Raw genomic sequence first — 144,179 nt, forward strand, 5'->3', positions numbered from 1 at the left:
GTGTTTTGTCTTGTCCGTCTGTGGTTTTCTGTCTGTTACGGCCTATAGAATGTTGGACCCCAAAGCAAAAGACTGGAGAGAGATGGTCAATAAACAAAAAGCTTTATTCAAGCAGAAAACAAAACATACGGCAGTGGAGTCAGGAAGTTGGCTGGCAAAAATCCAAACAATAATCCAAACAATGAGGAGAGCAGCGAGACACACCGGAGGGTCGAAACACAGAGGAATTATCTGGCAGGGAAGTGGCATGAGGACCGGGCTTTTATATCTACAGGTGAAGAGGTGAGTGGAAACAGGTGTGCCTTGTCTGCTACTGGGAGGAGCCAGCCAACTCCCTGTCACACGCCAGCCCTGCAGAGGAACACAGAGAAGAGAGGGGTGAGACAGGAAATAGCACACAAAAGCACACAACAAAAATACCAACTAAATCAAGTTCCCTCTCAAGATCCCTCTCAAGTCATCTCTCGAGTCTCCTCTCAAGTTCCCTCTCGAGTCTCCTCTCAAGTTTCCTCTCGAGTTCTCTCTCTCGAGTCCCCTCTCAAGCCCTCTCTCCAGTTCCCACTCAAGTCCCTACTCAAGTACCATTGGAGGTTCCGCTGGGGGTCCTGCCAACCCTTTGTCCTGTCCCGTTGGAGGTCCCGCTGTCTACTCTCCTGCCGGGGGTCCTGCCAGCTCCTTGTCCTGTCTCGTTGGAGGTCCCGCCGACTACTCTCCTGCCGGGGGTCCTACCAGCTCCTTGTCCTGTCTCGTTGGAGGTCCCGCCAACTACTCTCCTGCCGGGGGTCCTGCCAACCCTTTGTCCTGTGCCGTTGGAGGCCCCGCCGACTACTCTCCAGCCGGGGGTCCTACCAACCCTTTGTCCTGTCCCGTTGGAGGTCCCGCCGTCTACTCTCCTGCCGGGGGTCCTGCCAATCCTATGTCCTGTGCCGTTGGAGGTCCCGCCGACTACTCTCCTGCCGGGGGTCCTGCCAACCCTATGTCCTGTCCCGTTGGAGGTCCCGCCGACTGCTCTCCTGCCAGGGTTCCTGCCAATCCCGTGTCCTGGTCCTCTTCCGTGGGGGATCCTGCCGAGGCCTGTCCCACCAGCTCCGACACCGGGTCCTGCCTGGCCTCCGGCACTGTCCCGTCAGCGTCTTCCTGCCCGGCCTCCGGAGCTGGCTGGTCTTCGCCCTCTGAGAGCCCGGCCCTCTGAGAGCCCGGCCCTCTGAGAGCCGCAGTCTTCACCCTCGATCCCGGCCCCCTGAGAGCCGCGGTCTTCGCCCTCGAGCCCGGCCCCCTGAGAGCCGCGGTCTTCGCCCTCAAGCCCGGCCCCCTGAGAGCTGTGGTCTTTGCCCTGCCACCTGGGTGCCGCGGTCCTTGCCCTCGGGCCTGGCCCCCTGACTCTTCCTGCCACTGCCTTCGCCCCTCCATAACCCCCTTTTCAAACTCTGCCTTGCCCCCTGGCCGGCCGCCCGAGACCCCTTCCGGGTCCTCCACCGTGCCCCTGGGCTGTCAGCCCAAGCCCGTCCTCCAGACCCCCTCCACCCACCCTGTTGGCCCTAGTTCTGTGTCCCTCCTCCGAGATGACCATATATGTACAGGTGGAAATGTTCACAGCTCCACACAATAGCCAGTGCTTCTTTTTCAGTCTGGGAGTATCTCCTCTCTACATCACTTAGAGACCTACTTGCATATGCTATTATGTGCCTCACCCCTTTTTCATCATGCTGGCAGAGGATAGCACCCTGTCCCACTGGGCTAGCATCCACTATAAGTTCTGTCTGTCTGCCAGGGTACAAGTATGACATGACTGTCGCTGGTTAGACTGTCTTTCAGTGTCTTTAGAGCAGCTTGCTGTACTGGGCCCCATACCCAGGGTGTGTCTTTTCTGATGAGCTTTCGTAGCGGCTCGGAAATGAATGAGAAATCTTTGATGAACCTGGAGCAATAATTGTCCATGCCCAGCAGACTTCTGACTCACTCTGATTTTCAGGATCTGTGGCATGATGGACTACCTTTTTGGGATCAACTGAAACACCTTGCGCTGAGAAGATGAAGCCGAAAAACTCAAGCCTTTTGGCAAACACCTCAGCAGCAGAGGATATGCCAAAACTCAGTCTTTTGTAGCATCTTAGTCCAAGGTGAGTGGAAAATGTTGTGATGTATCTGCTGTCTGGATGAAGCTCCAACTGGTGATATCCAGCTCTCAGGTCAAGTTTAGAGAACACAGTTGCTCCGTTTAACTCATGGATCACGTCATCCATTGTGGGGGTGATGTGTCTTTCCCTCTCTATGGCTGTGTTAGCCTGACGCATGTCAACACAAATTCTTACTTTGTCGGGGTCTTTAGGCTTGGGCGGTGCAACAATAGGTGATACCCATGGAGTCGGTCCAGTCACCTCCTCGATGATGTCCTCTGCTTCTAGCTTGTGAAGCTCATCCTCAACCTTCTGGGGGATGTGGAATGGTACTCGTCGATGTGGTTGACATGTAGGTTTAATGTCAGGATTTATATGAAGCTTTACCTGAACGTCTTTCAGTTGGCCTATTCCCTTAAACAGCTCGGGATTGCTTTCCACCAGCTCATCTGCGACTGTGAGATGCTGTGGTCTGGATGACACTGCGGTGACAATTTTAATCAGTCCCAGTGTTTTGGATGTCTGGTAACTTAGAATATTAAATCCATCTCCTTTAATCACAAAGAATGTGCACATTGTGTTTTTCTGTCCCTTCTCCACATTGCACCTGAATGATCCACAAACAGGCAATGGGACGTTGGAGCGGAATGGATAAATCGTTGTTGTTGTGGGGCTGAGTTGTGGAAGCGGCACCAGGTCTTTGAAGCTTGATTCACTGACACAGTTTACTGTAGCTCCTGAATCGATTAAAACAAACATGCTATTTTCATTTAGCTTGATATGAGTCTGTGGCAGCTCTGAAATATTGTCAGCTTCAACTGTAAAAACATAAGCATCGTCACTGCTGGATGAGTTATGCTCGGTTTTCTCATTTGGTGCAGCCCCTCTTATATGATGAATCTTCTTAGCATGCGTGTTAGCTCTGCGTTGTGCCTGTCTTGTGTCACTGTCTTTAGATCTTGAGCGACATTGTTTTGCAAGATGATTTAGTTTAGTTTACCACAGGCTCTACATTGTTTGCTTTTAGCAGGTCATTCACCATCATGGGGCTATTTACCTCCACAGTTTCTGCAGCGGTTACTAGAAAAGCGTTTCTCCGACCATTGACTGCTGCTTGGATGCTTCTCTGCGGTCTTTTGATCCAGCCTGTTGACTGTAGCTGTTGTGCCCTTTTCTATGCCACTTGCTTGAAGTTCGGACAGCTCCATTGTTCTCACATGGTCTAAAAGTGCATCTAGGCTTAAATCTGGTTCTCTCAGCGCCTTTCTGAGCAGTCTGGATGATGCAGAGCTTTGTATGATTTGCGTTTTAATCTCTGCATCCATGCTGGTAAACTCACAGTTCTTAGCTAACATCCTCAACCTTGTGTGATAACTGTCCAAAGTTTCACCTGGATCTTGCTTTTCTGAAGATGTACACTTGTTATTGGACGTTTTTCTTGGGTGAGAAGTATATAGATAGCTTCTGCTTAACGTCTGCATATTTGTCATCTTCTCCTGCTAGTGTGTCATATATATCATGCACACGTTCTCCCGCTAAGTGCAGCATTAATGCCTTTAGCCTAGCATCGCCATTTATGGTCATAGCAGTGGTGTAGTTTTCAAACCTTTGCATCCATTTCATCCAGCGAGGTCCGACAGAGCAAAGGTCCGTTTCTGTGTCAAACGGTGGGAGAGAAGCGGTATTCACGGCCATTGCTGCTGTGATGCGCCGACTGCCACGTTTTTGTTTTTAGCTTAGCGTAGTTAGCCTAGCCTCACTCTCCACTTGTCCGTCTTTCTTCCTTTCCTTTTCTTTTCCGGAAAACTCAGCGAAGTCCGTGTTTATCCTTCGTGTGTCCTTTCGCTTACTCCTCGTCGCCAATGTAATGTTTCCATGTTGTACATGAAAGACTCAACTTGCTGGACGTTAACAGGGTTTATTCACCAGTGCTGGCTCACACACGTTATACATGCTTACTGTGTACTTCATCACTGCTAGTGTATCTATATGCTGCGTAGACAGCAGGGGGCGCAGTTATACTGAGAGCACAATACATTCACATGAATATCACAATTACGAAGATTACTTCAGGAAAGTGTGTCCATTCAACGTTGTCATTGTTACCAAGGTGATTGCTAGGGACGCTGCTATCGATATTATTTATGTTATGTTGTGTTCCTGTTTAATGGTGTTATCTTTATTGCTACCCCCTTCCCCGTCAATTTATAGTGTTGGTCCACAGGGCAAATGTATTAGTTTAACAAAATCCGCATCTAAAATTGTGGCATACGTTATTTTCCCCTGTGCAATTCTCCATTTACTCAACAATAACACATAATTATCACTGTGTTTATGTATTTGTTTGATTAATAAACACAAGTTGGAGTCCATCAGGACCGAGGGTCGGAGCAGCTCATTTGCTTTAGAGAATATTACACCCGGAAGTAAGTATTCTCTCCGCTTCGCTTGACAAACCCTGTGATAGTCTTCAAGCTCTGTGATTGGATGTTTGAGTGTGCTCCGAGGGTTACGCCGAGCGTCGAACAGCACTTTGAAATGGGATGGAACCACGGCCGACTGTCCAAAACTGGATTTCAATGAGCCCCTCAATACAGCCTATCTACCAATTGGATCAAATATAGAAGTCAGCCGAATTAGTGTTGATACTGCAAGGAGATGTATTGTGTGAAAAGATATGTAAGATGTTGTTTAATTGCTGATATATTTATGTCACGTTTTCAGTGTTGGCGGCAGTTAAACATGTTTGTCTAGAAGTCTTCTCATCAGGGCTCTATAAATAGAGAACTACGGCAGATATGTAATATTTAATGCAGCCGAACCATGTATTACAATGCCGTTATGTGATGAATTTCAAAGAGACAAGCAAGCACACTCGGAATAAAGTATTATTTTAAAAAAATGTTTTCGGTCTGTTTCCGGTATTTGTTTATGACTATGTGATGTGAGATGTGAGACTGGGTTGGAGAATTGCACAGGGGAAAATAACGTATGCCACAATTTTAGATGTGGATTTTGTTAAACTAATAAGTTTGCGCTGTGGACCAACACTATACATTGACGGGGAAGGGGGTAGCAATAAAGATAACACCATTAAACAGTTACACAACATAACAGAAGTAATATCGATAGCAGCGTCCCTAGCAACCACCTTGGTAACAAAGAAAACGTTGAATGGACACAATTTCCTGAAGTAATCTTCGTAATAACTAGCAAACTAAAGATCATGTACATCCACTGTACACATAATCTGAAATAACAACTCATATTTCTCACATCAAATGACATCAAAACATATTTTAATGGCCAAACTAACCTTAAAATAGGCATTTTCCACCGAGAATAAAACGAATGTCGGCCATTTTTTTTTTTCTGCAGGGAGAAATTTGAAGATCACGTGACATAGACGCCAGCCATTGGAATGAATGGTGAAAAAAAACGCAGGGATCTTACAATTTCAGAAGCCTTTTTGTAGAAATACTACGTCCCAAGTTGTGGACCAACGTAGTTATTACACGTTTTTTTTGAGAGACTGGGTTGATCAATCTCACAATTTCAGGAATTCGCGCAGGGCAACCTCTATAGTTAAATACGTAGTGTATATACACGTTCTCCTGGCGAGACCTCACATAATCTTCGTAATATCTATCAAACTATAGATCCTACACATCGACTGGACGTAGATTTTAAAAGTACAATATACACTTCTCGCTAGAAATCTAATCAAAAAGCATTATAACGGCCAAACTATCCTACAATTTAGGATTTTCCACTAAAAATAAGTCGGGTGCCTGCATTTTTTTTTTTTCTCACGCTGGGAAAGTTTGCGATCACGTGACATGGACACTGGTCATTAGAAATAAATAGGAACAAATATTGTAGCCATGTCACGTTTTGTGAGGGTTATTTGTGAATATACTACGTCTTGCCCTGTGGACAAACGAACTAAAGCGTTGACTTTAATTAAATGTATTGTGTCAACAGATTTCACATAAATGTATTAGGTTAGTTGATTAAGCAATAATATTAAGTTTAAATAACATTTTCTAGGTATTCCTTAATATTATTGCTTCCAACTAACCTAATACCGTTATGTGAAACTTGTTGCCCGAATACATTTAATTGAAGTCTACGTTTAATTTTTTCAGTGAGCGATGCATCTGCTTTTTAAAACACGATTTAACATTTTCTAACAGATATTGAGATCTGATACATTTATCTGAAAAATAAGCATGTTTGTTATTTTGAGGTTGAAATCAAGGAGTAAGGTTAAACGGAGTGAGATTTACTTGGAAGTAAGCCAAGTTTGTGAGAGTCACGGGCCGTCCACACTACAGCTTCGACAGCTTCAAAAACGGTTTCCAACGCGTCTGCCCATTCACTTTGAATGGGGTGACGTCATGTTGCCTCGCTTTTCACCGAACTGAATTGTGGGTAGCATAGCGGTCCGTCTCCGGCGTGTTGTAGCAGACGTCATTCTTTGGCGGGGGCTCTAACCCCCTAAACGCACCAGGAGCGTCTGCGCTGCGTTACGGCCGCGCCGCGGCGGTCGTAAGGATCGCGGCCACTCTAGTCAATGGGTGCTATTCCACCACACGCGCCGCGTTACGGATCAGACGCGTCCCAGAAGCGGCTCGGCGCAGCGCTTCTCTAAAATTAGGATGAATCCTATTTTTGCCGCGGCACAGCCGTAAGGTCGGGCAGGCAGCCCCCCCCTCGCAGGAAGTGGAAAGGTGAGCATCCGGGCCAGGCCCATTCCGCATATACTAATTTAGCAGACCCCCCTCCTTCATCACAACACCTCCACTACGATACGCACAATGGACGACGAGGTGTTCATAATGGAAGTGGAGAAACACACAATTGTATATGATGTAACCAATGCTTTTTACAAGGACAACATCAGAAAGGACAAGGCCTGGTTTTTAGTCGCTGCAGTTTGTGGAGTGGAAGGTAACAACTACATATTAATGTTTTAAAGTTAATTAATACTTGTAGGTACAGTACAGAGCCATTCAGTAGTTTAACATATTGTGAAAGTCGTTAAAAAACTGTTCAGTAAACTTGCATTTCACAATAAAGTAAGATCTTATTTCCTATATCAAGATTATTATATTATTATTATTTTGTATTTATATTTTTATAAATATTGATTTTTTAACTATACTTTATCTTGTGAATTTCGCCCAGGGATCAATACAGTTGTGTTTAACTCTTTATAATATTATATTTTTGTATTATAATTTGTTTTTATTCATGTGTTATAACAACTACCCAAAATACTCTCAATAATGTTTAAACACAGTATGCTGTGGTGGAAAATCTTGCATTTATAGTCAGATAAATTGTGAGGACAGACAAGAATAATTTGGCAGTCATTTGTCAGACAAAACCATTTATTATAAATTGTATTACATACACAGTAGCGCATCCTAGGTGATAGCTGAATGCTAGGCTGACCAATGAGTCCCTGGAAGCCAAGTATCTGAAGGGTAAAAAAAAGCAAAGAAAAATGTGAAATTAACTTAATTATTAATCTGAATCTATTCTTTGTTTCAGTCGACATTTGCAAGGCACGATGGAAGTCACTCCGGGATGCTTTTGTTAAAAACAGGAAGAAATCTCTCCCAAGTGGATCTGCAGGCGGCACGCAAAAGGGCTGGAAGTATACAGACATAATGTCCTTCCTTTTGCCCTATGTACAGCAAAGGAGGTATTTATGCACATATTTTAATTTATATAATTTTGTAATTTGTGATGATGTATTGCAAAGGGTATGAAAGACTTTATTTTAAATTACATAAATATGTTCCTATTGCATAAATTAATCCCCAGAAAAAAGGTTTTAATTGTTTTCATGTTGTTTCTTTTCATATAGTTCAAAAAGCAGCTTGAGCAATCCTTCCCCTGTAGAAGACATGGAGAGAGCATCTACACCCCTGTCATTGGAAACAGAGGAACATGCCAGGACAGCATGTGGATCTCCAGCCCCACCACCTACAGCCCCACCACCTCTGGTACCCACAACCTCTGCAGAGAGGAAAAGGCCCTCTAGGTCCCGTAGCCCCAGGGATCCCATTTCCACACCAGCAGCGGCCCAGCGTTCCACACGGGACACAAGGAGGCCACAGAGCACAGACCTTGGAGAGCAGCTGATATCTCTTCTGCAGGAACCTCCAACTGCACCACAGATGCCAGACTCAGAATTAGAGGAGTCATACTACTTTGCTCTCAGTCTTGTGCCCATGTTGCAAAGACTGGACAAAGACAGAAAACATCAGGCAAAAGTCTGTATTTTAAACACCTTCCACAACTTGGAAAGAGACACCCAACACCAGCAACATTGGCAGCCCATTGACCATCCCCCCGCCACTCAACATTCCATTCACACCTCCAGGCCAGTAGCCTTTCGGCCAAGTGTACCCCAACCCCCACGCGCCCAATCAACACCTACAAGGCCATCAGACATGCTGTCCTCCAGCAGTAGCTCAGCTTTTTACGAACAATAGTTGAGCAATTGAGTTCATTGTTTTTTTTACTGTAAATAGTTACTTTTTTTGTGTTGATTGTTTATATTTGATGTTTCTGTTTAAAGTGTTGTTTGGGGTGAAATTGTTAAAAAATAAAACGTTTATTAAATGTGTGGTCAGTGATGTATTGTCTGTTAAATGGGCATTTGACCTAAGTGCAACAGCCAGTCTCTGCTTGGGTTCAATGGCAGCTCTGCAATTTGTGGATTGTCTGGTCAGTTCAGGGCCCAGGAGGGACAGCAGTTCATCCATCTGCTCTGCACTCATCCGAAAATATTGGTGATGTCGTTGGCTGTCCAGCCTCAGCTCAGCCACGAGGTGATGAAAATCACCTTGTCTCCTTTGCACCCAAAACCGGCTCCCCCTCCTCCCCCCATCCCCCCGTAGTCTTTCAAGTAGGAGAATATATGCCAGCGTTCTCCTCCGGTTTACAGGCACTGTAAATTATATATATATATATATATATATATAGAATAATTATGATGATGAATGCATATTTTTTTACCACTAAAATACAGCAACACATCTTTGATTCATGTCGTTTATAACTGGAATATTACAATTATTAACTGTGTCTGTAGTCTACAACACAACAACATAGGAAATAACAACAATAAAACCGATTTAAACAGACACAAACATAAACTATTTAACTACGTAGCCTACTTACTTGTAGAAGTATAAATGTCCAGGAAATATTCCAAAATCAACAACAACTGCGAGGCTAACATCAAAGGAAGACATTAAAAGCAGATACAAAGGGAAGTGGGAACAGGAAGCACTTGGGGGAGTAGTAGAAGAGAACAGAGCATTAACAGCAGGATAACATTGGGTCACTCTGGATTAAACTCATCACTGCATCTGATTGGAAAACATCCAAATGGCAATTGTGATGGTTGCCAACAACCAGAGACAATACATCATGTATTTGTTAGCTGCCCGGAATATACAAGGCAAAGACTCATTCTGAAAACTGCACTGGAACAACTCAACATCAAGGACATGGATTTCAAGTCAATATATGTAAAGTAAATCAAGAAATGAAGCAAACATGCTGATCTTCAAATTCCTCAAAAGCACTAGTTTGAGGATAAGGATTTAATATGAACATTTAATAACTCAACAGTAGGTGGCGATATATGCTCCAAGTGGAAGCGATTCGCCATTAAAGAGAAGAAGAAGAAGAAGAACTGCAGGCTGCACACACGACGCTCCGCTTCCGCAACGTTTTGAAACGCGCCTGGTGTGTTAGGTTGCAGGAGGAGGTCGCAACGTAACGCGGCGCAGGCGCTCCTGGTGCGTTTAGGGGGTGAGGCCCCCCTCTGCCTCCCCGCGTCCTTTTGTGAATGGGTCAGATTAACAGAGGAAGAATTCACAGCAACCATTGGTAAGGTTATAACAAATATGCTGATTTAATGGCAAAAGATACAATAACACAACATCACGAAGTAACCCGGAATTACCCCGGCCCTGGTTCCTCCCGCTGGGAAATCTTACTTAGTTCGTCTTGGCAGCAGGAGGAAGAGACTGAACCAATGACAGAACAGGCTTACATGCACAAACAAAACAGGAGGAGCTGTGGTCAGATGCTCCTCCTTTTAGGTTATCTCATTGGGGGATGCAAAAAGATGGCGTGTCGTAGCGCCAGCGCGAGCCAGCCAGATAATAAACAAGTGTCTCTCCGGTTGTAGCAAAACACATCTAGAGTCCGTTATCTCACATTCTTGCCTAGACTTTCCTGACCTGCTGGAGATCTTAAGAAGAATATCCCCTTCCCCCCTAGTCTCCTGTCCTGCATAACTGCACCCCCTTTATGTTGTAGCAATTTAGTACCCACACATGAAATAATAAAACAGAAAGAAATCAATAAACCACAAACACAGGTATTGTCTGAGCAGAATTCACATATAGCTGCTCAAATAGACACACACTCCTTAGCATTAACAGAAGTTAATTGTTCTTGTCGCTTTAAGGGCTTCTGTGAACTTCCTTTCACCTCGAAGTCAGCGTTTACTGGAATGAATGCATTCATTGACAATTCAGACCGACTATTGTCTTGTTAACTGTGTGACTCAATTCTCAAGGCCTGCAGGCTGTGCATTATTAACTTAAGAAGAATTTAACCATTATATCTGAGGAAAGTCTCCCTTTGGCTTCCCCCGATATTTGCACAGACTATTTATAATTAACAGGGAAACTCAAAGGGCCTCCCTCAATATCTGAAAATTGCAACAAGACTTTCTGCCATTCAAACGTAACACTTCTTATATATCAGGTGATAAAATCTTCAATTACCACATTTCCCCCTTTTTATCTCATACTCAAGAGATAAACTTACACAAGGCATTTTGAAACATATCTACTGTCATTCTTTTCTACTGTGTCCGTCTCCCAACATTGTATAAATCTATCAGAAACTGAGACCCAAAGTACTTGAAATCTTTGGGAACAGAACACCACTTTCCATGGCAGTGAAGGAACCATGAGAGGGCAACCTGAGTGCTAGAAAGCAGTCTCCTTGTGTGGTGAATCATCACCCCCCCCCCTCAGCGGAATACGCCAACAAGGGCAGCTGATAGGGAGGGGGAGATGCGGCTTTCCCTTCACGGGTGGAACTGATCAGAGAGAAGTAGACTCCTCTGCTGCCTCGACAAGTCCCCCAGCCCGCTGACAGCCGCTTCCGAGTAGTCTGCTGTAGGGCTGTCTTCAGAATCCTGCTCCTCCGGTCCACTGATGGCTGCTTCCGAGTAGTCCTCCTCTGCGAGGGCCACGTCCATCCTGATGTCGTCCCTGGTCCTAGCAGGTGGTTTCCCCGCCGCACACTGGCACCAGCTGGCCCCCTTTATCCTAGGCGGACAGCATGAGAGATCCGCTGGGTCATTCGGTCGGGGCCGGAGAGCCTGGGGTTGAGCCACTTTGTCCTGATGACCTTCAGCCAGACGAACTCCGCTGTGTCGGCCTCCTGGGTCCCCCTTTGGCATCACCAACCTGTGTGGAGAAATCTGATACAAATCCCTCAAGCCTACGCTCAGGGCTCCTGGGCCCTCAGCTGTTTGACCCACCACTGCGTATGAATACAGAATTCCAACAAACTGTCATCAAATGTATTTCCATTATGAATTTAGATTAAATGTATATCCCCATAATGACCTAAACCATAAAGTCTATGGCTTTTACTTCTTTACCAGGCTAGTTACATGATGTTGTCTAAATTAAATGCTGTCTCATTACATTACTATGTTTTAGCTTTAACTGTAATATGTTCTTTCTACATTTCAAACCTCAGTTACTTTAATACCTGTTGAAATATTACAAAATGGTTTCATCATCACAGGTCAACTTCTTCAGTATTCCATTCTGGAATTACATCTCTCACAGTAGCCCCTTGGCCACTGATTCTGCATCTGTGTTACCTGTTATAACTTAATCAATATTAGAAACATGTCAACATCCATCAAACAGTATCTTATCCCCAGATATGGAGCAGGTCAATTCTAAAACTGTCAATCAATGGTCAGATTGAACATCCGAGTTGGGGCAGCAGGTTCCTTTCAGTCCCTAAATGAAAAATGTAGATTGTGAAGTTTACACTCCCCCTTTTTACACATGAACTCATGTGTAACCAAAATCCTGTATGGGAAGAAAACCTTCAGGTAATAATGGATTATAAGAACATACCAAACATTTTCCCCAAATGTACATCCATCATTTCCACAGTAAACACTTCAGTGAAATGAAGTGTTTCTCTCCATTTTTCAGTCCTAAAAGAAACAGAATCTTCATGTTTTAGTTCGAAGTGCACAATTGCGGTTTTCCAATTCTGTGGAATATTAGGAAACCTCTCGTTGCCCACAGAGCCCCAGAATAATGTATTAGTCCAAAAGTATGCTTGATTAGTCATTGTTTTAAATCATGCAGTAGCACGGATCACATGCAGACTTACACTTACATTCACACTCACACTGTCAGGTTGTAAAGTCAAGTTTGGTCAGGTTCACCCCAGAGTCAGTCATTGACAGTGCCTTCTCAAGTTACACTGTCGGTCAGGGTCAAAGGTCAGTTGGTCTCAGTCTTCAAGTTTCATTTGTTTGTGACCTAGTTCACCGTGGAGTGTTTTGTCTGTCCAAGTCTAATTAAGTCCTTGAAATAAAGTTGTTATCAAGTGCTATCTGTGTTTGGGTCCTACCTGCTTCACTCTGCGTATCAGACAGCACCAACCAAGAAATGGGCCCAGCAGATCCGTTCGAGCTGGAATTATTGAATTTTTCCTTTTTTTTGGCTAACTGCTCGGATCGATGGAAGAGAGCACCCGGAGTTCAGCAGCGAGAGGCTGTGTTGTCGGAGGCGCGCCAGATGGCTAGAGAGAAACCAGGTTTGGTGAAGTTCTTACCTGGCTGGATTTCAAAGATCCTCCCGGTGTGTGATTCCCAGCCTGCTAGCCCCAGGCATGCTAGCTCCCTGTCTCCCAATTCCCAACCTGGTACCATACGCCTCGCTGGGTTCTGTCTGAAGTCTTCTTCCCCAGTTCCTGCTCCTGTCCAGGAGTCATTTTCTGGAACTCGTCTGGCTTATGGAGGTCCACGGAGTATTCAGGTGGCTGCTAAGAGGAGTCGCAAGGCCAAGCTAGCAGCCCGAGCCCCAGGAGCCATGGCTACAGCCCCAGTACAGGCCCCAGCAGCCATGGCTCCATGCTCCAGTATCGGCCCACACAGCCATGGTTTCGTGCTCCAGTACCAGTGCCAGCTCCCCGAGTCCTGTCGGTGTACCGGCCGACTCCAGCACCTCGTCTCCTGTTGGCTCTCCAGCCGACGCCAGCTCCCCGAGTCCTGTCGGCGTACCGACCGACACAAGTTCCTTCTCAAGACCCATCTCAAGACCCATCTCAAGACCCCTCTCCAGTCCCCTCTCCAGTCCCCTCTTGAGTCTCTTTTCGAGTTCCCTCTCAGGTCCCCTCTCGAGTCTCCTCTCGAGTTCCCTCTCGATTCTCCTCTCAAGTTCCTTCTCAGGTCCCCTTTCGAGTTTCTTCTCGAGTCTCCTCTCATGTTCACTCTCGAGTCTCCTCTCAAGTTCACTCTCAAGTCTCCTCTCGAGTCACCTCTCGAGTCCCCTCTCGAGTTCCCTCTCAAGTCACCTCTCAAGTTCCCTCTCGAGTTCCCTATTGAGTCCCCTCTCAAGTCACCTCTCGAGTCTCCGTTCAAGTTCCCTCTCGAGATCCCTTTCAAGTCACCTCTCAAGTCAACTCTCAAGTTTCCTCTCGAGTTCTCTCTCAAGCCCTCTCTCGAGTTCCCACTCAAGTCCCTACTCAAGTGCCGTTGGAGGTTCCGCCGGGGGTCCTGCCAACCCTATGTCCTGTGCCGTCGGAGGTCCCGCAGACTACTCTTCTGCCGGGGGTCCTGCCAACCCCATGTCCTGTGCCGTTGGAGGTCTCGCAGACTCCTCTTCTGCCGGGGGTCCTGCCAACCCTATGTCCTGTGCCGTTGGAGGTTCCGCTGGGGGTCCTGCCAACCCCATGTCCTGTGCCGTTGGAGGTCCCGCAGACTACTCTTCTGCCGGGGGTCCTGCCAACCCCATGTCCTGTGCCATTGGAGGTCCCGCAGACTGCTCTTCTGCCGGGGGTCCTGCCAACTCCATGTCCTGTGCCGTTGGAGGTCCCACAGACTGCTCTCCTGCCGGGGGTCCTGCCAACCCTATCTCCTGTGCCGTTGGAGGTCCCGCCGACTACTCTTCTGCTGGGGGTCCTGCCAACTCCATGTCCTGTGCCGTTGGAGGTCCCGCCGACTACTCTTCTGCTGGGGGTCCTGCCAACTCCATGTCCTGTGTCGTCGGAGGTTCGGCCCACTGCTCTCCTGCCAGGGGTCCTGCCGGCCCTGTGTCCGGTCTTCGCCCTCGAGCCCGGTCCCCTGAGTTCATCCGCTGTGGTCTTCACCCTGCCTCGAACTCTGTCTTGCCCCCGGGCCGTCCGCCCGAGACCCCTTCCTTGAACTCTGCCTTGCCCCCGGGCCGTCCGCCCGAGACCCCCTCCTCGAACTCTGCCTTGTCCCCGGGCCATCCGCCCGAGACCCCCTCCTCGAACTCTGCCTTGCCCCCGGGCTGTCCGTCCGAGACCCCCTCCTCGAACTCTGCCTTGCCCCTGGGCCGTCCGCCCGAGACCCCCTCTTCGAACTCTGCCTTGCCCTGGGCTGTCAGCCAAGGCCCGTCCTCCGGACCCCCTCCACCCACCCTGCTAGACGTTGTTGGATTTTTGTTTTGGTGTTTAGGGACGACTATAATCCGTCCCTTGAGGAGGGGGTTCTGTCACGATTATCATGTCATGTCACATTTCTATGTCTAGGTTTGGGTGTTTTTGCTGTCATGTTTTCCTCTGGGTTATGTGTGTTTCTCCTCCCCTGCCCGGCTGTTTCTCGTCTTGTGATTACCCCTCCCTGTATTTAGTCTTGTCTTTTACTGTGTTCAGTGTTTGTGCTTCTTTTGTTTGTGACCTAGTTCACCATAGAGTGTTTTGTCTGTCCAAGTCTAATTAAGTCCTTGAAATAAAGGTGTTATCAAGTGCTATCTGCGTTTGGGTCCTACCTGCTTCACTCTGCATATCATCAATTCTTTATTCTCTTTTCTTGTGCTACTACGATACTTTTAGTTAGCACTTTAACCTCTTAAGCCCCAAGCCTGTTTTTCAGGTTTCAGGCTCGAAAATGACATGCCCAAAACAAAGGACTATAACTTAACTTCTAAAAGCGTTATATTAATAATTTATTTTATCAAAGCAAGGTCACATCTGTGAGTTGGATGTAGAAGTGTCAGAATCCATAAAGATGTGTCAGTGTCAGAGTAAATCCAGATGGAACATAGTCAAAAAGTGTAAATTCTTGTCTCCGCCCAAATAAAACCCATTACTTATAGTGAAAACCACCCTTGAATGATGGGTTAGTAGCCTAAAAGCTTTAGGAATCCAAAGTATAACATATAAGTACCCTGTATCATGATTGAGGCAAAACAAGTGAGAATTGACCTTTTTAGAGAGGTTTAGCAAAAAAAGGTCCAAGCGGACTAAGCTTTGGGCACATTTGGGTACATTTGGTTCCATCAGTGCCATTTAACCTATTTCAGGTACCAGACTGTAAAAATCATTGTATAACATTTAATTATCACTATAGGTATTCATTCCATAAAAAAAATATATATCTTATTGTAAAAAATATATATATATATGAGTGTGTGTGTGTGTCTGTGCGGTGTGTGTGTGTGTGTGGGAAGTTCCCTCTTTGCATGAGATGCATGTTACTTGCACAATAACAATTAGGAAATTAGCAACACACAATTCCAGAAGCATTTTTTGGGTATACAAACCCTGAATGTTACAGTATTACTCCAGTAAGTCATAACAGTTCTTTTTGGAAGTGAAGCACAGAGGGACCTGACACTTCCTGCAGCACACAGGTGTCTTCACCCTTCTGTTGCCAGCATCAGAGCACCTCCTGCAGTACCTCCTGACCTTGGTGGCATATTCCCCATAATACTCGGGCATCCAGAAGCCATATCCTCATCGCCTTCCTCACTGTGAAAACAAATGTGGAAAAAACAAATAGATTAATTCTCTGGCTTGTACTTTCAAAAATGTAACTCAAATCAGAAATAATTTCTCTACAACAACAGCAGAACATCAATTTTGAGTGTGTGAAATAACATTATATCACTCAAAATGTATACCGTGTAAATTATGTGAGACGGGTTTCATATAACCTGTTCAATATTTAATATTAATATTCCGTCCGTCATATATGTGTGTATGTATGTATATATATATATATGTATGTGTGTATATGTATATATGTATATGTATATATGTATGTATGTGTGTATGTATATATATATATGCAGGCAGCCAGACAGTGGGACATAGTAGGAGAAGTCAGCACACTCATGATTGCAGCAACATGATTGCAGCGTCCAGGCAGCTCCCGTTCGAGCATATGCCTTGAGTTGCACATAGCTCCAACGATCCACACACACACACACACACACACACACACACACACACACACACACACACACACACACACACACACACACACACACACCCCATTTGTATTGTATGAGAGAGGTTCCAGGTTGAATTGAGGCGAATATTTGTAATGTTCAGAGGTTGTTGTGTTTAATATTATATTGCAGGTCTCCCTTGAAAAAGAGATATATGATCTCAATGGGACCAATCTGGTTAAATAAAGGTTTGAAATTAAATGAAATGAATATTCATGAGAATATTTGTCATTGTTCAAATGATAATAAACATTAGCATAAAGCATATTTGTCCACTCATATGTTGATAAGAGTATTAAAAACTTGAAAAATATTCCTCTAAGGTACATTTAGAACAGATAAAAAATGTGCGATTAATTTGCGATTAATCGCGATTAACTATGGACAATCATGCGATTAATCGCGATTAAATATTTTAATCGACTGACAGCCCTAATATATATATATATATGTATATTATATGTATATATAGTTGTAAGTCACTTCGGATAAAAGCGTCAGCTAAATGAAATGTAATGTAATACCGTACGTGTATATGTCTTGTTTATTTCAACAACAACAAATGTCATCCATCTTCTCTGTTTGTTGTTGAGTGTGTGAAAGAACATTATATCACAAGATGGATGCCGTCGTGTTATTGCCACGTGTGTGAAATTACTATAGATGAATACACTCTTACACCAAATAAATAACAAATAGATACAAACAGATGAATGCTCTTACACCAAATAAATAAGTAATAGATACAAACAGAGAGATTACATACCTTTCCGGTGACGGGGGTTCATAATCAGAGTCATTACTGTCCCCTGTATGCGTGACAAGAACACTATCTTCCGACGGAGAGTCCTGAAATACGATGTCCAATGCCTCCTTGACGGAGAAAAAAGTCTTCTTTCTGGCTGCCATTGTTACAATGAAGACAAAGAAAACAAATCCTGCTGTTTTGCTGATCGATCTGCCGTTCTCTGCTCTCCTGTCACTGCGGGACATGCTTTGCTATGCTATGCTATAGCCTAGTATGCTGCTTCAAAACAGTGGGCTGTGCGTAAACCAGCTTTTCTGCCTTTATTTATAGTTACGCAAGCTCCTATCTCTGGAATAAAGCACAACATCCCCTTCCACTGCTACGCTGATGACGTTCAGATATATCTACCTCTCAATGCTAATGCCAACTCCTTACAGCAATTGATGGACTGCTTGGCTGAAATTAAATCCTGGCTGAGCCAAAACTTCCTCACCCTCAACGAGAGCAAGACCAAGGTAATTTTTTTTGGACCCCAACCTCCGGCCTCCCAGGTTGACATTCTTGGCTCCCTGAGTAAAAACATCCTCCCCGCTGTAACGAACCTTGGAGTAACCTTCAATAGCACTTTTAAATTCGATAAACAGGTCAGCAGCGTAGTCAAAACCTGCTTTTTTAAATTACGACTATTGGCTAAGACCAAGTCGTTTTTATCTTTTAAAGACTTAGAGAGGGTAATTAACGCTTTTGTGACATCGCGACTGGACTACTGCAACGCTTTGTATGTGGGCATGGATCAGGCATCCATAAAACGCCTGCAGCTAGTACAGAACGCAGCTGCACGTCTCCTGACTGGCCACAAAAGGCGTGACCACATTACCCCCATTCTGGCCTCACTTCACTGGCTTCCAGTTCGGTTCCGAATAGATTTTAAACTCCTTTTATTTGTTTTTAAGGCCCTAAACGGGCTGGCTCCGGCTTATATAGCTGACCTAATCCAGCGATACACCCCAGCCAGAGCTCTAAGGTCTGCCGACCAAATGCTGCTGGTAGTGCCGAAAACCAGGCTAAAAACTAGAGGGCACCGAGCCTTCGCAGCAGCTGGTCCCAGGCTCTGGAACACTCTGCCCTTACCTGTGAGGTCGGCCCAGACACTAGGGGCTTTTAAATCCTCTCTAAAAACACACTTTTTCTCTCTGGCCTTTTAAAAGTGAGCAGAGCATGACATTTTTCATTTTGTATTTTAACTGTGTCTGCCTTTATATTTGTTGTTTTTAACTTAAATGCTACAAATTGCAATATGTTCCGTATATTTTTTATTCATGTACAGCACTTTGGCGCGACCGAAAGTTGTTTTAAAATGTGCTTTATAAATAAACTTGATTTGATTTGATTTGATTTGGAACCCATTGGTCGATTTGGGTGATTGACAACTTTTTTGAATCGTTAGAGCCAATCAAATCGAGTAGCAGTTTCAAAATACGTAAATACGTTACACCTGCGGAGGGGGAGCTATGCGTAAACTGCATCTCCCGCAGCTGATGCCACGGACTGTTAATCGTAGGACCTACTCTTCTGCCGTGAATGAAAGGATTGATTATCAGTAACCATTTTAAAGTGACAAGGGACATTGGATTAACCCTGAGCAGCGTTTTTATTCCTTTGAACACAACTTTTGATCACAAAACAGCCCAGGTAAGACCTAATTATTGTCATTGATTTGAAAAATGATATTGTTTACTTGCTATGTTCTGGCTGCTAGCTCGGTTAATGTTCTGCCTGTAGTGATGGGGTGTATACCCATGGAATCTGTGGAATCGCAGAATTCAGAAAATGTGTTTTTTGTGCAGAAAGTATGAATTATAAATGATCGTTTTTGTGAGTTATGAGCAGAAATAGCAAGTGCCCGTTTTTGACATGAGCTCATTTAGAGGCTTCTTGTGAGACTTATTTTTCGAAAAAAAAAATGTTTTTCGTATCGTCAGTTAGCCAAGTTTCCTCCAGTCAGATGGGTTTGGAATATTAATAGGTTCATGAATGACACTTCAGATATAGCACTGTTGCTACACATCAACCCTGTCTCCTAAAAATTACGTTCCCACAGAACTAAACTGCATTCTCAATTACGTTTAGCTAGAAACGTATTTACTCCCACGTTACGTTTGTTATGAACGTATCTCAAATACGTTTATTTTCTACATATCTTCTAGAAACATGTTTTCTCCCAGGTTACGTTCCTTATGAACGTATCTGAAATACGTTTATTTTCTACATATCTTTGCCATTTATTGTCTTGCTTATAATAATGATAATAGTCATTTATAAATATCATTTTAGAGCACACCTTTGAAATCGACAATCGGGCTCGATATATGGTTAAATTAAAATCAGTAGGCGAGGCTGTAATTTCGCCAGCTGTTACTCTCATGTGCGAGGCAGAACATAATAGTTTTAACATGCCAAAAAGCTGCTGTGTCGTTCATTGCACCTCAAACAATAAAACAAATCCAGAGTTACGTGTTTCTGAACTTCCTCTAAGAAGAAAGGACAGTAACAGAAGAGCTCTGTGGCTTCAGGCTTGATCGCCGTTCAAATGACAGCGTTGGTTTCCCCAAAAGTGGGCGGGGCTGTAAAGTGAAGTAGATTTTACTGTCATCTATTATTCAAAACCATTCTATTTATTCTAACGTATTACATGCCAGTGTTTTATCTTTTTATTTATTTGTTTTTATTTTAAATCGTATAATGTCGGACTTTTTTTGTCGTCTTTGAGGAAAAGAAATGGGGTTTAGAGATTCAAAATACTGAAATCTGTATTTTTTAAAATCTCTTCCTTCTAATTTGTTATTCTTTTCTAAATAACACACTGTTATTTACTCAACAATAGCACACAATTATCCTTGTTTTTATTTATTCGTTTAATTCTATAATCTTGGGCATTTTAGCATGCTTTTTAGCCGTAAATAAAGTCACCAGAAACAGACGGGACATTTCGAGATTTAGGATGGCCCAAGACACTACACTACCCATAATCCCCAGCTATCGTTTGGGACTACAGTCCCGTTGACAAACCCCGTGATGTTGCGCCAAGGTTACGCCGAGCGTCAAGCTCTTTGAAATGGAACGAAACCACGGCAGACTATTCAAAACTGGACTCGAACGCCCCACCAGAACTACACATGCTGGCTATTGTGTTTCGCAACATGTTCTCTATGGCACGTCTCTACTGGGAATTGTAGTTTTAAAAGACGTTTTTTCCCAAATGTAGAAGTTGACAGTATTAAACTGTGTACAGCCCTGGAGGTTTAGGCGATAGGAAACACATTGGTGTGTACACATTTAAAACATGTAATTACTAAATGGGTGAAAATCGCTTGTATCCATAATGGGCAGCATTAATATATACCCACACGACAGCTCATTGTTACTTTGTTATTCTACTCTACTACAATTCAGAGGTTAACCTGGTATTTTTACTCCACTACATTTAGTTTAGTTACTTTGCAGATACTGATTAATGATGTGGAATATAAACAACCCTTAAAGCAGACTTTAGTTACACCTGAATACAATTCAGGGAAGGTGATTGTCAAGTGCCAACAATCAGGAGAGATATTTGATAGTTGGTGCTTGAGAAGACTAAACATTTATCTGCAGATCTTTATAAAGTATATTCATTACTCGTTATTCTCTACTAATAGTTAATTAAAAACTGTATAATGGCTATTTTGCATATCCCTTTCAAGATTTCAAGGTTTTCTAAGGTGTATTGATCTTATACACAACTTGGGTCGCAGGTTCCTCAACAGACATCTATCAATATGTGTGTACTGTATACCTCCACCATTAAACTGTCATATTCTGCACATTTCTTATTCTATCTACATACATAAGAGTATAATTAATGTGTATAATATCATTTAAAATAAGTGTTTCAACATAGTTAACATTGCAGGAAAGCAATATTTTAGACGTTAAGTACTTTGTCAGGCTTAATATTCATCTGTAGATAGATACCCCCAGAGCTTTTTTCTTGTTTAAAAGAAGACCTTAACCTAAAGTATTTTTTAATGTGTTAATAAAGGTTAATTCGTTTTTCTGTTTTGCACATCCTCCTATTAATATCTTTGAACATCCAGCACTAAACTGTTTTATTGTAGAAACACACATTTTTAAAAGATACTTCTCTTTGTTGCCTACAACAACATATAATATTACACCCACACAACCTCAGACAGCTTCATATTGGGTTTCCTTATAGTGGTGTAAAGTAATTATTTAAAAAAGACAAAGATTATGCGGGTAATAGGATATTTTATTATTTCCCCTCTTCAGAGAGACTTTTCTTATAGTTAAATAAAAGTAATTATACATTAGTTCACAATCCTACAACTAAAGAGAACATCCTTAGTTATCACTATTAAAACCTAAATAAGATCTTTAAATTAATATGAATACCCTCTTTGCAAGCAGATACTTCCTTGTAGTTAACAGTTTCACAAAAACTGTAAAAGAAACATCCTTAGCACTCACATATCATTTAAAACAAAAACGGAATCAGATCTAGAGAGGGCAATAACGTTTTTTAGGTGTCTTAGTGAGTGTCTTAATTAACATATAGATTAACATCCCCTGCTTATCTCAAATCCTCACATCAAGGGGCAACTCCAATGTGTGTGTGTGTGTGTGTGTGTGTGTGTGTGTGTGTGTGTGTGTGTGTGTGTGTGTGTGTGTGTGTGTGTGTGTGTGTGTGTGTGTGTGTGTGTGTGTGTGTGTGTGTGTGTGTGTGTGTGTGTGTGTATGCGTGTGCGTGCGTGTGTGTGTGTGTGTGTGTGTGTGTGTGTGTGTGTGTGTGTGTGTGTGTGTGTGTGTGTGTGTGTGTGTGTGTGTGTGTGTGTGTGTGTGTGTGTGTGTGTGTGTGTGTGTGTGTGTGTGTGTTAATTGTTCTTAAGGGTAGGGGTATGTCATTTTTTGGAGAAACCAGTTTGAGTGAGAGTCTTTTGCAGTCAAACCGGGGGAGAAATCCTGCCCCTTCCTTCAGACTTTCTTACAGAGCACCTCCTCCAACACACATGAACGTGCACATTACCAGAAAAGAGGGCAGGAGATAAATTTGTGCACAGATCTTTCGGCTTTACTCTGAACCCCGCACTGCTGCTGCATTCGTTTCTTGACTGGCGCTCCGGACGGGTAAGTTGTCACAGGCTGATTAAACCAAATTCGAGGCGTCTCTTGCCATTTTTCTTTTTTGAATGGTGACTTGGTGATTGGAAATGACTGGCCTGTTATTTAGTTTGAGCGTATTTATTTTCGTCTAATTCCATCCCCACTATCTGCTGGCTTCATAGCCACAGGAATGGGGGTGGTGAAAAGGGGGGAGGCTGGGAGGGGGCGGGTAGACAGTCTCACACATAACTTCAAAGAGACACCTCGATTAACATCAAAGGCTTTCACCAGTGTGAAATCACACCTGCCTGTTATAGCACCTCATATCAAAGGGCAAAACATCAAAGGCTAATTAGATTAGATAACAAAGGGCTCTTAGGGACAGGGGCCAGACAACATAACTTCAAATAGTCTGCCTTAATCAACACATCAAATAATTAGGCAACAAAGGCACTACACAGGGGGGCTTTTCACACCTACCTGTTATAACACACATCAATGGACTAGACTACAAAGGGGTGTGAGGGGACAGGGGCCAGACAACATAACTTCAAAGAGTCTGTCCTAATTAACACATCAAATAATTAGACAACAAAGGGGGGCTTTTCACACCTACCTGATAACACACACATCAAAGGGATCTCGAACAATGGGAGGCGGGACTTAGCTCATTAACATGATTGTACCAGGGTTTCCGTTAGCCGGTAATTACCGGTTTTTAGCTGGTAACATTTATAAAAAACCGGTAAATTCAAAACCTGACGGTCAAAATGTCTGGTAATAATTAGGGAGGCTCCGATCGATCGGCCGCCGGTCATTATCGGCCGATATTCACTCTTAATAGTTTGATCGGTGCTCTCTATAAAGGCCGATCAGGAGAGCTGGATCTGATCGATATTGACATAAACGCGAGTGAAGTGTAACCAGAGCGAGAGAGAGATCAGATCAGCTGCTGAGTCTGACCGAGACACGCAGCTCTGCAGAATCACCTGAAGCCCCGCCCTCTGTTTAGCGAGCTGCAGGAGCTCCATGGGAAACTGACGTGCTGTCAGGAGAGAGAGGGAGGGAAAGAGAGGATCCGTTTCTCCCGTGTTATTATTCAAAGTTGATGTAAACTTCTGAATAATGTACGATTCTGTTACGATTATAAACTGAAGCAATATAAAAATGAGCCCCGTGAACTGAGTTTTAAACTGAAGCATATCTGCTCATAGTCCGGTAATTACCTGCTAACGGAAACTCTGCAACACAACTATTATTATTATTATTGAAATATGACCGGTAAGTTTCAAATTAGTCGGGTAAAATAAATTCTGCCCGGACATTTGACCGGCGAGAAAAAATCCTAGCGGAAACCCTGGATTGTACCCAATCACATCAAAGGGTCTCGCAATGGGGGGCGGGACTTAGCTCATTTGCATAAGTAGGGAGAGGTGTGACTTGTCACACTACCTGTCACTTTTTTGACGAAAGGTACATGATTACTACTACTGACAAATACAGATGGGATCTTTTTTAAATACTTAAAAGGCATGAAAAAAATGTTCAGGGAATTTTCTTAAAAATGTATTTTGTCCTTTTGTTCAATTTTCCTTTAAGATGCTTTCAGCTCAATAGAGCACATATGTAAAATATATCCATGAACTAACTATCATTCTATCGTTTTTTTGTTCTGTTTAATTCAAGGTGCATCATGGTTTCTTTCCTCCCAGCCATACAGGATAACATTATATTAATCCGCGTGGATGTCTACACAATAGTTCCTCTCTCTCTGAATGTACCTTGTTTTTATAAAAAATAAAAAGATGTATGCAAGTGTACAGTTTTGTAGTGGATGTCTATGTTTTGTGTCTCCTGCATTAAATGATTATTATATCTGGAGCTGTGAGGTCTATTAAGCCTTTTACAATCGTCTGATCACTTATTTGTAACTTAAAGGGGACCTATCATGCCAAATTCACTTTTGTATGTATTTTATACATAAATATGTGTCAAGGAACTCAAGGAGCTTCAGAAAATAAAACCCTCTCTCTTTTCCTCCGTACCCAAATCTCTAAAAACTGGGCTACAACGGAGCTGATCCGGATTTGCGGCCGATATGACGTAATATCGGCGGCGGACCCACAGCACTATAAGAAACGTTGCTATCAGAAACAATGCCCGACTGTTTTGTATTTAACATGGTCGGTGTTAACATTCGCATCGCTAACACTCAGAGCTAACCTGTACTGGAGAGAGCATGTCTGTGAAGAAGCAGGAAATAAAAAGGAACTCACCTTGGCAAGAGAGAAAGCCTTTGAGCTCCATACTGTTTCAGTAATAATCCTTGCGTTTCATCACCGCATCATGTTAGACAGTATCTGCCATGCCGGCATAAGCTCCGCCCCCTCTTATTTTATTTGTTTTCAGTTAAAAAAAAAAAGCCTTATTTTTTTATTTAGCCTTTATTTATACAGGTGAAAATCTCATTGAGACACAGGGTCTCATTCTCAAGAGAGACCTGTTTATACCCAGCATCAGCACGTTTGGAACAGGAAGAGAAATAGAGGGATATGAGGCATGGCTAGAATGGGTGATCTGTTTGATTTTTATATTTTAATTAGGGCTGTCAGTCGATTAAAATATTTAATCGCGATTAATCGCATGATTGTCCATAGTTAATCGCGATTAATCGCAAATTAATCGCACATTTTTTATCTGTTCTAAATGTACCTTAGAGGAATATTTTTCAAGTTTGTAATACTCTTATCAACATATGAGTGGACAAATATGCTTTATGCTAATGTTTATTATCATTTGAACAATGACAAATATTCTCATGAATATTAAACACAACAACCTGGAACCTCTCATACAATACAAATGGTGTGTGTGTGTGTGTGTGTGTGTGTGTGTGTGTGTGTGTGTGTGTGTGTGTGTGTGTGTGTGTGTGTGTGTGTGTGTGTGTGTGTGTGTGTGTGTGTGTGTGTGTGTGTGTGTGTGTGTGGCCCGAGTGAGCGAGGGAGAGACCTTACGTGCATTGTTGTTGTTAGCATTGGGTGCTAGCTAGCTGCGCTAACGGATATAAGGAGCTGTTTAAATGAAAACAGTGTGTGTGTTGGATCGTTGGAGCTATGCGCAACTCAAGGCATATGCTCGAACGGGAGCTGCCTGGACGCTGCAATCATGAGTGTGCTGACTTCTCCTACAATGTCCCACTGTCTGGCTGCCTGCATAAAGTCAAGTATTCGGCGCAGTTGTGTGGATAGAGCGCTCCTCTGTTTTCATTTAAACAGCTCCTTATATCCGTTAGCGCAGCTAGCTAGCACCCAATGCTAACAACAACAATGCACGTAAGGTCTCTCCCTCGCTCACTCGGGCCACACACACACACACACACACACACACACACACACACACACACCCTCCCGGTCCTCCCGATGGCCAGTCGGTGCCTGCCGGTGAGCGTGGAAGTGTGGTCTGCCACAAGCAGGCGGCAGGAGCGGGGCTGTCAGCAGCATCAGTTTGTAGATGGTATTTTAAACTCGATGCACTCTGAAACTACGGGGCGGCCGAGGAAAAAAAATACACATGCGTTAATCGCATTAAAATAATTAGTGGCGTTAAAAATGTTTTGCGTTAACGCGTTATTAACGCGTTATTAACGCGTTATTAACGCGTTATTAACGCGTTATTAACGCGTTATTAACGCGTTAACTTGACAGCCCTAATTTTAATATATATATCCTATATATATATATATATATTTAAGCAATAGCTCACGACAGGCCGTGGTATATGCTGATTATATCACAGCTAAGGGGCGTGGTTCGGCCCGACGCGAAGCGGAGGGTCGACAACCCCCTTAGCTGTGATATAATGAGCATATATCACGGCCTGAAGTGAGCTATTGCTTTTATAAAACGGTTACCAAGTGTGGCAATATGAACAAAAAATACACACTCTAATTTAAATAGTTTTTATTAGTAAATAATGATGTTCAAAATAAAATAGTCCCTCCGTTGCCTTCTGCGCGAAACATAGTGCGAGGTGGTTGCTATGCAACAACACTAACAGCTAGCGAACATATTAGACAGAGAGCGTTGATCCATTATTTGGCTATTTATTTACATTCATTTGTATGTTGCCGTTTATTCTGCAGCCACTGAAAACCTGTCCAGCATCAGTAGAATGGCTTACGTGGTTACTTGTTGAGGTTGTTCTAGGCTGTTGCTTGGCGTGGTGAGAATATTGCTCCACTTTCTCCGGTCCCCGAGATTGGGCTTCCAGTAGCTCTAGAGAGAGCTTTCGCATCTATGGCCACAAACGGTCATAATTGCTCTGCTTTGTTTCAAGACCCGCATCAGAAAGCTTTTGAATGGTGTTACTTTTCCAGCATGTCGTCGTTTAGGTGCTTTTTTTTCTGGAGATAGGCACTGCTCAATCCACTCCTCCATAGTGAGACCCCCCGGAGGTCGAAGTTCATCTTAAATGTTTCCATTTTATGCTTTGTAAGTTTGTTCCGTAACGGAAGAAATGTAAATATATTTATAAAACTGACAAGTCAAATCAAGCAATCTGATTGGCCGATAGTGTTTTTGCGGACCTCTTTTATTACAGATTTGAAAACATCGTTGCTTGCTTTAAAAGTAGAACAATTCATGATGTCAGACCTTGGAAAGTATCTAGATATCCCTGCCCTTATGCCAAAGGAACTGCACACTGAATATGTTTTGCCGTTTGATGTGTATGTCTGTACCGCTGCGTACAAAGGAGGGTTTCTGCCCCGTTACTTCTCCGCTGCTTTCTTGTTCCAGTATGAAAAGCAAACTGCAGGCAGTTTGCTTTTCAGCCCAACGGTATACTGTTTTTCTCAGACGCGGAGGGATACTGACTTGTTGTGAAAAGTCATTTACAATTCTACCCGTGGTATACGCTCAGTATATCACGGCTAAGAACCAATCAGATTGCTCAATTTGACTTGTCCGTTTTATAAACATATATATATCTGAGACCTATGCTATTGCCAAAAAATAGCATGATAGGTGACCTTTAAACTCGACACAAATTCTGCTTTTATTAAAAATCATACAAAAAGCATAATGGGAAAACATGATTATATTTATTTATTCATTTCTATAGACATCAAATCAATGGGAGGGGGCATTCAAGTTGATCACCTTCATATTACCCTCTCCAGAATTTTTTTTCCTAGGTTATTATTTATGCAGTTACTCTACAAATTGTTATTGTGATTTTATTGGTCTCCCACTTTCCCACTCTGAACATGTGAAACACTAGAAGCCCACCAGGGGCTGCCACTCTTCACCAGCAGAGCTCCAGAGTGGTGGAGACCCCTGCAGCTTCCCGGCACAGTCATTGAGCTCATGGACGGCAACCGGAGAGGACGCAACTGGATTCTAGATAGCATGAAACTCTGAACACAGAGTGGTGTTTCAGAGCATCAGGAGGATCATATTCAACACCTTCCTCAGTCACTCTGTAAGTAAATCATGGAACTTTTCTCTTTCTTTATTACATTTATTTTGTTCAGTGTACAGACATTAGTAGAAATTCAAGGCTGCATGGTGCTTAAACCTGATTAGATATGTGTTTGGGGATAAACAACAGATAGTGCAAGGTGGAAGCTTAGTTGGAAGTTTTTAACACTTGAATGAATAATATTGTCCACCTGACAGCAGTCGAGTGTGTAAAGGCTGGTTCAGCACTGTTTGTGGCAGTGTTTTTGTCACCCTGAAAAATACATTTGTTGTCAGTCAAAAAATAATTAATCAGTCATTTTCATTTTTGAAGAACGTTTGAACACTTCAGCGAGGATGCATTAAGGAGAGAGTGACTTCCTCTCAGACACTCAGCGGGACACTCAGGGCTTCCTATGGTGGCCGGCCAATGCCTGGCCATGGGCAACGGTTCCATAAAAGTCCCGCGGGCTGAGGAGAACAGCTGCCTGGCCTCCATCCACACAGACCCCCCAGGCCTGGACAAAGACATCCTCAGGTCAGAATAAAAGTTAAAACCTTGATGAAAACCTATTGTTGGATTAGTTGTTGGATTAGATCAGTATGACCTCTGAATTCTGAATGTGGCCCAGATTATTTGACCTCTGGAATTGGTAAGAGGTTGATACAATGTACAATGTTACTTGTATTTTAGCAACATAAATTCCATACATGTAAAAGATCCAGTTTCTCCTTTGGCTTAATGGCTTCTTAATCTTTTTTGCTGTAATATAGTAGCAAATAATTTGTCCTTGTCTCACTGCGGTCTGTAATTAGTAAATAGAAAATGGGCATCAACATGAATCATTGGAGGAACCTTTCATTTATCCTGGTTGACCTCTATTGTTACCATGACAATGTAGTATTTACACATTTTCCTGGGTAGACCTGAAATAATCTTCATAATATCTATCAATCTATAGATGTGTACATCCACTGAACGTAGAGTCTGAAAGTAAACAATACATTTCTTGCTAGAAATCTAATCAATTAGCATTATAATGGCTAAACTATACTATCATTCACTGACACTGGCCATAAGAAATCAATAGGAAAAGCAACAAGTCCTCCAACTCATACGACCAAATAGGTCAATTGTTCAAGCCCTTATTACGACCAAATAGGTTGTTTGTTCAAGCGCTTAATACGACCTATAATCCCGTTTTAAAGTCTTCGACCTCTAGTGCTCCCGTTGATTGCAAACGTTACAGATAACCCTCTCTGGAAAATCCTAAATTGTAGGATAGTTTGGCCATTAAAATGCTTTTTGATTAGATTTCTAGCGAGAAGTGTATATTGTACTTTTAGAATCCACGTCCAGTGGATGTGTAGGTTTAGTTTGATAGATATTATGAAGATGATTTGAGGTTTTGCCAGGAGAACGTGTATATGCGGCAGCTTCCATGTAAAGTTAGCGTCAACCCTCATGGGGTGAAAACAGTATTTCCGGTCTCGACGTTTTCATAATAAAACCAATGATCAAATTATTTAAAAGTGATATCTGCAGTACTCATCCACTAAAAAACATCAGTTTATCCTTATGGAGCTATTTCAGGGTCATACGTTTTGATCATTCAAAAAAATAAAATGTATTTGAAAGTTCAAGTTTTTATCCTGAACTTTGAAAAATACAATGATGTATTCAAAAGAAAAATAAGTATTTGAAATAATGTTTCAGGTTGAATATTATTTTGATTCAGTTCAGCAATTTTTTTGAATAAAATATTCTTTGTTAATTACACAACATTAATTGGTTTAAATTGTGTACAATGCTTTTGTGTTTTTCCCATAGGTTTTTCTCTTTCTCTGAGACAAATTTCTTTTTTCAGAGGTTTTGATAGGCTAAAACATCGAACTACCCATAATCCTGGATGTTTTAGCCGCAATGCATGTTGGGATATGGTGTTTATCCGATATGAAATCGGAGAACATTAAAAAAAAAAAAAATGCTTTATTCCGAGTGTTCTTGCTTTTCTCTTTGAAAGTCATCACATAACGGCATTGTAATACACGGTTCGGCTGCATTAAATATTACACATCTGCGGTAGTTCTCTATTTATAGAGCCCTGATTAGAAGACCTTTGGACAAACTGGAAGAAATGCCGCCGAAACTGAATACGTGATGTGGATCATAAATATATCAACAATTAAACAACATCTTCCATTTATTTTCACACAATACGTCTCCTTGCAGTATCAACACTAATTCGGCTGACTTTTATATTTAATCCAATTGGTAGATAGGCTGTATTTACACCATAACGGTGCACAGCTGATAGAAAAGGACTTGTAGTTTTTAAAGATATTACTGATTTACTGAATTACCTTTCCAACTCCTCATGCAGTTGACTGTTACAGGTCTATACAGGTTCATGGTACAATGCATAAGCTTCAAATCGAGAGACTCAAACTGTATTTTTCTTTACCGTTCTGTTTTAATTTCACAATAAAGTTAATAATAGTATTATGTTTGATATTATTATGTTTTATTAACTACACCACTGGTTTTTTAACCCGCACCGCCTAATGGTTGAAGCACGTTATTGAATTTAGTTGTTGAATAAGTTATATTTGATGAAAACATTTAAATATAAAGAGTAGCCTACATACAAAATAGGGGGAAAGTAGAAGGTCAATGATAGAAATATAGAATAGAAAATATCAAGAAGATACTGGAGTGATCTCTACAATAAAACAGTTCAGTGCAGGACGTCCAAAGATATTAACAGGAGGATGTGCAAAACAGACAAACTAATAAGGCTTTAATTAAACATTAAAGATGACTTTAAGTTAAGGTCTTCTTTTGAATAAGAAAAAAACGTTGGGGTTATCAACAGATAAATATGAAGTCTGACAAAATACTTAACGTCCAATATATTGCATAGTCTATTTGGGCACTTGACAATCAACTTCCCTGAATTTGAGTCAGGTGTAACTAAAGTCTAATTTAAGGGTTGTTTATATTTCACATCATTAATCAGAATCTTCAAAGTAACAAAAATAAATGTAGTGGAGTAAAAATACCAGGCTAACCTCTGAATTGTAGTGGAGTAGAACAAAGTAGTATGCTGCTGTAACAAAAACATTTCCCAACTTGGGATGAATAAAGTATATTTTATCTTATCTTAAGCTGATCGATGGCTACTGCCATATTTGCAAAATGTGCCTCTGAACCTTGACAAGTGTATGTTTCAGGCTTATCAATGAACAGCAGGAGGGGTCACAGACACAAGACCAGCTGTTAAATAAAGCTCTTCTGACCTTAGGTGTCATGTGGGTATATTAATTCACCCATGTATTCATTATATGTTTTACATTTGATAACACCAATGTGTTTCATATCCCCTAAACCTCCAGGGGTGTACACAGTGTAATACTGGCAACTTCTAATTATGGGAAATATGAAAACGTCCGAGTCCAGTTTTGGATAGTCTGCCGTGGTTCCATTCCATTTCAAAGCGTTGTTTGACGCACAGCGTAACCTCGTCGCACTGACACTCCAACATCCAATCACAGAGCTTGAGGACGAATCACGGGGTTTGTAAAGCAAGGCGGATGTTGTAGTCCCAAACGATAGCTGGGGATTCTGGGTAGTGTAGTGTCTTCAGAAACTCGGTAGTGTCTAAACTCCGAAAAAACTATTTGTTTCTCCGAATCGAAGGTTAAAAACACAAAAGCATTGTACACAATTCATAAAATACTGTTTTCAGCCCGTGAGGGTTGACGCTAACTTTACATGGAAGCTGCCGCATATACACGTTCTCCTGGTGAGACCTGAAATCATCTTCGTAATATCTATCAAACTATAGATCCTACACATCCACTGGACGTAGATTATAAAAGTACAATATACACTTATCGCTAGAAATCTAATCAAAAAGCATTTTAATGGCCAAACTATTGCACAATTTAGGATTTTCCAGAGAGGGTTATTTGTGAATAACATAATCTCCGGAGCGTTTGCAATCAACGGGAGCATGTTGTTTCTTATACGACTACTAGAGGTGCTACACTTTAAAACGTGACTCTGGGTCGTGTTAAGCTGCGGAACAATCAACCTATTTGGTCGTTTTTTGTAGGAGGACAGGCTGAAAGAAAGAAACCTAGTCATGTAACAATTTGAGAGGATGTTTTTGTGAACATACTACGTTTTGCCCTGTGGACCAATGTGGCTATTACCCTTTTTTTGTGTGATTAATCATTGAGCCCTCGGTGGGATGTCATTGGTCTTTGCTTTACTGGAAATTTCCCATATTTCATTATATTACATTACAACATCTGTTCCCTTTATAACCAAGACTTCGATCCAAACTAACAGCAAAATGTGTTGTTTATCAATAATTTCATCATTGTTATAAAACCATTCAATAATATGGTTCAGGTTTGATTAGCTTTACCTTCAAAAACAACTTAATTAATTCTCAAGAATTACTACTTACCAACTTCTAGTTAATGCTTAGGAAATGTCAAAAAAAATAGTTCATTTAAAAATGAATAAAGACCTTCCTTATGGATGCTTCTCCAACTTGTAGCACATTTTACGATGTGTATTAACCAAGCGGCAAACTCTGGGGAAGAACCGGGACGCCAATACGGAAGTGCCACACACTGCAGTTCATATATTGGCCGATAGGGACTGGCTGCAGAAAGGAGCAATTTCCATAGTTAAAATGCCCAACTTTACAGCAGAAAAAAACATGTTTCTACCCATGGATGCAATACATATTATTATGAATATAGTTAGGTTCCACCTTCATGATTATGGATCTGTGAGTGAATTGTTTTCTAACACGACCCTTTTATTTATATTAGGTCTTAAAGTTTTTGCATAAATTAGGGCGTGGTCATATTGAGTGACGGCTCTGTCAAGTGACTGCTGCTGCTAGCTTCTCGTCTCTCTGCTAGCTGCTCCGTGAAGCTACTGGGACTCTGCCTGCTCAGCTCATCCAAGGAACACAACTTGAAGCTGGCCGTGGTTGTTTGTTCTTCATGCTTATATATCGGACTATTGTGACTCGCTCTGCGTTTAAAACAGACGGTGCGTGCATGCGGTTTTGCGGTAAGTGAAAATCGAGTACTTATTTATGTGTTAATAATTTTAATCGGCTACATAATGAATGTTAAGGCTTGGTTTAGTGTGTAAGCGAGTGGTAGCTACATCGGTGCTAACGATGCTAATCGTAGCCTATAAGTTAAAATCATAGACTGTATATATAAAGGTTAAAACGAAATAGACAAGTGTTAAGCGTTAAGTGGGATAATACTGTAGAACAAACGGCTTCTGTTTGAGGTTATAAAATAAGGTCATCCTTGAAACTTAGAGAGATATTTTATTATGTAGGTAGGAACTGTATGCATCGCTAAGGTTAATTTAAATTGGCTATGCTCAAGTATGTAGACAAGCTAACGTTGAAGTAGTGTATGTGAAATCAACCTCACAATAAGATGTGTGTATATTACAATTATTAATGTCATATTTCAAGATGATTACTTAGATATTACAATATGGTTGGTTGAGCTGGAGTTCATTATTGAGCTTACAAGTTAACGTCACAGTCATCTAAAGAACGAACCCAAACCTTGTTGTTTTTATTAATTGCATTACCAAATGGGTATCAAATAAACAGTAAGCATTGGTAACACAACTTCCAAAGTTACAGTAAAATAAAAAGGACCCTGACTCGGACAATACACAATCCAACATGTTCAACAGAAGATAATCAGTTATATTGTTTGTACACATGGTACTTTACATATATATATATATATATATATCTGTTTGTTTAAGTTGTCCAGGTGATGCAGACAGGCTGGACCAGAGAGTGAGAGACAGAACTGGACTCCTCACAGCAGTGAACTTCAGCTCAGGTACAAAGACTCTATTTTTCATACTGTACAAAGAATCAAGAAAGATATTGGTTTAAATGAATGAAGTATTGACTTTAATACACTGATATGTATTCCATTAAACAATACTAAATACTAGATCACCTACACATCAGTTAAGTTGAGGTTTTTTTCCATGCAAAAAGTTACATGTAGATGTTAACAAGCACTATGATTTTGTCAGCTTTCTAATTTAATGTATTGAAGGCAAAGATATTTAATACATAGTGAGAACTGCTACTATTTATCTCTCAATATTGTCTGTAAAAACGTGGTAAAAGTTATTCTTTCAGTGAGACAACAGAGCAAGCTTCTACAGTTGCACTACGTTTTGATATAGTTAAATATTATTTTGATAATAACTAGGGCCGGGACTTTAACGCGTTAATTAAGATTAATTAATGACACAAAAATTAACGCGTTAAAAAAATTAACGCATTTTAATCGCACTTTAATCGCACTTATTTTTGCACAGCGGAACGTTTCTCACTGGTTGAGTTTCAGGCGTACCGATTATACTGGAGCACCAACTAACGTTCATGACTTCAGCATGGGACTTCAAACAACAACAAACCACGGTGAACAATAGTCAAACATGAACGAACAAGCTGATGAGACCGCTTTGGTCGGCCCCGTGGATGGGAAATTTTGTTTTAAAAAACGGACTGATGGAAGCCTCGATAAGAGCACAGTTGTGTGCAAATTATGTAAAAAATAATTTGCATATCACCGCAGCACATCAAGCCTAAAGTATCACCTAAATGCAAAGCATTTAGCAGCTAGCGTGGACGTTAGACCGACTCCGAGTGCAAGGAACCACACCCTGACCCAACCCACACTCAACTAGATGACTGGTTTCAGGGCCAGGATAAGTAAGTCCACGTCTGAGAAAATAACCAACTCCCTGGATCACTGGATTGCACTCGACTGTAGACCACTTGGAGTAAAAATCCATGTGAAAATTGCTTCTCACTGTTCTCAGGTCAAATATGTATATTTGATTAAAAATGCGATTAATTTCGATTAATTAATTACAAAGCCTCTAATTAATTAGATTAATTTTTTTAATCGAGTCCCGGCTCTAATAATAACATATATTTCAATGTTGATGAACTGCATACTGTTCATTTATAATCTGATTGTCTTTGTAGCTCTGTTGAAATAAAAAAAAAACATTACAATTACAAAATAATTATATCTACAGCCCCTAAACACACAAACACACTGCTTTCATAAATAACACACTTGTTCTGCAATAATATGTGTTATGTTTCCTGTCATTTTTGTTAGGAAAGGACACGCCTGAAAGACACAACATTTTCTCCTTCTCTGAGGGTCAAGAAGAACATCCAAGAGGAACATTAAAAGCTGATGTTATGAGATTTTAAGACCAGTACAGGACATTCACTAAGAAACTACTTTTATTGTGAAAACACAGTCAGCTGATCGAATGCAGCTATTTCCACATCTACACTCCATCAGCTGATTATTTCTATTTGCCTCACTTTATGAGCTTCACATCACCTGTGCCTTGTAGCGCAGAGTTTGCAATGTCACAAATAAATGGGGCCAATCTTCAGTCAGATGTGAATGTGTAATCTAACATTTTCAGTAAGAATAATGGACGAAAGGAGTGCAAATACAAATACAATGTATTGAAATGTGAACCAAAACTTCATCAAATGTTTTAAATAAAAAGCACATATGGACAGAAGGTGTACACTTATTAAATGTATAAGTGAACACATTTAGTCAAATAAAGTGACAGACTAGGCCTGTGCATTTGGTATCAGCTTTGCCCTGCATGGGCTCCTCCATCAGGCCTGGTCCTCCTCGCTGAGGAAAGACCCTCAGTCCTCTCCAAACCAACAGACAGGACATCCATCACACGGAGGTTTCTCCCTGAAGTCTCTGCAGCTCTCTGGACACCAGGCTGTCTCAATCCGTCCACACTGAATATGAGAGGGGGAAAATGAAAATAATAAATGCTTTAGACAATAAGAAATATAAAGTTGACTGTTGAGTTGCTCAGTTTTTTTAGATTGTCAATACTATTACTGTATAACTAATATCTCAGGTTAAGAGGCACATTCAAATAAAGATTGGTCTTTAAACGTATAATTAAGTTATATCAAAATAGAAATAACTAATGTCATGCAAACATATTAATATTTGCTTGATTCCAGTGTTGAATTTAGCACAATTGCATACAAACGTTAAGGGATTTTAAGATTCTGAAGTATTATGCTAAAAAGTCAATAACTTAGATTATTATTTATAGTTTTGCTGAATAGTTTCATGTCCGCTTACCTTAGAAACGTAAAATGCCACCGCAGTGTGCAGATGGGGAGCATGTTAGCTTAGCTTGGTAGCTTCAGCTAGCTCTGTAACTTCCAGCTCGGTGGCAGCAGGTCCCGCCTCGGCTCCGCCTCTTTGCCCTTATTTGGAGCAGGCGGGAGTTGAACTCTGACATCACTGTCGAGCCGTTAGTGGGGCGACTCCGCCTACTAAGGGCTTCTCGGCAACTCTGCAGAATCCTATGGGTGATGTCACGGACCCTACGTCCATTTATATATACAGTCTATGGTATTAACCTGTTAAGCCCGAGAGACCCTGGTACCGGGGCCCTCCCGCAACATCTTGCAGGAAACAGTGTCTGAGGGCATCTTAACATTTAATAAACTATGAATGTTTTATATCCATATAATGGGAAGAAACACATCTAACTGATCATTTTTATTTATTTTTCCAAAAAAAAAAAACACAATGCTAACGCTGAGTCTCTGAATTAGCAACGAGCGAAAAATGCTAACAAAACTCACTCATAAAACCTTATTATTTATCCTTTCTGCACATCCAACACATCGATTCACATCGTGAGATGACACAGAATCGATGGGTACATACATTATCACTATATAATAAGAACTTGCAACTTTATAAACAAAAACAGACATCAAAACATGTGGAACTAGGTAGCTAAAAACGCTAACATGGCTTACCTGTGTCATTGTCTGATCAAAAGTGGTCTTCAATGGCATTAAAACGATAAAAACGCTGCTGAAGTTAATCCATAGGTTAATCCAATGAGTCTGTGTCCCTTTGAAATGATTTCTGATAATCCATAAGCAATAAACCTGCTTTTCCGTTTCCAGATGTCAGAGCGAGAGATAGGTTCACTTTGATGCAAACCTGCAAGCGCAAAGCCCCCACCTTTTTTTTACCATGTGTGTGTGTGGGGAAATTTCCCTTAGATTCTATTGGCTCTAACGGTCAGAAAGAGATGTCAATCACCAAAATCGACCAATGGGTTCCAGAGAAACGGTAAAACCCCCATTTCCACCCAAATCACCTCAGAGGTGGAGTTTTTTTTGCTAAACCTCTCTAAAAAGGTCAAATGTCACTTTTTTTGCATCAATCTTGATACAGGGTACTTATTATATGTTGTACTTTGGATTCCTAAAGCCTTTAGTCTACCTTACCATCATCCAAGGGTAGTTTTCACTATGAGTACAAAAGAATATTTGGACGGACACTAAAATTTACAGTTTTGTACTATGTTCAATCTGAATTTTCTTTAAAATAAAAAACATCTATATTGATTCTAACTTTTCTACATCCAATTCACAGGTTTATCATTACTTTGAGAAAAAAGATTATTCATTTAACCCTTTTGGAAGGGAAGATATGGTCATTTGTTCTGGGAATGTCATTTTCGAGCCTGAGACCTGAAAAACAGGCTCAGGGCTAAACAGGTTAAATGTATAGTCATTTCCCCCCCCGGTCCAGCTAAGCATTTCAGACGTTGTCTGCTCTATGTTTGTAGTGTAGACTGAGTCGGTGTGCAGTAGTGTGGTTTTGTATTCAGTGATGGAACTGATATTGCTCTTCAGGCTGCGGATCACCCAGCTGGAAGAGGAGCTGGCCCGTCGGGATCAGGAGTTCCGGGCCCAGGAGCTTCAGCTGCAGTATCTCCAGAGTGAGCTGGAGGCCAAGGTCTCCCAGGTGGACAAGCTCCAGGATGCTATTGGCTACAACAGCAGTCTGGGCTGCTCCCCCCAGCCCCGGCGCCCCCACAGCCCCCCCCGCTTCAGTGTCATCAACCAGGCCCCCAGCCGCTTCCACAGGGTGGCTGTGGAGGTGCACCGCCGCCTCAGAGCCAAAGAGGGCGTTTCTGCAGAGCCTACCTCAGAAAACTTCTGCGGGGGGTTCAGAGCAGCTCACACCCCCACAGTAAAGTCTGTCCGCAAAGACTCACAGTAAGTTAACGGGACAGTCCACACATTAACTTTTAGAGTGGTAAACATATTCCCTCTGAAACCTTCAAATCAAACCCCAAATCAGCCTACCGGGAGTACAAATATCTACATTTTCTAGTTAAAACTGACTTTTGGGATCCTGAAAATGGCATGTGGAATCAGCATCCTCAATCATCCCTAAAACCACTCAGAAATTGTGCAAATCGGCCCTAAAGTCTATATGACTCTACCTAGCACCTGGATTTTTGTTTTACTAAGACCACAAATCATATTCCCTGGTGTGTAGAAAAACAGCTACTAAGTCTATAGAAAATGTCTTACAAAATCATTACTGATGATAAATCTAGAAAAGTATTTATTACGTCATCAACAAGCTTTTACTAAAAATACGGTGTCGTTGTCATTTAAATGTGATCGACCAAAACAGAAGACCTTTGGTAGAAGAGTGTGTTTAACCCCCCCCCCCCCCCCCCCCACACACACACACACACACACACGCACACACACGCACGCACACACACACGCACACACACACACACACACACACACACACACACACACACACACACATCTGAAAGGCTGTATTACCATGGCAGGATAATAGAAAGACATGGAGGGGAACAAAGGGCCACTGAATCTAGATGCAGGATCTGGGTCATTATGAGCTTCAATTACTCAACCTCCGCTGCCTGCTGCTCTCAGATCCATTCAGACTCTCATGTCCACTGAACGCACCGCGCATCATCTGTGTGATGTGCTAATCAGAGACGCACAAACACACCCACTCAGGGAAATCTGCTGAATAAATAAGAAATGCACACATTAATGCAGTGGCTTGGAACCAGGACCCATATTTGTAATATTTTATTGTAGCAAACACGTCTGGTGAAACCAACACATAATTATACATTACTGTTTAGATCACATTTGCTTTTGTAAATAAATAAATAATATGCTAGCATATAAAGGTTTAACCTATGATGGGCAGTGGCATGGTTGAGCTTATAACATGCATCCTGGACTAACGTGAAGACATCACTTTTGAATTAAAACTAGAATGTAGTTTCACAGTAATACAGCAATGCTTCTGACAATCACATTTTCAAATGATCCTGCCCCACTGTCAACATGTTATTTAGTGGCCCTATCATGCCCGACACTATGTCTATGTCATATGGGACTCTGGGCAGGGGAAATGTATCTGACCAAATCAAGCAAAACATGACATAAGTGATGTTGCTGAGGTCCTCCATTTGGGCTAATAATTTTTGAGAATTGTCTATGGAAACCTGAAACCCTTTGGATGCATGTCATCTAGCAAACTTAGTGCTGTGTCTAATACGGAATCCTCTCCTGTGGATGAACCATGAAGGTGTGCACATAAATGAATAGCAGAACTATTTTACAGAAGTCAGCCCTTACATAATACAATACAGCAGAATATAATACAAAAATATTACATATATATATAGCGACAGGTGTTTTAATAAATTGGTTTTCATATGTCTCTGTTGTGTGCCAGCTAGGTCAAATATTGAAGCTACGTGTTCATTAGCTGTTGATCACATCATTGGCTGTTTTGTATGCAAAATAAACTGATGAACTGAAGGAAAGCAACATATATTGTTTGCTCTCTGCTGCTTCCAGTGAAAACAGCAACACTGAGCCAAGCTTACTGTGTGCTTACCAGTGGCGGATTTAGGATTGTAGGAGATCCGGGGCTTAGCCCATGAGTTGTTGGGGGGGGGGCATCAATCTGGTGCACTTTGAGAGCAATATTAACCCTGCCTTAATAATACCTTAAAGCGGACAAAAGGCACTGGAGAACACTTATTCATTAACACCCTTTAATGGAGCAAACTAATGCCTTAACGGCCCGTCCACACAGCGGCGTGCGTTAAAGCTTCCAATGCTTCTGCCCATTCACTTTGAATGGGGTGACGTCACTTTAGCCGAACTGCATTTTGGGAAGCGACGTGGAGCGTTGCTGGCGTTGCAAGCTTCAACAGTTGAACAATGTTCAACTTTTGACGCCTCGACGGAGGCGTCAGCCAATGAAATCCCGTTTATGCAAATCTGCCAGTACAAGCGCTAGCCAATCAAACCGCGTGTATGCTGGGAGAGACTACGCAGGTCATTTTCCTCATAGTAGGGAATCACCCGGTGCTTTATGACCAGCCTCTGTTCATCTACCGGGATACAAACCGGAGGAGCCAGGCATGGAGGGAGGTGGCAGAGACAGTGGGTGGAACTGGTAGGTTTTCGCCTGTTTGGGGAGTTTATATTATATATGCTATTCTGAACAAACTGTGCTGTTGTATTAGCTGTAACGTGTCTCTACTGTAGGCTAGTTTTATTATATGTAGCCTACAGCACTTTGGCTCGACCAAAGATCGTTTATAAATGTTTATAAATGTGCTATATAAATAAAACTAGATTTGATATATCCAGTGTACTTAATTTTAACATTGAATGGACAGCTTGCAGGAATATACAGTATATTTAGCCAGCATGGAATGTAGCATAAAATAGCACCATAGACATTAATGTCATAAATGTTCATCATATAAAGTGTGAATGTAAAACCTGTTATGCAAATGACAGTGATAAAGGGATTTGCTTTTCATTAATGTAGGAATAATTTAGTCAATTATTCAAGTAGTTCAACAAATTCACTTTATTATTTCATTTCATTAGAGGAATTGTGCAGGACAAGGTGGAAGTCTCTGAGGGACAGGTTCCGGAAGGAGAAAGCTAGGGAGAAGGAGGCAAAAAGAAGCGGGGCAGGGTCGTCAGGGGGATATAAGCCCTGGCGTTTCACGGCAGTGATGGGGTTTTTAACCCCATTTCTCATTGACCGTGAGACGTCCAGCAATATCCCCCGGCAAACCCTGCCTCCACCCCCCTGTACTACTCCTGACCCCAGCCAGGTGCCAGAGGATGAGAGCCAAAGCCAGCCAGATGAAAGCGTTGGTGAGACTCAGCCAGCCAGCAGTCAGCAAGCTGAGGCAGGGCAGACAGGAGAGGAGTCAGGGCAGACAGGAGAGGAGGAGGATAATGTTGAGGGCCGGGGAAAAAGGAGAAGGGGAAGGGAGATGTCCGCCTTTGAGAAAGGGTTGCTGTCAGCCATCGCTCCTGTTCTCTCCATGCCACTACCTCAACCTCGTCCAGTGGTGGAGGAGGACGAGGACGAGTTGTTTCTCCGGGGCCTCTTGCCTTCATTGCGAAGGATGTCCATATTGAAGAAGACAAGGCTGAAATTTGCCATTCACAAGGCATTTTTTGAAGCAGAGCAGGAGGAAGACTTATTCATCCCTTTTATTTACAGCCATACTGACACACACTACATGTTTTACACTCATCACTGCACACACTTCACTCACAATATTACATATACATTATTATAAATAAAAGTTATTTAAAGTATGTTATGGCTATACTGTGTCTTCACTTGTTCATGTCATTTGTCAGTTACAACATACGGAAGATACAGAAGCTTCATGTATGTCGATGTATAATGTGCTGTCTTCTGTATAATTGTTCATGTGAAAACCTGTTGAAGTTATGAGTGGTTTATCAGTAAAAACAGGGCTGAAGGAAAAAGGTTGTTAGCAATATCATAATATCAATTTAAGAAACATGTGTATTAGGAATGTTTGTTTTTAAAATGGCTCATTTGGAATATTTGCTTTTTAAAGAAAATATGGGTAGCTCTTAAAAGAGCTTTTGCTTTGGAGGCTCTTAAAAGAGCCATGGTGACCCTACACCACATTCTGCTGCCATGGCACTGCACCCTCCTCATTGAAATAGCTGCAGAAGGTGTCCCGCAGTTGGATGGATCTACGTGTGGCATTGTTGGAGCCCATCCTCGGTGCATCACGCAGGGTTGGAGTAGCTGGAGCTTCATCCGTGGACTCTGCGATAGGTGTGCGTGATGTCCTTCCTATCGTCTTCCTGCGGAGGAAGTTGTGCAACACACAGGTGGCCTTCACACACAACTCTGCCCTGGTGGTGATGACACGCCAGAACATTATCCACCGAGATGAGAGGATGCCAAACGCACAATCAACCACCAACCTGGCCCAGCTGAGGCGGTAGTTGAACATCCTCTTTTCGTGTGTGAGCTGACGTCCAGGGAACGGACGCAGCAGGTTGTCCATCAGCGGAAAAGCCTCATCTCCAACAAACACATGGGGAAGAAGGCAGAGCCGCTCTGCTCCTGGGATGACGGTGTCAGGGCTGCAGACTGCCATCTCTGAGGCGCTCTCCAAATGCAGAATTCTGCAGGCTCCCACTGTCGCTGCTCCTTCCAAAGCCTCCAACATCCACTAACCTGAAGAGGTACTGGGCATCCACGACAAGGAGTGGGTGGACTTATAGTTGAAGTACAGGGACCCATAATTTGCCGGAGCCTGGATCACCATGTGCTTCCCATCAATGGCACCAACGCAATTCGCAAAGTTCCAGCGCTCCTGGAACCCAGCAGCGATGGCTCTCCAGTCCTCGGTCTGTGGTACCGGCATGGTCTCCTCAACCAGGGCAGTCCAGATGGCACCCGCAACCTCCCTGACAATGACAGCCACGGTTGCATGCCCGACCCGATAGCTGAATGCTATGGTCCTGTGTGAGTCACCGGTTGAAAAGTACCTGAGAAAAAAATAATATACATAATTAAAAAAAAGTATATGTCCCCACACACCACAGACACACACACAGACCCCCCCCACACACACACACAGACCACAGACACACACACAGACCCCACACACACACACACACACACACACACACACACACACACACACACACACACACACACACACACAGACCACAGACACACACAGACCACACACATACAGACCACATACACACACAGACCCCCCCCCCCCACACACACACACACACACAGACCACAGACACACACACAGACCACAGACACACACACAGAACCCCCACACACACAGACCCCCCCCCACACACACACACACACACCCACACACACAGACCCCCCCCACACACACAGACCACCCCCCCCAACACACACACACACAGACCACCCCCCCAACACACACAGACACACACACACACCCCCACACACACAGACCCCCCCCCCACACACACAGACCACCCCCCCAACACACACACACAGACCACCCCCCCAACACACACAGACCACACACACACACACACACACACACACAGACCCCCCCCCCCACACAAACACACGCCATGTACACACGTGCTACCCTTGCTACAAAACCGGCATCCATTTTGGCAATAGTGGAGAAGAACCGGGCTTTTCCTTTTTTGCTATGTCGGGGGCGGGAGATTCATGTGATTGGTTGTTGGTCGCGTTGCTCGCGTTGACTCCCCAAGCTTCAGACACGCCCACCGCCAAGCATCAACGCACGCCCCTGTGTGGACGGGCCGTAACTCACTCAAATACAGTCGTTTGCTTATTTCGGTGAAACGAATGTGCGTAGAGTTTTAAAGGATGCGGATAGTTTCACCTTGATTCTGGCGCATTGCTCATCGTTTTATAGATCTATTCTCATCCACCATCCTTGTTTGTGACGTAAAGAGTGTAAGAGTCACGTTTCTGAATCGGACACTCTGAGTGCATGCAGTCACAGCCAATCGGATTCAGAGGGTTGCCTGTCAGTTCCTTCGCCTGTCAGTTCCGTTGCTATGGTTCCGTTGTTATGTGTACTGAAACGAGAGCCGGTATAATTCCACGCGCGGAAACAAAATAAAAATTGGAATACGTTATTTTAGTGTCTTAAAAGTAGACTGAGGTATGAAGGGTTAACGTTATATCTTAGGATAATTTTTAGCCATGTTCTGTAAACATACTAACATATACAGATGTAGCGCTTCGATTCAGACGCCTACCCGTGCGGGTCCGTGATCGGCACGGGGTGGGCCCCTGCTGAAAAGGAAAACCCCCCCGCAGGACTTGAAACGCCCCCTTGATAAATACATTTAATTATAATTAAACCAGCTGCAATGGATCATGGATCCACCAGGGGGAGCCGTGAAAAGCTGCCACACTGGAACTCATGTGAAATAAACAGCTGATCTACAGGTATCTGATATAGCGGATATTTGTTAAGATCCATATGTCACGGATAGGATCATATTCTGTGCTAAATAAGAGACATGTAATCGTTTACTAAACATCAACATGTTTTTATTTAACAAAATAATGTTTAATTCACGTTGGCGTAAGTACAAAACCATCGCTATGTTTTTAGATCAGGAAATGCATCCAGACTCAAACAAACGATTTTCAATCATCATCCTCACATTCATTTAATGTATCATACAGCGAGTTGAAATTAATGCACTAAATTTAATCCACGTGAGTTTACAACAACAACAATAATCGCTTTGTTTTTATATCACATCCGACCGGAGGAAAATGCAGCGGCTCTCACTACCGATCATCCTAATCCCACGGGCAAACAATAATATGTACAGTGTTAATAGTTTACTGTATTATTAGTGTCTAATATTACTGGGGATTTCGGAATGGTAGGCCTACTGGATTTTGATTTATTGTATCGGCTTCATATCGCAATATATTCCCGAAGTCTGAAATGCAAAAATGTCCCACATTCACATTCACATTCACATTTAATCATTCAAACAAAATCATATTTCGTTTATTTTTAACTAAATAAATGTGGTTTAATCCACATAATTTACTGTGTTAATTGTTTACTGTAGTAGTGTGCACATTACTTTTCGCTGCTTGTTGCACCTGGTTAGAAGCTAAACTGCATTTCGTTGTCTCAGTACCTGCAATATGTGCAATAACAATAAAGTTGAATCTAATCTTGAGCAGGAACAAATGTATTTAGGCTACTTAGTACATATCTGACATAAACGATTAAACACATTTGTGCATTCTTTAAACCGAGTCAAGCCGAGTCCGGAGGCGGCGGCACATTAAAGTGTGCACCTGATTGTTTAACTTGAAGGTGCCTGATGACATTTAATCATTCAAACAAAATCATATTTCGTTTAGTTTTAACAAAATAAATTAGGTTTAATCCACATAATTTAGGCCTACTGTGTTAATTGTTTACTATACCGAACCCGCCCCACTACCCCTACATATTGCCAATTAGCTCCGCGACCCGAAACGTCGGCACAAGATCCGCAACCCGACCCGAACCCGCATAGCCTAGCCTATATATGAGTAGTGAAAACGTGCAATTATTAACACATGCAGTTGCATATTTGTCTCAAAAAGCGTGGGATGTTGGTTATTTCCTCCATCTAGGATGACACCAAAAGGCTCCCAGACGTTGGATTTCGCTCTTGAGGAAGTGTTATTGAAAATGCTGTATTCTCCGCTAGAGAGCTTCACCTCAGCCATTTCGAATGTGGCGCGCACAGCAGCAGATTGATGCGCTGCAGAGGTTATGATTATGCGCGGTCCCGCGGGGGAGAAGTCTGAGGATTTAAACATTAAACTAAATTATTATTATTTTAATATATTTATTATGCAATACCCGCGACCCGACCCGCATCATCTTTGTTTTACCCAGAACCGAACCCGGAAAAAAGCGTTTGAAAAAATACCACCCGCGAATCACCTTTTTTGCAGGTCACCCGATGCAGGACTCTGGCCTGATGTGAACATTTCCAGAAGAACTCTAGCTTGAATGGCCTTTGTATGTATAATACAGTAGGCAATTCAATACATTTTTAATCACACACGTCTCTCCACGTCGCCCCGTCCCGAAAATGATAAATAAAATAAAAAGAGGAAACAATTTTCAAGTTCAGTTTTCAACGTTTTATTTAAAATAACTGACATAACAGACACCGTATGTTGTATGTTGTCTGCTGCGGAAACCAGGACGAACTATTTCGGGATCTGTTTTTAGGGGGCTCCCTCTCATTTACCCGGCTGCTGATGTTATGCCATGGTCAATGTTCAGATTTGGGAACCAATTGGAAACATAGGACTCAATCTTTTTCAACCTCTTGACGGGAAAAAAGGAAGGTGTAAATGTTTGAATGATGAATAAACAGTGAGGAGGGGTACAGTATGAATACACTAGATATACACAGCAGCCCAGCCTGTGAGCAGTATGAACACCAATGAGCGCTCAGCTCGAGATACCAGTGAGTCGAGAGAGAGAATGATATCTGCATTTTCTCTTTTGGTTTGATTAGCACACATCCTGGGGATTGTGTTTACAAACATTGACCAGACCGTTCACCCCCCATGTTGCCTATGCTATCCTGTGTTGCGAACTCTTTGTTTAAAACGAATTGGCCATCGGAATGTGTGGAGGAAGGGTCACATTCCACAGCTCCCCCCCCCCCCTATGTTTGCATATTGCTATGCCGTAATTCATACTGGTCCTCTCACGCACATACATTCTCCTTACAGTATACATATAGGCTATATGAGTCCGTGTATCTACGGACCATTTGTTTTTCTTTATTAAAAAAGTAAACGGAAGAGCGTCTGAGAGGCGTTTTTGCCCTTTTGCTTTTCACCTTACTAAATGGTCTAATGGTCGGTGGAGCGAGGGGGGGGGGCCGCGAAACTCGCGGAAGTGATTTCAAAACAAAAAGCACTCGTTTGCTTGGAACACAGAAAACGGCCAAGACACACTTGAGTCTAGAAAATGAATGTTATTAAGCCCTGTAAATATAATACGCCTGTGTCTAAAATTGACAACAGGCTTATTATATTTACAGCCCTTAAGATACACTTTTGTGTTTAACAGCTGACCACCATGACATACTTTGTTTTAGTAGATTTCGCATGAGAGCAAAATGTATAAATATGAGCATTACATTATATGAATATGAGAACAGAATGCATGAATGTGTGAGTGACAATATATGAATGTGTGCATTGAGATATGATAATATGAAAAGTGAAAAACAATGAACAAGACTTAACGTATTCATCATAATGAATTATATTTATTTCGTATGGATGTAGGATTTTTGACTTTGTTTAGAGCAGTGATCTTCTACTATATGAACATTGTGGACCCAAAATCACAAAAAGAAAAACGTAAAAACAGATTTTGAAAATGATATTATTTTTCATATAGGTAACACAAACATACACAACGAAACCATTTAAAAGCTGGACATATATACATGGGATGTCACTATGATAATGTGAAAGTTTGATTGAGGTAGTGTAACAGGCCCCGCTATGCAGGGCGCGATGACAGATAGTATTTCCTGTAAAACAGGAGAAATTATGAGCAGAGAATTCCTTTTACTGCTCGTTTGGCGGGTCTTGCCAGAATTTATTAACAATTGGCACAAAACACAATTGTCCTGGCCCGTTACTGCTCTCAATATAAACACATGTTTATATCTTCAAAATATACTATATATATATACATTTGTGTATAACCAAGTGTCATTAACATCATGACTGCAAATAAGAATGTATTGCTTCAAAACAGATATTGGTGCTGTATTCAAACACTGTTAATTGCCTTTTCAGGCAAAGTATTAGCATTGGTCTAATATATGCTAGCATTAGCATCAAGCAACACGCATTTATAATAATTAAATTATGACTGACCATAGGACCCATAGACCATACAAAACACACCTCAAACACTTCTTAGCTATAAACAATTCACTTGCATCACTAGCGACCGCCATTACACACACAGCCACCACGAGGTGGTCTTCTACGCGAGTCTACTACATCTAAATAGCGACCGCCACTACACATACACACACAGCCACCACGAGGTGGTCTTCTACACGGCATTAAACATAATAAACAACATCTAAACACCACTTCAAACTCAAGACATTGTGATTTATAACATTTGTGACAATCTGTACACATTACTGACCTGTAAAACAGGAGAAATTATGAGCAGAGAATTCCTTTTACTGCTCGTTTGGCGAGTCTTGCCAGAATGGCAAGCTAACGTCAGCTCCGTCATCACGTCAGACATTTTACGGTAGACGCGTAAATAATAACAAACCCCTTTATGGCAGTGTTACTCTGCCATCTACTGCCCCCTGCTGTCCATTGTTAAACAGGTAATATAAAATGATATTAAATATAAACATAAAATTGTGATCACACACTGTGTGGGTCACAGTAGCATGGGATTTCATTCTGATAAGGCAAAAGTGTTATTATAAATATAATACAAATATATATACATACACATTATGTAAAAAAATCAGTTGTTTCTGTCTTTATCTGTGCCACGCTTCAAAGCGGTTTCTGTCAACTACGACACAGAGGGCAACATCACAGATTCCTTCTCCTCCATGTCAAAAAACAAGCTTAAAGCTTGACTCACGTTCAGAGTTCTCTTCATCATAGTTGAATCTTCAAAACTCTAAATCTATCTAACTATATCTAAATTCTCAATGTTTGTCTGTCACTTTACTTCAATCGCAGTCTCTCTTCGTCTCCCGCCGCCTGTCTTCGTATATCTTCGTCTCTCTCCATTTCCCGCCGTCTCTCTTCGGTTCCCACCGTCCCTCTTCGTCTATTTTCGTCTCGTTTCGTATCACTCCGTTTACCTGATTACCTCACCCCCCCCCCTGGTAAATACATCTTGTTGAGCAGAATCTACAGTTTCCAGTATTTTCCGTTTCGTAAAATGATAAAATACGGTGAAGATAGTAAAATATGTGCTTCCATTATTCATACTTCTGAAATATATCTGTATTAACTTTATATCATCGTATGTCCGTGTTTATTGTTTTTTTTTGCATGAAACAAAGACTGGCATATAGTTTCAAGCCAGTACTTTCGACAGAAATACACATATACATCCTGTTGAGCAGGATCTACAGTTTCCAGTATTTTCCGTTTCGTAAAATGATCAAATCCGGCGAAGATATTCAAATATGTGCTTCCATTTTTCATACTTTTGAAATGTATTAACTTTATATCATCGTATCTCCGTGTTTACTGGGTCTTTTTGCATGAATCAAAGACTGGGATATCGTTTCAAGCCAGTACTTTCGACAGAAACACACAGCAATGTTGTCCGGACTGTTGTTTTTATGCGGCACCGGCTTGAACAGGTCATGTGATCTGATCACGCCGGCGTGACGGTCGACTCCAAAGGGTTAATATTAAATACATATAAGTATTTTTACAACTTGTATTTAGAAATACTCCGTTGTAATTATTGATGCATACATGTGTTCATCCATTCAATGTGGCATCTGCTATAATGGGGTTAATGTATGATATTACTTAATAATACAATACATTATAATATATGATATGATAATTACATTTTAGTTTTATTCATTTCTTATTTCATAGTTTCTCATTATTATTATTTGTATCGCTCATCTTATTTTTGATTTTATTAATCAGTGTGAATCTGTGCTGTCCTGTTTTTCTCTCTCACCCTGTTGCTGTTTGAACTACTGAATTTCCCCACAGGATTAATAAAGGTCCATCTTATCTTATCTTAATGTATAAGTTGATTTACTTCAATCTACTGTACTGTGTAAAAACACCCCAACAATATTACAAGAAATATACTGCATAAAGCAAACTATATACTTTATTTGATCTAAAATATTGATGTTTCTCCAACACCCAGTTGTCCTTGTGTATTTTGTGAATAAAGCGCCATCTCATGGTTAAATCCTGTAATTGAACAAATGGGGAAATTGGGCAACGCCCTCTAGCAATTTGGCAACACCCCCAGCCACTGGCATCTGCTGGGCTTTTGACTGGGACACACCCATGTGAGTCCTATCTGGGGTGCTACATCTGTAAGGGTATACTTAGTGTGGTTACTCCATGTTCACTAGCTATAACATTAACGTTACATCACTCTTTTTCACTTCTTACTTGCAGATATCACCATTAGATTCACAAACCTGAAACATCATCCATTTCTTCACTGCTGGTGATGACATTGTTGTCAGCTGCTGATACTGCTGCTGCTGCTGCTGCTGCAGCTTGTGGCGCCTGCTTTGATGAAAATAACTTTCTAATATCCATAACTTTATAGGCTATTAGCTTAAAACGTGTCAGGCACTAGGAAGGATCACTTGTTCTTCAGGGCATGGAAGGCTACGCAGTATGCAGGCTAATGTCCCGCAGCGGCTGCCTCTCTGGTGGACTCCGGTACTGCACATTACTCCCGAGACGTTCAAAAAATGTTTTAAGTGAAACATCCGGGGCTTTTCAGAAAACATCCGGTGCTTGAGCCCAAATAGCCACCCCCTAGCACCGCCACAGGTGCTTACTGTGGAGTTCCTTGACGTCGCATACGGAAAAGACCATAGGTGATGTTAGAAATTAAAATCAATGCTTTTAATGGCATAGAGTACCCTAAACATACCGTCAGTTTAAATGCTGTTTTATACGGAAAAACCAGAAGTTCTTTTTAAAACTAAATAAACAACCCAGTATGAACACTTGTATAGCCCTTATTAAAAACATTCGTTCCTCAAGTTGTAAAAATGTGCTAATAACGTTATTCTGAGAGTTATTTCCCTCTGCATTATGAACGCGCATCTAACCCACGGGACCGCACCGCCTGGCACGTTCATGTTACGTGTTCAGCAATACATGCGTTTATCTTTACCCATGGATGCACAATAACAACGGACCCATATCGCCTTACTGCCAGCCCACGGAGCTGTAATAATGGATATATTGCACATGTTTGCTGTAATTCATCATTTGTAAAATATTATACTACATGGGCTGTATGATGTAAATCTTGTACCGTAAATGTTGTATTAAATAAAGTTAATATTACCGACGTTAGATCAACGTCCCTGTAGCTTATTATTGCACTAAGAAGCTTATTGCACTGTATATATATATATATATATATATATATATACAGTGCAATAATTATTTCATGCTAAATGAAGCTCTGTTGAATATCACTAGATCCTGTTACAGCGTAATATAAGTACATAACGATTGATGTTTACATTAGCATAATTACTAGCTAGCCGCTAGCTGCTAACTGCTGCCTCGTTAATATCAAATCCATCATAATAACAACGATTACCATGCTGTCATGAACGCACGGTGCTGTTACGTGTACGCAAATTAACGTGCTTGATGTGAACGAGCATTTTGGTTAAAGTTGCGCATGCTCTATGAATGCACATACGGGTACTTCTCAGGCATGCCGGGTAATCTGTGACGTTTCACTTTCTCAAAAGTTGGACCATTTTATCATCATGCGCTAATGAGCAACTATCATAGGAATGAATGAGGCCCCGCCTCCCACGCTGTATCCAGTTCTTATTATACATCCATGGACGGATCGTGTAGCGACAGTGGGTAGCATGTGACAACATCCGGAACGACCGGAAACCAAACTACCGTGAAGTATTTCCTGTATTTTTTGGAGTATTGATTACAGCGTTTAGAATGTGTTAAATGAAAAGTCATGAAAGAGTTAAGGAGGAGAAAAGGCGTGTTTAGTTATATATTTAATGTACAATATCTGAATCCTCTGTTATGCGCAACAACGAACATTGGAGACGTGGAGGGCCGGCTCCCAGCAGCGCCAACCGGCACACGGGGAGGAGCCAGCAGAGGATATTTAACAGCTGAAAAAGTGGTTGTCGTGGGGCTTCCCTTTTCTCACGAGAGCCAGAACACAGCTGTTTTTCTGACTGAACAATCTCCTGCTTGTAACATTACCGCACCTATTTTCTAATTAAAGTACCATTTGAACCTTCTCAGAGACTCCATTTAGTCTCCTTTTTAAAGCCTCTCTCCTAGACGTGAGAATAATGAACACAGCATAACAGTCACCACCTTTATTGGTTGGCAGCTAACAGGATAACAACAAAAAAATAGCTAGCATCCTGCGTGAGGTCTTCATATTTAGAGGACAAAGACTTTTGTATGCTGCAAAGGTTTTTAAACCCCTGAGGTAAATATATGATGTGATATTGTTATGGGTAACTAACATTAGAATGTGGTTATCGCTGCTTCTTCCTGAATTCCAGAACCAAGAAACTCATCAACAGTGCCATCATGAACAATGACTTTCTGAAGAAGCTGGAGCCGCAGCACATGAGGGAGATGGTGGACTGCATGTACGAGAAGGTTTACACCGAGGGACAGCTGGTCATCCAGGAGGGGGAACCTGGAAACTACCTCTATGTCCTGGCAGGTAAGCTCTGCAGAGCATGTATCTGATGCAACTAACACTGTCCCATTTCATGCTAAAGAGATTTTGCTGGACAGTTGATAGGGATGGTAGGGATGATAGAAAGGTAGGGATGATAGAAAGGTAGGGATGATAGAAAGGTAGGGATGATAGAAAGATAGGGATGATAGAAAGGTAGGGATGACAGGAATAATGAAAGGCCGGCCATCCTAACATCTGTATCCAACAGATATGTAGATGAGTGGAACTGTAAAGTGTGTTTGCTCTGTGCAGATGGCCTACTGGAGGTCTTCCAGAATGGGAAGCTGCTGGGGGAGATGCGTCCTGGAACTGCATTTGGAGAGCTGGCCATACTGTACAACTGTAAGAGAACAGCCACGGTCAAAGGTGAGGGGAGCAGCCATTCTTTAAATAAGTCCTGGTCCTTTATGTGTGTCTCCTCTGGGATCACACTCCCTGGTGCTTCAGTGTGTACGCTATGGCGTGTGTGTTGACAACCATATCCATATCCATATCATTTAAGAAACCTCCATCTCACAGGGAGTTATTAAATATACTTCAAACCTGCTCATCCATGTGTCACCAACTCCACAGATATGATAATATTATCATTCTTATACGCTTTAACTGTACACCCAATATGTTTGAATTAACATTTGATGGAAAGACACAATTATTTTTCACAATGCAACACGAACATTTTAGGTAAACATGGGGCCTGCAGTGTGTTAAATGATAATCCTTTCACTCATCAGCTTGAATTTGAATACATTTAAATTATGCCTTAATAACATCTATTGAATAATGAATTGCTTTAATTATGATTTGAAATGATGACTTGATAGTTGAATTGTCTTTATCTTAGCTTAGCTTTTCATTTGTTCTTGTTAAATATCACAATATAAATATTACTTTGGCACCTGGAGAAATTATAACACGTGAACAAATAAATGTTGCTATAAAATGTTTGGTGTTATATTTGTGCAATCAAATGCAGCCGATCAAAGATACCTGAAGGTTAGCTGTCTGAAATCTATTTAAGGATTAATCCTCATTTTGTTTTTAATAGTTGCACACATAATCTTAAAGAAGTAGTTAAACAAAGTTTAGTTGGAATGTTCTGCCTGTGACATGATAAATGAGAATGAGAATGCATGAGAAAACAGCTAGCTCTTTTCAGAAAACATATCTACAAAATGTTCCAGAACATGAAACAATGCCAGTGTTCTTGTCTGGCTCAGAAATACAGAAAACAATCCCCCAACATGAACATAATAGTCATTCCAGTAAATCTGAAGCATGTTGTTGGACTGAATACAGCATAAAAATACAAAATAAATAAATAGTAATCAAATATATAATCAACTGATTTGGTAAGCAGATCAAATTAATGGTTGATTCTCCTCCAGCTGTGTCCCAGTCTCACATTTGGGCTCTGGACCGGCAGACTTTCCAGACCATCATGATGCAGAGCACACAGGCGCGCCATGACGAGTACTTCAGCTTCCTGTGCAGGTAACCTAGCTCTGTGCCCCCCCCCCACATTTGTTAATATTTTAAAGCAAAAGCAGCAAATCTTCAAATATTAGAAGAATGTGCTGCCAATAAATGTTGTGTTAACCCACTTTAAGTTATTTAGGTAAATTAAATATAATGCACGATAGTTTTATCCATACCAAATCATCTTATTTTAAAATGCTTACCTGAGTATTGTTTGTCAAAATCTGAATGTATAAAGTAATTAGTAAATACATCTCTAAAATTAATGAAGTGGAGTGAAAAGTAAAACATTTGCTTCAAAAATGTAGAGGAGTAGAAGTATAAAGTAGCATATACTGAGATACTCAGGTAAAGTGCAAGTACCTTAAATGTGTACTGAAGTACTTGAGTAAATGTACTTAGTTACTTTCCACCACTGTACACCTGTACAGGTTTAAGACTGACTTTTGCTCAGACACTCTAGGTGAAACAAATACCAGCAGTGCTGTAGTGGCTGGTAAAATTAAAATGTCTTAATTTCATAATGAAGACATTGAGTCTAAATAGAGAACCGCAGTGACGCGTCGTACAACCCGGAAGTAAACTTCTTCCGGTTCCTTCGTGAAAAACCAATGCAAATTCTCCATAGGATTTTGAAAAATAGCTCGAAATAAGGTCTGTGGTTGACACACATTCAAGAGAGGGATCACGTTTTCTTCAGCCGGATAATCTCCACATGTCTACCCTACTTTTATAATTTTTGAATCATAAATCTAGTCGGCAAAAGCTAAATGCTAACGTTATGCTATAAACGAACTACAAGCCAGTACAGCAGCAGGGTCGCACGACTTCAACGTCACGCCAACTTAAGATCGTTTCAACTGACTCGCACTGAAACTGCACTTTGAACACTTTAAATATATTAACATTTTAAACTGTATACCCCGTTTATCTAGGCCCTTTTGGTTTTGTTTAATGTATACCCCGGTTATCTAGGCCCTTTTTGTTTTGTTTTATGTATACATGTCACACTGTGGGAAACGATATTTAGATATTTCTGGATGTATGACATGTAGAATTTATTACAATAAAGCTGACTTTGACTTTCGTGCGCTTGCATATTTTAACAAAGCTTTTCATTTTAGCCACACTGAATTTAACTAGAAGTCATGGCTGTGTCAATGACCAGTCTGATATCGTTTTACAAAGATGACAAGAAGAATGTAGATAGAGGAGAGAACCACTACATGTCAGGACACGTAAAACAGTGCAGCCTAGATGAAGGTGTGCTTACCGGTGTTGTCAGCGCTAGCATGAGGGACAAGGTTTATAGAGTGTCGGTGAGTAGTGATAGCAAGAGTACCGTTAACCTAGAGTTAATTTATTCACATTAATTCCCATCAACAAATCCATTTTATGTGTCACATGAAATCTTTATTAGGCAAGGCAAGTTTATTTATATAGCACTTTTCAACACAAGGCAATTCAAAGTGCTTTACAAAAAATGAAAGACATTAAGAAAATGGCATTTAAAATTAGTCATTAAAAAGAAAAGCTAATAAAATAAGCATTAAAAGGAAAAATACATGGATACAAGTTACAGTGCAGTCTAAGATATGAATAGTTCAATTAAAAGCAGCGACAAAAAGAAAAGTCTTCAGCCTGGATTTAAAAGTAGTCAGAGTTGCAGCGGACCTGCAGGTTTCTGGGAGTTTGTTCCAGATATTTGGAGCATAATAACTGAACGCTGCTTTACCATGTTTAGTTCTGACTCTGGGGACAGAAAGCTGACCAGTCCCTGAAGACCTGAGAGATCTGGATGGTTCATAATTTAGCAGGAGGTCAGTAATGTATTTTGGACCTAAACCATTCAGTGCTTTATAAACCAGCAGCAATATTTTGAAATCTATTCTTTGACACACAGGAAGCCAGTGTAAAGACTTCAGAACTGGAGTGATGTGATCCACTTTCTTAGTGTCAGTGAGGACTCAAGCAGCGGCGTTCTGAATCAGCTGCAGCTTTCTAATAGATTTTTTAGTGAGACCTGTGAAGACACCATTGCAGTAGTCCAGTCTACTGAAGATAATGAAGGTAATGGTATACAGAACAGAACGTATAAAAGTTAAAACTTTTATACGTTCTGCCTTCGCTCCAAAAACCATTACCTCAGTTTTATCTTTGTTTAATTGGAGAAAGTTCTGACACATCCAGTCATTGATTTGTTCAATGCACGTACTCAGTGTTTGAATTGGAGCATCCCCTGCGAAACGTAACCATGGTTGACCATGGTCACCATGGTATTCCATTGCCAACCATGGTAATACCATGGTTGACCACAAAATACCATGATGGTCACAGTACCATGGGGAAGAAACCATGGTCAACCATGGTCAGCCATGGTCAGCCTGCCATGGTCACAATATCATCTCCAGAAACCATGGTCAGCCATTTGAATATTTGAACCATGGTCTCAAGAAACCATGGTCTACAGAAACCATGGTCGACAATCATTCTAATGAGGCTCATGCAGGCACCGTCACCTGATGGATGTATATAAAATAGTCTTTACATTTTCACCAACTGTTTAATGAGCATTTAATGAGTGTGTGTGCAACTATAGAGTGACAGTGTACTGTAGATGAAATTAAGTGCAATTAACATGATCTATACAAATATTTTAAAATGAAATGCTTGAAACTATTGAAAAGCTTCTATTAATTTATATTATTTCCAGTCTGGTGGACCATGGTTTATGTCCATGGTACTGGTGGACCATGGTTTATTTCCATGGTCGACCATGGTAGACCATGGTTTATGTCCATGGTAGACCATGGTTTATATCAGTGCTCTACCATGGTTGACTGTGGTGCCATATCCCAACCATGGTCTACCATGGTCTACAATGGTTCATTTCGCAGGGGATTGTCTCCTGGTGAAATGGTTACGTAGATGTGTGTGTCATCTGCATAGCTATGGTAACTTATTTTGTTGTTATAATGTTACATTATCTGAGCCAGTGGTAGCATGTAGACGTTAAAGAGAAGAGGCCCCAAGATTACAAATATTACACACCAGAAAACACAGAAATATCCATGAAATAAACATACAGTAGGCTATAAACAATTCAAGGGATAATTGGGAAGGCATTACAAATGTAAATATATTTTAAATAATAAAACAATCCCACCACCACAGGTATCTTCAGGAGAAGAGGGAATTCTCTCCACAAAATGTGAATGCCCATGTGGAGAATGGAAATGCAGTTATGCGGCTGCATTAGCCATCTTTGCCATCCACAATTTCAGCTGCACTGACACCCCCTGTCAGTGGAAGAAGCCAAAGGCAGCTAAACGTACGCATTCAGTGGAGGAGCTATTTCCTCCAACCAATAAGTCATTAAACCCGCTGACAAGAGAGCCCACCTCCGAAGATCGTGGCTGAGGGACAGACTCGGGGGCAGGTTCTCAGGAATGTATTGGCTTCTCTCCCCCGAGCCAGAAGAGGAACACTACAGCTTGGAAACACTTACTGTTCCAGAAATTCTCAAATCTGTTGGGCATCAGGGACCTGAGGCAATTGTGGCAAGCATGGCATTGTCTGAGGAGCAACAGAGGGCAATTCAGGTGGCTACCACTGGTCAGCGAACCAACCCAAACTGGCATTTGTTCAGGAAAGGAAGGTTGACTGCCAGCGACTTTGGAGCTGTCCTGAGGTCAAAGCGTGTGACTGCTTCCCTTATTGCCAGGGTGCTAGGGCAACAACAGGCCCTTGATGGTGTGTTGCCTGTACAGTGGGGGACTTTGAATGAATGTGAGGGTGTCAGGGCATTCACCACTGCAACCCAGATGCAGGTCCATGAGTCAGGTTTGTGGCTCTCCCAATCAGGATTGTTGGGGGCATCTCCAGATGGTCTGGTAGGGTCTTCCGCTGTGCTGGAGGTAAAGTGTCCCTACGGAGCCAGGGAAATGACAATTAGTGAAGCATTGCAAATCAAGGGCTTATGTGTCAGTAAGGAAGGAGAAACATTCAGCCTGCGTGAGGAACATCCTTACTGGCACCAAGTGCAAGGTCAGCTTCACCTCACTGCAAGAAAGTAGAAGAAATTAAAAAATTGTGAATCGTTTTTAATTTACATTTACTCGCCTTTGCAATGTTGTGGTTGTTAGAGTGTTAGGCTTCCTGTCAGCTCGTCTGTTGGGAAGATATAACATATTAGTTTCATGGAAGTCACACCGTCACATATAAGAGCATTAAGACATACAGTACATAGGCTAAAACAAAACATCTAAAGATATAACCTTGCACTTTGTCTCGTGAACATTTTCACTATTTTGACATTTTTATAGATGAAAATTGAACTAAAGAAATAAAGGGTAGATTAATCCATATTGAAAATAGGTGTCAGCTGTTACACTAATTATAATAGTTATATTTCTTAATGAATTAAAATAAGATATTACTGTATTGATCCCAATTTGGGAAATGTTTGTGTATATACAAAAGTATGCGAGGGATGGAATATTAAATTGAATATAAATGTACATGTGATTTTACTTCAAAGAGAAGCTATGGAGCAGAGAGTTCTCTGCCAGCCAGAGGTGATTTGTTATTAGTTCAATATGTCAAACTGATTTCCCTGACTACAATCTTTAGTTGGTGAAACGTTATGCTGCTTGTACTAATTAGACTTATCATATAAGCCACACAGGTTTTAATAGGATGTATTCATTATCTTTACTTATGTCTTTTCAGCAGCTCCATCTCTAAAACGGCGATACAGTCACTACCCATCATTTACATTTCACCGTGACATGGACACAAATGTAACGTCAGCTTACCTCATGGCACGAATCCAGACTCTCCTTTGGAAAACATTGGCCGGGAAACGATAGAACGAACACGTTTCATGCGAAGACCTGTGGCTGCAACCCGGAGCAAAGCAACAAACCATTGCATAGCTAACTGGTAGCGCTAGCTTTAGCTAACGTTAGCTAACGAAACAAACTGCCGAGTAAAATTGGAAAACACTGGTAATTAATTATTCTATAATTTATAAAACTACGATGTTAAAAACGACAATTTCAAAAATACAGATTCTAATGGTCAGATATAGATATACAGATACTAAAGATACTACAGATACTAGAGATAGGCAGGTACTTGCTTTCAAGCAGAACACAGGGGAAACAAACTTAGCGGGAGTGTTTACGTGTTAGGCGTAATGATGTACAACGGCCTCGACAATTTCTGTAGTCCTATTCAGCCACTCAGTAACAACCATCGTTTTTCAGACACGTAAACTCTTCAAAAATCACCAGTGGGGTCACTGCTGATGTATTTAATGTCGTAGAACAAAACGTGATTTATCTCTTAAATTTGTGTCAACCACAGACCTTATTTCGAGCTATTTTCCAAAACCCTATGGATAAAATGCATTGCTTTTTGACGAAGGAATCGGAAGTGCTAAAAATGCTAATTTACTTCCGGGTTTTACAATGCGTCACTGCGGTTCTCTATGCTATCATTATTAAATCATCAAAATCCTGCATGATATACCAAATACAATGCCTTAAAGACCATTTTTAGTGGCAGAAAATTAAGTGCATTGTAACATTTCCTACAATTCTATTATTTTGCAGTTTACTGTATATGATAAATGCCAACATCCGTTAAAAAAAAGTGTGTATTTGTGTCTCTGTCAGTGTGTCCCTTCTCCGAGGACTGCCTGAGGAGAAGCTGGCCAAGGTTGTGGATTGTCTTGAAGTGGTGAGTATTTCACACTGACGTTTTTTAGCATATTTCTACATTTTATCAAGTTCCATACAGTGTCTGTTTCTGATTTAAAGAGAATGACTGACCTTCTGTCTTTTCAGGACTATTTTGAAAAAGGGGAGTATATCATTCGAGAGGGTGAAGAAGGAAACACTTTCTTTATTATTGCAAAAGGAGAGGTGAGATATCTGCACAAGACTGTCAAACGGTCCTAAAGCCTCAGTATTTGATTTATTCAAGATCATTTGCACGATTCATTTGCCTTGAAGCAAATACATAAAATGTTATCATGATAATATATATATCATTTTATTTATCCGGAGCTGATTTTTCTGCAGTAGTTGCAATACGCAGAGGGCAATTCAAATGAAGAAATATCTGGAAATCAATACAGTATTACCCTTAAGAATCATAGCTGCTCATAACTCACCTTGATGCTATATGACTTGAGGTATTTAGCTTTGCATGTATAATATGATTCTCAAGTATAGGAAATCATATATCTTTAATGCCAAATATCCAGTTATGAATGATTATGTATGATTTAAGCTGAATATTAGGTCCCATATACTGTATATTGCCTCTACAGCTTGTATACTGACTGACTCCCATTAGAAAATAATGATTGTCTCAGTTCAGTTCTCTCTGTAGGTGATAGTCACTCAGAGCACAGAGGGGCTGGCTGAACCACAGCAAATCAAGACGTTGGGAGTTGGAGATTACTTTGGAGAAAAAGCTCTGATCAGGTACAGACAGGACTGAGGACACAGAACTGCATAACTGATATATTACAGACCCTCAAAGCTCACATCACATGGTATTCAGTGAGCACCAACTCTCTGAAGCTCATGCTCCGTGTTCTTCTGGCAGCCATCAATGCTCACTTGTTAACACATTGCCAGTTGACAAGTGAAACCCATGAAGATAATAATACTACTTTTGAGTATCCTACCTGTCCACTGTAGTGAGCGGTTTGCAGCGGTGGAAAGTAGCAAAGTATTTTAAGTCAAGTATTTTACTTAAGTACTTTTTTTACTCGACTACATTTATTACAACACTCCAAGTTACTTTGTACATATTTAAACACATGATCTGCTGATATGGTATAACTTCAACACTAAAATGCTCTTATATGGATAAAACAGGATAACATAATAACCATAATATATAATAATTTCAAGAGATCCGTTGTCGTACACTTTTTATATTATTCTGAAATGGGTCATTGTGTAGAATGAGTACTAATTCAAGTAATATTTTGAAATCAGGACTTTTACTTGTAATGGAACATTTTAAGGCCATCATATTTGTACTTTTACTTAAGTTAATTATCTAAATACTTCTTCCAACACTGCGTGTTATAATATTACCAATTAACCCATGAAGATAAGAAGGCTGCTTTAAGTAGCTCCACTGTAGAGAGCAGTTTGGGCCAGTTCCTTGTGTCTGGGTTGACTATGGGTAAACAATCAGAGGAGACACGGGACAAATCCTTCTGCTCATCTGAGCAGAGATCTAAGGCATGTCAGAGGGGTGCTCCACAGAATGTGTTCATGTGTGTTGTGTTGCATTTGTTTACAGTGAGGATGTTCGCTCAGCCAACATTATCTGCAATGAGAACGACACACACTGCCTGGTGGTGGACAGAGAGTGAGTACATACAAGATGTTTACCTGATATGTTATTGTGTACAGCTGGAACCAAAGCTTATATTAAAGGCCATTTTAATGTACGGTAGATGAGAATGTAAAGAGCAGTAATATATCCTCATCTGTGTTTTGTTACTGCTGTTTACTCTTTCATTGCTGCAACCAGTTATTACTGAAGATGGATTGAGGAGTATGGAAGATTATAATGTCAGAAACTACATATTATTTTTGAACCAACCCTGGGTAAACTGTCAGCGAGATCCTTATGTTCTATGAAAATCCTTGACATTACATTTGGCAATAAGAGGTCCATGACATCAAACGCTGCAGTCAAACCCCAGAGCACAGCCCTTAGTGGATGACATATTGGTGTCATCCACATTAACTAACAGATGTAATTATACAGTGCTACTCCAACAGTTCAAGGAAAAAAACCGAATGCATAACACCACAAGGGCAGGTGCAAATGCTCAGTCTTACTTGTACTGTTGGAAGAGCCTGTGACCTAAGATTTTCATCGTCATAACTACACTGTAGCTATGTACGTATGACTAATAAAAGCCTTGAACTTTGAACATAAAGCATTGTCCAGGGAAAACAGGCAATGGTTAAAAATACAGGCACTGGCAGAATATGGTACACGACAAAGGAAAGCTCAGGCTCATAGCTCAAAGACAATCTGGCAGCAAGTAAATGCTCTGGTATAGATAGGAAGGAGCTGATCAGGGAATGGGGAGCAGGTGAGTGGATCTACTGACAGAAGCAACCCGGTATCACGGCAAGACGTGAACATGTGACGATTTACCATGCTGGGAGACGTGAAGATGTCACGATTTCGTCCCTTCAAACGTGACAGTTACACAGTGTTGTTAACATGGCCCAACTAGTGGAGATATACCCGGAAATGCCAAGCAAATGCTACCCCGACGGTCGGTTGTTATTGTCAATATTAATATAATAATGATTTCTTTTTACTAGTCACACTCGATTTCGCCGATTTTCTTGTTGCCCCAGCTGGTCGACACCTCTTTTAGCAGAAACAAAGGCTACATTAACGTATTCAATCGATGTTAATCCATGTGTGTGGATGTGGAATTAACGGACGTGACATTGTGCGATTGCCTTGCCAGGCAACAACTTGGGTTCATGTTAATTTACAAACTCTTCAACTACAACCGTAGTTATATTTAAAAACATTTTAGAAGGCCTCACGAAATACTTTAAAGTAAATTAAAATGTAAATGTGAAGGAATGTGTATAACAAAATACATCCGTCTTAAACGAAACCGGAAACAGACGTAGGCAAGATCCTCAGCTTGGTGATTCGATGGTTGGGAAATGGTGTTTATGCGATGTGAAATCTGATGACTTTCTTTGTGTGCTTGCTTTTCTCTTTGAAAGTCATGACATAACGGCATTGTAATAATAATAATAATTCCTTACATTTATTATAGCGCTTTTCCAGATGCTCAAAGCGCTTTACAAATACCATACATGCAATGGTCATGTACTGTGGAAAATACCCACAGGAGCAAGTTCAGGTGAAGTGTCTTGCCCAAGGACACAACGGCTTTACACGGTTTGGCTGCATTAAATATTACATATATGCCGTAGTTCTCTATTTATAGAGCCCTGATGAGAAGACTTCTAGACAAACATGAGGAACTGCCGCCAAAACTGAAAACGTGACTAGTCTAGTGGGTAGAAGGGGGTATCATGCACCCCCCTGAAATATACTTTTAATCAGCTTTTCTAGATTGTAAAAATTATTAGCTATGTTAAAAAGTTGAAAAATTGTCCCACGTATATTTGTTTCCCAAATTAGTGTTTATTTACCCTAAAAATCGAGTTTCACTCTTTTTACACCTTTCACTATATCTCAGCCATTATTGCAGATAACTGAACAAATAAGGTATCCAGATCCATGTTTTGAGGATCAAGGAACACAATAAAACTATTCTTAAAGTGATCACATGTGTCTGTGGCATGCTATTATGCTAATTAGTGCCGCCATTACAAGCAAATAGCATTTTAGTCTTGTACCAAGAACGATGTATTTTGCACCGACACAGAAATATTCTTATAATCAGTGTTTCCTAAGTGGAAAAAGTATGTAGAAAATGATGAGCTATGTTAAAATGTTGTCTGGATGTCCCACATTTATTTTTTATGCAAATTAGTGTCACCATTACCAACAATTGAATTTTCACACTTTTCACTCTATCTCAGCGAATATTGCAGATACACGAACAACAATAATGTGTCTAGACCCATGTTTTGATGGTCAAAGATCACAATAATACCATTCCCAAAGTGATCACATGTATCTGTGGCATACAGCTCTGGCAGTAGTGAACAAATGTTCCCGCCAAAAACAAACAAGTAGCTAACTTGGCTACACACACACATTCAACCTTCAAACAAACAAGGTAAGTAGCTAACTCAACTAGACTCATGTCTAGTTGCATGTGGGCTTTCTTTCATTTTGACACACAGAACATTGGGGGCTATCCACCCTTATCCACTATGTAAAGTAGTTCACACAGCTTCTTCCCTCTTCTCTCTGTAAGGAGCAGCAGGTTCAGCTTTAAGAACAAAGTAACAAAAAACTAAAATGGCATTCATTTTTTTAAATATATCGTATACTGATAGATTTATTTATTGTATCATTGCTTTGATAAAAAAATATTATTCATATACCCCTTTTAGTTGTGAAGATAATCATTCATTCTGGGCATGTCATTTTCGAGCCTGAGGCCTGAAAAATAGGCCCAGGGCTTAACAGGTTAAACTGTGGAACATGATGGCTGCTCTCAGAACATCTGTTATAATTTTCAAAAGTTGTGATTGTATAACAGGGTATCTTTAGGCGCTTTCACACCGGAGTACGTTTCCCACAATAGTTCCGATATAGTTCCGAAAAGTTGCGTTCACACCAAAAAAAACCCGAACTAAAATTAGTTAGTTTAGATCAAAGATGGTCATCGTAAAACTGAGAGACCTGAATACTTCCCATCTTATAAGAACAAAGAAAATGCATGGGAGCAAATAGAATCACAGGCTGAGAATATGGGTCTAGTTTGACTTCAAAGTGAAGGGCAAAGACCTCTTTACTTGTGAGGCTAAACACCATCAGTCGTGCTTTAAATCTTTCCGCACAGCATTAGCCAACTACGAGCGCAGCAGTATTCTTAAAACAGGAGCTAAGGATACCAACCAAGCTTTCATGTCAGCCTCCCATGAAAAGGCATTTGTTTCAGTACTGGAACACATTGGAAATCATGTAGTCCAGCAAATTGAAGTCCTACAGCTATCTTCCTTGCTCTTGCTGTATGTGGAAGAGCTGAAATTGAATGGGTACGAGAACACAAATTATCGCTCAGAGAAACTCCTGAAACGGCTACAGAAAGATCCAATCTAGGAGCATATCCAGTTTACGAGAGTTGACCACGACAATGCTGATGCCATTTCTTTCTGGCTGGTGTACAACTTGAAAATCACGGTATTGAATGCCGTTGCATGAGCTTACATTCTCGGAACCACAGACAAGTACAAAAACGTTGCTCTCCTACCTACTCCGCCAGAATATTATGCAGGCTTTCAGAGAGTCCAAAGACCTATGTGGCTGCCAACAGCTGACGACATGGAGCTCACTCCTGAAACCCCCCTACCCACAGACCTCGTCCAGTTTCTCAGCATGGTTATGGCTGGCAAGGAAGACATGGAGACGAATGAAAAGATGAAGCGCCTGGTATTCTCCATTGGGCAAGAACTGTGCCGTGTAGTGTCAGAGGGAGAATGGAAGTTACCAAAACACATTCTACTCTGTGTGACTGTCAGGCACTTGTTCAGAAGCAAGCAGCTCACCACAATATTACACAGGCTTGGCCACTCTGAGAGCTACGGATTTGGTTTGGAGTTGGAAACTGCCCTGGCAAAGGTCCTGGACAAAGTCTCATCCTATCGGACACCCGCAATTGTGATAGGAGAGGGAAACATGGTATTCCACTGTGAGTGGGACAATTTGAATAAAACCACGCCCAGTGTGCACAGCAGCAACATTGTCAACAGTGCTGGGGGAATCATGGTCCAGGTGGTCAAGCCTGGGTTTGAGAGCAACAAGGTCCGAATGCTACCCGTCATCGCAACAGCGTAGCCTGAAAGTCAACACACCGGAAACACTCCCACCCTTGCACTTCATGATGGCTCATCATTCACACCGCCAGCAGAGAATGACACAGTCTATACAACTGAGATGCAAGTGTACTACATCTGGCTCTTTATCAGGTACATCGGAAGCAATGGACAGCAGCCTGTGCCTGGACTAGGGGGCTTCACCTCTGCAACTGGTACTCCTCCACTCAGAAAATCAACAGTGGACTACTTCACGCCAGAGGTGTGGACTCGAGTCACATGACTTGGACTCGAGTCAGACTCGAGTCACCAATTTGATGACTTGAGACTCGACTTGACAAAATCACAAAAGACTTGCGACTCGACTTGGACTTGAACACCAATGACTCGGGACTTGACTTGGACTTGAGCCTTCTGACTTGAGGTGACTTGATAATTTAATTCAGAGGTCTCCAACACGCCGATCGCGAGCTGCCGCTAGAAGAGCAGACTCCCGTTGGGGAGAGCAGAATCTTCAGCCGCTTCTACTCTTGCTGAGAATCCTTGCAGGCAGGGGCGTGTCTTTATTTAGCTTGGGCCACAATGCGGCCAATCATATGCGAGGACACACTAGGATCATACCATTATGTGAAAGAAGGGTGGGGGGCACAGCAGGTGTAGTGGTACAGGCCAGCTACACAGAGCGACGGGGAAATGGATTTAAATGCAAACGCGTCGGAAAAAGTCAATAAATTAGCGAAAACCGAAAAAAAGAAGCAGCATCTGCTGCTTTTCAATGATATTGGAGAAAGCTGAGTGCAGGATTTATAAAATTAAAATAACCTTTTTTGGTTACCTTTATTTTGGTAACCACTCAGGATTTACTGTCAGAGGTGGGAGAAGTTCAGATCTTGTACTTGAGTAAAAGTACCAGAGTGTAGGAATACTCGGTTACAATAAAAAGTCCTGCATTCAAAATGTTACAAGTAAAAGTACAAAAGTATTAGCATCAAAATATAGTTAAAGTACCACCTGCAGAGGGATCTAGATGCAGGTGTTCTTTTCCCCATAGAGCCCGCTCGCTGCACATTATCCCTTGCATAAAGATAGATTGTGGGTCCCTCATAACATGTTGTACACAGTGGAAATAAATATTCTGGTTACCTCAACATCAGGGATCTTATACATTAAACTCCTTCTGAATAAAACCGTCACGGTAGCCTTACCTTACTGATCCCTCTTAAATTAGAAAAAAACACGTTACTTTACCAGCAGAGAGAAAATTGATTATTAAATTATTAATGTGACTAATAAAGAGCAGTTTGATTATTAAGTATTATTCTGTTGATCGATGTCATTACATTTGGTGAAAAACACATAATGACTTGCTTAAGACTCGTTTTGTGAAAGTTTAGGACTTGACTTGAACTTGCCCAACCTGATTTGAGACTTGACTCGGACTTGAGCGCAAAGACTTGAGACTTGACTCAGACTTGAGTGCAAAGACTTGAGACTTGACTCGGACTTGCAAAACAATGACTTGGTCCCACCTCTGCTTCACGCCCATCCATCAACCAATCACTGACAATACAGTTGTTCGTGAGCTACTGAAGCATTCTGAGCTAGCCACTGATCAGGTGGATCAGAGGTGGGTCCTGAATACATTTGATCTTGGTGTCTGTATGAAAGCCCTACCCATCATCTGGTGTTGGCCAGATACATTTGTCCGTCATGTGGTTATGATTGGACCCTTTCTTTACATTCTGGCGGACACGACCCCAAAGGATCTGCCGTACCCTAAGGATGCCCTGTTCATTCAGGATGGTATGGCTCTGCTCCATGTCCTCACCAACCTTCCTCCAACCTGTGGGGAGATATGCCTACAAGTGCTTGATCAGATGGTGGCCAAAAAGCATTTTTTGTTCTCGACTGACAGTTACCATCCAGGATCTATCAAAGCACAGGAGAGCTTGAGACGTGGCAGTTCAGAGAAGATAATTTTGGCTGGACCAGCAACCAGGAAGCCATATGACTTCAAGATGTTTCTCACACATGATGACAACAAAAAGCAACTCTGCCAGCTCCTGCTGCGTGTATGGAGTGATCAACAGGCAGCTTCAAGGCTGGAAAGAACAGACATGGCAGTGCTGGTCGTGGAAGGGAGAGCCCATCAACTTCTCTCCTCAAATGGCAAGGTAAATTGAAAGCCCATATTAAAAGTGATTGATGGTTTAATTATACTCTAAGTGATTATCTGTGATTTGTGTCTAGCCTCTGTCATTGTTGATCAAAGTGCAATGTCCCATTGTGTATCAGGTTGAGGTACGGGAGCTCCCCACAATCTACAGCAACCAGGAAGAGACTGATACAAGGGTGGTACTCTACCTTCATCATGCTGCTGCCCTTGGGTACAATAATGCTGTAGTCAGAACACCTGACACAGATATCTTTGTGATTCTTCTTTACCACGCTCATGCCATCAGGCTGACTATATACCTGGATACGGGGTCAGGGAAACATAGACAACTTCTCAACCTCTCTGAGCTCGCAGAATACCTGGGAGAAGACTACTGTGCCACACTTCTTGGATTCCATGTGTTCAGCGGAGAAGACTGCACCGGTGCCTTCAAAGGGAAGGGGAAGGTGGGGCCCTTGAAAACGCTGGAGAAGATCCCGAAGTTTCACAGGGCGTTCAGTCAACTCTGTGACAACTGGAATGTCAAGCCTGAGGTGCTAAAGCAGTTGGAGCAATTCACCTGTCTGATATATGGAGAGAGTCGTGAGTCTTCAGTGGACGTAGTCCGTGCCAAGTTGCTGCGCAAAATGGTCGGGCAGGACGATAAACTCACTGCCAAGTCTAAGGTTGACCTGGCTCGCCTTCCTCCATGCTATGATGCTCTGAAGCCGCACGTCCAACGTGTGAACCATCGTGTCGCCCTGTACAAGCGAGCTGATGAATCAATTTTAGAAAAACCAAACCCCTATGATGAGGAGCAGGGATGGATGAAGACTGATGGAGTGTTGAGACCGGTGTGGTCCTGTGGTCCTGTCCTGCCAACCTCCCTGGTTGATCTCCTGGACAAGACAGAGCGTGAACAGGAAGACGAAGAGGAAGAGGAATTTGACTCTGATGATAGCATTGAAAACGATGATTGAGTATTAATCAGATAGTGGAGAGCCAAACCTTGACTGCTTATCTGGAATGGGAAAGAGTAGTCACATCAATACTTATATTATGATGTTTGACCCTTGCTGTAGGCTAGTACAAAACAAATAAGTATTAGTTAAATACACAACATCTGTCTAGACACCTTATGTGTTCACTTACTGTACTGCAATATTGGCGTCTCTAAATTTGCATAGCATGCCACAGATACATGTGATCACTTTGGGAATAGTTTTATTGTGATCTTTGACCATCAAAACATGGGTCTAGACACATTATTTGTTCATGTATCTGCAATATTGGCTGAGATAGAGTGAAAAGTGGGAAAATTCCGTTTTTGGCAATTGTGACACTAATTTGCATAACAAATACATGTGGGACATCCAGAAAACATTTTAACATAGCTCATCATTTTCTACATACTTTTTACACTTAGGACCATAACGGTGCACAGCTGATATAAAATGACTTGTAGTTTTTAAAGATATTACTGATTTTCTTTGAATATAAGAATGTAAATACTGAGTTGAGAGAATAGTCAGGGGTTTTGGGTGATGGGAGACACATCTATGGATTCATAATTTCAATAACTTACTGTTAAATGACGGATATACCTTTCTGTCTGTGATGTTTTACAAATCACTCATACACACACACACACACACACACACACACACACACACACACACACACACACACATCAGTGCTGACACTGTTGATTATTAATGAGAAACTTTTTAACACTGCTTGAATGTGTAGTAGGATGAGGATTCTCTTATTGGTTGTGGTATTGAATTCCATTGATGGGATGCGTGGAATGAAAAGACAGCCTGGCTGAATGCGCTTTTCCTAAATGGGATGGTGCAGTCTCCCCTAGCCGCACCTCTAGTAACCCTGGTTGAGGTGGACTTTAGGCTGATGAAGCGAGCCAGAGGAGGAGGAGCCTTGACTTGTTTTGTCATATGATATTTCACAACTGTTTTTCATTTATTCTCTCTGGCTGTCCATCTCATAATGTTCACATACACTGAACACAAATATAAATGCAACACTTTTGTTTTTGCTCCCATTTTTCATGAGATTAACTCAAAGATCTAAAACATTTTCTATATACACAAAATAACCATTTCTGTCAAATATTGTTCACAAATCTGAAAAAATGTGTGATAGTGAGCACTTCTCCTTTGCCGAGATAATCCATCCCACCTCACAGGTGTGGCATATCAAGATGCTGATTAGACAGCATGATTATTGCACAGGTGTGCCTTAGGCTGGCCACAATAGCAATCAAATAATACAATTCAATAACATGCTTTAATCATTTAACCGTTAGTCCGTTTCTATCAGCTACGCACCGTTATGGTGTAATTACAGCCTATCTACCAATTGGATCTAAGATAAAAGTCAGCCGAATTAGTATTGATACTGCAAGGAGACGTATTGTGTGAAAATAAATGTAAGATGTTGTTTAATTGCTGATATAATTATGATCCACGTCACGTTTTCAGTTTTGGCGGCAGTTCCTCATGTTTGTCTAGAAGTCTTCTCATTAGGGCTCTATAAATAGAGAACTACGGCAGATATGTAATATTTAATGCCGCCGAACCGTGTATTACAATGCCGTTATGTGATGACTTTCAAAGAGAAAAGCAAGGAATAAAGTATTATTAAATTTTTTTTTCGGATTTTACATCGCATAAACACCATTTCCCAACGTGCATTGCTGCTAAACCATCGAATCACCGAGCTGAGGATCTTGCCTACGTCTGTTTCCGGTATTGGTAATGACAGATGTATTTTGTTATACACACATTCCTTCACATTTAGACCGGGAAGACCTTCCTTTTTGATAAAGATTATAGTTAGGGCTGATTAGATTCAGCCCCTAGTTTTGCTGATATAGGCTTAGTTTGTCGGTGGACATCTTACTTCTTCCTTCTCTCTGTCTATACCTGTGTACTCTCATGTTCCGATTAACCCAGCTTCCCCAAATGTCTTTCTTTTTGGTGTCTATATACGCCGGGATCCGGAGTCATGGATGATCCTGCGGTCCTGTGTCCTGGATCGCGAGCGCTGGATCTTGAGTCGTGGCTGTGATCCTGGATCATCGGTCCTGGATGGATATCCTCGTGGATTCATCTTCTTATTATACACACATGCATTTCCAAATATTTGGACTACCTATGTTGCAAATGTATTATCTTTTCAATTTACACACGGCATCTATTGCACGTCTGTCCGTCCTGGGAGAGGGATCCCTCCTCTGCTGCTCTCCCTGAGGTTTCTCCCATTTTTCCCTTTAAACTGGGTTTTCTCTGGAAGTTTTTCCTTGTACGATGTGAGGGTCTAAGGACAGAGGGTGTCGTATTGTCATACTGATATTTTGTACAAACTGTGAAGTCCACTGAGACAAATGTAACATTTGTGATATTGGGCTATAAATAAACATTGATTGATTGATTGATTTAAATTTACATTGAAGTATTTCGTGAGGCCTTCTAAAATGTTTTTAAATATAACTACGGTTCTAGTTGAAGAGTTTGTAAATTAAACTATGAACTATGAACTATGAAATTAAAGATGAACCGAAGTTGTTGCCTGGCAACGCAATGGCACAACGTCACATCCGTTAATTTCACATCCACACACATGGATTAACATCGATTTAATACATTAATGTAGCCTTTGTTTCTGCTAAAAGAGGTGTCGACCAGCTCGGGCAAAAAGAAAATCGGCGAAATCGAGTGTGACTATTAAAAAATAAATCATTATTATATTAATATTGACAATAACAACCGACCGTCGGGGTAGCATTTGCTTGGCATTTCCGGGTATATCTCCACTGGTTGGGCCATGTTAACAATACTGTGTAACTGTCACGTTTGAAGGGAAGAAATCGTGACATCTTCACGTCTCCCAGCATGGTAAATTGTCACATGTTCACGTCTTGCCGTGATACCGGGATGACAGAAGAGCAGGAACATGGGAGAGCAGGCTCAGAAAGGACAGCAGTTACAACAGAACACAAACAAGCAAACTAAATAAGAATTATTATAAAAGAAAAAGTCAAATCCATGACAGTTAGTAGCCTGCGCTTGTGCGACAGCGTGCTGTGCTTTTCCATTCAGTGCATTTGTACAAAAATAATTTAAAGTAGTGTATTCTGTATAAGTTATGTGGCTGCAAACCAGTTAATACTGTTTTTATAGATAGTATTGCGTATACCACACACAAACACATACCCACAAACACGATACACACACACACACACACACACACACACACCAAACTAAAGGTTGTTAATTTCCTCCTGTTACCCCCTCTAGCAATTTCAACCAAATGGTGGGAACCTATGAGGAGCTCCAGGCTTATCTGAAGGAATATGTAGATGAGCTTTCCAGGAGTGATGAGAGGAGAAACGCCCTGTAAGTGCACCATGACAGAGTCAGTGAGTAAAAGCAAACAGGGGGCCCAATGTGACCGTATGTCCCCTGCTGTTCCTCTCTCAGGCCCCACTCCCCTCATATTGACTCTGCAGAGGCCCAGGAGCTGAGGAGGCTGAGGGAGAAGATTTCCCTCCTGCCTTTCAAGGATCTGGAGGTCATCGCGACTCTGGGCATGGGAGGGTTTGGACGAGTGGAGCTGGTTAGCTTCAGTAACACTACTATTATACTGCAATTTATTTATCTGGATAATGTTTTAACAGCCAAACCCTGTTCTTGTTATTTATTCAACTCAAGTCCCTTTGTAGTATGGTATCTTTGAGCAAACACAATGACCAATGGATGAAAAATAAGAATATTATTAAAATATATCTGCAAAATGAAGGGGCAGTGTTTGTGACCTCATGGCAGGTTGGGTCAGAGGATATGACAGGGTGAGTGATGAAACATCTAATCTACTTCATGGAAAAAAGTGAAATGTAGCATTAAGCTGTTCTAGATCATTATGGGAAAAACATGAGATTTCCTGAGGCTCTTCACTATAATCAAAGTATTTTTCCTCGGGAGGCTATTACAGGGACAGTGTTTATTAATGAAGGCTAACTCCTCTCTGTTGCGTCTCAGGTAAAGCTGAAGGACGAGGACACCACGTTTGCTCTGAAGTGCATTAAGAAGAAGCACATCGTCGACACCAGACAGCAGGAGCACATCTACTCTGAGAAAAACATCCTTCAGCAGACAAACTCTGCGTTCATCATCAGGTGAATCTCACCACACATGCAGGTGTAACCATACCCTGATACCTTTGTGTAAAGATATGCAGTTGTTGTCTGCTTGTCTGAGCTAGTGGAAGCACAACAAGGTTCAAGAGAAGCGGCAGGAGGATTTTAGGCAACACAAACCTCCTGTATTCCGAAAGGAGAAGATGAAATGGAGGGGTGGTGGTGGTGTTTGAGCTTCTCTGTGGAGTTGCTAAGAAACCTGCTGGGAGAATGCTGCTGACCCGGGTCCATCCACTGCACTGAGATTTATCTGGACTATGACTTTACAGAACAAAGGCTTGTGTGAGCAGTGTGTTGACTGTCATTCAGAGGAAAGGTCAGCCATCATGTGATGTTCACTCCTCCGTACACTCCCTTTATTCTATATCAGTTCAGAGGTCTTTTATTATCAATTAAATCTAAGTATGTCAATTATATGTAATGTGTCGTCATGTGTTGTCAAGTTCATAGAACAACAAGGGCTTTTCTCTGAAGAGTTGCAGTAGCAGTATTTTGTATCTGCAGCTTCACTCTGTAAACCCTCGTTAGTCCATAGAAGTGCATTAGACGCATGTCCTGGGTTTATGACAACCATTATTCACCATTAATATTATTAGGATTTGCATTACCAATACAAGACATCAATACCAATAAAAAGCATGAATGCAGTTTTGACTAAAGGTGCACCTCAAATGTACAGAATAGTAACAGGGTAGTAAGCTTGCTGGTTGGTGATGTTTTTAACGCGAACAGGAGTTAACAAAGAGTCTGTTGGCTGTATTTCAGGTTATTCCGAACATATCGGGATGATAAGTTTGTCTACATGCTGCTGGAGGTGTGTCTTGGTGGAGAGCTGTGGACTGTGCTGCGGGATATGTGAGTGTAGGTTATTTTGCTACATTATAAACAACTTTATTGAAAATATGCATAGTAACTTAAAGGATTAGTTTACTCAAAATCACTAGAAGTAATAAGTATATTTATTTTGAATGTTGTTAGGGAGAGAGCATATGTATGCATGCACACACAAATACCTTCACAGGAAAAATATGGGGAAGTAGGGGAAATGGTTTTGTAATATCTATGAGATCTAACGAAACACTTTGATAATGGCATACAGCTATTCTCAGACATTCTGAGATTGAGATTTCCTTTTTGCTGTGTTTTGGTCAGCCTCAGGTGAATTCTGTTTACAGCGATATGCTTCATATTTCTGGTGCTCTAGTCACAGTGTAATAGAATACTTAACTGGGAACATGAGACCATAATTAGAGTACCACAGACAATTTACAATGTTGGCGGCTGCGTTTCGGTCTGTTGCACCGATAGACTATGGTTGCACATGTAAACCATCCACAGTGCACTGACCTGGGGAACATCCTGGCATGACTGCAAGGTGATCATTTAACCTAACAAATGAGGGGTTGGGTTGGGAATGTGAGTTGCTATCTATCTCTCCAAATGTACCTACATCTAGTCCAGACAGTTTTACATTTCAGATGAATTTAAAGGACCAGTGATGACATTGAATCTGGCAGAGATTAAAGAAATGCATCAGATAGGTTGACAAAATAGCAAAAACCAACCCACCAATTCTCACCACAAGTGTTCTCTGAAGCAATCATGACGCATTGAGATCAATATGGAGTTGTAACAAACAAACTGTACACAAAATACAATTATGTTTGGAAGAAGACTATGGTATTGCCATGTGCTTCTGCTGTATAGAGCTCAATATCTTTTCCTGGGGACCCCCGTTGGTGTATGGCTTAAGATGCACAACACCCTAGTAGTTGTCCTAACTGTCTTTGTGTATTCATGGATCCATTCCTGTGTGGTTCTTTTCTTAACCTACCAGGAGCTATTTTGAAGAGCCCACAGCCAGGTTTTGTACTGGTTGTGTCTTAGAGGCCTTTGATTACCTCCACACTTTGGGCATCATCTACAGAGACCTGAAACCTGAAAACCTTCTGCTGGACGCTGAGGGTTATGTCAAAATGGTAAGCCACTTGTTTTAAATATGTTTTGTAATATTTAAAGAGTGTTATGCAATGTGTATCTAAATTATTAACATATATTCTTAATTCCTCTGTGTTTCCTCAGGCAGATTTTGGCTTTGCTAAAAAGATCGGCCTTGGAAAGAAGACCTGGACATTCTGTGGGACTCCAGAATATGTGGCCCCCGAAGTCATTATGAACAAAGGTCATGACTTTGGAGCTGATTGCTGGTCCTTAGGAATCCTCATATTTGAACTTCTCACTGGCAAGTAAGTCAGTCAGTCAAAAATATTAGCTTTTTACAATCTTAGATGCAACGTTTTATGAAGGTGAAGTTGAGTGTACTCAGCATAGCAGGTCAACATTTGATTTAAGCTAAAATGTTTAAATATATATATATGCAGTAATAAAAGCATTTAACTGTAAGGTGCCCAACTAAAAGAAGGCAACATGAGCAAGATATTTCACCTCCTCCCTCCCACCCTTAATCCTAAAAGTGCTTTATGCGCACTATTAAATTCAATCTAGTTGATAGTGTCTTTAATTTGATGCATGCTTGTTTGACTACAAGTTGTTTTTAATTCATTTATTTGTTTTGTTTCAGACATTAAGATTTTAAAAAAATGGCATAAAGCCTGGAGGCATTCGAAACAGCTTCCCTGGCTCTGTTTAAAGTTGAAAAATAAGTCCAAGTCAAAGTCAACTTTATGTGTACAGACAGAGAGATCGAAATACTGTTTCCCACAATCCCAAATATAAAACAAATGTATATATATATATATATATATGTATAAATATATATACACAGAATAAAAGACACATTTTTACATGTGCACACATTAAGACCTACATAAAAACACAACAATCAATATATACAAAATAACAGTCACTTCAGTATTTAAGAATGTACAATAATAAACATGTTAAATTAGATGGATTTAGTTTTTATAATCTCTTAGAAAGAAAGAAACCTAATGTTAAACCCATTCTTTCATTAGTGTAATGATCATTTTACTTCCCAATAAACAGGAAATCTGTTTCTTCTGGGTTTTTTCCAGCCCTCCCTTTGCAGGCACAGACCCCATAAAGATATACACCATGGTCCTCCATGGCATTGAGAAGGTTGACTTCCCTAAAAGAATAGGGAAGCGTCCAGACGACCTTATCAGGAGACTCTGCAAGTACGGTGAATCAAGAAACAACTTCTGATATGAGGATGATAGTGCTCTGTCATTTAAACAGACACTTAGGAAACCACTGTGTTGATGGTGGTGTGGAGCAGACCAGGCAATATCATTCAAAAATATGAAATGGATGATTATGTTGCAGTAACACTGATGTCCTGTCCACATTTGCCTTTGTAGCCAATGTGCTAGCAGCTTGTAAGTGTTGATGCTGCTGCTATGTATATTCAGCCAAGTGTCATACAAATGTTATCATGTAAGTGTGTTAGGTTTCCTGGCAGTATCTTTCTCTTAAATAGAGAATCTTCAGGGTTAATAAATTGGACTAATATAAAATGTCTTCCACTTCCTATCAGGCTAAATCCAGTCGAGAGGCTGGGAAACAAAAAAAATGGCATCATTGACATCAAAAAACACAAGTAAGAAACTTCCGCTTGACTGCTCATAATTTAATTTAATTATATTTAATTCAAAACTGTGATGTAAAGTTCTGTTTAGCAGAATGCTACTGGCAGCATGCTTGTTAGCTTGACATGTTGTTAGCTGGTAATGTAAACTGGTGATGTGCACCAGATAACTTGCTTTTTGAGGCAATAACCTTGGGTCCCCAACTAAAAAATGTAACAATTACTGAGACAACAATTGTATAAAATTGTAACAATTACCTGATGTCCCTAAAGACTGACCTGCACTCCTATAATGAAACACAATATGGCAAACTGGTTCTTACCTTTGATATAAATGTCAGAGGACATACCAGAGGGGTTGCCAACTGGCTATTTGTAAGACGATTAGAAACAGGTATTAATGGTGTTGGAATCACTAATGGGTGAAGTAGCTTTGCAATGTATTCCTTAGGTGAGGATAGGATTAAAGGGCGCAGTTAAGGTGCACAAGGTCAGAGAATGATGTTTAAAGTGTTCTCATAAAACTAACGGCTGATGCTAAGACTTGGGAAGCCAGTAGATACCCAATGACTAGACTACTGAGCAGGCCATAGCTGTCAGGTGTCTATCAATCAATTAGAACCAAATATGTTGGATTTCTGTACCCAAACTTCATCAGATCCCCAGCTATAGCCGTGGTCTTGACATAACATCTTGAGATCGAGACCAAATGCAGTCGATTCCGAGACAAGACCAAGACCTTTAAAAAGTGATCGGTTTCGAGTATTACAACACTACAAATCAGTTGTGTAGTACAAAAAAAAACTACACTAAAACACTATTTTATACTACAGAGACTTCATTTAACTTCAGTGCCTCATGGGGGGTTAAGTTGAACCACTGGCTCACTTTACCCCACAGCCACTTTTTTGGAGAAAAAAAGCTGTCTAGCTTAGCCATTGATGCTAATCTTTAGCACAATGATTTACATGGTTTTACACCTTGCTAAATAACCAACATGTATGATACATATCACAGCCACACTGTAAAATGTTTGGCTGTACAATTACAGTACATTACTGGCTACTAGTTGCATGGATTTCACAGTAATTACTGTAAATATTTCAAAGTAATTTACTGTAGATATTTTACAGTAAATTAGAATAAAAAGTACAACTAAATACTGTGATTTTACAGTTGCCATGCATGCCCATGTAATTACTGTGATATAGCAGTACAGAGCTGTGGTAAGATATTATATTGTAAATCTGACTAGTTAACTGGGATTTCACAATAACTACACAATTCAATCAGCTCAATCAACAAATAAAAACAAAGAAAATGCCCATTTTAACTTTGTATTACTCCATTGTAGTGCAAAGTACATTTCACATTGTCTTGGACATGTTGTTACGGCCCCAACCTCTACTCCGCGGTAGTGACTCGTGCTGAGACCCATGAAAAGAATACACGTAATAACCGGTACTTGGTAACGAGCATTTATTGATAATCAGCCGTTTGCTCACACAAGCAAAACGGGAAACAAAAAGAGGTCTGGAGGATTGGCCAAAAGGAACAAACAGAAGGGAACTCGAGCCAGCCACACCACGGACCGTAGGACCCAGAGCTCCCCCAACCAGAAATCAAATATAAACCCTATGGGAAACAAAATAAAGCCGCAAAAACTGGACTACCAGGTCCTCCAGGCTAAACATAAACACATCTGCAAAAATCAATCAATCAATCAATCAATCAAAAATATGGCCTACTGCTCAAAATGGCAAAGAGGTATTCTAAGGAGAGTGTCTCCCGGCGTTAGGATATGCGAGACATACTTCTCCTCCAGCTTCTATTTATATATACACGGCTGAGTGGAATTTGGAACACCTGGGCAGAGGCGGAGCCAGGGGCAGACCAGGTGCACCTGGGCAGAGGCGGAGCCAGGGGCAGACCAGGTGCACCTGCGCAAGGCACATGCAGCGGTGCCCCTTTCAATTTAAGTAAAACCTGCACCAAAGAAATAAATTAGTATTTAAAGCCAAGCAAGAGCGATAAAAGCAAGAAAATCACTTAATGTGTTATCACAGAGGATGGTCTGAATACAGCATTTTACTATGAAATAATACAGTAACATGTTGTGAAATCCTGGTAATCATTTATCCTGTACATTCACATTAATTAACTGCGCCTGCATTGATTTCACTGTGAAATTCAATTATATTGTGAATATATCAATCAATCAATCAATGTTTATTTATATAGCCCAATATCACAAATGTTACATTTGTCTCAGTGGTCTTCACAGAGTGTACAGAATATCAGTATGACAATACGACACCCTCTGTCCTTAGACCCTCACATCGTACAAGGAAAAACTTCCGGAGAAAACCCATGGTTTAAAGGGAAAAATGGGAGAAACCTCAGGGAGAGCAACAGAGGAGGGGTCCCTCTCCCAGGACGGACAGACGTGCAATAGATGCCGTGTGTAAATTGAAAAGATAATACATTTGCAACATAGGTAGTCCAAATGTTTGGAAATGCATGTGTGTATAATAGGAAGATGAATCCACGAGGATATCCATCCATGACCGATGATCCAGGATCACAGCCACGACTCGCGATCCAGGGCTCGCGATCCAGGACACAGGACCGCAGGATCATCCATGACTCCGGATCCCGGCGTATATAGACACCAAAAAGAAAGACATTTGGGGAAGCTGGGTTAATCGGAACATGAGAGTACACAGGTATAGACAGAGAGAAGGAAGAAGTAAGATGTCCCCCGACAAACTAAGCCTATATCAGCAAAACTAGGGGCTGAATCTAATCAGCCCTAACTATAAGCTTTATCAAAAAGGAAGGTCTTAAGCACACTCTTAAAAACGGATAGGGTGTCTGCCGCCCGAACACAAACTGGAAGCTGATTCCACAAATGTGGAGCTTGATCAGAAAAGGCTCTGGCTCCCATTGTACTTTTAGAGACTCTAGGAACAACCAACAACCCTGCATTCTTGGAACGCAATGCCCTAGTAGGCCAGTAGGGTATAATGAGTTCTTTAAGGTAAGATGGCGCCTGCCCAATAAGGGCTTTGTAGGCGAGAAGAAGAATTGTAAATTCTATCCTGTGTTCTATAGGGAGCCAGTGTAAGGCAGCCACAACAGGAGTAATGTGGTCCCTTTTCCTAACTCTGGTTAGTACACGAGCCGCAGCGTTTTGAATCTGCTGAAGCGACTTGACTGACTTCTTGGTACTCCCTGATAATAAAGAGTTACAATAATCCAGCCTAGAAGTAACAAATGCATGGACTAGTTTCTCTGCATCGTCTTGAGGCAAGATATGCCTGCTTTTTGCAATGTTACGTAGATGGAAGTAGGCGGTGCTTGAAATTGATTTTATGTGCGCGTTAAAGGATAAATCCTGATCAAATATAACACCAAGATTCCTTACAGTCTCACTGGAGGCCAAATTAATGCCATCCATAGTTAGTATATCTTTAGATCATTTGTTTCGTAGATTCTTCGGGCCGAGTACAATAACTTCAGTTTTGGTCGTGTTTAACATCAAAAAGTTTAAGGTCATCCACGTTTTTAAGTCCTTAAGGCAGTCTTGAATTGTATTTAGATGATTAATTTCATCAGGCTTGATTGATAAATATAGTTGAGTATCATCCGCATAACAATAAAAGTTTACAGAATGATTCCTTATAATATTGCCTAACGGAAGCATATATAATGTGAACAAAATAGGTCCGAGCACTGAGCCCTGTGGCACTCCATGGCTAACTTTGGTTTGCGTGGAAGATTCATCATTGACACGTACAAAACCAGCCTAAAGCAGTTCCCTGTATGCCAACTAAGTGCTCTAGTCTTTGCAATAGGATATCATGGTCGATAGTATCAAATGCAGCACTGAGATCGAGCAAAACAAGAATAGAGACAAGTCCCTTGTCTGAGGCTATTAGAATGTCATTTGTGACTTTGACCAGAGCTGTCTCTGTGCTATGTGTTCTAAAGCCAGATTGAAAATCTTCAAATAAATCATTGTTTTATAAGTAATCACACAGCTGTTTTGCGACCGCTTTCTCAAGAATTTTTGAGAGGAACGGAAGATTAGAAATACGTCTATAGTTGACTAAAACCTCTGGATCGAGGTTGTGCTTTTTAAGAAGCGGTTTTATCACTGCTACTTTGAATGATTGTGGAACATAGCCTGATAATAAAGACATTCATAATATTTAATAGAAAAACTTCCTTCAACAGCTTAGTTGGAATTGGATCTAACATACACGTTGATGGTTTAGAAGAGAGAATCATTGAATGTAATTGTTCAAGGTTTATGGCTGAAAAGCATTCTAGTTTACTATCTAGTGTAATATTAGAACTTACATTTCCGGGGAGCTGTTGATAACACTATACTGGTCAAAGGCAAGAGGTCATTAATTTTGTTTCTAAGAGTAACAATTGTATCGTTAAAAAAGCACATACAATTATTACAACTGAGTGCTATGGGAATAGAAGGCTCAATCGAGCTGTGGCTCTCTGTCAGCCTGGCTACAGTGCTGAAAAGAAATCTTGCATTATTCTTATTCTCATCTATTAATGAAGAGTAGTAGGCTGCTCTCGCTTTACGCAGTGCTTTCTTATATTCATTGAGAGTAATATGACAAATTAAACGAGATTCTTCAAGTTTAGTGGAACGCCATATCCTTTCAAGTTGTCTCGACTTTTGCTTTATTTTGCGGGTTTCGGCATTATGCAATGGAGCTAATCTGTTGTTTTATTTTCTTCTTTTTCAAACATGAACATTACAGGTAAAGACTGTAAAGTGGTAAAATAGTAATTTATTGTAAAATATTACAGCTAAATATTGTAAAATCATGGTAATATTTTACAGTGCACATAGAAAATGATGGGTGCTTCCTGAATCTATGTTCACATGACAACAAATGTGCACAGTTCCCTAGATACTGACACGAAGGACTCCCAAGAACTCAGATGCACGATTCTTTCTTGACTTCAAAACTATCTTTTAATATACAAAAGATTTCTCAAAGCAAAAAGGTATTTAGGATCTACTAGGACACTCAACATTTCACTAGGTTCGACTAGGTTGCTCAAAGTTTACACGAGGAAATACCGACATGGACTTAGTGTTGAGACAAGACGAACCGACAAAAGACAACAGGAAAACAGGGCTACATATACACAACAGTTAATGAGGCACAGGTGCAAACAATTCAGAACAGGAGATCACTATCAAGCTGACAAGTGACACACCACCACAGGAAGTGATGACACCTGAAACGAGAGGACAGAGTCTACATCAAAATAAAACTGCAAGGCCACCAGAATAAACACAAAACAATAAGCTCACAGACTCTAACGCTAAAACCTTACAGATACAGGGGGTGGGTCATCTTTCCCCACTCTACCCCACAGGGCATTATGATGAGTTTAAAATATTGTTTAAGATCAACATTTGACTTTTGTAGGAACCAGTATGCTCTCTTTGACTGGTTTCAACTTGCTGACATGAAACGTGGGGTGGACCTTGATGGATTTAGGAAGACATAAACGGACAGCAACAGGGTTAATCACTTTGGCTATGGGAAAAGGACCAACGAACCGGGGAGCCAGCTTCCTGGAGGCGACATGGAGAGGAAGATCCTTGGTAGATAGCCACACTCGTTGTCCGGCCTGGTACTTGGGGGCTGGACGTCGTTTCCGGTCGGCCAATGCCTTCATGCGAACGGCACTCCTCTGCAACATATGGCGAACTCCCGCCCAGACCCGACGGCAGCGGCGAACCAGAGCATGGGCTGATGGTACGGTGACCTCCTTCTCGAGCTCTGGAAACAAAGGAGGTTGGTACCCATGGACACATTGAAACGGGGAGATACCAGTGGCTGATGTGGGTAAAGTGTTGTGCGCATACTCCACCCAAATCAGATTCTTACTCCAGGTGGTAGGTTTCTCGGACGCTAGACATCTCAAACAGGTCTCCAAATCCTGATGCATCCTCTCCGCTTGTCCATTCGACTGTGGGTGGTATCCGGAGGTCAGACTAACAGTGGCTTGGATTAGGTGACAAAACTCCTTCCAAAATCGTGACACGAACTGAGGGCCTCGGTCTGAAACGACATCACTGGGAAAACCATGGATCCTGAACACATGGGACAACATGGCCTCTGCTGTTTCTTTGGCATTAGGTAACTTGGGCATGGCGACAAAGTGTGCCATTTTAGAAAAACGATCGATCACAGTGAGTATGGTGGCATTACCTGCCGATGTTGGTAATCCCGTCACAAAATCCAACGCAATGTGAGACCATGGTCTGTAGGGAATGGGCAGAGGTTGGAGAAGACCTGCCGCAGCTTGCCGAGAAGTTTTGTTCCTGGCGCACACAGGACATGCCGCCACATATTCTGCAACATCCTTCCACATCCCCGGCCACCAGAATCTGTGTCTCACCATGAACAGGGTCCTTTTGTTTCCAGGATGACAGGTAAGTACAGACGTATGGGCCCAATGAACAACTTGAGATCGAAGTTGCTCTGGCACAAACAAGCGATTCTGAGGACACCCTCTTGGTACAGGAATTCCAACGTTTGCCTGTTTGACCTTGGCTTCAATGGGCCAGGTCACCCTCCCTATCACTCGGTCTGGCCGCAGAATGGGATCTGGACTCTTGGGGACTGGCTCAGGATCAAACATCCTGGAGAGTGCATCAGGCTTTCCATTCTGCGAACCAGGTCGATATGACAGAGTGAACCTAAATCTGTTGAAGAACAAAGCCCATCTGGCCTGCCTAGAGTTCAGACGTTTGACCTTCCTGATGTATTGCAGGTTTTTATGATCCGTCCAGACCAAGAAATCCTGCTCCGCTCCCTCCAACTAGTGCCGCCACTCCTCCAAAGCAATCTTCACCGCCAACAGTTCCCGATTTCCCACGTCGTAATTCCTCTCAGCAGAAGATAGCTTACGGGAGAGATATGCACACGGATGAAGCTTGTTGTCCCCCGCTGACCTCTGGGACAGTATAGCTCCAACGCCGTCGTTGGAGGCGTCCACTTCCACCACAAACTGTCGGTGGCGATCAGGTACCATCAGGATGGGAGCTGTGGTGAACCTCCTCTTCAGTTCCAGGAAAGATTTCTCTGCCTGTGGATTCCACACAAACTGAAATTGCGTATGAACCGTCTGTAAAAGTTAGAAAACCCCAGGAATTGCTGAACCTTCTTTGTAGAGTCTGGTGTGGGCCAATTAGCCACGTCACTGACCTTAGCTGGGTCCATTTCCACCTTGTTAGGGGAAATCACAAAGCCCAAAAATGCCACAGTGTTCACATGAAACTCGCATTTCTCTGCCTTTACAAACAAATGGTTAGCCAGGAGCCAGGAGTCTCTGAAGAACAAGGTGAACATGGTTAACATGAGTTTTCTTATCTGGGGAAAAGATGAGAATATCATCGAGATACACAAAACAGAAAACATTCAGGAAATCTCGTAACACATCATTAATGAGGGCTTGGAAAACCGCAGGTGCATTGCAAAGTCCAAAAGGCATTACCAAATATTCATAATGGCCCGTAGGTGTATTGAAACCTGTTTTCTACTCATCCCCCTCCCGGATGCGCACAAGATGATACGCATTCCTTAAGTCAAGCTTGGTGAATATCTTGGCTCCCTGTAACAGATCGAATGCCGTAGAGATGAGTGGAAGGGGATATCTGTTCTTAACTGTGATCTGATTAAGTGGACTGTAATCAATACAGGGCCTTAATGAACCGTCCTTTTTCCCTACAAAAAAGAAACCTGCTGCTGCTGGGGATGATGATGGCCGAATCAAGCCAGCTTTGAGTGATGATCCGATATACTCTTCCATGGCCTCCCTTTCAGGACCAGAGAGAGAATACAACCGTCCTTTGGGGATAGTAGAGCCAGAGAGAAGGTCTATGGGGCAATCGTACGGTCTATGGGGAGGCAAGGAAGTAGCTCGTGTCTTGTTAAACACCTCCTTAATGTCAAGGTAACACTCTGGCACTTTGGATAAGTCAGGAAAGTCAGAATGTTTAGAAGAAATGATACTGTCCCTATCTGACGTCTGTTTACAGTTCCCAGATCTGGGCGGTCCACTCGAAACTGTATGAGAGGCTAAACATGAACGAGAGCACTCACTCCCCCACCCCTTAACCTTTCCTGTAAGCCAGTCCATGAGAGGGTTATGTTTAACAAGCCACAGGTAACCCAAAATGAGAGGCTGTTGAGCTGAGTTAAATAAATGAAAGCTAATACGCTCACGGTGCTCCTGATCTATGACAATTTCTATGGGTTCCGTGCGATGAGTAACTGTACATAAAAAGGCGTCCATCCAACGCGCTAGCCTCTAATGGCTGATCTAAAAGGACAATGTTTAAGTTCAACTCTTTAGCCAGCTCCCAGTCTAACAAGCTCTCATCAGCCCCAGAATCAATTAATGCATCCTGAGTCACAGTCTTATCCTTCAGTTTCATTTGTACCTGAGTCAGTCTTCTCGAGGAAGGGTTGAAAGAAGTCACTCGGCTCACCAGCGTCCCTCTTCCCGCTGATGAGCCTGATCTTTTGCCCGACAGGCTGCCAGAACATGACCCTGCTGGCCGCAGTAGAAACACAGCCGCTCCCGTAGGCGGCGCTGACGCTCCTCCGGAGTGAGTTTGGCTCTTCCGAGCTGCATCTGTTCCTCCGCGGCGCTAGGGGGCGCTGGTCGCTCTGGAGACGAAGTCCGGGTATTACTCCGCCAACCGTAGTGTTCCCTCTGTAACTCCCGTCCGAACAGTGGAGTGAAAGCTGTTTTCTCCCGACGTCTCTCTGCTAGACGTTGGTCCACCCGGATAGCCATGGCGATGAGCGAATCCAATTCTACAGGCACCTCTAATGGAGCTAACTGATCCTTTATGGGATCCGCTAATCCATGCAGAAACGCATCAAAAAGAGCCGCTGAGTTCCATCCACTCTCCGCTGCCAGGGTCCGGAATTCGATCGTGTAATCCGCCACTCTCCTCTGCCGTTGTTTGATGTTCACCAGGGCTCTCACTGACTCTCTCCCGGGTGCTGTCTGGTCAAAAATGTTTTTCATAGAAACCTTAACGACTGGCAGACAGGCGAGTCTCGGGCCCATTCAGCTGTTGCCCAGGCTCCCGCTCTTCCCGTCAAGTGAGATACTATGAAAGCTACCTTAGCTTGATCTGTGGGAAATGCTGCGGGCTGATGTTTGAAATGGAGATCGCACTGTATCAGGAATGGACGACAGTTTCCAGAATCCGATGAAGCGAGGCGGAGTGAAGACGATGGCATGGGTATTTGAACAGGGATCTCAGCAAACCCGACCTCCGTTGGACCGGAAAACTCTGCCGCAGGAACAGCAGGACGTGCCTCGAGGTGCGTAAGTATGTCACGCATCTTTTCCGCCAGGTGATTTATTTCCGTTGTCACTGTAGACTGGAAATGTTGCTGACGGGCATTTAAGTCCTGAACCCCCTGATTCATTGTTGTCAGCTGTTCCTCATGGTGATGCAGGCGTGTTCCTTGCGCCTGCAAAGCCGTCTTTAACACGGTGGAATCGGCTGAGTCCATCTTGTTTGGTCGGTTCGTTCTGACACGAAGGACTCCCAAGAACTCAGATGCACGATTCTTTCTTGACTTCAAAACTATCTTTTAATATACAAAATATTTCTCAAAGCAAAAAGGTATTTAGGATCTACTAGGACACTCAAAATGTCACTAGGTTCGACTAGGTTGCTCAAAGTTTACACGAGGAAATACCGACATGGACTTAGTGTTGAGACAAGACGAACCGACAAAAGACAACAGGAAAACAGGGCTACATATACACAACAGTTAATGAGGCACAGGTGCAAACAATCCAGAACAGGAGATCACTATCAAGCTGACAAGTGACACACCACCACAGGAAGTGATGACACCTGAAACGAGAGGACAGAGTCTACATCAAAATAAAACTGCAAGGCCACCAGAATAAACACAAAACAATAAGCTCACAGACTCTAACGCTGAAACCTTACAGATACAGGGGGTGGGTCATCTTTCCCCACTCTACCCCACAGGGCATTATGATGAGTTTAAAACATTGTTTAAGATCAACATTTGACTTTTATAGGAATGCTTATCCAGCGGTTGGCGCATGTTATTGTGTTTTGTTGCAATAATGTAAGATCTTATATATTGTCACAGTGGCATTCATGTTACTCAGAGCTTTACCCAGGTAAACTAGTTACAACACTAAGGTTGTATCAGGCCCGGTTCCAGAACAAAATGCGTGTGCATCTGAGATTAGAGAGGGTGCTATTTTTATAAGTGGGGAGTGGACCTAACACCCTCTAGGGGCGTCCTCACCTCCTCTAGGAGGGTCCTCACCTCTTCTAGAGGGGTCCGGGGGCATGCTCCCCCGCGAAGATGTTTTTTGTTTTTTTATATTGAAGTTAAAAGCATCAATCTGGTGCACTTTGAGAGCAAAAATGTGCTCTTTGCTTGATTCATGCCTTCCCAGTCTAGTTTAAATATACCTGGGCAGGATCTGTTTTGCTGAGGTCCTCTGGCACTTGTGGGCCGCCAAGGGGTGGCGGTGTTTGGGGCAACGAAGACGGCTGCGGCTGCTCCGCCTCCGTGGGCGAGGCGGGCAAAGCCGGCGAGTCGGGCGTTAGTGTCCACGACAGTGGCCGCGGGTAACGTAATGTCCCCATGATCTGAACTGTTATTACCTGCAGTAGATGCAGTGTTACTGCTGGCGATAAGGGCTGGTTGTTTTAACCATTTTCTGATGTCCATCTTTGACTGCTGTGTAAGCACCTTGCAGATGACGAACGCGCAGCGGCACAAGTCACGCGCACCTGACATAATAACGTTACTTACCGTTTACATTGACCAAATAAATGCAGCAGACAATGCTATTTAACCACAATTACAATTTATTTTATTTCAACTATATTCTTCTTCTTCTTCTTCTTCTTCTTCTTCTTCTTATTATTATTATTATTATTAGTATTACTACTATTATTATTATATATGCAATATTTTTGACTTGTCATTTTTTTTCTTTTTTTGACTTTTCATTTTTCAAATGAGGGTGCATAACGACTCAATTGAGGATGCAATGCATCCTTATGCACCTCCGTAGAACCGGGCCTGGGTTGTATCCTGTAGCCTTCAAATAAGATGCCACCCATTTAGATTGTTTTATCAGCTATATTGCAGAAAAGTTTAGAGTGGAAGACATAAAAAGACTGAAAACATAAGCATACAACCGTGATTAGGTTATAACCACTGGTTGAAACCAGTAGGTGTATTATGTGGTTTTGTAAGGGATAAAATCAATATGTGCTGAAACGTTCAATTAATAACACTGTTTTATTCTATTCACGACATTGTCGACACACTCGACTTCCTGTCTGTTCGGACGGTGTTTGTAGCATTAGCATGTAGCTAATATTATTTTGTGTATGTGAATATAAGGAGAATGACACGTGGTGTTGCACATTAAACAGACCCTCCAGAAAAACGCGGGCAAAAATCCTTGATTATGCGGGCAAAAATCTTTGATTATGCGGGCTAAAATCCTTGATTATGCGATCAAACATGCGGGGTTTTATGTGATTTAATGCGGTGAAATTGCGGGAAATTGCGAAATATGCGGAAAGTTGCGAAATATGCGGGAAAAATAAATATTGGGCTGTCTTATTTATTTATTCTCTCTCACACACAACCTGCCACTAACGTTAAACCCCTTTACTATTCAATTAAACACATTCAATGTTTATTTATTGTAAAAGCAAACACACTTACTTCTCCGCCTCATTATCTGACCAGCTTCAATCTTGTAGGCTTCTCACCTCGTTTCTTGCAACCCTCGAAAGGGTTTTGGAGGTTGATGCCTCGGTGAACATGAGTTGTTTGGCTTTCTTGTCTGCAGCAGCAGAAAGCATTTTCAAATGTTTGAATGAATCAAAGTGGGTCGTCACCGTCAGGGTTGGGTTGTAACGGAATACATGTAACGGCGTTACGTAATCAGAATACAAAAATCAAGTAACTGTATTCAGCTTGCGTTACATTTGAAAAACGATTTCCCCACGAGGGATTAATAAAAGTCCATCTTAATTTGAAAAACGAGTAATCTGATTACAGTTACTTTCGTAAACCTGAAGTGAATACATTTTGGATTACTTATTGGAATTATTGGTGGAAAGATTTCCTCACAACATGTAATATTCATTACTAAAGGTACAGACGAATCATCACAGCGCACAAAAACTTTTACCACCGCAGATGGACCAAAAAAGGGAGCGTTTGAAAAAAAAGGGGCGGGTCCGCTCAGTGAAACAATAACAACGAAACATGGAGAAACAAAAGTCTGCGTTTAAGTCGTGTATCTGTAGAGGTGTGTGTGGTTAAAACACATCAGCCTGCGGTCGCTCTTTAGCCTTATGATTATGAAAGTAAACACAGCGAAGGCGGTGCGTGAAAGGCACTGCGCGCTCGGCTTCTCAGAGTCTGAGTTAACCCTCCCGCTGCCTCCTGGTGCTGCAGAGATGTCATGAAGTGAAGGAGGTTTTCCTTCTATAAAACAGCTGTGGGCAGCAGATACTGTGAGTGTCACGGACATGAATTCATAGATCAAGGCAGACTGGTGCACAGAGTATCCTGTTTTGCCAATCCGGTGCTTAAACAAATATAGCTCTACACCCCTGGCCGAAATGTCCTTAAAATGAAGTCCGAGTTCGACATTTTAATTCATGTCCTGCCAACACTGGCAGGACAGAAGGCGACACGCCCGTTCTAAGCCGTGTCCCTCACTCTCCTCACATCCCAAGCTGCATCCCCAACAAGTGTATTATGTTGTTACATCGTTTCAGATGTGATGTTTCAGTTGTGCTCTTGATAAGCCATTAAAACGGTAAAAACACGTTCAGTTTCCTTTTGCTTTTTGTGTCTCCTATTCACCAAAATATACCCATCTGTGATGGAAAAAGAAAGTAATCCAAAAGTAATCTGATTACGTTACTTTTTTAAGACACGTAACTGTAACTGTATTCGGATTACTTTCAGAGCCATGTAATCAGTAATCAGTAACTGATTACATTTACAAAGTAACCCTCCCAACCCTGGTCACCGTCGATTTTCTCTTATGCTCCAACATAGAGTTGCACGGGGTGCAGAATAGTTCCCCCCCACTTTCGTGCAAAACATCGGGGTACTGCTTTGCCCGGTCTTTAGCAGAAATGTTCGTCGGTAAATGAGATGGATTAGATTTTTTCATCTTGGTGTTTTCTCTCTCGTGTGAGCTCCACACGTTCACTCTACGGTGCTGTTTACCTTCTGTGATGCGCGAGCTGATGACGTTGCGTCATCATCATCACTTCAGGTCAAGACGAGTTAACTTTTTTTTTTCTCAACTTTGTGTGGAAAAATGCGGGGATTATGCGGCTTTTTGATAAATATGCGGCCTTTTAAAAATCTGCGCCATTTTGCTGATTATGCGGTAAATTCGGCGATCGCAGAATCGCGTTTTTCTGGAGGGTCTAATTAAACACACTGTCTTCAACTCTCACTTATTGACGCTGCAATACTATTATTAGGGACTGTTTAAATGACCAACTAGACCAATTAGAAGATTGTAACTAACATCAGAAAACGACAGGACGTGCCTTGGGAGAAGAAGCCAATGGGAGAAGACTACAGATGATAAATATGTGAAAGGAAGCTGGTCTCTTTCTCATCCCCTGCGACGGAGAGAGCAAATTCATTGTATCATTCGACCATTGTTTTATTAAATGCTGTTAACTTGTAAATAAGCTTCCTGGAATCTTTTCAGCTAATCCTACCTCAGATCGTAGAAAACCCAACAATTTCTAATTATATTTCAACCAGCAATAATCTGGTTTAAGGTTACAGCCTGTTCTATTTAAAATAAAGTCCAACCCTGAGGTTATTTTTGTTCTGTTGTAAAGGTGGTTCCAGGGCTTCAACTGGGAAGGTTTGAGGCGTCACAAGCTGCCGTCCCCATTGAGGAGAGAGGTGAGACCATGAGCTTTGTTTTCTAACATGGCGCACTGACATACTGTTCCGGAACAATCTGAGAAAAACACTTGCCATCCTATAAACTTTAGAAGAATGCAATATACTGCTTTTATTTTATTCATGGGGAAATCTGCCATGATGTTTACAATATTATTTGTGACCGATAATGGAAAATTGAGATTTAATGAAGGTTAAAATGCATAAATACATATGGTAATAGCATAGCTATGAATTAGCAACTACCAACTGAACTAACTGGCTCTGAACCAAGCCCAAAGGATCAGCGACAGGTTTGAAGAACATTTTTGAAATGGTTGAATTACAGTGTGTTTTATAGATTTTTGGTGCATGTAAATGGTCTGCAGAGACTAACATCCCTGTTATCCTTCCAGAGGGAGTTTCTCTCCCACACACTCCCCACCCTGACTAAAACGGCCCCATTGGACTCCATTGTTTACTTCCATAACAAAGTGACATCACTAAACTGTTGAGTTACCCTGATCTACATGTACAAAAATATACATTTTCTCATTAGGTTTTTGAGAAACAACATTGTTTGAAGTCTGTTAGATTCTCACACAGTCATGTGTCATGTGGTCGAGTGGTTGTCCAACGTACAAAGTGCAAGACTGACTTATTTAAGGTACTGAGTTACAGTGGTTTCCTAGCTGCATGAAGGAAATCAAACTGTCCCTGACATGTGTAAATATTGACCTATAAGTATGTATTTTAAGGAAGACTGTCAGTATGCAAACTGAACTGGCCAAATGTCCTTGATTAGGGTGTGCACGGCCATAAGGGATTCAGCTCTACCAATGAGGACACTGCGAATGAACTGATGCTGGCAAAATGTATTGACTTCCTGATGATTTATCTTGCTCCTCAGCTGAAGGGCCCAATGGATCACAGTCACTTCGACTTGTTCCCTCCTGACACAGAGGAACCTCCTGATGAGCTGTCTGCTTGGGATAAGGACTTCTGATGGTACAGAATCTAAGCAGCAGCAGCGGATTTAACTGACCATAACTCCTAAAGATAATCTTTGGATCTCTCTCTCTCTCATAGTGCTTTTTTACCTGGAGTCCATCACCAGGACTGAGACTGAACGAGAAACCGGCTGTGAGGAAATACATGTTCATCATTTTACAGATACTCATGATTAACTAATCATGAGGTGACTACTGTATGTTGATGTATACAACCTTTTTAAAACCTTAAACCTTTAACCACAGCAGGAAAATCAACTGCCCATAAAATCGGGCTCCCCATGTCCTAAACAAGAAGGCACTCCTTTGTGTTTTTACTGTTTTTACAAACCAACACATTTCAGATATGTACCCAGATAGCAAAATATGATTGAATCAATGTTGAAATATGGTTAGGCAGAAATATTGAATCCATGTTGAAACCCGGACATTGAAATTAAACAGAAAGCGCAAATTGTTTTAATGTTGAATAAACGTTGGACTTTCAACCATAACTGACATATAATCAATGTTGATTCAACCATCATCTAAATAGGAATCTACACGCACATTTTTGGTTGATTTGACATTGAATCAATGTTAGGAATCAACATTGATTCAACCATCTTCCAAATGGGAATCTACATATACATTTTAGTTGATTTTATATTGAATCAGTGTTAGGAATCAACATTGATTCAACCATCTTCCAAATGGGAATCTACATGTAAATTGTAGTTGATTTTATATTGAATCAGTGTTAGGAATCAATATTGATTCAACCATCATCTAAATGTAAAACTTACTTTCAAATATTCAACTTTTCTAAGCATACTGTAACACATTAAGAAAGTGAATGTTTTTCACCAGTGAGTTTTCTGCATATAGGTCTACATCTTAACAGACCATTAACAAGTGCAACATCAATACTGTACTGAATGAAGTGGTCCAAACTTGTAAACACACACTTCACCATGTATTGTTGGCAGACGGTTGTATTAGCTTGTTCAAAATTACCTTGAATTACCATATTTCCCAAAATGTGGTAATCAAACTAAAAATGACAGAAAACATGATTTTAATATTCAAATTTATTTTTTGAAAACAGGCAGCAATGCGTCCCTGAGCAAGACTCTTAACCCGTTATTGCTCCCCAAACGCTGTGGAATAAATGCAGAGGACACATCGCATGTGCAAATATACAGTGACACAAGATACCCCCATAAAAAAGAGGGTGTGTAAGAACCATTGGTGCAACTCCAAACAAGAACAGCCTGAAGCTTCAAGTCTTCCATGAAGACAGTAAGAACAACAGTCTATTGGCCATGAAAGAACAGTATTGTCTATGAGGCGGTAACCTTTGTACTGTATGCACAAGGAAAACACAGAGTGTGGTGGGGTACCCTAAGTTAGACTTGCGCTTGTTTAACTTGTGTTCATTTCACTTGTGTTCCTTGGGATGCCTCCCTCGCGCTCTGGAGCATAACGAAGCCACTTCTTCACAGTTTCACTGAAGCCATTGTGGGTCAGCTTGCGGTCGAACTGCCAAGCAGCAGCTGAAAGACAAGATTACAAAAATAAGCGTGAGGAAGAGAGAGTGTGTGTATTCCATACAACTTCTGTTATAATAAGAAAATCACTCTCACTCTGTACAGTAACACAAGCTACAGTCAGCAGCCAGTTTGCTAAAAGACTGGACTGGAAAGAGGAGCAAACGGCTAGCCTGGCTCTATCCAGGTAATAACATTTGCACCCGGGCACCTCTGAAGCTCACCAATTAGGTTGTCTTTTTTTGGTTTATTTCTTATAGCTTCACCATCAGCTGATTCCAACCTAAACTTTTTTGTTAGATTAAGTTCATGCTTTATTCTTCAACAGGGGATTACAGAGAGACATGAAACAAGGGCAGAAAAGAGACATAAAATGCATTATAGGAGTTGGATTCAAACTCAGTAGTCGGTATTATATGGCTCACAAAGAGCATAATTCTGTTCTGAATCACCATCCGTCACACCTCATTCCCTAAACTTAAGCTAATAAGTAGTTTGCAGAAAATAACAAGATTTACAAAATGGCGACATATGTTCACATTGTCAATTTGAAGGAGCAGTGTGCAGGATTTAGTATGTCTAACAATGGTAGGTTCCAACCAATGGATAGCTTGTTTACTCACCCTCCTATCCCAAGTTGTAGGATAATGTATGTTGGCTGCAAAAAACTTGAGGGCCAATCATGTTTCCTCTGTCCATTCTGCGCTACTGTAGACGTGGCAGTGCAACCTAGAGGACAAACAGATCAGAATCAGTAACGGGTTTATTGCCAGGTAGGTTCACACGTACAAGGAATTTGACTAGGTGTCGTGGTGCATACATACAAATAAAAAAATGTAATTATCACAGATAGCAAACTATATTAAGAACACTGTAATAAAAATAGTAAGATAGCAATAAAATAAAGCAGTATTTTACATCGAAATAGAATGCAATAAATTATAGAATATAAAATATGTGCAGTAAGCAATATTTAAACATTGCATTATTTACCATCCTGTGATCTCCATTATGTAATGCATAGAGTCTGCATTGTGGCTGAGGTAAAGTGTCAGTGGGGGGGAGCGGGCCTTGTTGAGGTGGCGAGAGGTTCTGGTCCTGATGGAGAGAGGTTCTGGTCCTGATGGAGAGAGGTTCTGGTCCTGATGGAGAGGTTCTGGTCCTGATGGAGAGAGGTTTTGGTCCTGATGGAGAGAGGTTTTGGTCCTGATGGAGAGAGGTTCTGGTCCTGATGGAGAGAGGTTCTGGTCCTGATGGAGAGAGCTTGATAGACTGGTGACTGGATGTGCAGCTGTTGGTGTACAGGGAGAAGAGCAGAGGGAAAAGAACGCAGCCTTGAGGGGAACCGATGCTGATGGTGCGGGAGTCAGAGAGGTGTTTCCCCAGCCTCACGTGCTGCTTCCTGTCAGACAGGAAGTCTGTGATCCAGCTGCAGGTGGAGTCGGGCACGCGCAGCTGGGAGAACTTGTACTGCAGCAGAGCCGGGATGATGGTGTTGAAGGCGGAGCTGAAGACCACAAACAGGATCCTGGCGTAGGTTCCTGCTGTGTCCAGGTGCTGGAGGGAGAAGTGAAGTGATAACTATTAGTAAACCATAATGATGGATGTTATTATCAGCAGCTGCCAATAGATCCCCTACATCTTGTATGATGGACCTTTGAAGCAGGGTTACACAAAACACAAAAATAATAATTGTAAAACAGTTATTGAGAGCATCCCAAGGGCATTGATCCTATGCTAAACCTTCCAGAACACCAACGTTCTAATACCTTAGAAACGACAACTAGCCGTTGGCACGAATGTAATGCTTCAGCTTCCTACGACTTTAAAGCTGTGTGGACATGGCTCTATGAAGAGTCGTTCATATTTTTCTCATTATTTCATAAGTTTAGAAGGGGTAACAACAGTTACCTTTTGTTAATGTTACCTCAAGCCAAACTTGTGCGACTTGTTTCTGAAATCCCTTTCTCTTACAATGAATACATAAAATAAAAAAACAGTGGTGCTTACCCTAAAACTAACTACTGGATAGGGTTAACCCTAACCCATATATATTTTTGTATTATTATTATTTTTTAATTTTTTTAAATATATATAGCACCAAATTGCAAATAATCTATATCCACGGTCACTTTTCACATTGAACATGAGCTCTTTTATTAAATAAACTAAACGCTTTCATTTCAAGTTGAGTTTAGTGTTTTTGACCCTAAGAAACACTGATGCATTAATCAATAACAATAATCCACAGCTCCTCTCTCTGCTCCAGAGGATTTAAAGAATATATCAGCAGTAAACCTAGGGGAAACACTGACATTCAATATTATGTTAGAGACAAGTTAGTTATTACTCACATATCAAAGTATTTCCATCTGCAAGATGGAAGAATAGCTGGGTGCTGCCTGGAGACACTGATGAGGAGTCACCGGCTGGCTTCAGCAGCTTTCCACAGAAAGCCATCACATGTTCTGTTCCATAGTCTTCACTGTCCACTGTGCTCTGTCAAAAGAGTGAACATCACAGCTGTCATGGTAACCCTTTGTTACACAACATACAACCAACATGCGTCAAAAGTGACCCAAATTAGTTTAAATTGTAAATATCTTTGCAATAAATTACCTCCAGGAATTCCTCAATTAACCTGTTTTTGATCAACACCAATTTTCATTTTAACTTTCTTACTTTTTTAAATAAAAATCATTTTTGTATCACTACACTTCTAAGGCACAACATGGGTAAACAATTATCTGTATTATTTCTTATGTTATTCCTAGTGTTTCTTTAAATACATTGTTTTTGATTACCACAAATCATTATTTTAATTCTCCAGTTCTAATTGATGAACTAAAATAGTTTATGCCAAGTGTGATGCAAATGCAAAAAAATAAAAGATACTTTAATGATAATTTTGTTAAAAATAATCATTTTAGCAGACCAAGCATGTATGATGTAGTAATACAACAACTATTTTAGTTCACACAGTGTGACATTAGCTAATCATGTTAGCTTGTAATATATAGAGCAGAGCTAACTAGCAAGTTAGCCAAACGTTCGTGGTTAGCAGTTTATGCTATGATAGCTGTTGGCTACTGAACATTAACAAACTGGATTCCGCAGTACAAAAGCTGTGAAACTTTACAATAAGATTGGCGACAACACTGTGACACCCTGCTGCACGTTTATGTATGATCGTCCCGCGTTGGAGACGAGAGGGTGGCGGCAGCACTGCAATAAGCTGTAAGCTAACGTTAGCAGCCACCGATTGTCCCGCCCGTGGGACATCTTGCAAGAAACAGCATCTCAGGACTTCTTAAAATGTAAGAACCTATTAATGATGCTTACTTAATGGGAAGAAACTCAGCTAACTGACGATATTAACCATTTTTAACTAAACGAAACACAAGTCTAACAGCTAACGGGGCTAACGCTACTTTAGCACATAACTGGCAAAAGCGATCTTTTTTACTTCATGCTATCTGCACAAACGTATCATATGAAAGCTGAGATTCCACAGATTCCCTTAAAATATATGTCTCATCACTCAAAACTCACTGAACTAGAAGAAGAAACGTAACCTTAAATACAGAATTGAACATTCACAAACTAAGGATTATCTAAATACATGTTTAACTCCATTAAAGTTGCAGGACTCACCAGATCTCAAGTCTTCTGTTCTCTGTTGACGTCCCGATGCCCATATTTAACGTGTAGATGTAAAACTATCCTGATATTAGTCCATAAACTCGTGAGCAGATATACAGACACCTGTAACTCCACAGGAGAGCCGCTCAAACTGACGTGGAAGTTTCAAATTGGATTGAAAGGCGCGGATAGTTCTCATTGGCGGGTTTTTTCGATGACGTTTATATCAACCAATCAGGAGTGTTGTGGACTCATTCCAATCCTGCTTGTCTTGTCTGCCATTGTATGGCTGGATTCCATTTCAAGTGGCGTAGCTTTTTACATACATTTTACGTTTTTTATTTATTTTACAGTTAACTATTTTAATATAGCCTACTATGAAAGCTACTTTATTTACACAAAATCATTTTTGGGTATTTCTGCAATATATTACATTTTTTGTGAAGATGCATACATTTATTTAACATTTAAGAGATGTTTTATAATAAGATTTCTTTTTATTCTACAACAGTACAGAATACAGTTATTTTGTTGTTGTTTTACATTTAGTTACATTAAATATAAGGTTTTACTGCAACAAAAAAAAGACAGTTGCCTTCATTTTACATGCAGTACAATTATGTGTATTTTATGTGTTTTTACATAGAATTCAAAGTAATTTAACATTCAAGACAATTAAACAATGGAATTATCCTGTAAAAAAACGATAATTTCTCATCAAACCAATTTACAGAATAAAACCTTTATTTATTTTAAATAAAAGTAATTTACTTTTATGGTATTTACACGTAATATAGAAAAACAAGAAAGGTCTGTAAAATAATACAGTACAATACATTTTTTTTTACGGTGTACCACTAGGTTAAAATAGGATATTATGGGACATTTGGACTGCTCCACTCCTTGTAGTCTCTGTCCAAAGGTAACTTTTATATGTTTTTGTCATTACGCACAAACTTAAGAAGATTTACACATAATAATAATTTTTAAAAAAATCACAACCCATTGTCCTCAACATATGGTGCTTAATTTAAAATGTGAGGCATGCACACGCGCACGCACACACACACACGCTCACACACACACACACACACACACACTTTGATTCTGACACACACACCCCAAAAAAAACTCTCTTTCTGAGAGAATGGGAATGTTACTCTTTTACTGTCACTTTATGTCTGGATAAACTCCAGTCCAATGCAATTTTAAAGAGATAGTCATTTTTAAGTAATTAGTGGTTATTATTAAATGTGGCTCTTTTATTGCTACTTTTAACTTTTTAATGGATCCTATGTAAGTAAAGCCTGATAAAAGTGTCAAACTCCCGAAATCCACCAGAATACTGGAAATTACATCTACTCTGTTAAAAATGTCCTGGGGGGACCCCCAGACCCCCCGCTTGAGGGCGTGTTCAGTATGTGCCCCCCCCCCCCTGGAAAAAGAATCTCCTGTTATCGCACGGTGTGAGGTTGGCAGGTATGGCTGAAGAGCTGATTATCATCCCTAGCTCAATGAATGTTAGGGACCCAAAATAGTGCCACTACAAAGTACTACCAATAGAATCCAAATGGCCTGAAACGTGCTCCTAATTATTTTTAGGTGGTCAATTTTGGCCTCAACACTTTATGGATTTATGTGGGATATTTCTCCCACCCCCACACACCCCCACACACAGACTACACCCCCCCCCCTACAGAGTACCCCCCTCCCTCCCCCATCGAGGAAAAAAGAAAAGAAAAGGCAAACAGCATAGATTCAACATTGATTCAATGTTGGCATTTCAATCATTAAATTCGACCACAATACAACGTTGATTCAATGACATCTCTTCAACATTTAAGGTTGATCCACCATCAATCTTCAACCTTAACCAAAAATCAACATTTTTGACCATAATTCAACGTTGATTTAACATATTTTGCTATCTGGGTATACACTCGTAATGTAGGAGCATACATTTCATTAGTGTGAATGCTGTTCAACAGCATTCCACTATTGTTCTTCAAATCTTTATTCCGCATATTATTATTATTTCAACCAGATTCCGCCGTCCGATAACTTCAGTATACTTTCAGCCACAGAAGCCATTAAAATGATGATGGGAAAGAATTTTTTAAATATTCAGCTTTTTCAACTCTTTTTTTTAACTCAATTGGATGAACCTTCAAATCCTCTTTTACCTACACAGTGTGCAAAATGCAACTCCTTTCACATACTTTCAGCTAGAGACTTCATTCCAACTTTAAAACGGTCACAAGACATTCAGCTATTAAACTGGAATTCCGATTTTTGATATCTTTATCAGGGTTCCCTGGCGCTCATGGTCAGGTCATTTATTTGATACGAGCCATAGTTTTTGAACAGGAGGCAACATTGTCAGAGATAAACCTCAATGCATTCTGAATGATCCTCCCTCTGCTGCTGCAGGTGACGATGGTAACCAGTTACTGGGCAGATTGGGGCAGACACACCTGAGTGACATCATCTAATCAGAGCAGACACGCCCACAGAAAGCAAACCAGATTGATATAATTGTACCCATCAGTAGAGCAGAAGTCAAATCAGTTGTTAATAAGTTGTTTGTTTTTGATAACAAAAGTTGTTATCAAGCAACAATGGCAAAAGTTGTGGGACAGTAACACTAAAGGAAGACATTTATACCAGATACAAAGGGAAGTAAGAACGGAAAGCACTTGGGGGAGTAGTAGAAGAGAACAGAGCATTAAGAGCAGGATAAAATTGGGTCACTCTGGATTAAACTCATCAATACATCTGATTGGAAAACATCCAACTGGCAATTGTGATGGTTGCCAACAACCAGAGACAATACATCATGTATTTCTTAGCTGCCTGGAATATACAAGGCAAAGACTCATGCTGAAAACTGCACTGGAACAACTTAACATCAAGGACATGGATTTGAAGACAATATACGAAAGTAACTCAAGAAATGAAGTAAACAAGCTGATCTTCAAGTTCCTCAAAAACACTGGTCTGAGGACAAGGATTTAATATGAACATTAAATACATCAACAGTAGATGGTGATATATGCTCCAAGTCGAAGCGATTCACCATTAAAGAAAATAAGAAGAAGACACGCCCACAGACAAACTGGTACACGCACAGACTCCGGCTGAAGTCCAATAGTCCGTTTAGCTTAGGAACCTTCCTAACGGAGTGAAATGACCCGCAAGTCCTTCAGTGGCAGCCATGATAAGTGCCGTTGGAATTCTCTAGATAATAGGAAAGGAGGTTTCAAACTTCCTTTATAACCTCCTTTAGCTTAGGAACCACTGGACCTCCCTTGACGAAAGGAGAGGAGAAAATGCTGCCCCACAATGCCTTGCAGCCGCAGCATTTGCCGTCACACAACAGTCGGCCGTTCACGGAAACAACCGATTATGACCGAGAAATTATATCATGAAAGTTACGGTGCTTATTAAGCTTTTTAAAACATAGGTGATAAGTTGCCACAAGTGCTTTGTTTTGAACGTTCATCAGTATTATAATCAAAAAGAGAAATATGAACGTAAGTTTTTACTGAAATTATCAAATAAAGTCAACATTTCACAATCTTTACTGAGCTGTGTGGAGTTTGTTCAACTTTTAAAAGATGTTTGAATGGGGATATACACAGTGATAGATGTTAAGGACTAACGTTTATAATACAGGGTTCTTATATGAAGGTAGATATGGTGCAAAATGCGAGAGAGTGAAAACCTGATGTGAGCACTTGCAGAAAAAAAATCTGAGCTTGTGTGCATACATTTACACTTGTAAAAAATATCCACGTAACTGTGAACCAAATGTAAACTTGTAAAAAATATCCACGTAACTGTGAACCAAATTTGAAGTCACAGAAGAAAAAAAAAGTTTTGTAGCTTGTATAAAAAAAAAATGAACTTAGTTATGAAATGTTCACTTGCAGAAAGATACATATTTTTTAAATATATTTTCCATTACAACTGCAACTTTATTTATTACAACCTCTCAAATCAGTCATTACAACTTGACGAATCTGCTTTGTGGCAGTATAAATCGACGAATCTGCGGTCTTGACTTTTGCTACACTTCTTGCGATAAATGTGTCGCAAAAGTAATTTTCACCTGTAGATATGGGGGGAGGGAGGGGGGTTGGAGCGAAGGGGCGGAGCTATCAGAAGGACGAGACTCGGGTGACTGGAGACTACGGGGCTAACGGTTCGTGTCGCTACCAGTCCGCTGACATGGCGCGTCAATCAACGGTAAGTTTTGCCCATTACTTGCCCAGTATTACTCTGAATATTATTATTGTGATTGAGGATTAAATCCGCTTTGAAGACCACCGTTTTATATTGTGCAGTTTAGCGGCAAAATAACGTCAGTTAGCCAGCTAACGATAGCTTTGTTGAGTTTATGCTAGCTAAACAAGTAGTGGTTGTAGTCTATACAGCAGTAATTCATATATGATAGCCTACTGCTTTGGCACTAACGGTTGATAACCGTTTATGAAAATAAAACCAATTGAACTGTACTGAAATAATGACAAGTTTTATAATTGTCTTGGGCTCCTGCTGTGTTTTTAAAGCCTTTGTAAATTATCCATGCTATTTTCTATTTAGCTAACGTCGAAATAGTGTATGTGAAATCAGCCTCACAATAAGATGTGTGTATATTACAATTATTAATGTCATATTTCAAGATGATTACTTAGATATTACAATATGGTTGGTTGAGCTGGAGTTCATTATTGAGCTTACACGTTAACGTCACAGTCATCTGCAGAACGAACCCAAACCTTGTAGTTTTTATTAATTATATTACAAATTGATATCAAATAAACAGTAAGCATTGGTAACACAACTTCCAAAGTTACAGTAAAATAAAAAGGACCCTGACTCGGACAATACACAATCCAACATGTTCAACAGAAGAGAATAAGTTATATTGTTTGTACACATGGTACTTTACATATATATCTGTTTGTTTAAAGTATCCAGGTGATGCAGACAGGCTGGACCAGAGAGTGAGAGACAGAACTGGACTCCTCACAGCAGTGAACTTCAGCACAGGTACTAAGACTCTTTTTTCATACTGTACAAAGAATCAAGAAAGATATTGGTTTAAATGAATGAAGTATTGACTTGAATACACTGATACATTCCATTAAACAATACTAAATACTAGATCACCTACACATCAGTTAAGTTGAGGGTTTTTTCCACGCAAAAAGTCACATTTAGATGTTAATAAGCAATATGACTTTGTCAGCATTCTAATTTAATGTATTGAAGGCAAAGATATTTAACACATAGTGAGAACTGCTACTATTTATCTCTCAATATTGTCTGTAAAAAACGTGGTAAAAGTTATTCTTTCAGTGAGACAACAGAGCAAGCTTCTACAGTTGCACTACGTTTTGATAACAGTTAAATATTATTTTGATAATAACATATATTTCAATGTTGATGAATTTCATACTGTTCATTCATAATCTGATTACAATTAAAAAATAATTGTATCAACAGCCCCATAACACACAAACACACCTCTTTCATAAATAACACACTTGTTCTGCAATAATGTTTTATGTTTCCTGTAATTTTTGTTAGGAAAGGACATGCCCGAAAGACACGACATCTTCTACTTCTCTGAGGGTCAAGAAGAACATCCAAGAGGAATATTAAAAGCTGATGTTATGAGATTTTAAGACCAGTACAGGACATTCACTAAGAAACTACTTTTATTGTGAAAACAAAGATCTGCACACCGAATATTTTTGTAGTCTATCAGGACCATCATTTGTTTGTGACGCTGCCTGTACCTCAAAGAAGGGGTGGTTATAGTCAGGCTTATAAAGTGTGGCGAAAAACATAGTCAGCTGATCGAATGCACCTATTTCCACATCTACACTCCATCAGCTGATTATTTCTATTTGCCTCACTTTATGAGCTTCACATCACTTGTGCCTTGTACCGCAGAGTTTGCAACGTCACAAATAAATGGGGCCAATCTTCAGTCAGATGTGAATGTGTAATCTAACATTTTCAGTAAGAATAATGGACAAAAGGAGTGCAAATACAAATACAATTTCTTGAAATGTGAACCAAAAGTTAATCAAATGTTTTAAATAAAAAGCACATATGGACAGAAGGTGTAAACCTATTAAATGTATAAGTAAACACATTTAGTCAAATAACGTGACAGACTAGGCCTGTGCAGTTGGTATCAGCTATGCCCAGCATGGGCTCCTTCATCAGCCCTGGTCCTCCTCCATTTATCGCAAGAAGTGTAGCAAAAGTCAAGACCGCAGATTCGTCGATTTATACTGCCACAGAGCAGATTCGTCAAGTTGTAATGACTGATTTGAGAAGTTGTAATAAATAAAGTTGCAGTTGTAATGGAAAATATATTTAAAAAATATGTATTTTTCTGCAAGTGAACATTTCATCACTACGTTAATTTTTTTTCTACAAGCTACAAAACTTTTTTTTTTCTTCTGTGACTTCAAATTTGGTTCACAGTTACGTGGATATTTTTTACAAGTTTACATTTGGTTCACAGTTACGTGGATATTTTATACAAGTGTACATTTGGTTCACAGTTACGTGGATATTTTATACAAGTGTAAATGTATGCACACAAGCTCAGATTTTTTTTATGCAAGTGCTCACATCAGGTTTTCACGCTCTCACATTTTGCACCATATCTACCTTCATATCTTACACCTTTTCCAAAGTCAAATTCAAGCAGTTAGCATTTTCAAGGTGCATTTTCAAGCTTTTCAAGCATCTTACATCTGTTGTAAATTACATATTTATATACACATACTTATACTCAAATGATTATTTCCCTACCTCACATTACATCAGATGTTCTTTATGCTATAATAGTAACATAGCATTCTACATGAGGATGACAAATTAAAGAAAAGAAAACTAAGTTTAATATTTCAAAATGAGTGACCCATCTGTAAGTAGACTGGGCATCCCATATAACCTGGCTGAGCCAATATAAAACAATCAGCCAAATAACTTTACAATACATTATTGATTACTATTTTTGAGGTACTTTTAGGTTGTCAGTAAACTTAAGTCAGAGGTACATGGTGTACTTTTACTCCACTACATGTATTTAATCCCTTTAGTTACTTCACAGATGTGGATGAATGATGTGAAATATAATCAAGTGTTAAATCAGACTTTAGTTCCACCTGGAGTAAATCCACAAGGTACCCTGCAGTATACAAAGTCATTCAAACTAGCTGCACCTTTACCAGCTTTGAGAACACTTTCATGATCAATCATTATAAAACATATCATATATATTAATCTGGAATGGACCAATCTGCACAACGGCTACTTTTACTGTCGCTACTTTCACTATATTACATTACATTACATTACATTGCATTTAGCTGACGCTTTTATCCAAAGCAACTTACAATAAGTACATTCGACCAGGAAGACACAACCTTGAAGAAAACAGAATCATAAAGTACATCAGGTTTCATAGAGCCAAGTATTTCAAGTGCTACTCAACTGGCTATAGATAAGCCAGTCCTTTATTAGTATATAAGTGCTCTGTTAGCAGTTCTTTGTTAGTAATTCTATCGCTCGAGGTGGAGTCGAAAGAGATGAGTTTTCAGTCTGCGCCGGAAGGTGTGTAAGCTTTCTGCTGTCCTGATGTCAATGGGGAGCTCATTCCACCATCTTGGAGCCAGGATAGCAAACCCACGTGTTTTTGCTGATGGGAACTTGGGTCCCCCTCGCAGCGAGGGTGCAGCGAGTCGTTTGGCTGATGCAGAGCGTAGAGCACGCGCTGGGGTGTACAGTTTAACCATGTCCTGGATGTAGGAAGGGCCAGATCCATTTTCAGCATGGTACGCAAGTACCAGTGTCTTGAAGTGAATTCTAGCAGTTACCGGAAGCCAATGAAGGGAGCGGAGGAGCGGCGTGGTGTGGGAAAATTTAGGAAGGTTGAAGACCAGACGAGCCGCTGCATTCTGGATGAGCTGCAGAGGTCGGATGGCACATGCAGGTAGACCAGCCAGGAGGGAGTTGCAGTAGTCTAGGCGTGAGGTGACGAAAGCCTGGACCAGAAGCTGGGTCGCTTTCTGGGTCAGCTGGGGACGTATCTTCCTGATGTTGTAGAGCGTGTATCTGCAGCAACGGGTTGTAGCAGCGATGTTTGCAGTGAAGGACAGGTTGTTATCTAGGATCACACCCAGATTCCTTGCAGTCTGAGTCGGGGAAACAACAGAGGTGCCGATGTTGATTGTCAGGTCAAGAGTGGGACAATCTTTTCCCGGTAGGAAAAGCAGTTCAGTTTTGTCAAGGTTGAGCTTGAGATGATGAGCAGACATCCACTGAGAGATGTCAGCTAAACAAGCAGAGATGCGTGCGACGACCTGGGTCTCTGAGCGGGGAAAGGACAGAATTAATTGGGTGTCGTCAGCGTAGCAGTGGTATGAAAAACCATGCGGGCTAATGACAGATCCGAGCGAGTTTGTGTACAGGGAGAAGAGGAGGGGACCAAGAACAGAGCCCTGAGGGACCCCATGTAGTTAATTGACAAGGGTCGGACTCGGACCCTCTCCAAGTTACCCTGTAGGTACGGTCTTTGAGGTATGAGGTGAGGAGGGAAAGTGCAGAGCCTGAAACTCCAAGTTCTTGGAGAGTGCGAAGGAGGATCTGATGGTTCACCGTGTCGAATGCAGCAGACAGGTCCAACAGGACGATGACAGAGGAGAGGGATGCTGCTTTGGCAGTGTGCAGTTCCTCAGTGACAGCAATGAGAGCAGTTTCTGTGGAGTGGCCTGCCTTGAAACCAGACTGGTGCGGATCCAGAAGGTTGTTCTGATGAAGATAACAGGAGAGTTGTTTAAAGACAGCACGTTCAAGTGTTTTAGACAGGAACGGGAGGAGAGAGACAGGCCTGTAGTTTATAACATCAGACGGGTTGAGAGTGGGTTTCTTTAGGAGAGGGTTTACTCTTGCCTCCTTGAGACTGTTTGGAAAATGACCAGAAGTTAGAGAAGTGTTGATGAAATGGGTGAGAAAAGGTAGAATATCAGGAGCGATAGTCTGAAGGAGGTTTGAAGGGATAGGGTCCAGAGGACAGGTGGTAGGGCGGGCAGAGGTAATGAGGGTAAGAACCTCACTTGGCGAGAGAGGGGAAAAGGAGGTTAGTGTGCGGGTGGAAGGAGGGTCTGGTGACCCATTAGTGAGTAAAGTTGAGTCAGAAAAAGAAGAGCGAATATCATCAACTTTTTTTCAAAGTGGTTTTGATGAGAATACTTTTCTACTTTTACATGAGGAACATTTTGAATGCAGGACTTCTACTGTAACAGAGTATTCCTGGTACTTCTACTTTTACTCAAGTACAAGATCTGAGTACTTCTACTTCTACTCAAGTACAACATCTGAGTACTTCTACTTTCACAACAAGATCTGAGTACTTCTACTTGTACTCAAATACAACATCTGAGTACTTCTACTTTCACTACAAGATCTGAGTACTTCTACTTTTACTCAAGTACAACATCTGAGTACTTATTACACCTCTGGTAGCGTATTAGCCTGAATTGTAGCCACAAAATCACGCAGAGCTGCATAGAAATAGACTCACAATGGTAACAAGTAGAAAATAATATTTACAAATGTGTACAATGATTTGTAGGTCATTTTGACTACTCAAGACATCTGACTTATACATCTTCAAAGGAAGACTGTGTTCATTCTACAATTACATGATGGGATTAAAGCTAAATGTAGTTTTACTTGTATAATACTTCAAGATTTTATATTAAAGCCTGTTTCTAAAAGTATCAACCATAGCGACGCGGTCAAATCCTCAGTTTATCATTTATAACAACATACTAACAAGCTATGGTCTAATTACGCAACCAAGTAGTATGTTTCGTGCCTGCGTCTTTTTGTCCGGTCGGGTCTTGGAAGACCCAAAGCTGTGTGGTTCATAAAAACATGTTCTTACTCAATATCAAGCCACCATTATTGTTTTATATTTTTTTTAATCGTATATTGTCGGGCTTTTTCTGCCGCCTGTGGGGAAAATAAATGGGGCTCAGAGCCTCAGAATACTGAAATCTGTATATATTTTGTTCCTTCTAATTTGTTATCTCTATCGAAATCAGTCAAAAGTCGCAACGGCTCATAAGCCCGAAGGTCCCCCCAGTGGACCCCTCCCACCGTTTTTTTACGAGACTATGTCTCAGGGCTTCTTAACATTTATGAAACTATTAATGTTTCATACCATTTTAAAGGTAAGAAACTCCGCTAACTGACAATAAGAACAATTGTTAGCAAAAAAAAACACAAGAGTAATACCAAGCCTTTGAATTAGCATTGAGCGAAAAAATGCTAACTAATGCTAACGCTTTTTTACACAGAACTCACGGTAGAAATGCCCTTAACTATCTTAACTGCACAAACAAGATATACAATTTAAAGCTGAGACTCCACAGATTCCACACATGTAATGTCATCACTGTACGACCTCGAATTCCTGGAGCTATCAGCCAGAAAAGAGAAAGTAAACAACATCCGGTTTCAAAAATATTACAATAATTACGTCTTACCTTTTTTGATTTGTGATCAAAAGTTGTGTTCAACGGAATAAAAACGCCGCTCAAGGTTAATCCAATGTCTTTGTGTCACGTAGACATTTTTACTGATAATCCATCATCATATTTATGGCAATATACTGGGTATAAAGTTTTGCCGTCCAGGCTTGTACTTTCAGATATGTTTCGTTTGCTTCTCTATTACGTCCGCAATGGTAATGTGTATGTGGATTTGGGAACTTCCCATCGATTATATTGGATGTAATGGTTAAGAAAAAGGTGTAAATCACCCAAATCGACCAATGGGTTCCAGAGATATGATCCTGCGTGAAGTATAAAGAATGCCAGCCAGCTTAAGTACATTACGCAGCAGACTTTACTTATTGTTTACTACGTAAGGAAGCAGGAATTGCAGGACCCAGAGAGCATGGAGCACAAAGCGGACAGCAGATAACGGAATTGCAGTTTTATTGCTTATAGATTACAGAACATTTCAAAGGGGACACAGCCACATTGGATATTAACCTATGGATTAACTACATCATCGTTTTTATCGTTTTAATGCCATTGAAGACCAGTTTAGACCAGACAAATAGGAAGGTGAGCCATGTTAGCCTAGCGCATTAGCGCTAGCGCCACTTGTTTTGATGTACGTTTTTGTTGATAACGTAGCGAGTTTGTATCTTTCAGTGTTGAGGTGGGCACCATTAGATTCTGTGTCTTTACGATCATAAACAATGTGTTGGATGTGCAGCTAGGATAAGTAATAAGGGAGCTAGGAGTGATTTTCGGTGCAGTAATAGGTTAGCATTTTTCGCTCGGGGCTAATTCAGAGGCTCACTGTAAGAGGATAACAGAGTAGATGGTTCCCAAACAACCTGATCTCACCAGAATGCGTGACTCCACCACGATTTCTTAACACCACAATGCGTGGTGGAGTCACGAACTTTGTTACATTTACGTGTCGGCACCACGCAAACAACCCCAATGTAAAGTGAATGAGGCTCCTTTGTCGTGGTGCACACACGCATTTCTACAACGTCCCGCAGTGAGCTTTTATTCTATAAAACGTTTTTTTAAATCTACTTTATAGCTTGTAGTAACTCACGAGAGGCTTCTTTTATTTTATTTGTATTCATAATAATTAAAAAAATGCGTCAGAATGTAAAAATTACATTAGTTACGAATTTGTGCTCTCAAAAAACAGTGCATTGTGTGTAATGCAACTGTGATTTTTATTAAATTAGTTAGTTTTTAAGGAAGGCCAGAGCTTCAGCTGTGTCAAATAGATTGTTAGTTAACATTATTTAAAAGATAATGATCATGTCCCCTGTATAGTATAACGAGCGTCCATTCCCATTGGATAACGGAGAATTGTACACCCGGAAGTAAGAATTCTCCTTACTGTCGATTGATTTTACAGTGATATCTGCACTACTCATCGACTACAAAACACCAGATTATCCTTGTTAATTACACAACATTGATTGGTTTGAATTGTGCACAATGCTTTTGTATTTTCCACCTTCAATTCGGAGAAACAAAGATCTTTTTCGGAGTTTTTGGATGGCAGAAGACAGTACACTACTCAGAATCCTCAGCTATCGTTTGGGACTACACCATGTGCTTAGCTTGACAAACCCCGTGATCAGTCCTCAAGCTCTTTGATTGGTTGACCTCCAACTGCATTCCATATAAAAAAAGGTTTCGTAAAAGAGAAAATCATACTTTATTCAGCAGTGCTTGCTTTACTCTTTGAAAGTCATCACATGAATGCATTGTAATAAATGGTTTGGCTGCATTAAATATTACACATCTGTCGTAGTTCTTTATTTATCTACAGAGATCGGGCTCAGAATAGACCGGAAACTATTCTTTTACTATTCTGTTTTAATTTCACAATAAATTAGTAGTCATATTTTGTTTTGATATTATTGTTTTTTATTAACTACTAGACCGCTGGGTCATGTTAAGACCATCTTTTCTGTGTTGCTGTGGGGTTTTTCCATCGCTTTTCTGTTACAAATATCAAAACAATAACAAAATAATATTCGTCTTAAACTAAACCAGAAACAGCAGTATATCTTATTTTGTTAACACTGTAAACTTTACAGCTTTTTAACCCAAACCACCTACTGGTTAAAGCACGTTATTGCACGTTAGTAATTGCAATGCAGGAAGATTGTGTTGCTTTTTAACGACTGTTTAAAATGCCTTTTTCTTAATGTCTTTCATTTTTGTAAAGCACTTTTGAATGTGTTATATTTTATGAAAACATTTAAATATTAAGAGTACATACAAAATAGTGGGAAAGTAGAAGGTCAATGATATAAATATAGAATAGAAAATATCAAGAAGATACTCAAATGATATCTAGAATAAAACAGTTTAGTGCCTGATAGGAGGATGTGCTAACTAATAAGGCTTTATCTAAACATTAAAGAATACTTTAGGTTAAGGTCTTCATTTAAATAGGAAAAAAGCTTTGGGGGTATCTAAATATTAAGCCTGACAAAGTCTAAATTGCATGGTTTGTTTTGGAACTTGACAATCAACTTTCCTGCAATGTTAACTATGTTGAAGCACTTATTTTAACTGATATTATACACATTAATTATAATCTTATGTATGTAGATAGTATAAGAAATGTGCAGAATACGACAGTGTAATGGTGGAAGTATACACACATATTGATAGATGTCTTGTAATGCACTGTTGAGGAACCTGTGACTCAAGTTTTTCATTCATTACATAACTACACTGTTGTGTATATGATATGTCAATAAACCTTTGAAAATCTTGAAATCTTGAAAGGGATGTGCAAAATAGCAATTATATACAGTCTTTAATTAACTATTAGAGAATAACGAGTAATGAATATGCTTTAAACGGATCTGCAGATAAATATGTAGTCTTCTCAAGCACCAACTATCAAATATCTTGCCTGATTGTTGGCACTTGACAATCACCTTCACTGAATTTCACTCAGGTGTAACTAAAGTCTGATTTAAGGGTTGTTTATATTTCACATCATTAATCCAAATCTGTAAAGTAACTAAAATAAATGTAGTGGAGTAAAAATACCAGGTTAACCTTAAAGAAAGCCCTCAGGATTATAAAAGACCCCCATCACCCCAGCCACAAACTGTTCTGTCTGCTGCCGTCTGGCAGGCGGTACCGCAGCATCCGGACTAAAACCACCAGACACAGAGACAGCTTCATCCCACAGGCTATACGATTATTAAACACCTGAACTTAGAAACAACATCCATAAAATTCATCTGGCTGCTACTTAGAAATTATTTATCTAATATATCATATTCCAATCACTTGTAGACTCTTATTGCACTATTTCACAATTTTTTCTGTGTAGGCCTATCGGTTTTATTGCGTAGCACTGTTGGAGGAGCCTGTGCCCTGGGGGGGGGGGGGGGGGGTAGGACACGTTCGATTCCTGTTTTGAAAAGTGTGCCGTCGATGGGTTTCATTCCATTTCAAAGTCCTTTTTGATGCTCTGTGTAAACTTCGCACACTGCCACTCCAACATCCAATCACAGAGGTTGAGGACTGATCACGGGGTTTGTCAAGCTAAGCACATGGTGTAGTCCCAAACGATAGCTGAGGATTCTGGGTAGTGTAGTGTCTTCGGCCATCCTAAAACTACGAAAAAACATTTGTTTCTCCGAATCGAAGGGGAAAAATACAAAAGCATTGCACACAATTCAAACCAATCAATGTTGTGTAATTAACAAGGATAATCTGGTGTTTTTTAGTCGATGAGTAGTGCAGATATCACTGTAAAATCAATCGACAGTAAGGAGAATTCTTACTTCCGGGTGTACAATTCTCCATTATCCAATGGGAATGGACGCTCGTAATACAATACATGATCATTATCTTTTAAATAACGTTAACTAAAGGGAACAATCTATTTGACACAGCTGAAGCTCTGGCCTTCCTTAAAAACTAACTAATTTAATAAAAATCACAGTTGCATTACACACAATGCACTGTTTTTTGAGAACACAAATTCGTAACTAATGTAATTTTTACATTCTGACGAATTTTTTTAATTATTATGAATACAAATAAAATAAAAGAAGCCTCCCGTGAGTTACTACATGCTATAAAGTAGATTTAAAAAAACGTTTTATAGAATAAAAGCTCACTGCGGGACGTTGTAGAAATACGTGTGTGCACCACGACAAAGGAGCCTCATTCACTTTACATTGGGGTTGTTTGCGTGGTGCCGACACATAAATGTAACAAAGTTTGTGACTCCACCACGCATTGTGGTGTTAAGAAGTCGTGGTGGAGTCACACATTCTGGTGAGATCAGGTTGTTCCCAAATTACCCAGAGGTGAGTCCGCTTGGACTTTAATTTTCGAAACCTCTCTAAAAAGGTCAGATTTCACTTGTGTTGCATCAATCTTGATACAGGGTACTTATTATATGTTATAGTTTGGATTCCTAATGCTTTTAGTCTACTAGCCCATCATTCAAGGGTGGTTTTCACTATAAGTAATGGGGTTTTTTTAGGCGGACATTCGAATTTACATGTTTTACTGTGCCTCTCTGAAGAACTAGCACCTTACCGTGGTAGAGAGGTTTGTGTGCCCTGATGAACCTGGGGGCTGTGTTGTCTGGAACCTTGTGTTCCTGGTAGGGTCTCCCATGGCAAATTGGTCTCAGGCAAGGGGCCAGACTAAGATTGGTTCAAAAAGACCTCATGAAAGAAAAACCAAGAAGTGAGGATACCCGGCCCGGAGGAAGCCCGGGGTCCCTTTCTGGAGCCAGGCCCAGAAGGAGGACTCGTCGGCGAGCGTCTGGTGGCCGGGCTTGCCACGGAGCCCGGCCGGGCCCAGCCCGAAAAGGCAACGTGGGCAACACCTCCGCTTCTCCGTCCCGCGGGCCCACCACCTACGGGAAACAACGATGGGGTGCGCTGCCAGAAGGGTGGCAGTGAAAGCGGAGGGTCTCGACGGACCAGACCCGGACGACAGAAGCTGGCTTTGGGGACGTGGAACGTCACCTCTCTGGGGGGGAAGGAGCCGGAGCTTGTGCGGGAGGTGGAGCGTTACCAGTTGGATCTGGTTGGGCTCACCTCTACGCACAGCGTCGGCTCTGGAACCTTACTTCTGGATAGGGGTTGGACTCTATTCTTCTCCGGAGTTGCTCAAGGTGTGAGGCGCCGGGCGGGTGTGGGGATACTCACAAGTCCCCGGTTAGGTGCTTCGTTGTTGGAGTTTACCCCAGTGGACGAGAGGGTTGCCTCCCTACGCCTGCGGGTTATGGGGGGGAAAACTCTGACTGTTGTGTGTGCTTATGCACCCAACAGCAGTTCAGAGTATACGGCCTTCTTGGAGACCCTGGAAAGAGTCCTGTATGGGGCTCCTGAAGGGGACTCTTTAATCTTGCTGGGAGACTTCAACGCACATGTGGGCAATGATGGAGACACTTGGAGGGGCGTGATTGGGAGGAACGGCCCCCCTGATCTGAACCGGAGTGGTGGTTTGTTACTGGACTTCTGTGCTAGTCATGGATTGGCCATAACAAACACCATGTTCGAACATAAGGATGCTCATAAGTGTACGTGGTACCAGAGCACCCTAGGCAGAAGGTCCATGATCGATTTCGTTATCGTATCATCGGACCTGAGGACGTATGTTTTGGACACTCGGGTAAAGAGAGGGGCGGAGTTGTCAACTGGTGGTGAGTTGGGTCGAGTGGCGGGGGAAGCCTCTGGATAGACCTGGTAAGCCCAAACGTGTAGTTTGGGTGAACTGGGAACGTCTGGAGGAGGCCCAAGTTCAGGAGGCCTTCAACTCGCACCTCCGGCGGAGCTTTTCGGGCATTCCTGTGGAGGTTGGGGACATTGAACCATAGTGGTCGGTGTTCAAAGCCTCTATTGCCGAAGCCGCTGCGGGGAGCTGTGGTCTCAAGGTCCTAGGTGCCTGAAGGGGCGGTAACCCTCGAACCTCCTGGTGGACGCCGGTGGTCAGGGAAGCCGTCCGACTGAAGAGGGAGGCCTTCAGGGATTTGTTATCCCGGGGGACTCCCGAGGCAGTTGCAAGGTACCGACAGGCCCGAAGGGCAGCAGCCTCATCCGTGGCCGAGGCAAAGCAGCGGGTGTGGGAGAAGTTCCGAGAAGACATGGAGAAGGACTTTCGGGCGGCACCAAAGTTGTTCTGGAAAACTGTCCGACACCTCAGGAGGGGAAAGCAGGGAACCATCCAAGCTGTGTACAGTAAGGATGGGACGTTGTTGACCTCAACTGATGGAGTGTTAGGGCGTTGGAAGGAACACTTTGAGGAACTCCTGAACCCGACAACTCCGCCCTCTATGTTAGAGGCAGAGCTGGAGTATGACGGGGGATCAACACCAATCTCCCGGGGGGAGGTCACTGAGGTCGTCAAACAACTCCACAGTGGCAAAGCCCCGGGGGTGGATGAGATCCGCCCGGAAATGCTGAAGGCTCTGGGTGTTGAGGGACTGTCATGGTTGACACGTCTCATCAACGTTGCGTGGAAGTCGGAAACAGTACCGAAGGAGTGGCAGACCGGGGTGGTGGTTCCCATTTTTAAAAAGGGGGATCAGAGGGTGTGTGCCAATTACAGAGGCATCACACTACTCAGCCTCCCCGGGAAAGTTTACTCCAAGGTACTCGAAAGGAGGGTCAGGCCGATTGTCGAACCTCAGATTGAGGAGGAACAATGCGGATTCCGTCCTGGTCGTGGAACGACGGATCAGCTTTTTACTCTCGCAAGGGTCCTGGAGGGGGCCTGGGAGTACGCTTATCCGGTCTACATGTGTTTTGTAGACTTGGAGAAGGCGTATGACAGAGTTCCCAGGGAGTTACTGTGGGAGGTGCTGCGGGAGTATGGGGTGAGGGGGTCTCTACTCTCTGTACTCCCAAAGCGAGAGCTGTGTCCGGGTCCTCGGCAGTAAGTCGGACCCATTTCCGGTGAGGGTTGGCCTCCGCCAGGGCTGCGCTTTGTCACCAATCCTGTTTGTAATATACATGGATCGGATTTCGAGGCGTAGTCGTGGGGGAGGGGGTCTGCATTTCGGTGGACTAAGGATTCCACCACTGCTTTTTGCAGATGATGTGGTTCTGATGGCTTCATCGGTCTGCGACCTTCAGCACTCACTGGATCGGTTCGCAACCGAGTGTGAAGCGGCTGGGATGAGGATCAGCACCTCCAAATCTGAGGCCATGGTTCTCAGCAGGAAACCGATGGACTGTCCACTCCAAGTAGGGAATGAGTCCTTACCCCAAGTGAAGGAGTTCAAGTATCTCGGGGTCTTTTTCTCGAGTGAGGGAACAATGGAGCGTGAGATGGGCCGGAGAGTCGGAGCAGCGGGAGCGGTACTGCAGTCGCTTTACCGCACCGTTGTGACGAAAAGGGAGCTGAGCCAGAAGGCAAAGCTCTCTGTCTACCGGGCCGTTCCTACCCTCACCTATGGTCATGAAGGATGGGTCATGACCGAAAGAACGAGATCGCGGATACAAGCGGCCGAGATGGGTTTTCTCCGCCGGGTGGCTGGTGTCTCCCTTAGGGATAAGGTGAGAAGTTCGGTCATCAGGGAGGGACTCGGAGTTGAGCCGCTCCTCCTTCGCGTCGAAAGGAGCCAGTTGAGGTGGTTCGGGCACCTAGTTAGGATGCCACCTGGGCGCCTCCCTAGGGAGGTGTTCCAGGCACGTCCAGCTGGGAAGAGACCAAGGGGTAGACCTAGGACCAGGTGGAGGGATTATATCTCTTCGCTGGCCTGGGAGCGCCTTGGGATCCCCCAGTCAGAGCTGGTTGATGTGGCCAGGGAAAAGAAAGTTTGGGGCTCTCTGCTGGAACTGCTACCCCCGCGACCCGACCACGGATAAGCGGGAGAAGATGGATGGATGGATGGATGTTTTACTGTGTTCCATCTGAATTTACTTTAAAATAAAAACATCTATATTAATTCTGACACTTCTACATCCAACTCACAGATGTAACCTTGCTTTGAGAGAAAAGATTATTAATGTACCCCTTTTAGAAGTGAAGATATAGTCTTTGTTGTGTTAGTGGCATTTTCGAGCCTGAAACCTGAAAAACAGGCTCAGAGCTTAAGAGGTTAAAAAATAAACGTGGATTGTGTGTTTCAGGATTCGGGTGTTTTGTTTGATTTTAAATAAACAAAGCCTTGGCTTTCAGAACATGAAACTGTTATTGCCAACATATCATGATAAAACATGTTTGAAGCTTGTAAAGGGAAGAAGAGGCATCTCTCAATTCGCACCCTTCTCTTCCGCAGCGCCGCTCCCCCTCCCTCTGCTGAAATGATGAAGTAAAGGCATACGCCGTATAGTAATCATAGATAACACGACAGGGTTCGGGACAGTTTGTTTTCAAATAAACAAAGTCTTGGCTTTCAGAATATTAAACTTGTTTCAGCAAATTCAGATGATAAATACAACTTTGAAGCTTGTACGGCATAATTACAAGCAGAGAACGGAGTAATTTAACGTCACAGCAAGCATAACAGCCGGTGTTTCTTGTGAGTGTTTCCCCGGTACACAAACACGCACTCGCGAGCTTCCCCCAGACCAGTAATACAAACGAAAATGTGTCTTCGGGTCAATGTGACTGATTTCGATAGAGCAAGTCACATTTGGTTTAGGCACGAAACATACTACCAGTAGAAATACATTGCTTTTAAAATCACTCTGTGTCGAATCAATAATAATATTTTGTGACTATAACACGAAATGCCGTGAGACTGGGTTGAATTATGAAAGCAATTCTAGAAGCCTGAGAGCAGGAGAGACTGAAAAGAGTCAAGGGAAGCTTATAAAAGTTAACAGCATTTAATTACACAAAAGATTCGGTGGTGTACAAATGAAATTGCAAGCGGAGGAGCTCTCCTCATGTGTTGGTCAGGAGAAGAAGAGGGGTCGATTATTGGCTTGCTCTTCCTGTTGTCATCTGAGGTCTTCTCCTATTGGCCGGCGTCGTCGGGGGGGCGGGTTCAATGCAATTCCTGCCTTTTTCTGTTGCTAAATTACATAATTCTGGTGTCTGTGGTTATTTAAACATTCCCTAATAAATGTGATTTCAGCGTCAATAAATGAGTGTTAAACCCAGTGTGTTTAGGGTACAACATCACGTTATTTCACCTTCAATTCACGGTTCGAAAACGTAACATTTCGCCACATGCTAATGCTAACCTTTAATTTTCAGAATAAAAGTGTTAAGTTAATAGTTAGTGTGAACTTCCGTTTTTTTCAGAATAAAACTGATTTAAATTAAATAGTGTATTTAATTCAAATTACGCCATATCAACATTGATTGTAATTTCTAACAATCCCTCCTTACATACCCTTTAAGGTATGTAAATAATACTGAAATCAATGAGTTCTTCATCCGAACATTGCATAGTACATAACTCATAAAAGTAAAAAATACGAATAAGAATACATATTCATCATAAATATGAAGTGTTTCATTTGTGCATAACTTCTAGCTTAAACCTTTAATGTCACTTCGTAAAATAGCAACAATTAGCTTGGTATGGAAAACGTCTAACTCCCTCCTTTCACATCATAAATCATCTTCATACTGTATCTGGTGTAAAGGCACTTCTTTTTATTTTACAAAGTATAAGAAGGATTAAACTATCTGACAATAGCTAAATATTACTCTTTATTTAAACAATCTTATCTTCTTCAGTTTTTTGCATACACCCCCTTTCTCAACTAATGTCTAGCGCCATTCTATCGGTCTGTTTTATCTAATTGTTTGTGTCATCTTTTACTGTGTCTCTGGTGTAATTTATTAATCTCTGCTGGTTCTAGTAGATATAGTTCTCCCCATCCACATTATTGTTGGTTGTGGGACAGAGGAATAATAATTCAGAACCTGCTGATATCTGTATCTTACTATTTGGCATATGTTACAAACAAAATAAAAACATCTTCATGGTGAACTAAATAACATATGTCAATAGCTCGGAAATGTGTGATGAGCATCTGTGTTATTCCTAAATAAAATCCTTGTAATCTTTCTCAAATCTAAATATAACAATGAACTATTCCTGTTTGTGGTAAAGACACACACTAACGTTATGTAATTCATTATGGATTCAAAAACAACTAAAGTTATGATACTGTCAGAGTGAATGATTTCCTTAGTGTATCTGCCCTGTAAGGTACGTCATTCTCTGCTTGGATCGTGTGCAGAAATCCTATCGATTGCACCTGGCAATGCTGCTTCTACCTGTCTATTATCAAGCTGAAAAATGAATACAGAATTCCAACATACTGTCATCAAATGTCTTTCTATTATGAATTTAAATTAAATGTATATCCCCATAATGACCTAAACAATAACGTCTATGGCTTTTACTTCTAATTCTTTACCAGGCTAGTTACTAGATGTTGTCTAAATTAAATTATGTGTCATTACATTACTATGTTTTAGCTTAACTTAACTGTAATATGTTCTTTCTACATTTCAAACCTCAGTTACTCTAATATCTGTTAAAATATTACAAAATTGTTTCATCATCACAGGTCAACTTCTTCAGTATTCTATTCTGGAATTACATCTCTCACAGTAGCCCCTTGGCCACTGCATTACCTGTTATAATTCAATCAATATTTAGAAACATGTCAACATTCACCAAATAGTATCTTATCCCCAGATATGGAGCAGGTTCATTCTAAAACTATCATTCAATGCTCAGTTTGAACATCTGGGTTGGGGCGGAAGGTTTCTTTCAATCCCTAAAAGAAATATTTTTGCACCAGATCACTCTGGTGCAAAACTGTGTGCGTGAAGCACACCTTTTTGTTAGCTGTCTCTAGCTCTGACTTCTAGAAATGGAAACGCAGGTATATTTCTTATGGATTATCATAAATAATTTCAAAGGGACACAGACACATTGGATGAACCTATGAATTAACTTCAGCAGCGTTTTTATCGTTTGCCATTGAAGACCACTTTTGATCAGACTACGACACAGGTGAGCCATGTTAGCGTGTTTAGCTACCTAGCGCCATATGTTTTGATGTCTGTTCTTGTTATTATCTCCGCGAGTTCGTATAATTAAGTGATACTGAGGGTACCCTTCGATCTGTTATCTGTTAGCATTTTTTGCGCGTTGTTAATTCAGAGGCTCAGCGTTAGCATTATGTTTTGTTTTTTTAAAAACATTTTTAAATGATCAGTTAGATGAGTTTCTTCCCCTTACATGGATATAAAACATTCTTAGTTTATTAAATGAACATGCCCTCAGACACTGTTTCCTGCAAGATTTTGCGGCAGTGCCCCGGTACCGGGGTCTCTCTGGCTTAACAGGTTAAAGCCCTCCTGTGGTAATAACCATGCTACAATGGTGAAATCAATACTTTAGATTGGAATACTATATTTGGCTTGGCACTAGCTCTCCCTTTAACATTATCCATACAAATAAAGATTTGTCTTATAGAGTGGTTCCTAAAACTATCCTTTTAATGGTGATCATCAATATTGTAACAAATGAGATCACTACTTTATTCACACGTGAATACAAATCTCTTAAAGAATCATTTATTAACATGATGAAAATATTGAAGAATATAGTTCTACTCTGTCATGTCTCCCCCTTTATCCCTCAGTGTGTTTTAGGATGATTTTCTCATTTTACTTTAATAGTTTCCTCTTTACTGCTATTTTTAATTTACCAATTGATTAATTCATGGTTAATAAAACTGTTTGTCTTTACGTATTTATCAAGTCGTGACCCCGGCCTCCTCACTTCTAATCGACCATGCCAACTCCTCTGATTCTGTCTTCTCTTCAATCCATCAGCTCTTGAATCCATCCGCTGTAACTCCTTTAGGCAGCCTTTGGCCCAGTTACATCTGCAGCTCACATCATGTCACTGTTCTTGTACTGCTTAGCATTTCATCTCCTCCTTTACAGTGTCTTTGCTGTTTTATGGAGGGCGGATTCTGCTCTCATGTCCCACACTCTGCTCTTGTGCCAAATCTCGTGGCTCAGCTTGGAACTTCATGCCCTGTCAGAGGGAGTGATGAGAGTATCTCTCTGTATGTCAGCATGCTGTTTGGTTCTGGATGCCTGAGGTGGAGATGGTTCTGGATCAGTGGCTTTTTCTCCTGGAGGCCAAGGGAAGCCAAGCTTCCCCTGTTTTTTCGGATTGTAGTTATAATTTTAATAAATAAATAAAAACACTTTGTTTAGTTTCGGAAATTCTTTGTTGTGTGTTGCTGCCGGTCCATCTCTCCCACATTCTCATTGAGTATTTTACAAAGAGTGAAACAGCGCCCCTATAGATGTTATGGTGACACAGTAGATTGCACTCTCTGTTGCGAGAGGAGGGTAGCCGAAATTGGCTTCCCTTGGTGAAAAAAAATGGAGGGATTGACCAATCAGACAAGGCTCATGTCTTGCTCCTGTCAACCTGTGATTAGTCAAGGGCCCTTTCTCATTTCTCTAACTCCCCTCCTCGACTCCCCTCCTCGACTCCCCTCCTCGACTCCTATCCTCGATACTTAGTCCCGCCCACAGGAGATGTGAGCGGAGGAGCCGAGGAGCCGAGGAGGGGAACCGAGGAGAGAGGAGGGGAAGCAGCAGGCGGTTAGAGAAATGAGAACTCCTCTCCTCTGAGCGGTCATTTTAAAGAGATGTCCATTAATGATGACAAGAGGCACAGCAGCCCTCTGTCTGATGGACAGATGTGTTCATGACCACTTATATATTTACTTTGATTCATTCACAGTGCGGTATAATGAGACAATAACAGGCTACAGATGCGGACACACACACACACACATATATATTTATATAAATATATAACATTTCAGAATCAAACAGAGCACTCTCATAATAACGTAACACTATCGGAGACTGGATATACCCCCCCCCCCCCTCTCTCTGGTCGCTACAATGAGGATAATAAATTACGGGCCAAAAGTTGTATTTACAAGTATTAAAAGTAAGCAGAGGACACCAAACCAACTGAGACCTGTCTGTCCGCTGCATCCACGCACTGTACAACACACACACCTACACACTGTAACACACACACCTACACGCTGTACCACACACACCTACACACTGACTGTACTACACACTGTACCACACACACACCCAGTGATGTACCTGAACGCGTTCAATGAACGATCGTTCATGAACGCGTTCATATTTTGGGCGAACGTGAACTGAACGTACTGTATTTCCGCTAGATGAACGTAATTGAGAACGCGTTCATTCTCAGCGCTGTATAACGGCGTTCAAAACTGCGTTCATTCTCAGCACTGTATTATAACGGCGTTCAAAAGTGTGCCAGATTTCATATGCCTTTCAGCCGAAAACCCAGTTAAAACACACCGTAAACAGGCTTCAAAATAATGCGGAAAACCACCCAATCTGGCAACAGCAAGCTGCCTGTGACGCGTACGCGCCTGTCACCCCTGGCTGTCGCACTAAAATATAAATATACTAAATATATCAGACTCCTCACAACAAACAATGTGGAACCGCGGAACCGGCGAGCATTGAATGAATGAATGAATTAGTATGGATGAAGCCGAGAGCAGCTGCAGCAGCATTCGCTCAGAGTGAGACTCTACGGCAGGGGTGGGGAACCTCCGGCCTCCGGCCGTATACGGCCCGCGAGACAATTTGGTACGGCCCTCGAGGTAATTTATAAACACACGCAAAAAATAAAAAAATGAAAGAAATCTAGACCGCAAAAAAATTAAACAAGCGAGTGCCTGTTTTTCCTGGCCAAGGTCAGGGTCCTTGAACACAACACGAGCCTAACGTGTCATCACGTAGTATATGTCTCGACTGACAGGGGTGCAGTTCTGACGGAGAGCACCAGAACGCCACTCCAGCACTTCAGAAATTGCATTACCGATAAATCCATCCATACACATGCCGCAGTTTCTGCGTGTCTGTGTCTTTAGTTGAAAGCCCAGTGGCGATCTGCTCATCTGTCATACAGTCAATAACTGTGTTGTTATCATTAGCATCTGGTTAGCTAGCTATGCTAACGAATATAAGAAGCTTTGTCTACAACCAGTGAGGTAAAGGCACATCTTTATATGATCATTATAGTTATAAAAAAAACAAGAGAATAAAGTAAACAGGTATAAAATACTATATGACAGTTATTAATAAAGAAGAATACAGTTTGAAAGGGGAGTGATTTGTCAAATATCCATAAATTAAAAGAAAATCTGCTTACAGTTGTGTTTGGGTGTTGAGAGATGTGTCCATAGATCTCCTAATGTTGCTCTCAAAGTGCAACAAATCTTCCAGGGGAGCATGCCCCCCGGACCCCCCTAGAGGAGGTTAGGTCCCCCACACTTAAACCATGTTCACATGGATAGGAAACTAAATACATTTGCACACATCTTGTGTCCATATCTTTCTGTTTTGGTGGTCACACCCTGCACGTGCATGCATACGCGAGTCATGGTGAGATATCTGGATTAAGAGGTTGCTTTTTCTTTGCACAGAATGAAATGAATGAGTTGTGATTTTAGTTTTTTTAAGCAGAGGTCAATAACTTGTACGGCCCTCTGAGGATATTGTAAACATTGAAATGGCCCATTAACATCGTACAGGAGACAAATAATAGCTTGCAGCAACGTATTGAAAAAATAACTATGAACTATAAATTAGTTCATTTTTGAAACCATGAACTTTAGTTCAACATTTTGAATTATGAACTATGAACTGAACTAGTTCATTTTAAAATGTGTGAACTGTGAACTGAACTAGTTCATGTAGAAAGTGAACTTTCCCAACACTGCACACACCACACACACGCACATACAGTTCCTAAAACAGGCTACAGCCGTTGTGTATTTTATTATGTGAAGCACTAAATGGTTTTAGAATTTGTTTAAATATCGACTCTTTGTAGATATCTACTAAACTAAAGCAAATAAAAAGAGTAGGCCTGTTATACTGAGTGATATATATTATACACACTGCTCTGCTTTCTGCACGGACCTCACAGCTGTTCTCACTGTAAACATCGCATCGCGATGAAAGCAGTTAATAAAATAATATCCAGGGGATACATGCAGAGCTGTCATTGGCTGAGATAAGTCCGGCCGTGCGTCAAATCTCTGTTCCCGGAAATGCATCCACGAAGGAGCCGTGGAGAACCGTGGAGGACCCATCAGTGTATCCTCGGTTATAGCTCCTCCAGAGAGCCTCCTCGACGCTCGATCCTCGGTCCTCGAAGTGCATTTAGAGAAATGAGATGTCCTTCAACATGGCGCGCTGAAATTCATTTCCGGGTCACTACCAGAGGACATAGGGGTCGAGGAGTCGAGGAGGGGGATTTGATGAAATGAGAAAGGGCCAAGGGAAGCCAGAGGCGGCTGGTTTCCCTTGCCTCACAATCCAATCAAATCGCATCAACTTAGTGTTGCAGTGTTGTCCTAAAACCCGGAAGTAAGCTGCGCTCGGTTTCCCTCATGTTTCCCTCGACAAAAAAGCAATGGGATTTCTTTATAGGATTTTGGAAAATAGCTCGAAATAAGGTCAGTGGAAAACGAACCTGTTAGATAAATGCACGTTTTGTTCAGTCGGATAATATCCACATGTCTACCCTACTTTTATAATTTTCCAATCATAAATCTAATCGATAGAAGATAGATAGCGTCACTGCACCACTCTCACCGCCATTAGAAAGTAGCAAGCAACTGAAGCAAGTGCAATTATGGAGGGTGGAGATTTGGAGTATTATTTAACCAAAAATAATTGGACTAAACTTCCGCTACAGCAGCAACACCAACAAATACAATCTGATGACAGGCCAATGCCCAAACTGGAGCTGTGTTCAGCGAGGAAAAAAGGAGCAAATCGGACGTAAAACGTTAAAGGTCTCCTGATTTAGTTTGTGAATGAATACTTATTAGAGTTTTGTCTGGAGAGTGCGTGCGGACCTGTCGGTTAGATAACAGGCGTGTGTAAGTCCTACATTGACAACCACACCCCCAACCCAAAAGAAAGGACGTATTATTGGCTTCCCCTAATTTTTTTCCCACGCCACGCTACTGTTCTGGATGCAGTCTTGTTGTTGTTGTTTCAGCTCTGGTTCTCTGTCTGTTCGATGGAGAAGGAGGAGTCTTCTTTTGGGTTAGGTCTTTTGTCTGCTTGGAGGGTCGGGGTGGTAGCCTTTCTGACTCAGAGGGGGGGTCCAGTTCTCGGGACGGATTACCTATGGATAGACTGGAAGTCTCGCACACTGAGGTGAAATAAATTCAACCCTTTCCACTCTGTCTTTTTTCTAATCATACTATCTGTCTTAGTTGTTAAATGCCATCTAAACAACACAATGAATGTCTACTAATGATATTACAAAAACTCCTTCTAAATATGGTTTCATCCATTGTTACATATTTACCCAACATAACTCTTTCAGGAAACCATTTTCTCCTATAAATTGGAATACTTACATGTTTCACAAGCATCACATATCCCACACACTACGAAAGAACCTCTCCATATCTTCTCTAATATTTTAAATCCCACTGTTACTTATGTAAGGGAAACTTCTGCAGCAATGGAGAGTCAGGACTCAGAGAGACACAAGGAGAGTTGGAGCTTTGATGTCAAACACTGGTGTTTTATTACAAGTATCGGCCGGAGAATTCATATCACAAGTCACAGCAGCAAGAGGTTCCGACTGCCCGGGTGGGTTGCCACATCAATTATGCCCAGCCTCTCTCTCGATAGACCTTTTAACTAGTTTACAGAGAGTTAATCAACAGCTGGGAACACTGGAGATATCCCCAACATTTGGAGACACTGAATCACTTGCCTGACTCTTAGGCTCTGTGACCGAGAGTTGACCGGTCATAGACTGAGAAATATCAACATATGACTGCATTAGCACATTCCTTACGGGAGATAACAGAGTCAGGGTTGGTCGTAAACGTCAACACACAGAAAGGTTAAATATCTTAGGAGTAAGGAAGAATTATTCATTGACAGATCCACTTTTTTATCATTTATGATAACCTTAAAACATTAGTTGTCATAGTCTGCTCCATCATTCACCAGTAGTTTTCCATTCACCTGTCTCACCTGTTTTCCACACCCACTCGTTAGCTCACTCTCTTTCTCTTCTGCACCCATTAGCTTCTGCCAGTATTTAAACCCGCACCTTACACACACTCTTTGCCAGATTGTACTTTGCCTCATGCTTGTGTTTCCCACGTTTGAAACTAGATGCCTACCCGGTTCCGACCCTGCCTGTCCCCGACCTGCCTGCTCTGCCTGTTTCCTGATCCTGCCTGTCCCTCGACTATCCTGTCTGGCCTGTTATCCGACCCTGCCTGTATCTACGCTGACCGCCTCGCTTACTCCCTGACCCTCTGCCTGTCCCTGACTCACCTTCTGCTCGCTGTCCTCCGGTGCGTTAAACTGCTCGGTTGGTATTCCTCAGATCCAGTGGAATCTCCAATAAAGTATATTACCAATTCTCCTTGGTTTCTCGAGTGCTGCATTTGGGTTCTCCTTAAGATTGTGACAGAACAATCTGGCCAGAACATGGACCCAGCGCACTCCTCTTCACCTAGAGACCATTTCGAGAGAGTTGAGGACGCTCTCCAGAGGCAGGAAGCCTCGATAGCCGCCCTGGCCACCGAGGCTCATCATGCTAACTCTTCACATGACCAGACGCTAACCTATTTATCTGCGCAGCTACAGCAGCTAACGGCTACTATGCAGCAGCTAGTGGCAGGAGTGGCCGCTCCAGCGCCTCTTCCTATACACCCGCTTCTGCATCACCTCTGATGGGATTTACCCCGGAGCCTCGGGTGGGAACTCCGGAGCGCTACGCCGGGGAACCGGAGGGCTACAGCCCGTTTCTTACGAACTGTTCTATCCTGTTTGCGCTGCAGCCACACACTTTCGCTTCTGAAGCTGCTCGTGTGGCGTTCACGGTCAATAATTTGACTGGGAAAGCCCGACTGTGGGGCACAGCGGAATGGGAGCAACAAACACCCGCCTGCTCTTCGTTCCCCGCTTTTTCTGCGGAGCTGCGCAAGGTGTTTGGGCCTGTGTCTGTGGGTCCAGACGCTGCAGGAGGACTACTGAACCTGAGCCAGGGTAATGGATCTGTGGTAGATTATGCCATTGAGTTTCGCGCCCAAAGCCGCCTCAGCAACTGGAATTCTGCAGCCCAGTGTGACGCCTATCTGCGTGGTTTGGCGGATTACATTAAAGACGAGCTGGTGTCATTTGATCTGCCCAATTCACTGGATGGGTTGATTGAACTGACTTCCCGCATGGATCGACGCATCCAGACACGGAGACGGGAGAGACGATCGGAGGGAGTTCAACATGCCTGGGCGCCCCGACGTCCGAGTTTGGGTGCGACTCCTCACCTCACTCCAGAGCCGCAACCAGGGGGGGATGAGCCCATGCAGGTGGGTCGCACCAACCTCACTTTGGAGGAACGTGAGCATTGCAGACGTCGTAACCTGTGTCTCTACTGCGGCCGGGCCGGCCATTTTGTTTCTCACTGCCCGGTAAAAGGCAAGGCTCAGCAGTAATGGGGAACATACTGGTGAGCCAAACCCCTGGATTTGTTCCCACTCAGAGACCATTGAGCCACGCCAGGTTGCTATTACCGGATAGCTCTCAGGCTCTTGCTGTTTTTATTGACTCTGGTTTGGACACGAATATTATGGACGAGAAGCTTATGCTGCAGTTGGGAATAGACCGGGTTCTTTTGTCTCGCCCAGTTCCAGCCAACGCCTTAGACGGTCACCTGCTGGGGACAGTGACTCATCAGACTGTACCCGTTCACATGCTCCTGTCTGGGAACCATCACGAAACTATTCAGTTTCATGTTCTCCGGTCTCCACATATTCCGCTGATTCTGGGTTATCCATGGCTCCGCCGCCACAACCCTAACATTGACTGGGAGACGGGAGCCATTTTGGGTTTTAGTCCTTCTTGTCATCTGATCTGCCTGAAACAGGCTGCCACGCCTCAGGGTTCGGTGAACCCCAGCCAAGTTCTGGATGTTACAGGAGTTCCACCAGAATATCTGGACTTCAAGGAAGTATTCAGCAAGTCGAGGGCTACTTCCTTACCACCACACCAGCCCTACGACTGTGCCATCGACCTGCATCCCGGCAGCAGCCCTCCCAGGGGTCGATTGTACTCCCTGTCTGCTCCGGAAAGAGTTTCCATGGAGACTTATATCAATGACTCTCTGGCGGCTGGGATTATTCGCCCGTCCTCATCACCTGCTGGCGCAGGGTTCTTCTTTGTGGAGAAGAAGGACAAGACCCTAAGGCCCTGTATCGACTTTCGGGGTTTTAATGACATTACGATCAAGAATCGATACCCACTGCCTCTTATCTCTTCTGCATTCGAGTTGCTGTAGGGAGCAACCATATTCACAAAGCTGGACTTGCGTAACGCGTTCCACTTGGTACGTATTCGCGAGGGGGATGAGTGGAAGACCGCCTTCAACACCACCTCGGGGCACTACGAGTACCTAGTCATGCCTTTTGGGCTTACCAACGCCCCTGCAGTATTCCAGGCGTTGGTAAATGACGTGCTCCGAGACATGTTGGACCGACACGTGTTTGTTTACTTGGATGACATCCTGATCTTTTCCAAGACGCTGAAAGAACACGTGCACCACGTCCAGGCGGTTCTCAGGAGATTGCTCGAGAACTCGCTGTTTGTTCAAATGGAGAAGTGCGAGTTTCACACATCTTCTGTCTCTTTTCTGGGATACATCGTGGGACAGGGGAGCATCGAGATGGATCCTTCCAAGGTTGATGCAGTCACTTCCTGGCCGGTTCCAGAATCCCGGAAGCGGCTACAACAGTCCCTCGGTTTCGCCAACTTCTACCGGAGGTTCATTCGTGGATACAGTACCTTGGCCGCTCCTCTCACAGCCCTGACCTCCTCTAAGGTTATGTTCCAGTGGTCCTCCTCGGCTGAGGAGGCATTCCAGAACCTTAAGGCCAGGTTCACCTCCGCCCCCATCCTCCGAGTACCCGATCCTGTAAGACAGTTTGTTTTGGAGGTGGATGCTTCTGATATGGGGGTGGGAGCCATCCTGTCTCAGCGAGCAATGGACAGCCAAAAACTCCATCCCTGTGCTTTCTTTTCAAAGCGTTTGACTCCAGCGGAAAGGAATTATGATGTGGGAAACCGGGAGCTGCTAGCAGTGAAGTTGGCTCTGGAGGAGTGGCGTCACTGGCTCGAGGGGACCAGTCAACCTTTCCTGGTGTGGACCGACCACAAGAATTTGGAGTACATCCGGTCGGCCCGCAGACTGAATTCCCAACAGGCTACATGGGCCCTTTTCTTCACCCGGTTCAATTTCTCCCTCTCCTACCGCCCTGGTTCTCGGAATCAGCTTCCAGTTTGTGTTCGGGCGGCAGACACCCTATCCGTTTTTAAGAGTGCGCTTAAGACCTTCCTTTTTGATAAAGCTTATAGTTAGGGCTGATTAGATTCAGCCCCTAGTTTTGCTGATATAGGCTTAGTTTGTCGGGGGACATCTTACTTCTTCCTTCTCTCTGTCTATACCTGTGTACTCTCATGTTCCGATTAACCCAGCTTCCCCAAATGTCTTTCTTTTTGGTGTCTATATACGCTGGGATCCGGAGTCATGGATGATCCTGCGGTCCTGTGTCCTGGATCGCGACCGCTGGATCTTGAGTCGTGGCTGTGGTCCTGGATGGATATCCTCATGGATTCATCTTCCTATTATACACACATGCATCTCCAAACATTTGGACTACCTATGTTGCAAATGTATTATCTTTTCAATTTACACACGGCATCTATTGCACGTCTGTCCGTCCTGGGAGAGGGATCCCTCCTCTGTTGCTCTCCCTGAGGTTTCTCCCATTTTTCCCTTTAAACTGGGTTTTCTTTGGAAGTTTTTCCTTGTACGATGTGAGGGTCTAAGGACAGAGGGTGTCGTATTGTCATACTGATATTCTGTACACACTGTGAAGACCACTGAGACAAATGTAACATTTGTGATATTGGGCTATATAAATAAACATTGATTGATTGATTGATTGATTGATTGATTGATTGTCAACAACAACAACAACAACGTTTCAAAAGGCCACTGAGGCACCAGGCACAGTGGACCTTACGCAGATCAGGAGCTGGTAATTAATCCATTGTCCAGACAAGGCATCAACGTTTTTGTTGTATTTATTAGTTTCACCTTGCGGGAACAATACAGCAAAAGGTGTTTAAATGTTTGCTGAACTCAGCCCTGACACTAGTAAAAAACCATAGACCTTCCCGGTGCCCACTGACTGCTGCTGTGCCCTGATTGCCTTAAATAAACCCAGCTGTGTGCCCAAATTGACCCATCACCTTCAAAATAAAAGTATTTTAGCTGGAACACAACTTAACTTAAATAATATGGCTGTAAATCAATTAATTCTACAAAACAAAAAATAACAAATAAATACATTAAATAAATGTGAAAAATACTGAATAGCTTCCACATACATGATCAAAATGACGTTTTATCAAATAACTCGTTGTGGACGATAACAACCATATCGTTGTTTTTTTTAAATGTAGTATCATTTAACCACTTATTACACACACTGTAGTTAGCAGAGCAGTGTGTGGGACATGCCTAAATCCTGTAGATCCAATGAAAAAATAAGGTACAAAATGAAGGAAACACATTTCAAGAGACATATCATTGTACTGATATGTGAGTAAATGTTTGGCCTTTTATAATAAGACCTCAAAGTTTCATTATTCTGCTCCATGTTCATGATAACTGAGTGATTCTGATGGGGACACCAAAGTTACTTTATAGTGATATTGACCCAACTACTACTACTACTGCAAATAATAATAATAATTACAATGATTATTGTTGCATTATGATATTAATATTGTTGTTGTTATAATTATTGTCATATTATTATTAATAACTTATATTCTTTCACTTCACTGATTCATTTTTACTGTCGGATTGCTCGTGTCTTACTAAAGTTGTGAGAGTTACGACAGCACCTAAATGCAGCACTGGCCGCTTGTCGTCATAATGTGTCGTAAGGGAAGTACGCTTTTCTGTGCTTTACGACACTGAATTGGGTCTCACGGTAAACATGGCGCTACACAGTAGAGCCTGCTGAAGGAGTGAGTCGTTGAGCTGAAGACGGTTTGTTTGTGTTGGTTTCCCCTCTCCTCCCGGTCACACGGAGTCTGAGCAGCAGCGGCTCTCGCTCCGCTCGGGTTAGGCCGGGAACAGACGGGTTATGGCGGCGCAGCGTGGTGTCCTGTTCCAGGAGAAGGTCAGCCGGATGCTCAGCAAGCAGCACGGCAGACCGGTGCTGAAGCCCAACAAGCCGCTGGTCCTCAAGGACGAGGTGGCCAACCGCAGGGTCAAGAGAGGAGGTGAGGGGGGGCTGTCTGTTTCACAGCACACTTCATAACATCAGGTCATGCAGTATGGATGACATGGGACCAGGTGGACTGCACATTTGTATCATTTGTCCTGCATGCCACACATCGAGACAATGTCCCTCATTTGATTGACAGTCGCCCATCTAACACTTGCCTCTTTTGTCTAGTTGCAAGACCTGTAAACCAGGAAATGTTGTAAAACTGCCATTGTTGATCCTGAACATGTCAGAAGGGACTCAGCATCCTCAATGACCCCCAACACTGTCCAGATCTGCCAAGCCATTTTGTTACTATTGTCTAGAGATGTGCTTGGTATCGTCAAAGAGAAACCATTTTTCACATAAACAATTTGTTCACAACTATCTCACATCAACCATACAACCAAAATATGTTAATAATAAAGTGAATAAGGCACAGTAGTCATTTGCGTGATCTACTTCTTTAAAGTGTTTGTATCCTGCTCAGTGGCGTAGCCAGGAATTATTGTGTGGGTGGGCCTGGAGAAATGTAGGTGGGCCAGGGGGAGACATTAAGTGTGGGGTCTGAGCTGAAACTTCATTAATGATTGTAATGATTTTTTAATGCACCAATAGAACTTAAGCATAAATTAGCAGTGAAAACAAAAACATAGGCACGGCGGCCTCAGAATGTGTGTAAAACTGACATCCACATAGGGATGGCTATCGTTAAGGCTTTAACGGTACTACTACTTTTATCGATAGCGCATATGCTTATGCTCCAGGTTCAGTACCAACCACATCATAAAGTACGCGGACGATACAGCAGTGGTGGGACTCATCAGGGACAACAACAAACAGGCCTACAGGGAGGAGGTGAAACATCTGACAGACTGGTGTAACACCAACAACCTGATCCTGAATGTCGATAAAACAAAAGAGATGATTGTCGACTTCAGGAACAAAAAGCACCCACCACTCCACATCAACGGCACAGCAGTGAAGACTACAGGCAGCACCAAGTTCCTGGGGGTGCATATCACAAGCAGTCTGACCTGGTCCACTCACACTACATCACTATTTAAGAAGGCACAGCAGCGCCTACACTTCCTGCACAGCTCCCCCCTCCCATCCTCACCACGTTCTACAGAGGAACCATAGAGAGCGTGCTGACCAGCGGCATCTCCATCTGGTCGAGAGACTGCAACGCCAAAGACTGGAAGTATCTGCAGAGAGTGGTCAGGACAGCAGAGAAGATCATCGGAGTTTCTCTCCCTCCCATCAGAGACACCGCTCAGAAACGCTGCCTAACAAAAGCCCAGAACATTTTTAAAGACCCCACTCGTCCTCACCATGCTCTGTTCTCCCTGCTGCCCTCCGGCAAGAGGTTCCGCAGCATTAAGAGCAGAACAGCCAGATTCTGCAATAGCTTTTTCCCCAAGCCATCAGACTGCTGAACAGCAAGCAGACCAGTAACATAAAGATTACATTGCGCTGTGTAAAGAGCACATATTTGTTATATAGTATGTCTATTTTATTTATATGTATAGTAAGTCTTTATATTTTAAACGCACACTTTATCTTTAATTGTATCAGCACCACGTCACTATTATTTATTTATATGTACAATTTTAGCAAGTTTTTATATTGTCCTGTTCCTGTAAGCCAGTACAACGAAATTTCGTTTTAATAGTACACTCTGTGTCTTGTTGAAATGACAATAAGGTATGTCTATGTCTATGTCTTATCGATCCGGTCCTTTAACATTACTTTTATCGGTTCTTTTGGAGAAAAAAATAAGGTAAACTAACTAAACAAATTGTGAACAAAACTAACATTACTTTTTATTTAAATTAAATACATAATATTTCACATCAAAAGAAACAACAATGTTTTAACAAATCATATTAAATAATGTGATGACAGAACTGTAAACAGAACAGCTGAAACTTTAACAAAATAAATAACTCAGTTTCCTCTAATCATTAACCCATGTTTGTATAATGTAGTTAACTCGGTGTGTCGCTGCTAGCATAACACCTGACGTGGAAACGTTCCTCGTGGATGGGGGGGGGGGGCTACAGAGCTACTAGAAAGACAGTGGAACCCGGTGCATTCCTCCGTCTGGATGTGGAGCACTTTTGCTAAATGTTTAGACAAATTGCTCGTGTTACCGCCCTCACATGATAAACTCTTATTCCACTTTTGATAACGAGTATTGTCCACATCGACACGGCTATAGTTTAACCACACCTCGGAGAGCGTTCTCTCCGCCATCTCCTCCGTGTGTGTGTGTTGCTGCATGTTGTAGCAGCTGCGTGTGTGTAAACTGCCCCGCCCCCTCTCACACAGACGGGGGCGAGATCTCTTAAACGGAGTTGGCGACACTTAAACTGCAATGTAATGTTTGTGTAGCAATAATACATACAACATATATCGGGGGCACAGGTTGTTTATCCTTGACAGTCGCACAGTGGGCACCACTGAGTGTTTTCATATTCAGCAAATGTGTACACGCTAAACTGCAGACCTCAAGATGAAATAATACTTTCATTCACTCACGGCAAAAGTTACTTTACTTACTATAAAAACTCACGGTAAAAAAATGCACTGCCTATTCCATTGTCATGAAGGTGGAATCTAACTATATCCAGAATACGTTTTATTGGATCCAGGCAAGAAAGATGTTTATTTCTGCTGTAAAGTTGGGCATTTTAACATGGGGGTCTATGGGAATTGCTCCTTTTTGCATCCATCCCCTGTCGGCCACTAGATGAACTGCAGTTTGTGGCACTTCCTTCTGGGCTTCCCGGCTCTGCGCTATGAAGCGCTGATTGGCTGTGGGTGGGCCAGACGTGCATGTGGGTGGGCCCAGGCCCACCCGGGCCCACCCACAGCTACGCCGCTGATCCTGCTGCAGAGGTCTACCGTTATGTTTGTGTAGCAGCAGGGAAACAAGGAAACATCCTGATGATGACTTCATGTGTGTGTTTGCTCTGACTGGAGCTGCACAGTGACCATCGGACAGGGTGGGGGGGCGATGGTAACTCCAGTCAGTCAAAGCTGTCTTTTTCTCCACAGGCGCGTCGTGTGTCACCGAGATCTCGGTCCTGATGGCGTGCTGGAAGCAGAACAGCTTTGTGGAGAGTGTGTGCTCCGCGGAGACGAAGGCCTTTTACAGCTGCGTGGACGAGGCTCAGGTACGTTGACCGCAGCACAAACACACAGCAAGAGGTCAGCATGTCCAAATGAAAATATGCTGAGGAATACTACAGGACCCTGAAGTAATGAGTTTTCCAATGCATCCTGGGTAATGCCACATTCACTGATGTATAACTTAAAAAGTACACACAATTATTTGTCTACAATCTAGGGCAGGGGTCTGCAACCTTTTTGACCAAAAGAGCCATTTTGCTCCTTTTTCCAAAACATTTTTTTGTCTGGAGCCGCAAAACATATTTCATAGTTTTGTATTCTTATATCAGACAAAAACTACAGTTTTTTTTGCATTTATTAGGCTATGTATTACATGATATAAAACTGTTAACCTGTAATAAGAAACAAAGAACTCTTATAAGGAGAATTAAAAATAATACACAGGCCTACTTTAAAATAAATGAAACACAGCACTTGGGGAGTCCTCTGCACATTTGAAGGAAAAACAAATATTATTAAAATGGGCCCAGTTTGAAATAAATGAAACATATATCTGCACCCTAATAAGAGTTCAAGGTAGGGTAGGTAAGAATGGAGAAACCAGCTCGAGTGCGCTAGAATTTGAAAATACACAACCGGAAAAAATATGCCTCTTCCTTCAGACTTCCTCACAGAGCCCCTCCTCCAACACACACACGAACGCACACATGACCAATGAGGGCACGAGATAAGTGTGTGCCCAGATGGAAGGCTGACAGGCAGGTAGGCCATCAGTTATTTTAGCCGGGCCGGCTCAGATGATTGGTCGTGCTTTTTACAGCGCTACGGCTTCCACAGATTAATGTTTGGATGTATTTAATATATTCATTGCTATCGGGACGTTAGGAACATTCCATGGAATATAACAAAAAGTGTTTTCTGAAATAAATTACATACCCATTGAATTATGACTGGATCGTCAGCTGTCTTCCTCTCCCGTGTTGTTCCTCGATACGTAAAGGCTGCAGCACCGTTGACAACGTCTCTCTACATATCAAACATACCGGTAAACCAGCATCGTTTGCTGTGAAAGCATATAACTCTATCCACACAGAATTAAATCCTGTGTTCCTCCGGTACTTTTCTTTGATTTATCCATAGTTCGCTCATCGAGCCGGGGGTCAGGTTATTCGCCTCCAAGAAAAGGCGCTCGCGCGGGACCGGAGCAGGATGTGACGCAAATTTTAGTTGACCTAATTAAAACCGTTTTGTTTTTTATTTATGTGTCACAGTATCGCCTCAAAATACAAGATGCGAAACATTTTCAACCATGCAACAAAATATAAATAGTCCTACAAATACTTTTATTTTATTTCCTTCTTATTTTTGTCTAAGCTCAAGGGAGCCAGAGCAGAGGGCTTAAAGGGTCGCATGCGGCCCGCGGGTTGCCGACCCCTGACCTAGGGCTTTTGAATATTGATAACATATTTTTCACAACATTATTCTGGGGATTTTTTGATGGCGATGGTAAGCACTTAATTGTCAGCATTTGTGTTAGGCAGCTATCTCACCAGTTCAGTCAGTCAGTCTAAGTTTTTGTCAAAGGTTTAATGTCAGCTCCATGAAACTGGTGTCTGGCCTGTGGAAAGGTGTTGGTCAGCCCTTCCACTAACACTTGACCCATTGAAATATCAAAGTGATCTGACCTCTCGGAGAGCATGAGCAAGCTGTGCTGCAGATGTGCAAACGTTTCCTCGGCTAGTAGTACTTATTAACCCATGACTTAATAAAAGCACTGCTAACAAACCGTGTTCCTCTCTCACAGGCTGCTAAGAAGAACACGTCTGAGCTGAGCGGCGTGCAGGGGGAGCGGCTCCCCCCAAAACAAGCCACCCTCCTGCTGAAGAGATTCCCCAACCTGCGCACAGAGATCTAGGAAACAGACTTTCATGCATAACTCATACAGACCTGAAATGTGCAGCCTTAAGAGGATGTCATGATGGTGAGGAGATGCCGACGGCTGTATGACTCAACAACAGAATCTATTACATTAATGAAGGAAGGAGCTTAAGGACTTCTCATCACGAAACCCCAGTAGCGTCATGGTGCAGACTTTGTATTCACAACACACTGTGTTTTATGGTTTGAAAAATAATGTGACTTTCTCCTCGTGTCCTCATTTTGTCTCAATCCAATTTAGCAGAGTGGACTCTCGGGTCAGATGGTATTATTCCAACTGATGCAATTCTTCTTCTTTGGTTTCTTGGCTCCTGGCTGCAGCTTACCGTTATCACTGTACATTAACGTGCCTCGTCATTCCTGTGGTTAAGAGGTGTTCAGATAGAAGCACCCTGTAAACACAGATGAGCAGTAAGCAGCGCTCAGTGGGGTGATATGGATTTATACTGTCAATAAAATATTCTGACCAATCAGGTGTTTCTTTCCTCTCTTTCACAGCGCCCCGCTTCCATACTCCATACAGCTTTAAAGCCTGACTTGTGTTAACAGTACAAAGTGACAAATCAAATAACTAATCATTGCTAAATATCCTTTGTGTAATCTATTTTTCCCAGAATGCATTCTACAAATGGAGGAGGGCTCAGTTATCGAACTTGGTGAGAGAGCTCCAGAAATATCTTGGAGACTAATTTATGAAATGTGTAGAACGTTTTCTCTTCAAAGGGACCATGTGAAGGGTGGATGTTTATCATTTCCCTTTGCAATAGCAAGTGACACATTGACTGATTGTGAAGTAGTTTAGTGAGCAGTAGGTGTGGTAGCTTCATCTGTCCTCAGTCACAACTGCAGCTTTGTCCAGGACAGTCACAACGTCACCAAAATCACACTGGTAATAATAAATAATCCTTATATTTATTATAGCGCTTTACAAATACACATACAGATCATACATGTAATGGTCATAACCGGGGACAATGCCCACAGTGGGGTTGCATGTTCCCCTCTAGTGTATTCTCACTAAAGCATTTCACTCTGGAGGGGCTTCCATATCCGGTATATAAGGTTGCTCACCCATTGATATGTCTTTGCACATTCCGGGCCAGAAAAGCGTTTGGAGATGGCATCTCTGTTGTTTTGTTGGCCACAGTGTGCACCTGTGGGGCTTGCATGAAAGTCTATGAAGACTTTGCCCGCTTCCTCAGAACCACAGACCACTTTTATTTTCTGGGATTTACCTTTCAAGAATAAATCTGCTCCTGTTAAATCAACACAGATTCATTATGTTATTGTACTGTTAAAAAATGGTTCCATTGCTAATACATAAAAAGTACAATAGAACTGCAGTTGAACTTTGTATTTATATTGAAAACACGTATACACAGGCCTACTTTAAAATAAATTAAACACAGCACTGGAGTCCTCAGCACATTTGAAGAACATAAATACAATTAAAATGGGCCCACTTTGAAATAAATAAAACATATCTGCCCCCTAAAAATAGTTAACTGATTGAATTATGACTAGATCGTCAGCTGTCTTCCGTGTTTTTCCTCCAACATGCCTATGTAAAGGCTGAAGCACCTTTTAACAACTTCTCTCAAACGGACGCCAGCATTGTTAGCTGTGAAAGCACACGTGCAAGCATATACCTCTGTCTACGCAGGATTACATCCTCTGTTTTCCTTAGATACTTTTATTTTCTTTAATTTATCCATAGTTCGCTCATCGAGCCGGGGGTCAGGTTATTCACCTGCAAGAAAATGCGCTGGTGCGGGACCGTATCAGGATATAACGCATTATTTATGTGTCACAGTATCACCTCAAAATACAAGATACAAAACATTTTTCAACCATGCAACAAAATATAAATATTCCTAAAAATATTTGTAGCCTATTTCATTTCCTTCTTATTTTTGTCTAAGGTCAAGGGAGCCAAAGCAGAGGGCTTAAAGAGCCGCATGCATCTCCGGAGACGGTTGCTGAACCCTGATCTGGTAATAAAGAACTTGTGCGCTGTTGAAAGATTTCAAAACACTTGAACTTATTAAAACAGGGATTTTCATTTGCCAGGAAAAAGGGTAATTGTATTCAGATATTACACAGAAACGCAGAAATGACTTGGACTGCATGCAAATACAAGATCTTAATCTTCCTCAGAAATAAAAGTCTGCTCTGCCGGATATGGAAGCCCCTCTTTAGTTTTTCAACTGCTGAGCCCAGAGTGAAATACTTTTGTGAGCATAAACTATAGAACATGCAACACCAGTGTGATTTTGGTGACGTTGTGACTGTCCAACCCAGTCTCACGGCATTTCGTGTTCACCAACACGATTTCCCCCTTTTTTCGTGTTGCACAGCACGATTTTAAAAGCAATGTATTTCTACTGCCTGCAGCACGTCTTTCTCTCCGGTCGGGTCGTGGGAGACCGGAAGCTGTGTGGTTCATAAAAACATGTTCTTACTCAAGCCACAGTTATTGCTTTTATTTGAAATCGTATAATTTCGGACTTTTGTTGCCGTCTGTGAAGAAAATAAATGGGGCTCAGAGCCTCAGGATACTGGAATCTGTATTTTTTTTTTTTTAAATCCTTCTAATTTGTTATTCTTTTCAAAATAACACACTGTTATTTACTCACCAATCACACTCAATTATCCTTGCTTTTATTTATTGGTTTAATTCCATAATCTCTGGCTTTTTTGGCGTCCGTCAGGAACTGAATTTCAAAATAAAAATAACCGGAAACAGACGTAGGCATTTCGAGCGATTACCCAAGATCCTCAGCTATGGTTTTAAGCTCGTTTATTGGATATTTTAGCCGCAATGCATGCTGGGATTTGGTGTTTATATGATATGAAATCCGGAAAATATTTTAAAAGAATAAAAGAATACTTAATTCCGAGCGTTCTTGCTTTTCTCTTTGAAAGTCATTACATAACGGCATTGTAATACACGGTTCGGCTGCATTGTATATTACAGATCTGCCGTAGTTCTTTATTTAGAGCGCCCTGATGAGAAGACCTTTGGAAAAACTGGAAGAAATGGCGCCGAAACTGAATACTTGACGTGGATCATAAATATATTCACCAATTAAACAACATCTTCAATTTCTCTTCACACAATACGTCTCCTTGCAGTATCAACACTAATTCGGCTTTTACATTTGATCTAATTCACAGATAGGTTATATTTACACCATAACGGTGCACAGCTGATATAAAAGGACTGTAGTTTTTAAAGATATTACTGATTTTCTTTGAATGTAAGAATGTAAATACTGAGTCTGAAATAGTATAGCAATATGCTGTAAAATGATGTGAAAGCATGCATAAAACTATACATCTTCAGATGTTGTACATACACACTAATAATACAAAGTTATTATGGCTGTGTGCACCTTGTGTCAGAGTCCTGCACGGGTCTGATTTTCAAGACCCGCTCCCGCCCCACACCCGCGACGTGCAATACCGAACCCGCCCCGCTACCCGCACATATTGCCAATTAGTTCCGCAACCCGACCCGACCCGTCGGCACAAGATCCGCGACCCGACCCGAACCCGCATATATAGGCTATGAGCAGTGAAAACGTGCAATTATTAACACACGCAGTTGCATATTTGTCTCAAAAAGCGTGGGATGTTGGTTATTTTCTCTAGGATGACACCAAAAGCCTCCAGACGTTGGATTTCGCTCTTGAGGAAGTGTTATTGAAAATGCTGTATTCTCCGCTAGAGAGCTTCACCTCAGCCATTTCGAATGTGGCGCGCTCAGCAGCAGATTGATGCGCTGCAGAGGTTATGATTATGCACGGTCCCGCGGGGGAGAGGTCTGAGGATTTAAACATTAAACTAAATTATCATTATTTCAATATATTTATTATGCAACACCCGCGACCCGACCCGCATCATCTTTGTTTACCCAGAACCGAACCCGGAAAAAAGCGTTTGAAAATATACCACCCGCGAATCACCTTTTTTGCGGGTCACCCGTCGGGTACCCGCAGGTACCCGACCCGATGCAGGACTCTGCCTTGTGTGCACCTCCTAGTGGTTAAAGCACGTTATTGAATTATTGGTTTTATGTGTTATAATATAACACATAAAAACAATAATGTACTCTTAATATATTTTTCATCAAATATTATTTGAATAAAAATTTGAAGAGTACATACTTTCATAGGGGGAAAGTAGAAGGTCTGTGATAGAAATATAGAATATAAAAAATCAAGAAGATACTATAAGTGATCTCTACAATAAAACAGTTTAGTGCAGGATGTACAAAGATATTAATAGGAGGAGGTGCCAAACAGAAAAACGAATTAACCTTTATTTAAACATTAAATAACAGATTAAGGTCTTCTTTTAAATAAGAAACTGTGGTGTCTAGACAGTTGTGTTAAGTTAATTTATTTAGTTCAGTCCTTTTGTCTTTTGCCTTGTCTTGTGATTTCCTGTTTTATTTTGGAGTAACCTTTCCCTCTCGTTTCAGAGCATTCCTGCCCTGGTGTGTTTTTCCCACCAGTGTGATTGTCAGCCCCTCCCTTAATTGTTGCCACCTGTGTCCCCTTACCTAGTGTGTATATATAGTCTGCGTCTCCCTTTGTCTTGTGTCAGTTCGTCTTGTCTCGTCAAGCCTGCCAGTCATCCCTTGATCGTGTGAAGTATATTTTTGATAGTCATGTAGATGTTTTTTGGTTTAGAGTTTTTGATCCTCCAAGTGAGCGTTTTGTGTTTGACCTTAATTAAAAGACCTTGTTAATTCTGATCTGTTTCTGGTGTTGTGCATTTGGGTCCTGAGCCTCGTGACATTCTTAACAGTACGAACTGACCAAAGAATGGACCCAGCCGACCCAGACAGGTTCAGAGCAGCTCTGCGCTCACAAGGCACGCTTTTGTCTCAGCATGACGATCAGCTGAAATCAATTGACCAGGGAGTGAGAGAATTGAGTGGTCGTCAAGAAAGCTTCCAAACATCTGTGAACAGCCAAGTAAACCACCTGGCAGATCAGCTTGTTCGTGTCCTTGCCCACCTGGAAGCTGGATCTCAAACTGTTTCCGCGGCTGCACCCCTGCCTGAGGCTGTGATCCAAGGACCTACTTCTTCTTCATGCTCTCGTCTCGCATCTCCAGAGAAATTCTCCGGTGACTCAGGTGACTGTCGTCCTTTTTTAGTCCAATGCGACCTGCATTATCAACATCAGCCTTCTGCTTTTCCAACAGACCAGTCTAGAATAGCTTTCATGATAACACACTTGACTGGTAGAGCAGCAGCGTGGGCTACAGCAGAATGGGCTAGAGACTCTCCCCTTTGCAGATCACTTGGACTGTTTACTGATTCCCTTAAAAAGATTTTTGATCGTACAGCGCCAGGGAGAGAAGCGGCTAAAGCTCTAGTTCAACTCAAGCAAAGAAATCAAAGAGTGTCTGATTATGCCATAGAGTTTAGGACAATAGCAGCAGACAGTGGCTGGAATGATCTGGCCTTGCTGGATGCCTTTGTAAATGGACTTTCAGGCCTTGTCAAAGATCACTTAGTCCCATTAGATCTTCCAGAAGATTTAGACTCTGTGATTGCTCTGGCTATATGAATAGATAATAGGCTCTGGGATAGACAAAAAGAAAGAGAACATCCTGCAGTTCGTTCACCAAGCTCCAGGGGGCCTCCTCGTGGCATCCGGATGAGGGAGGATTCGTTTCCAGGGGTCTGGATCAAGCCTCCTTTGACAGCGCCATCCACCACATCAGAGGAACCCATGCAACTTGGCCGAGCAAGACTTTCACTGGAGGAGCGGGAACGGCGCCTCCGCCAGGGCCTGTGTTTCTACTGCGGGCATCGTGGACACCTGATGGCCGCTTGCTCACTAAAAGACGGGGCTCCCCAGGCAAGAGGAGGGCGCTGGTGAGCCGACTAACTTCTGACTACTCTCCTCGTACGCTGACTCCTATCCAAGTAAAATTAGGTAAGAAAACCTTAACACAGAATGTTCTCATTGATTCAGGAGCAGACGAAAGTTTTATGGACTGGAATTTTGCCAAAAGCTTGAACATTGTCACCATGCCCTTAGCTCAACCTTTAAATGCCAGCGCCCTTGATGGAAGATTATTGTTTCAAGTCACTCACCACACGGAACCCGTCCAGGTTATCATAAATCACAACCACACAGAATTCATGACATTCTATTTATTCGACTCCTCACAACACCCTATGATTTTAGGCTTCCCATGGTTGAAAAGACATAACCCTCACATTGACTGGCGTTCTGGTAGGGTGAAGGGTTGGGGAAGAGAATGTAATCATACATGTTTGGTTTCACCAGGAGAAGTTGAAGGGCTGTCTGTAGGAAGGGTTACTTCAGGTAGTTAGGTGGAGACGAAGGAAGTAACTCATGACCATGCCTCTGACTTACCAGACCTGCCCAATGTTCCCTCCTGTTACCACAACCTGAGGGAGGTTTTCAGTAAGACTCGGGCCTCTACGTTGCCTCCTCATCGACCTTATGACTGTGCAATTGACTTACTACCGGGTGCCCCCATTCCCAAGGGACGTCTATACTCAATTTCTGGTCCTGAAAGACAATCTATGACGGATTACATTGACTCATCTCTGAAGGCGGGCCTCATTCGTCCATCGTCATCTCCTGCTGGCGCCGGATTTTTCTTCGTGGGTAAAAAAGACGGATCCCTCCGACCCTGCATAGACTACTCTCCCCTGAATGATATAACGGTAAAAAACAGGTACCCTCTCCCCCTCATTTCCACTGCTTTTGAACTGTTAAAAGGAGCTAAGATCTTCACTAAACTTGACTTGAGGAATGCCTATCACTTGGTCAGGATAAGGGAGGGGGACGAATGGAAGACTGGATTCAATACCCCCAGTGGCCACTATGAATACTTAGTAATGCCATTTGGGCTAACTAATGCTCCTGCTGTATTTCAGGCTCTTGTGAATGACGTGCTCAGACAATATTTGAATCATTTTGTGTTTGTCTACCTGGATGATATATTGATATTCTCTCCTGATGAAGAGTCCCATGTTCAGCATGTCCGCCAGGTCCTCCAAGGCCTTCTGGAAAACCAACTATTCGTGAAGGCGGAGAAATGTGAATTTCACAAGACCACTGTCTCATTCCTGGGCTTCATCATTGCTCCGGACCAGGTCAAGATGGATCCAAGCAAGGTCAGTGCTGTCGCAAATTGGCCCACACCCACCAACAGGAAGAAGGTACAGCAATTTCTCGGTTTTGCTAACTTCTACAGACGTTTCATAAGACATTTTAGCTCCATAGCTGCACCTCTCCACTCACTCACCTCAACCCATGTTCAGTTTTTGTGGACTCTACAGGCCGACAAAGCTTTCCAGGAATTGAAAAGACGGTTTACCTCTGCTCCTGTTCTCATCACTCCTGATTCACTACGGCAGTTTGTGGTGGAGGTGGATGCTTCCAATGATGGAGTTGGGGCTGTGTTGTCACAACGTTCAGCCAAGGACAGCAAACTTCACCCATGTGCTTTTCTGTCACGTAAGTTAACACCTGCTGAACGCAACTATGATGTAGGCAACAGAGAACTTTTGGCAGTCAAAACAGCGCTTGAGGAATGGAGACACTTTCTGGAGGGGTCAGAGCAACCATTCATAGTCTGGACGGATAATAAAAATCTTGAGTACATCCGAAAAGCTAAGAGACTGAACTCACGTCAGGCAAGATGGGCTTTGTTCTTCACTCGTTTGAACTTTTCCTTGTCATTTAGACCCGGTTCACAAAATGTCAAGCCAGATGCACTCGTGTTTTTGATCCTGAACCCTCGGCAAAGGAACCAAAGCTCATCCTTCCACTAAACTGTGTGGTTGGAGCGGTAACTTGGCCAATAGAAACAGAGGTGAAACGAGCTAACGGTGAGAGCCCGACACCTAGGGGTTGCCCCCCAAATAGGTTGTTTGTTCCTCAAACTGTGCGTCCTAAGGTCATTCAATGGGCTCACACCTCGCTGCTCACCTGCCATCCTGGGGTAAAAAAAACCATGTACGTCATCAAGCAACGGTTCTGGTGGAGATCTATGGAGAAGGATGTCAAGGAGTATGTGGCCGCCTGCACCATCTGCGCCAGGAATAAGACCTCTTCCAGGCCCCAGATGGGTCTGCTCAGGCCGCTGCCTATCCCCAGTCGGCCCTGGTCCGACATCTCAGTGGATTTTGTCACCGGACTGCCAGAATCCAAAGGTAACACCACCGTCCTCACGGTGGTGGATAGATTCTCTAAAATGACACATTTTATTGCTTTGCCTAAACTGCCATCGGCCAAAGAAACGGCTGAAGTGTTGTTGCACCATGTTTGTCGTCTCCACGGTTTTCCCAGGGACATCGTGTCAGACCGGGGTCCTCAGTTTGTCTCCCGTTTCTGGAGGGAGTTTTGCAGCCTCATCGGGGCCTCTGTCAGCCTCTCTTCCGGTTACCATCCCCAATCAAATGGACAAACGGAGAGGCTGAATCAAGAACTGGAAACCTGCCTCCGGTGCCTGGTGTCCCAAAACCCAGCTTCTTGGAGTAAACACCTCACGTGGGTAGAATACGCCCACAACTCATTGCCTACCTCTGCCACCGGATTGACCCCGTTCCAGTGCGTCTACGGTTACCAACCTCCCATGTTCTCAGAGACAGAGAAAGAAGTCATGGTTCCCTCGGCACACGCACTGGTCAGGCGCTGTCATGGCATTTGGGCTTCAGCACGTCGGGTCCTCCTTAGGACTTCGGCCCGCATTAAAAAAGCGGCTGATCGGCATCGCCGTCCTGCACCTGTGTACAGACCGGGTCAGAAAGTGTGGCTATCCACCAGAGACTTGCCCCTGAACGTAGTCTCTAGGAAGCTGGCACCAAGATTTGTAGGCCCATTCACTGTGGAAAAGTGTATTAACCCTGTGTCTGTTCGTTTGCGCCTGCCTAGATCACTCAGAGTCCATCCAACATTCCACGTAAGCAAACTCAAGCCGGTCAAGGAAAGCAAAATGGTTCCCGCTTCCAAGCCCCCCCCTCCTCCCAGGCTCATTGATGGAGGTCTGGTCTACACTGTCAAGCGTCTGCTGAAGGTCAGAAAACGAGGAAGGGGTCTGCAGTTTTTAGTGGACTGGGAGGGTTATGGACCGGAAGAGCGGGAATGGATCCCGTCTAGCTTCATCGTGGACCAGAACCTGATAAAGGATTTTTACAAAAGCCATCCTGAACTCGCTGGGCCGTCCGGAGCCGTCCGTAAAGGAGGGGGTACTGTGGTGTCTAGACAGTTGTGTTAAGTTAATTTATTTAGTTCAGTCCTTTTGTCTTTTGCCTTGTCTTGTGATTTCCTGTTTTATTTTGGAGTAACCTTTCCCTCTCGTTTCAGAGCATTCCTGCCCTGGTGTGTTTTTCCCACCAGTGTGATTGTCAGCCCCTCCCTTAATTGTTGCCACCTGTGTCCCCTTACCTAGTGTGTATATATAGTCTGCGTCTCCCTTTGTCTTGTGTCAGTTCGTCTTGTCTCGTCAAGCCTGCCAGTCATCCCTTGATCGTGTGAAGTATATTTTTGATAGTCATGTAGATGTTTT

General features: G+C 41.9%; 2 protein-coding genes across 2 annotated transcripts; both read left to right on the forward strand.

Moving 5' to 3' along the window:
* The first annotated feature begins 28,467 nt into the window (after positions 1-28,467).
* On the forward strand, positions 28,468-91,381 carry LOC117459933 (cGMP-dependent protein kinase 2). Its single transcript, XM_034101102.1, has 19 exons — positions 28,468-28,589; positions 37,870-38,235; positions 52,216-52,382; positions 52,653-52,766; positions 53,789-53,894; positions 59,561-59,624; positions 59,732-59,809; positions 60,282-60,376; positions 61,212-61,280; positions 71,885-71,983; positions 72,068-72,203; positions 72,626-72,762; positions 73,549-73,638; positions 74,621-74,762; positions 74,866-75,029; positions 75,819-75,941; positions 76,301-76,363; positions 90,330-90,396; positions 91,286-91,381. Exons 1-19 carry the CDS (start codon positions 28,468-28,470, stop codon positions 91,379-91,381), a joined length of 2,298 nt encoding a protein of 765 aa, XP_033956993.1.
* Positions 91,382-129,209: 37,828 nt separating this feature from the next.
* chchd1 (coiled-coil-helix-coiled-coil-helix domain containing 1) lies at positions 129,210-135,080 on the forward strand. The gene is made up of 3 exons (XM_034100820.2): positions 129,210-129,549; positions 132,597-132,715; positions 134,476-135,080. Exons 1-3 carry the CDS (start codon positions 129,411-129,413, stop codon positions 134,584-134,586), a joined length of 369 nt encoding a protein of 122 aa, XP_033956711.1. The 5' UTR covers positions 129,210-129,410; the 3' UTR covers positions 134,587-135,080.
* Positions 135,081-144,179: the final 9,099 nt, after the last annotated feature.

Source organism: Pseudochaenichthys georgianus, chromosome 15 (genome assembly GCF_902827115.2).
Source record: "Pseudochaenichthys georgianus chromosome 15, fPseGeo1.2, whole genome shotgun sequence".
NCBI classification, from domain to species: Eukaryota; Metazoa; Chordata; class Actinopteri; order Perciformes; family Channichthyidae; genus Pseudochaenichthys; species Pseudochaenichthys georgianus.

Coding starts and splice junctions, on each gene's coding strand:
- LOC117459933 (XM_034101102.1), top strand. CDS start 28,468: ATGGTGGCCGGCCAATGCCTGGCCATGGGCAACGGTTCCATAAAAGTC. Junction 71,984..72,067: donor GATGAGAGGAGAAACGCCCT/GTAAGTGCACCA, acceptor TTCCTCTCTCAG/GCCCCACTCCCCTCATATTG. Junction 74,763..74,865: donor CTGAGGGTTATGTCAAAATG/GTAAGCCACTTG, acceptor GTGTTTCCTCAG/GCAGATTTTGGCTTTGCTAA.
- chchd1 (XM_034100820.2), top strand. CDS start 129,411: ATGGCGGCGCAGCGTGGTGTCCTGTTCCAGGAGAAGGTCAGCCGGATG. Junction 129,550..132,596: donor CCGCAGGGTCAAGAGAGGAG/GTGAGGGGGGGC, acceptor TTTTCTCCACAG/GCGCGTCGTGTGTCACCGAG. Junction 132,716..134,475: donor GCTGCGTGGACGAGGCTCAG/GTACGTTGACCG, acceptor CCTCTCTCACAG/GCTGCTAAGAAGAACACGTC.